Here is a 144,179-nt window from a genome sequence, read left to right as displayed (position 1 = left end):
TCATATGTAAAAGCGACGAAATAATTATGACAAAAAGTGATGTATTACTACTCGTAATTTATCTTTTCTTGCCGTCTAAGTTAATCAACCCTACCGCACAAGTTTGTCCTGTCCTACCGCATAGTTCCAGTGGCTCTGAGTATATCAAAATTTCCCTTACTTAAGAGCCCCTACACCACTACTAAGCCTGCATGTGCATTGCACACATTAGCATTAAATGTAATCGGCTTTATTTTAAGATTGTCTTTTATCCAAGGTTACGTACTTTTCTCAGATATTTAGGGCAATATTTCTGGCCAACAGAGTGCAGTGCAACAAGTCACCTCACTGCACTGCACTGCATGAACGGGTAAAGGCAAGCATGCACAATATTTAAGGCAATATGGAGCATTCTTTCCCCCGCGCTGGCGCACTATAGGCTGCCTGACGCCAACGCAGAAATGTTTGCACTGTGGTGGTGCATGTAGGATTGTTTTTGTGCAGGACGGCACACCTTCCTAGGCAAAAACAATCCTGGAAGACATATTCCTCTTTCTCTGTGTGCTGCAGAAACAAGAAAAAATAGAGATTTTTTCACTATTAAATTTGCCTTGGAACACCCCCACAGTATGCATGAAATGCCTTCCCATGGCAGAGTAATGAAATGATTTACATTGCATTGCATTAATCCAGATTTTTTGAGACACTCAGAGCCACGCAAAGTGGCTTTGCATGGCTTCAAAAATCTGTGATAAGGTTTGCATTGCTCTTGCATAACGTTGCGTGATGCAAGAGCTACGAAAACGGCCTCATAGATAGGGCCCTAAGAACTGGTGGTAGAATGGTAAGTTCCACTGTCTTGTAATGTTTAGGGGTTCAGGATGTACCTGAAACATTATTTACATGTCCCTCCTGTCGGGATTTGGATGGCATAGACATAGAAACAGGGCTACTCACAAGGATTAGGAAAGAGTCATTATTTCTAATATGACCTGAAGGCATAGAGATTGTGAAAAATCCAAGTGTCACACAAAAAACAAGTGCATTCAGCAGGAGTGTGGCAAGGGTGTGGTATGTAGCTGGTGGTGCATTTTGGAGTACATTGTTGCAAATATATTTCTAAAGCATCGTGTGGCAGCCAGTCATTTACAGACAGCACATTTTCTATTGAAATAGCCACAACATTTGCACAGGACTACAGTTTTACCAAATAAAACTATATTGTGTGGAAATTGATTTTCAGTGATATTTCGCTTGCACAGCACCAAGTTCACTTGATTTTATCCCCTTAAAATCTTTGCTTCCATCGCACTTCTGAGTTACAACAAAAGTTCCATTAATGGTTTCCTAACTGCTGAAATGTAATGTAATGAAATTTTTGTGCAGTTCATTTACAGGTATTTACATTTTGTTGTGTATAAACAGGAAGAAAGTGACATCCTACAGCTTTTCCTTTCTCACTCACAGAAAGATTGTTGCACAGTGCACTTTACTAAACTTTCTAACTTCTCAGTAAGCACAAGAGAGGTAAACACCAACCTCCCATACAAATGCAAAAGAGTTTGATACATCTGGCCCCAAATTTCTGTGAAAAAAGACAGGGGGCTATCCACAAAGGTAACTTGCACTGGTGAACAGTTTACACATGTAAGTTTACTATTGTACTTTGTAGTAACTCTACTACTTTGTGCCAGTCAACAAATCCGAGTGTAAGGTTACTACAAAGCCTAGGAGAGGGCCGAGACAAACCTATGAGTGTAAAGTTACAGTTGTTAAAAAATGAGGAGTAGAAAGTCCAGCACCACACAGTCAATCACTGATACTCTGCCATAGAACATAGACGTCTAAATTAAATCCACATAGGAAAGAAATGTTAACAGAAATCATATTATTTAAAATAGTTAAACATATACAAAAATAATTTAATGTAACAAACATCTACAAACGGAAAATATTGTTTATTTTATATGAATGTATTTTAATAAATGTTTAATAATTGAAAAAAGGATGCAAAATCTTTAACAAAGTATTTTCGAAGTAGTTTTAACTAATTCTGTACCCCCTGATAATAATAGCACATAATACATATACATTCAAGTCCGATTTGTTAAATTTAACTCTTTGGAAAATCGTTTTAATTTAATTTAATATATTTTAATTATGTATTTTTTATTTCAAAATTAGCTTAATAGGGCTGTAGTATTTTTTGTTTTGATTTACCTTTCCAAGATATATATAAAATCAATGTAAATATTTTTTTTAACTTAAACATACTTTTCCTAATTGTTTTATCTAGCATTTCAAGTTCACCCCCCTGATTTAAAGGAGGGTGCTAACAAGACATCAGTTGAAAGATATGCTATTCCAACCCACTCACCGTCACATGCACCTGCCTCATTTAGAGAATGCACCATCACTCGAGCCCCACCATTAAGCACACGGTCTGTGAGTTATGGCGGCTGGCAGGGATGGCACTAACAGGATCATGCATTTAATGGTGGACAATCCAGCATCCTTCTTGGCGGCCATCATTCTGTCCCAGACCAACACTAAAGCCATGGCGCCCAACGATAGGCTCTGCTTTGGGAGTCTATCTCCAAGAGTCACCTAGGTGACAGAACTTCTATAGCTATTTCTGGAGGACTATGAGTGCTTGACCGGTGGCCTGCAACAGATTTTGATAGCTCGCTCACTGTGGAGAAGAAGCTGGTGGCCAGGACACCAAACCCTAATTGATACCTTCATTTGCATTACTGTTCATTGATAGTCTATTTTTAATTACTGCTTAATGCATATATTTCCTATTGGTGACTTAATGAATGCCACTCTCTGTGGAACAGTGACCCCCTAACTTTCACAGTCTCTAGAGTTCACTGTATTAGCATAGCGTGCTTAAGAGGTGTATCTCACAGCTAGGGGTGCCACCTTTCTGAGAAAACAATAGTAGCCACTTATTTACATTTTGCTTTTCAGGACCAGAGCAACAGCTGGTAAAAGAAAAAGAATGCCTGCAAAATTATCAGGTTTATTTTGTAACAAGGCAATTTTCCTTCTGTTTGCTCTAATAATCATTCTGGAACAACCTAGATGGCTCTCACGCACCTTAAGAGTATGTTACAGAAGGGAATAATGCCTGATTACACTGCTTTTCTAATATTTTTTCTAGCAAAACAAAAAGGTCAGGTGCCAACCTCTACAGAGGACTCTGGAGGGCTCTATTCACTCAATACCTTTCTACCATCACTTTTTTAAAGTGCAAATAAACTAACAACACTGCAGTCAAACTCATGCATTGTAAAATCTCAGAGCTCAATTTATCTTGAGCCTTTGCTGGCATCTTCTGTGAGCAGCACAACACTGACCAATGAGAGCCCTGTTTCTTTAACTTGCTCACACACATCTGCTGGCCAATGAGAACCTGACTCCGCCCACTTACAGACCATTTCATATGTGCCATTTAAGGAAACAGGTAAGTTGAGCAGGAACGGGTGATGGGGTTCTTTCTTCTCATGTCTGAGTTCAGGAGCTGCAAGACTCCCCATGCTCAGAGGGTTCATAGCAACCCTACCTCCGACCACCCGTCTCATGGGTGTGCATGTGTTTTCTTGTTCTCTCACCTGTGTGTTTCTTCATCTCCCATCACACCCCACAAGCTTGTACATTGCTTTACATGCCCTACCCCACCCACTGGCATTTTATTTGTGCTTTGTAAATACCACACAAACCATCTCCTCTGATGTTTCCCCCTTGCTGTCCCCACTCAGCGGCATTTACTACCCCCCTACTCCCACTCTACCTATTTCTCCCTTCCCCACCCAAGATGGCCATATACCATCTTGAAAAATGAAATTTGAATTCAAAATGGCAGCCATTTATGACACATGCACAATCACATATCTTAATGTATGCATGTACATGTGTTAATGTAAGTGTGCGCAGATGTCATTATGGACACATGCACTGTGACACATGTGTCATTATCCGCAATCATCTTGAAATAAGGTTTCTTTAAAAGGAAACCCATTCCAGGATTTGCGGACATGCATATACATACAACTTGATGCATGTGTTTGCATGCCAGTACAAACCAGCATTGGCCAGTCCAATAGATCGACCACATGAAGCAAATATGTGTTCTTCAAGCAATTTGAACTCTTTACCCCTTAAGCAAAACAATTAAATTTCAGATTGATTTTGTAATGACCTGTACCACAAAGAATTCATTTGATTTTCCTTACCTTAAAGCAAGTGAGCACTCTCATGGCATCTAGTTGTCCGCAACATGGAAAGTCAACGTCCAGACTTAGGGCCTGATTTGGAGTCTGGAGGATGGAGTAATGCTTCTCTGTCGGACTGACAGACATCCTGTCCACACATTTAGGGATGTCCACCTGCCCATGGACATTTGTTAACATTTGCAGAAACCACCGTCACAGCGGTTCCTAAGAGTGAACCATCACTCGCATCATGACCGCCAGTCATCAAACATAAGCATATTTTGACTTTTTTCAAAAACAAACTCACAAGGCTGGCGATAGTTTAAAACAAAGAAAAAACAATGACCTCAACACCATGAAAGGTTTTTCCAATGGTATGGAGTTCATTTAAAAAAAATGTTATTGGCCCTCGGTGAAGGACCAGCTGACACAAGCTATTCGACCACCCAATTTAAATTGGGCGGACAATCCGATGGCTAGCCTCCAACTGATTTGTTGAATTTGAGGGAATTTGTCTATTGCCCTCTTCTGCCTCTGTCTCTTTCTCTCCTTTTCTTTATCTTTTTCTCTAACTTTTTTCTTTCTCAGTTTTATTTTTACTTTTTCACTTTTTTCTCCCCACCTTTGTCTTTGCCTCTTACTCTCCCTTTCTAGTGCTCTCTTTCTCTCTCCATCTCTTTTTTCTCTCGAGCTCTCTCTCTTTCTCTCTCTCCATTCCTATCTCCCCCCCTCTCCAGTGCCTTTATATATGTTTGAGCTTTAATTATTTGTCAAGGTGATGGAGGATTGTTATCAATCACCAAAGAACAGTCAACCTGGATAATATCTAGTATCTGTCTGAAGTAAGTCCCTCCACACCCCAAGGCGTTATGAGAGCCTGTTGCGCACTGGTATGTAATAAGATTTCCACCAACCTGAAGAGGCTCATGTGCTTTTGCACCTTCCTGGGTCCTTGTCTTGCTTGCATCCATGATTCTCTTGGTTGGCTCTCATAGACTGGCCCGTCACAGGGAAGTCGTGTTGTCTGCAGCCAGCCTGGTCTCCAAGATGCCAAAAGGATTGTTAGTAGTGGTGGGGAGATAATCTTATATGTGGGGTATAGGTGCTCTCTCTCCCCTACCTTTTGAAGAGATAGTCATTTCTGGCTTTTTCTGAGAGCAGGAACCTAGCTGCCTCTATTTCCTTTCTGATTGAAGAGCCTGTGCCTGCCAAACAATGACTTCCCATAGCATGTCATCTCTAAAGCCATTTCTTGATCTCAAAGCAGCCAAGACCTCTTTTGTTTTAGGAAGTAAAAAGAACAGATGATGGACAGAATGCTGATCAATGCAAACATTCACCCCCAGTCACAGGGAACTGGGTTTAATCCATTGCTTTTTCCCACCACGCCACCCCAGTTTGGACCCAGCCTTATGCAAATCAGTCTTGACCCTGTTCCCCATGGGAAACTGGGGTGGCTTGGTGGGAGAAAAAACAATGGATTAAACCCAGATCCCTGTGACTGGAGGTGAATGTTTTCATTGTTCAGCATTTTGTCCATCATCTGTTCTTTTTACTTCCTAGAACAAGCATTTTCAGAACTGTAATTCTGACCTTGGCCGTAAAGAGGATGTTAAACTACAAATGAGTGGAAGAAATATTTCTCTATCTGCTGATAGTGATCAATTATTAGGTGTTGTAGGGTGACCCGGTTTTAGATTGTGGGAGAGGTAGCCTTGCTGCAGCGAAAAACATCCTGACTGCCAGGACATGTGAAATGTCCTGGGAGAACACAGGCACTTTATAACTGGCTGGCAGGGGTAAAGTGCTCAAAGTCCCAGTGGCAACAAACACATGGTTTTGCACAGTAAGACAAAAATCTGAGGTGACCTTGCAGAAAAGACCAGGTCAAACATTTGCTATGTTTACAATCTGGTGCAAAGTTGGTAGCAAACTTTGAGCCCTCTTTAAAATCACTGGCTTTGTGAACATAGCTCTTGGTCCTGGGTTCCCTGTCCAATACCCAAAGGGGCTTACTTAGCAAAATCAGTGTGAAGGGGCATACTGTGCTTTGATATCATTCTCTAGAACAACTGACACATTATTGTCCATTACATAGGGTAAAACTCAGAGTCAGGCACATAAACTTCCCAGGAACATCCAGTCTCATCGGGTAACAGTATTCCCCCCTCTGTTTTGTATCCATTATCTCCCCTTGCCTTGGAATGACCCAGTTATCGTCACTTCGTGAAGATAGTTGAAGAAAGTTTTTTCTTTCTACCTCACTCTCTAGATGCCAAACCACCCTTAATTCCCTTTTCTTTTAAAGTTTGGATAAAGTAAAGCAGTGCCCTCATCTGATCTTCATCCTCATCCAACGATCACATCGGTCATCCTGAGATGACCCACCTTTTCAAGATGTCTTTCCCCAGACGAGAGTAGTTTCTGGCTCTTAGAACCAGTCTCCTCTCTTCCTCATCTCCATGACTGTTAAAGATCATGGAATGAGCCTAAAAGCTGCCAAAGTGTAGGAACTCCTTCCAGGGGAAGCCTCAGCCCGCCATCATTCTTTCCTCGTTCTTTTTTCCTTCACACCGCTCATTAATTCTTCCCTATATCATTGCAGTTGTTTTTGTCTTGAGCTGTTGCTCCATCTCTGGGAATCATAAATCTAGCACGCTCGCTCGTTTTTCTCTTTTTATCCAAGGGGATGAGAAATGGTGGTTCAAAAAGTTATCCCAGGAGAAGTCAACAAGACCTCTCTTGGCTCTCTGTATGGGATTTTACTACAGAATATCGAAGCTAGGAACACCAAGAAACACTAATATCGTTGATGGAATATGGGTGGACAAAAATATCAAAAGGTCAGTGTCATAGAGGGGGTTAGATTTGCTATTATTGGTTCCACACCTATCCTCCTTGAAATATATGTAGTGAAATAATATTTTTGTAGAGTTTGATATAGAAAATCTTTACTTACTTACCTTTCAATATTTTGTCCTATGAGATTACGTCTATGATATTTGGTGCCATTGAGATTCCTACAAATATATTGTGCGGGCTCCTCTTTGGTGCATTAACGTGGAGCTCAACTGATCCTCAGCCCAGTCTGCAGGCATCTCATGGCTCAAGGCTGGGGGAGTCAGAAAGGTATCTTTAGCAATTATTTCCTCATTTGTCTCCTGAGTCTAGCAATTTCATCGACATTGCTGCTGAACCTCAATATTCAGCCTAGTAGGAGTTGGTCCCATACTTTTTATTAAATCGTGCCCGAGTTGATGCAAACCTTTTCTGTGATTTTTTGTATTCGTCTTGCACCACTTCCAACCTTTCCTTGGATATCTTTGCCAATATCATTTGTAAGTGAGGGTCAGACGTAAAAGCTAGGATTCAGCATCTATCCCCATGATCTAGCCCCAAAATGTCACCATCCGTAGTAAGGTCCCAATGCTTTACTCGCAGGCCAGAGCTTTAATGCACCATCTGATGGCTTTAGGGCTCCTGGCAGTAAAGACTGGGCTATCAATACTGGTATTTTATTTCTTCATATTCACATGGCATCCACCATACATGTGGCCAGACCCTCATATAGATCATTTGCATATACATTAGACCAGGCAGTTGAGAGAAAATTTGACTTTTGTGTTGATATGAATTCCTTAACTTTGTCTTGAGTCTCACATCTCAATTGCATCATTGGTTCACTGTAGAAATTCTTTACTGTTATTCTAAGTGAATGGTCCTTAGGAGGTGCTAGGGAGTGGCATGCACAAAGCAAGCCTCCAACTGGGAATTTTCATTTCACATGCTTACAATCATTAGGAAGAGATCAGAGTAACAGACGTGCAGTGGTCCAGGAATGGGACACCGTGAAAACAGGTGCACAGGCCCAGTTATTGGAGACTGCAGCTATTGCAGGAAGGAAAGGGCCAACTTACACATTGCTAGGCAAGCATCAGAAATGTTCAGCACTGTGTTCAATACCTTTCAAATAAGCCTCTACTGTTTCCTCTGATAGTCCCTTGAGGAAAGCACAGAAAGATGTAAACCTGGAACATGGATGAATCTCTGCAAATGTAAATAAAGGGGCATATTTAGAATAAATGCGTTAGGGCAGTGATGCGTCAAAATTACTTGTGCTGCGCAAGGGAGGTTACGATGCCACGGATGAGTCGTATTTACAATATGGTGCACCATGGCGTAAGGTCCCAAGGATGCGTCAGAAATACTGACGCATCAGTGGGAAGGATGCCGCAATGCATCAGGGCCAAAAGTGGTGAACTGCTGAAGTTGGGTTTACAACAAGCACAACTTCAGCAATACGTCAAAGAACATAGGCGATGAATCAGTTCTCACTGAGACAAGTAGCCTAATGTGTGGGGCCTGATGTAATAGAATGTGAAGTGGTGGAAAAGTCACCTTGTACTCTATTACATTGGTCCTGGATGTAATGGAGACAAGTATGAACTATAGCTACGTGTCACATTACTATGGGCATAGTCTACTTATGTGTATGTAGATACCTAAGTATGTGTGACATATTGAGTGACACTTGAATGTGAGTGGATACCAGTATATGGTGTAATGTAAAGTTGCAATTCATGTGTTACCTATCTTATGTGCGTACTTACCTGTTGTGCTGTGGCGTATGCTTGGCTTGACTTAGGAAACCATTCCTACATGGAAATGTGACAATCCTGGCCTACCCCTTACAGAGTCACATTGCCTGGCTGCAGTGGATAATGATATCATAGGTGCCATGGTCCCAGCTTGGTCAAAGGGGCCTACAACATGACTGTTACATGTGCAGGCCTACTTCTAGTTGAGGTTCTGAGTTGTATTACTTGTTGCAGTGTGCTAAGTGACTCCAGCTGGTCAGATTCCTATTACACAGCCATTGTGTCATTTCCTGTACCTGGGTAATAGAGGGGCAGTAACTTTGAAGCATTCCAGTCTTTGAGCGACACATCTGAAAGAAGCTTCACACATTGCCAAACTTGTAAATATTACTGCGTCAGTTGTTAGTGAGTTTTTGCGAAAGAACGCCTACTGTGCATACATTATAGACTGCATGCCACAGCTGGTTATAGAGCAGTTTTGTTTTCTGACGCAGGCCTATAAATATTGCCCATTGGGCCAAATGCATCACCTCGTAAATATGGAGCAAAGAAAGAACCACTGGAATTTTTAAAAAATGACGTAATAACAGTGCAAGCTCCTTCTAAATATGCACCTAAGTGTATTTTTGAAGGACATACAACTTTGTTTCAGAATATGTTTTACTACTTGTACTATAATAGGCCCTAGCTGCACTCAGACGGTTCCTACAGGATTTCCTTGGTGTTCTCTGGAGCTACAAAAATTTGGGTGAAAAAAAAGATGAGAGAAAAGTCATGGCTATGACAAAAATGTAGAACAAGCACTGGCAAATTCAATAGGCCTGGAGTTGGCTCCCAATGTTTAGTCTAGTCAATGCTTTTGTTGCTCTTTTTTCATAGATTGCATGGAATGGTATTGTTTGAGTAGCTGCCAAGTCCTTTCCAATATATATATATATATAAATGGCAAAAGGAAAATAATTTTTGGCTTCAAAAAGCACACACTGCCATGACAGTCACTGGCACTGAAGGGAACTATTTATGTGAGGATGTGCTCCTTGCGAAAGGGTAAAATTGAGTGACTCATAGTGAAGTTAGCCAATGGCTGATGTCGGCTGACCCCTTGCGCTTTGTTGTATGTTGTAGTGGGCGGAAGAAAAATGTGAATGACACAACAGACTAATGGCTGTAGATGGCTGGCTGAAAAGTTCTCTATGAGTAAGTATATTTATGTGATATATATATATATCATTTTAGTGAATCAAAAGGTCTTGGCTAACGCCAGAGCTAAAAATTGGAAGGCTAGATTTAACAGGCACCATCTGTCCACTACCCTCATCCAAGAAGAAGATGTGAAAACTACAATGTATCACAAACCAAGAAAAAAGACGTTGACTGAACATGAAGAGAAGACACCATGGCCCTTATTAAAACCTCGGCAGTCTTTCAAAAAGACCGCCGAGGCTGTGGGAGACAGAATACTGCCAGTGGCTGTGGTATTTCTGGCTCCCTATTATGACTTTTCCACTGGCCCAGCGGAAAAGTCACATCAATATTGCTGCCGGCTCGTAATAGAGCCGGCAGCAATGCTGATGTGCAGCGGGTGCAGTAGCACCCGTCAAACATTTCACTGCCTGAAATTTGGGCAGTAAAATGCGCGACGGGGCTCTGCCTGGGGGCCCCTGCACTGCCCATGCCAAGTGCATGGGCAGTGCAGGGGCCCACAGGGGCACCCCAAGTCCCCATTACCGCCACCCTTTCCATGGCGGTGTTTACCGCTGTGGCCAGGCTGGCAGTCAGGGACTCATAATCCCCAGTGCAGCGCTGCCCTGGGGGTTATAACCGCCAGGTGAAAGTCTGGCGGTATAGTGGAGGGGTTGGCGGTATGACCGTGGCTATTGCGCCACGGTCATAATAGCTGGAGTGACACCGCCAGCCTGTTGGCCAGGGTCGTAATGAGGCCCCATATATCCTAAAACACATCACTGTCTACATGTGGGAGCAGGGGTCACTGCCAATTTTACTGTGCTCAAGGCCAAGAGAAAGAAAGGCCTGAGAACCTTAAGAAGTTATCCCACACTATCTCTTGGAGACTAAAAACTGCAGACCTGTGATTGCAGAACAATGTACCAGACCAATCTGCAATGAAGGCAGACGATGAGAGCCCAGGGATCTCACCTCTGGCACTCCATGTATCTTTACCCGAAGACCCTGCCCAATCCTATATTCTTTAAGAAGGGTCTAACACACCTTTTTCACCTGGGGTACTGCCGACCTATCGCTGAAAGCACCCCTGTTACAACCAGAGACTGCCTTGCTTCAAGGGACGTAGCTTGAACAGTAAGATTGGGGGCTTGTGAGTTTCACATTTCCCAACATCATGGTAAAATGCATTATATTAGAAGCAGAGCATGGGGGGGTTAAGAAGCAGTGGAAAAGGGAGAGCAGTGTGGACTAGGGTTAGTTAAAAGACAAATTGTTGTAAAATATCCAACAGTTTTAACAACTTCAAAACAGAGAGGTAAAGCGTGGGTGTGCTCGTTTTTGTCCGTGTGTGCAAGTAAAAATCCTAGACACTTCCCCATACCTGACTGAAAGCGCCTGTACCCAAGTATTTACTAGAGAATCCATTTATCAGGGGGGTGTAGGGCCCCAAACCCCCCCGACGTTACGCCCCTGCATATTTAATTGAGGTGCCATTCCATGGCCACCACCAGTGCTGGACACCCAAGCAGCCCCACCACAAGGAAGAGGTTCGTGAGCCAATGACCTTGTGAATCTATTTAACAGATTCACATATCTTCCCTGATTACATATGAATTTTGGTGTCATTTTCGGATCAATCTACCGTATATGATACTCCTTATGTCACAGTTTAACTTTGTCATTCTACAAGGTCAGATGCAGCCCTGGGAACCCTTTATGTCTCTGGTGATGGAGGCGCCCCTTGCAGTGCAGGACGGCCCCACCCTTCAGGTGACCCCCCATTCAAGCTAGAGTCTCTGAACATCTGTGGGATGAATAGTGTCAGGGGCCACTCAAAACATTCTGCAAGGAGGCCCATCACCCCGCCTCATGCATAGCTGCCACGTTTCCCAGGTCCATGCGTAACGTGCTGCTACACTTCAGTTTTTTTGTTTGCATTCTGGTAGTTATAGTTTTGATTTTGTCATGGAAAAAACCAAGACTACAATTCCTAGAATTCAAAGAAAAAACATGGAGTTGAGCAGCACGTCCAATGCTTAATTTGTGCTTGTTATTTCCGGTGCTGAGCACCGACACTTAATTTTGAGGTCCGGGGCTTATTCTTCTGGCTCAAGCATTTGCTGCGAGAAAAAACGCACATGGGAAATACGAGGAAGAGGAAAACGAAAAAGCATCACAAAGGGAGAAAGTAGAAAGCAACTAGAGTGAGCTGAAGGGGCAGGGAGTGGCTGTAAATGTATTAAAGAGGCCCAAGATGGCTCCAGGATTACGCTGCTTCAGTATTCCGTGCTCGCACATTTAATTGCAGCAGCCGCGTGTTTAAGAGGAGAGCTCTGGGCACCGGCACCTTTTTATTTACAAATTAAGCACTGAGCACGTCACACATGGACCTGAAAAACTTGGCATGGCTCCTTACGCCACTGGGCAGATGTTGTTATCTAGAGACTGTATATTTCAGGCATGCCGTTCAGGCCTATTCAGGCTGCACGAGCTTTGCTGTGCACGTCACTGTCACTTAGAACCAGGTTCCTCTTGTGAGACACCCGCTGAGGTCTCATTCACCTCCACCAGGCTGACAGACTTCGTTAACGAGGCAACAAGGACTGGCAGGAAATCATTGACACAATATTCAGAAGTGCTATTTCCCAGCCAAACATCTTGTTACAAGAGGTTCCTGCCTCGAGCCCTGGAAGAAAACACGAGGTGATTTAATAATCGTTTGGCAAAAATCAAGTCCTGTCTGTTGAAGCATGTCACCCGTCTGAACAAAGAACCTTCATTAAAATGCTGTGTTCATTCAATACTTGGCGAACTGCTCCAAGCAAATGTGACGGGGAGCACTGCTGACAGCCAGTGCTTGTCTCATTCCCAGCAGCCACTGCGGCCACCAGCAGTGGTGAACCAGTTATTTACTCATTTACTATCCAGTGATTACTGTTTTTATATTATCGCATTGCTATAGTGCTTTCCAGCACTCCACGTGGCCTCAAACCACTATGTGGTTGGTCGAGTTAGTAGGTACTCTGTAGTTGTTGGATGTTTTGCTTGCTGTGTTCCAACATTGTAAGTGAGGCCAGGGGTACATGCTGCTGCCTTGGTGCCTAATTATGAGTACGGTGGCCTATAAGACGGTCCGACCACCACATCCCTGGTGGTCCAACCACAGGATTACGATCCTGGCGGTCAGACCACCAGGAGATTGCCACTAGCACCAGGATCAGAGATCCCAACGGGTTGGCGGCGGTGAAAGTCGTGGTCAGTCACGGCGGTGCCAAGTTTGGTGCAACCCTGCAGATCACGACTTTCCTTTCTGCCAGCCTTTTCATAGCAGGGTCCCCACCATGAAAAGGCTGGCAGAAAGGCAGAGTTGGGACCACGGGGGGCTGCAGTGCCCACAACCATGTCATGAGCAAAGCAAAATATAAACGCTGTGGGAGAGCGTAACTGGATGGACGGAATGCGGAACCAATCAAACATTCACCCCCAGTCACAGATCTGGGTTTAATCCATCCATTATTTTGCTCACCATGCCACCCCAGTTTGAACCCAGCCATATGCAAATCAGTCTTGACCCTGTTCCTCATGGGAACAGTCCAGCCCGAACTGCCAGGCCAGGTTCTCCCTGGACCGGAAACAAGCATCCTGGCACCGGTTTCGGGGTTTCACCCCTCATCAGCCAGGCTAGCTTGAATCCAGTGGCACAGTGAGCCCGGGACCCACGTCTGGGCATACCCGGCGCACTTAGGGCGGCAAAAGCAAAGCAAAATATAAACGCTGTGGGAGAGCGTAAACTGGAATGGCATGGGCAGCAAAAAAACGATGGATTTAGGCCCAGATCACTGTACTGGGGGTGAATGTTTGACAATGTTCAGCATTCCGTCCATCACTTGTTGTTTTTGCTTTGTCGCCCTAAGTGGGAAGGGTATGCCCAGACGTGGGTCCCGTGCTTCCCATGCCACTGAATTCAAGCTAGCCTGGCTGATGAGGGGTGAAACCCCGAAACCGGTCCCAGGATGCTTGTTTCCAGTCCAGGGAAGACCTGGCCTAGCAGGTCGGGCTGGACTGTTCCCATGGGGAACAGGGTCAAGACTGATTTGCATATGGCTGGGTCCAAACTGGAATGGCATGGGCAGCAAAAAAACAATGGATTTAGGCCCAGATCACTGTACTGGGGGTGAATGTTTGACAATGTTCAGCATTCCGTCCATCACTTGTTGTTTTTGCATTTGTCGCCCTAAGTGGGAAGGGTATGCCCAGACGTGGGTCCCGTGCTTCCCATGCCACTGGATTCAAGCTAGCCTGGCTGATGAGGGGTGAAACCCCGAAACCGGTCCCAGGATGCTTGTTTCCAGTCCAGGGAAGACCTGGCCTAGCAGTTCGGGCTGGACTGTTCCCATGGGGAACAGGGTCAAGACTGATTTGCATATGGCTGGGTCCAAACTGGAATGGCATGGGCAGCAAAAAAACGATGGATTTAGGCCCAGATCACTGTACTGGGGGTGAATGTTTGACAATGTTCAGCATTCCGTCCATCACTTGTTGTTTTTGCTTTGTCGCCCTAAGTGGGAAGGGTATGCCCAGACGTGGGTCCTGTGCTTCCCATGCCACTGGATTCAAGCTAGCCTGGCTGATGAGGGGTGAAACCCCGAAACCGGTCCCAGGATGCTTGTTTCCAGTCCAGGGAAGACCTGGCCTAGCAGTTCGGGCTGGACTGTTCCCATGGGGAACAGGGTCAAGACTGATTTGCATATGGCTGGGTCCAAACTGGAATGGCATGGGCAGCAAAAAAACGATGGATTTAGGCCCAGATCACTGTACTGGGGGTGAATGTTTGACAATGTTCAGCATTCCGTCCATCACTTGTTGTTTTTGCTTTGTCACAACCATGTCATGGGCAGTTTGGGGGCCACCCTGTCAGCAACCTTGGAATGCGCACTGTCTGCAAAGGCAGATAGTGCGCATTCTGAGGGTGTTGCATACGGTGCCGTCACTCTGATTTTTCTGCCTCCCACCACCGTATTGGAGTTTGGGCTGTAAGACTGCCAAACCCATAATCAGGCCCTTGCTGTTGCTATGCCAGGGCCCTTGTCAGGAGGCCGCTATAGCTTGCACCACATATTGCCCCTGACGAGTCCCAATGACAGTACCAACATAAGTACTGACCATCGCAGTCCTAGAAGTTTCACAATTAAGAATATTCCAGGCTGCTAAAGCTGTAGTAATAGCTTGGAACCACATAGTAGTCAGTTTTAAAGTGTATTGTATTAATAAACCTCTGTTGTTGTGCTCAAGTGTACATTACACAAACAGCACCACCATCTGGCAGACTGTCGTAAGTGCAGGTGTTGACAATTAAGTGCCGGTACCAAGCACCGGAAACCACCTGCTCAAATTAAGCACTGGGCATATAGCAGCTTCTTATGCATATAGGGCCACGCTAAGGCAGAGATTTTCACAGATTTTCGGAATTTTGGGTAGTTGATCATGGCATATTGCACTGATGGTCTGCAGAGATGTCAGACCTCTAAACACAGAGATTAGAAGTGCAGAAGTGCCATTTGTGGTTACAATAATAAAGGCAAAAGGAAGGGAAAAAGAAAAATTACAATAACAATTAAAAAAACAATTATAACTGCATACTCCACACTCAAGAATTAATGTGTGCTTGGGTATGTACAGATTTGTAGATGTTGGCCTTTTTACATTTCAACTAAAATGATATTTAAAAAAATTGCCTTTATTCCCCCACAATTAGAGCTGTGCAAATTCGAAAAGTGGATGCCCTTTCCCTCAATTACTGTGGTTCGTTTATATGTAAATTTAAAAGGACAGATTTATGAGTGAAATGCATTAGAAATATGTTGAAGCCAATGAAAGTCGCCACCATGGAGAAACTTTGTTTTAATTATTTTTCAGTGCGTGTTGCTCTAAGGCTTCCCTGCCAAGCATGCCCTTTGAGGCTGCCAGGTGTCACCCAAGCGCCTGGCAGATTGAAGGGAAGATTGCTCCAACTCTTTTATCTGAGACAAACTATTGTCCTGTAACTTGGAAATAATCCTGATAGGATCGATTGTTCATTACAGAATGTATTAAAGAATGTTCTCTACTTGGGTATCTCTAACACCTAATTAATTAATCAAAGCATGACACTTTGCAGAGGTATCAAGATGCAGAGAGACCCCAGTCCTGTGTTTGATTTTCAGACACAGAGAGGGATCTTCCTCTCAAGGTGAAGAAAGACCACAGTCCTGTGTTTGATTTTCAGATACAGAGAGAGCTCTGCCTCCTTTCAGGCAAAAAGTCAAAATGGAAAACACCAGCCTGAAAAACCCTGGATGGTTAAGCTCCATTTTGGTTAATTTCCAAAGTGCAGAAACCATTTACCATGATGAGAAAAAGGGGACAAACAAACAGATAAGAAGAAAGAGGGGCTGTCGTGATGGGTCAGAGGTATTAGCGCATGGAGGGGTTCAAGCACATGCATATATGGGAAGTAGCAGACATAGGTGCGTGTAGAGGTACTAGAATATATATGTGGTATATGTAAAAAGTAAAAGTGGGTGAAAAAGTCCACTCCACTGGCAGAGTTCGCGGATCTTTGCCCACCCTGCGTTCTGGTTGGAGAGCAGAGTTCCAGGAAAACTCTGCTAACTTCCGTATGTCAAAGTTCTTTTTAATGGGTGGTTGACCAACATTATGTTGGTGAGAGCAAGCAAGAATTTGCATCCCCTAGAGCAATTTTCAAGTGCTACACTGCCTCCCGGTGAGATTGTTCAATGTGTGCAGTCAGGGCAAGTCGCGACCGCTCACGTTGAGAAAGTTGCAGCTCGAGTAGAAAATCTACTCGAGCAGCGGAAAGAAGCAACATCCTCTGGTGCGCCGCGTGGTATAGTTTGTGCTGATTCTACAACACGGAACAAGATCCTGGTGTTGAAAATCAGCACAAGCAGAGCTACATGCCCGAATTCCACCCTCTCGCGGAACTTCAAGGAATCTCGTTCAGTCTTTAAGTAACTCTGCAGAATTCCATTGAGAGAAACTCTACGAGTTCTGCCCACCCTTATTTAAAAGGTAAAGGCAGCAGGTAGAAGTACTTGGGTAAGTGGGTTTAAAGAAGGTTCTTGAGTATACATAGCATTAGTTGCACTAAGGCTTAGGTAGAGTTAAATGTACTAGGGTATACACCAATACTGGAGACAAGGTTATAAAAACTGGTAGATGTACTAAGATATGCCTAGCAGTGCAAAGGTTTATGAGAGGGGGAGATTCTAGATCGTGGAAAGGGCAAATGTAGTGGGTTGTAGGCACAAGTAAGGGATGGAAATATTAGGCTACATGAAAGAGTAGTGGTACTATGGTATAGTTAGAAGTAGAGGTTCAGTAGACATAACGAGGAGCACTATGTAGATTTAGTGGTTCTAAGGTTTAGGCAGTAGTAGAACGAATAAGGTATAGATACGGGTGAAGGTACTAGGCAGTAGGCGGAGTAGAATTAATTTAGTATTGAGAGAAGTAGAGGTAATACGGTGTCGGCACAGGAAGGGGTATTAGGGAATAAGCAGGGCAAACAGTAGTAGGGTACAGGCAGGGGTAATGATATTTCAGCATCGGTGTAAATTATTATGTTATCGGAAAAGATAGATGATAAGACTAAAGAATAACATTCTGATGGATAATGAAGAAAGCTGACTTGGGTGTAGGAAGAGGGATGAAGGGACATGGGGAGAAAAGCAGATGGTTGTGAGGATGTCCTCAGCAAGAACAAGACTAAGGTAGGGACGACAATGAAGATGAAGAGGAGGGAAGTACGGCATCTACGTGATTCTGGAGAAGCGGAACTGAAGGCTTACTTCAACGTAAATGAGATTCACCAAGTTAGAATCCCCATAATGGGTGTATCATCCTTTTTAAAACTGTCCAGGAATCATGGCTGTGGGGAAAGATTCTCCAGAACAGAGTTTCCTCAGAAAGTGTTTCTCCAGAATCACTTACAACCCTAAAGGAAATTGTCTGGCTGTATCAACTTACATGATCTCTTCAAACTGGTGATAAAAAAACAAGTTGCCCAACTTCAGTCTCAACTTCATACCATCTAAGCAAAATTATTACATCACTTTCGAGCTAGACTCTGGACCACTCCACCCCCCCAATTTGTGCAGAATAACAAATTCAAAATGTTTTAGTCTTGTCCTTCTTAAGTCATTGACACTCTGAATGTAATCCAGCAATGAGCCACAACTATTATGTTGAACAGTGCACTATAGAAATGTTTGAAAGTACTGTATACTCTGCTTAGCTACACCTGCTTAGATAACATCTTTGCCTGAAAAACTTCCAATGGAAGTCAGACGGCCAGACAAAGATAAATCATTTCTAGAAAGGACATGTTGCTTATCTCATTGGAGAGTCAAGAAGGCCTGCCCATGTCATAGTTAAAGATACCATACGGCTACTTAGGATGTACCTGAGCCTCCGCCCATCAGACAAAAGACGTTTCTGGGACCCCTAAGTATCTAGAATACTTGGCTAATATCTCTCCTATTTAAAAGGGGGATCTGGTCGTAACCTACAACACAGGCAGCTTCACATTCATGTTAAGGAGAATGACTCATTTGAACATACATGAGATAGATGTTTTAGTTATCTATCTCAATAAATAACATTGTGAATCATTAATATCGATGGCAGAAGATCAGTAGTACTTAGTAATGAAGTCATATTATTATAGGTACTGTTTTATTAAAGCTTTAAATATTGATAGTAAGTATATTGTTTTTCTTTTTAAAAATAACATTGCAGTTTTAAATATCTTCAACCTTAATATTGTGGTACTTAATATCATTTGTAAGTGTTATGTTAAATAAGTATTAGTTTATTTATTATTTATTAAACATGTTCTTTATAATCTTGATTTTTTATTATTAGAGGCTTAAGATTTTTAGAATTGTTTTAATTAAATCTGACATTGTTTTAAATTAATATTTGAAATTGCTTTATTTATGTAAAAGATTGTATTTTTAAATTTTTAAATACATTTTAGAACATGGATATTTTAATGTTAGTGTTATTTATGTGTGGTACATGGGGTTCTATAAGGGATCTAGATGGTGGGTGTTTTAAAATAATATTTTTTGTTTTCTTAAAATTAATTCAACTTTTAATACTGTTTTTGCATTTCTTTGATGTACCAAATACGAATATATATATATTTTTTTAATGTTGTTTATCATTTGAGTTCTCAGATTTTCTAAGTGTTTTGAGCAGGTAATATTTTAAAATGTATAGATTTTACATGTCTTGTTGTAAATATTTCTGCATTTTTTTAAAGATTTTTGAAAATATATTTGTATTTCTTAATGAAAAATACCGTTCCTATTTACAAAATTTGTTTCAGAATTTTGCAACATTGTTTAATTATTTTTATTTCAAAATACTATTTTAGGGAGTTGTTCACATTTTAAATTACATTTTGGGAATTTATTAGTTGCATCAATCTAAATTTCTCAAATCTTTTTATGTTAGTAAAATAACTATATGTATGTCTTTAGATTTTCTGTTTAAATAGCGTTATTTTGCATTGATTTTACTTGAATAACTACTACATGTAAGATATTGTATTTTTTTAAGCTTTTATTTAAATATTTTTTCCACCTTTTTTTCCTTTACTGTTGACAAGTTTGGAATGTAGATAGTAAACTTTATCCCTCCAAGAATCAACAATTTCTACAGAGTTGCCTAAGTTGGTCTGGGAAATACCCCATTTTCCACTCCGGAACCCCAATGGATCCAGTACTTAACTCCATTTTGTGTCATTTAGTTTGGTGTGGGTATAGATAATATGTCCCCTCCAGAATCCAACACTTCCCTAATGCTGCTTAGTTTGCGGTGGGAACAGTATATCTGCCCCCCCCCCCCCCCAGAGACCAAAGCGTTCCATATGTTTATTTAGCTTGGAGTGGGAATATAACAATTTACCTTGCCATCACTTCCCAGAGTCCATGGCTTTTGCCAAGTTTAATTAGTTTGGAATGAGAATAGAAAATCTAACCCCGCTACTCCAACCCAATACCAATGTTTCTCTAATTTTGCTTAGCTTGGCATTGGAATAGTAAATCTGACCCGTGCAGAGTCCACCTCTTTCCTGGGTGTTGCTTAGTTTGGAGTGTGAATTCAAATTTGGCCCCTCTCCCCAATGTACGTATTTTCACCAATATTCATTTTACTCCATTTAAAACAGTACAGTTGACCTCACTATCTCTATGCATTTTTTTCAATGTTAGTTGGTTTTGAGTTAGAATAGTAAAACTGCACCCCCACCCAAATGCACTTACACCAATTTTATTTGTATGTAGTTTAAAGAGTAACACTTACGCCCCAAAAATATATGTTAACTTATAAAGAATTAGAATGTATTTGAATTAAGAAATTATTATAGCCTTATATCAGGCTCTACCTGCTATTAAAGGCCCGCTCCAGCATTAAAGGGCCTTTAACAAGGGAGCAGGCCTTTAACGGCCGGTGTAGCCCAGCAACGGCAGGCTATAAGGCTGTTAGAACATTCCTACACTAAAGGGCAGAATGTTCAAATTAGTAAAACAAAGGCCTCACAGAGCCCGAGGGGGATGAAATCCCCTCGGGCCTCCTGAGGCCTTCGATCACAGCAACAGCTGTGAAAGACAAACATTGGTATGTTGGAGAGACAGGCTTTTACCAGCCATTAGAAGCCCAGAAGTACTCCAATGTCTTCAATGCAGCACTCAACATAGTTCTAATTTATAATAAATGTATCTGTGGAGATAGTTATTTTATTTTTATTTTCAGATAAATAGATGTTTATAAAACATATTTGCATCTTTTGAGTATTTGCAATTTAAAATACATCTTTCTTTTAAAAATGACTATAAAACAAATTCCTTTTGATTATTTTAAATGTAATTGTAAACAGTATAATAACTTTGTAAAATTTAAAATGAATTGTTAACAAAAACATTTAATATTTTTAAATTATATTATCACTTTTTTCATTGTATTTTGGTTTTTAACATATTTTTTTCTGTAAATGTTAATTCTAATTTGTAAACTCAAAAATATTGTGATCATTATTTTTGAACTAGATATTTTTTAACTGTAGGTTTTAGTTGAACAATATTTGGTATCAATATTTTTATTCTGTCACATAGGAGTATAGTGTTTGCAATAGTTTGGTAGCCAAAACTTTTACCTCAGCATTTTGGTTTTTCACATGGGCCTCTGCCTCCCCCATCTATGCAGTCGAATCCCCCGGACCTCCGTTTTTGGCCCCTTACCTGCTGGACCACCATGCTTTCCATGGGGGCGTGATTTCCAATGAAAACTTGGTGGTCCGCAGGTCATGATAGCCATGGTGGTCTTAATGTCGGGATCTCTAATAGGACTGCCACGGTCTTTTGCCATTTCCTTAGCCAAACTTGTAATACAGTGATCGAACTGCCACAGTTGTGGTAGTTGAACCGCCACAGCCAATATGGCGGACCACGGACCACCAAACTATAATGAGGCCTGAATCATCAATGGTATCACAGATATAGTGGACATGTTGTATGGTCAATAATAATTTCTATACTGATGAAATATACAGGCTGAAGCATCTCTAGTCACAGATACTGGGGATCATTAAGAGTTTGGTGGACCCAAAAGCCCATCTGCCAAACTCCTTCGGTAAGGTTGCCGCCAGTGCGGCTGCCTTCTTGCAGGGCCCGATTAGGAGTTCCCCGCTGGGTCAGAGGGTGGAAACAGCGTTTCCACCCTCTGGCCCAGGGGAGAATAGCCAACCACATTGATGCTGGCTCATAATTGAGCCGGCGGCAATGTTGCGGTGCATAGGGTGCAACAGCAGACAGTGAAAAGCGCGACAGGGCCGTCCATTGGGGCCCCTGACCAGCACATGCCAAGTGCATGGTCAGTCCAGGGGCCCACATAGGGCCCTCCGCACCCTGTCTCCGCCAGCCTTTACGTGGCAGTGCTACTGTCATGTAAAAACTGGCAGAGAGGGGGGTCGTATTCCCCTAGGGAGGTGCTGCACGCAGCACTGCCCTGGCATATGAGAACCGCCAGAACTACCAGTCCCTCTATTGGAGGGAAACTGGCGGTGATGGCGGTCCGACCGTGATGCAACCGCCACGGTCGTAATGTGGCGGTCTGACCGCCGCAGAAGTCCACCAGGGTTGTAATGAGGGGCAATGTGTTTTATTGCCAATAGACAATTACTTCAGCAACAGCATAGTATACAGGGTAAGCCATCAATAATGACTTCTCCACTGATATTGCACACATGATGGATCATCAAAACAGACTTCTATACTTATACAGTATCCATGCTTAATTATCTATCTCACTAAAGCATAGCTTCCGTACCTATACAAGTCTGCACACTAGTCCATCTCTAGATACTAATAAAAGGTGTTTTGATTATCTTTCTCAATAGTACTCTGTCACTTTTGAAACCAAGAGAGGTGGAGAGAACATGCTTGGATTTGAAAGCTGATTTTTGTTTTGCACTCAGACATCTCTGCTGTGGATGCACTGGTTAACTGAAGTATCTCACCTGCACACCCCTGGTGCAGTCTCATACAAGGAAGTGTATCTGAAGGCTATGGGTATCAGCCCTGTGCTAAAAACAATGCTGCACCTAGGAACATCAGTCTCCAGCCAGACAGAGTCAGCCTCCTTGGGAAAAGAACCACTGATGGAGATTGACTGAACAAACATTGGTCATTTAGTATTCAGTTTCACATTTTGGAGCTGGCCGTCCTCCCCCATGGTGATGGAGTGAATTACTCCATCGATGTAGCAGAGGTTCAGACAAACAAACTTTGAAATATCCATCGGGCTGGTGGACATTGCAAGCATTGACAGGATCCGCCATTGCCAAAGTACCACTTGGACAAACATAACAGAGCCATACGGCAAAGTTACAATTTTTTTTTTGTTTCAAAACCAAAGCCCTAAAGCAGGATTTTGTTTTTGCAAATAAATAAATCAATGACTCCGCACTACAGGAGTTATGGTGGGGTGGGAATTTTGATATTTTCACTGCCTCTTACCATCAGGTTTTTCCTGCTAATGACTGGCAGTGAAAACTGACCTGTACATCTGCCCCCTAAAATTAGGTGGGGGGCGTACAGGTCAACCTCTGATGGCCCCTACTCCGTTGGGCTGTTAGAGGGGTGTAACCAAGGCTAAGTCAGAAAAGTCACCACTGTAGTTGCATTCAAATCAGGCGACCAAACCATTATGTTGTCGGAAAGGATACTCCTTTGCTGTTGTGAGGGCATACCCTCTCCGTAACATATAAATTGCCCCCCTTGTCTTGGATGCTGTTAATATTTATGTGCCTTGTCATGCCACTTTGCTATTATCACATGAGCCTGTTGTGTCAGAAGGCAAATAATTGCATGGTCTCTTTACCCCAGCATTGCAGCTCTTCTATTTTTTCTATTTTTTGGTCAAAGTATCTTGTGGATCATTCTGCCAACAATGGGTTCAATCATCTAATAACCTTGGTTTCCGCCCGTCAGCCCAGTGGGAAAATCGTAATGGGCCCGGCGGGAGGTGCCATTGTGTCGCCAACATTCCTGTCGGATGTTCGGCAGACAGGTCATCCCATCCGCTGAACTCATAATCAGGCCCATAATGCTGTGTTTATGCAAAAGAGAAAGAACAAGCTGTTGAAAATGTACCTTCTGTGTCTTGGATAAAATCATAGCGTTTCATAATATTTTGTTTTTTAAAATGAAAGAATGCATGGTTTAATTAACAAGCAAACATGATCCTATTGTACCTTTTTGATACAATGTTTAAAGAAAGGAAGGTGGTTAAGACAGGACATGCTACTTATTCAGAGATTCAGTGATGACAAAATGAAAATAGTGGTGTGACACTCCTTGTCATTTTTCGGTTCGTGGCGCCTAACCAGAATATAATTAGCATATTCTAATATTTTGAATTTTACGAGGGTTAAGTTTACCATTGAATCTTAAGGAAACCATGAGAATACGCTTTTTAAACTGATTAAATCACATAAGATATATAAAATGGCAAAAGCAATGCATTTCAATTTCATTTCCAGTTTTCTAATAACACTTTAATTCTCAGCAGCGATAAGGCCTCTGAAGACGAGCATGGCATCGTGGACCAGGACAGAACCGGAACATCTGCTAAAGTTCTAAGTTGAAAGGTAACTGAAACACAGAATTTGACAATATGTGAGTTCTCTCAGACTTATTTACTCTGCACCTTTTCCTGTCCTTTCTTCGTGGCCTGAGGTTTTTTGTTTGTTTTAGGTTTCCTTGTGTTATTACTTCATAGGATTTGGTCCAGATGCTTTGCATGTTTTTTCTTTTGCAGCTTTAATCAATTTCTCTGAAATGTTGCTCATTCTCTCTTTATATAACTTTTCTGTCACCCACAAACACCTTCTCTCTTTCCAGTCTCACTTTGTGAGTTTCAGGTCTAAGAATGATAAATGTGTTTATTCTCTTCAGAGCTTTGAATGGATTCTTGCGGGCTGTTCTGTATCATCTCCTGCAGGAAAGCAGTGACAGCTCCTCCGCTTGGGAGGAGGAGTCTCGCCCCCCGCCAGCAGCAGCAATAAACTATGTTTATTATCCTTTCCTTGTTAAAGGACGGGGCATGTGCGGTGACGAGTAGTCAGGGGAGTGTACTGTGCACTCCCCTCAGTGCGCATGTATGTTTGGTCGGCCGTCTCGGGCTGGCCAAACACACATGCGCAGTAGGCTCTCTCCAGCCTTGCAACACAGTCGCCGGGCTGGAGAGGCTGCACAGGCCCCTAGCCTGCCTGGGAGCACCCTGGCTGGGAGCTTCCAGACAATTCTGATGCTGCTCTGAGCAGCGCTAGGATTGGCCACAGGGCAGGCTGGGAACCTGTACCTGCCACGATGGAGGAGAGGAGCGGCTCGCAGAGCGGAGGTAAGTTTTTAAAAAAAGTATTTACAAATGTTTTTAATGTCCCCCTCCCCTGTGCTCCACACCGCCGCCTGTGACCCCCGTAAGCTGCGACTGCAGGAAGGTAGTTAAGTTCTCTTGTTCCTATAGGATCTCGACTAAGACTGATTTGCATATGGCTGTGCTCTGTCCAGAGTGGCACAGTAGGTGAAAAATGAAGGACTGGGTTGCAGCCCCGAGATTCGTGGTTTGTTGCAAGATAAAACACATTCACTAAGTAACAGATTTCAAATCTGCGAATTCCTTTTAGTTCCAAATCTCGTTCTTTAAAGTTAAAAAGTTGAAGCTAATGTCCGATTGGGTTTTATAGGGGTAATAGGTGTCTCTCTCCGATTTCTTTGTCCACCCTAGCCTTTTATGCTTCCCTCCCCTTTTCCCCTTTTTCTCTCTCTATTCTCCTTTCTGGGAACTGAACCCTGACTTCACACACCGCTGTTTTTCTTTGCTTTTTCTGACTTCTTCCAATCTTTCCACTCGTTTTTTATCCCATCCCTGTTTTTTTACACCTATTTTATGTCATCGTTTCCACCCTCCCCATCCGACCAGCATCATTTCTTTCTGCAGACTTTCTGGCCAAATATGGTTTACTGTTCTAAGCCATGGGTTCGTCCTCTCTTTATTAAAATCATAGTCGAAATAGAACACGTAGTACCATGAGCCCAAAGCATTTCATTTCTCTTGGTTTTTTTCTATCTTTTCCTTTGGAAAACATACCTACTATTGCAAACAAGGACAATGGACCCCCGTGCTCAGTTTGGAAGGAGATGAAGGTACAATTAGTGCAGTTGTCCCCTTGAGCCCTCTTCCATTATGGCGCTGCACCAGCCACCCTATTGCTTGCTAGGCTGCACAGTTTCAGGTTCCAAATTTCCCAAAGTTTTTGTGCATATTTTTAAAGAGTGTAATCATCTATTGGACAATGATCTTATACTAGCCCCTGGTGTTTTTCTCATTTTCTTCATTCCCATCATTCCGATTTCTTGCAAACCTTTTTACAGTGTTGTGGATTCTCAGGTATTGCAATTTCACAATTTTTAATTTTGCTTTGCAAAACAATTACTACAGATATATCCTTCAAGTCTCTTCCCCAGTGTGTACATGTCTAACTTGACTCAACCCACAACGTCGAATGCGTGTTCCTTCCTTCAGCCGATTGATTGGAGGCTCTCTTAATCTGATGGCCATTTCAGGGGGTGCTTAATTTGAGCCGGTGCCTTCCTGCACCCGTCGCCAGCACGTAATTCTCAGCACTGACACGAATATCAGTCCAATCTGTCTAATTTTGAGATGAGCACAATCACAGTGTTTGAAAATTCAATGTACATTAAAAATGTACTTCGAAAATGTATATTAAAAATGACACTTCAGGCTTTCCACACCATTCTAATAGCTTTGTGTGGCCTGGAATATTCTGAATTGTCAGACTCGGAGGAGTGGCATGGTTAGTAGTTTTGTTGGTACTGTTACTGCCTGTGCTGGCGGGGGCAAAGGGTGGTGCAGGCCGCCCTGGTCCCCTTGGAAGGGCCCTGGCACTTAACTGTTCACAAATTAAGCCCTGCATGAGGCTGTGCTCTTTTGGTGTGGGAAATGGGAGGTGGTGAGTTTAAGTGCCTCCGGCCGTGCTCAGCAGAAAGCCCCGCCCATTTCCCCACACAGCATACTCTGACAGTCAACTTTTACATTTTTTTTTTTTTAACTCTGCCCCAAAGAAATTGGCAACAAGGACACATGTGGCAGTATATCTGTTCTTCTTACTTAATTTGTCCCAAATGGACTGCATTTTATAATACCTTACAACGTTAAGGCACATGATGTAGAACTGTTTTAAGGGCCAAGCAATTTAAACGGGGGCAGTAATAAAGATATGATAACTGTGGTGGTCAATACACGTGTCAGAGAGATCTGTGCTTTGATTGGTCACTGATTTGACTCATCACAAAGTATGTTAGGGTGTTAATGTGTGTGCTAAGAAGCACAACGTGCAGATCTGAGATTTATGTTTTAAGCGCATAGCTCAGTGGGTTATAGTTTGTGTCACAGAGATCCTTTTGCAACTTCATTTCCTAATTTACACCCCTTGCAGTAGATCACAGTGAGCTCTGATCTTGAAAAAGGGAGCTGCAGGCAACCTGCAGAGCAGTGTTCAGAAGCCTTGTTAATTTGTCTCAATGTTTCATTACTGTAAGGGTTGCTAAAAATAGTTCACTGGGTAGTAATAAATCCTTATTAGTAGAGATGACTACAATGTTACTTTTTAATTTAGATTTTGGGCCTAATTTTGAGTTTGCTGGATAGGTTACCCTGACACAAAGTTGACAGATATCTCATCTGCTTTATTACAAGTGCCTTAGGATATAATGAACTCTTAATAAGTGGGTGGGATGTCCGTAACATACACCAAAACGTAAACCTGGGTCTTGGTGTATCTCCTGACCAAGCACACTTAATGAGTAACACTTACCAGTGAGTATGATAAAGGACTCAGACACCAAGCAGCCCTCATTGTCTTATGTGACATTTACTGTACATTGGTTTATACACTTGTAATACTCACAGGAGCATATTTACAAGCGCCTTGTGTCCCTTACCATCGCCATAGTATCATTTGTTTTACGCTAAGGCAGCATTAAGCAGGCCCTCACCTTGCGCCATATTTACGGAATGGCGCAATGCACGCATTCTGCCACTTTGTGAACCCTTTCACCACTTTATACCTGCACCAGCTATAATATATGCAAGGGGGGGCGTTCCCCCACTGGGAGGCCCAAAAAAACGGTGCAGTGAAATTTACAACATTTCACTGAGGCATTCTAGAGCCATTTTTTAACACTGGCCCATGGCAGGAGTTAATGTGACACTAAGCTATTTCCTTTGAGCCTCCCTGAGCTTTGCTGGGCATCAAAATTGTGGGCACTAGTCCAGCAAAGAGCGAAAATAGCATAAGAAATGTTGAAGCTACTGTGCTAACGTGCACCATGGTGCGCAGTATTGTAAACACAGGGCTACCATGGAGTCGTTAGGGAGGGCGCAGGGCGACGGAAGGAAACTGGCGCATCAGAGCCGATGCCCCAGTGCCTTGTAAATACGCCCCACAGTCTCTGTTCAATGTGACCGTGAGATCTGAAGCATTCTGGCTCTTGGCATTGCGAATAGTAGTGCTAGAAAAGAAATGAAATTAAAAAATAAGTTAGTAAGTGTTATTTATATAGTGAGTAATATAATCACTCATTCAGTCATATATATTGAAATTCTTACTATGCAGGCAAATCTCTTACATACATCGGTTGAGCAAAGTAAAAAAAACTGTCTTCAAATCATGCTTCCTCTTAAAACTTGTGAAGCGATAACAATCTGAGCGCATTGTTTCCCCTCCATTGCACTGGCATTGAGGTTACATGCTCCAGGTAGCTTTCAGCCAGCTGAGACTTTAGTTAAGAGGGGGCTTGTGGCTTTTTAAGTGAGGCCTTTGTGTTGGGTCCAGCTGGAAGTGAAAAGCCCTCCTCAACTCATGCAGGTTGCTGCCCTGAACAGACAATGTGTCAGCACTGCTGAATGTGGTACATTGGGAGGGATTCTACATATTACACTGGGCAGGCCCGGATCCAGGACGCGGCTCAGTAACAGCTGTCAGATCGGGGTCCAGCTGCCAGCACCCACATTCCCCGCACCACATCGAAGGGATACAGAGGAGAACTCAAGCATCACAGAGAACGATATGGGCTTCACTGGAGGGATGTAGAGAAGGGAAGCTGGAACATCCTGGGGATGGGGCGAGGCTCTTACCGGTGCTTCGGAAAGAAGGCAGTCTGGGTGGCACAGAGAGCGGTGGGGTTCTCACCAAAGAGTTGGGGAGAACGCGCATTGGAGTGAGATGAGAAAAAATGTGTCTCTCACCAGCACTCTATCGATGACCCATGCTTTAGGGAGAGAGGGCAACCTTTAAGGAAAACAAGCAAAGTGGCCATGATGGTACATCTCCCATTCAAGAGCTTGAGCTCAGTAGCCATCTTCCCTTTTAAAAGTAATACAAGCCTCATGTGAAACTAAAACTTTTTCCAAGTGTGTGGTATATAAACATGTACATCCACTAATATACTTGTCACCTCTTATGGGTTTTCCATACCAAAAACCATATTTTCTTGAAAAATAAGACTGAACATCTATAATAGTCAATATACAAACTTATCTAAATTCCTTTTCAAGTAAGCTTTGTGTTCCTTTTCAGTGCCAAGTTCTCCTTCTCAGATAGCCTCAACAAAAGGTGGACTTTTTGCCTCTGTCTGTTGCCCCTTCCTTAGGTACACTTAGAGGCAAAGTAGAAAAAACTCCACCACTCAAGATGACTGGAAAATCTATTGCTGAATGATCTTTCTGTGGACTGATCATGACTATGACTGATACTATCAAGTAAGCCAGTGGCTGAAAGGGTAAGACTCGTTTTATACTCTGTGTAATGCTGTCCTGTGGGCTGAACTACAATGTGATTGATGCTCCAACAGACAAATGACTGATGGGGCTGTCCCACATCCCACCCTAATGCATGATCATTATTTTAAATGATTTGGCTATGACTGCCTACGTCCGGAGAGAGAGGTTAACCTGTCTCTAGTCCAATGGCAATGTTAGTTCTCACGGCTAGACGCAGACAGTCTTATAAAAACTGCGGAAAACATTTTAAACACAGATTTTTTTGTTCTTCTATAGAAACTTGCTGTGACTTTAAGAAGCAATTCTTTTCCATTACGGGCTGTTCTTGTTTCCCGTTTTGTTGACTTAAAATCTTTCTATTTAAATCATCTTCAAAATAAGGTGATTAGATTTCAAAACCAAAAAAACACGAGAACCCATCGACAAAGATGTAGGACTGTGACTTTAGCCCCAGGACTTCAATGGCAGCAGTGCTAAATTTGTGCTGGTGGCTTCCGGTACGGAGCACCGGCACTTATTTTTAAGGCCGGGACTTATTTTTCTGCCTCAAGCATTTACTGCGAGCGAAAGACTCAAATGGGAAAGACGGAGGAAGAGAAAAACTAAGAAGCGTCATAATGGGAAAAAGCTGCAAGAGTGAGCTGAAGGGGCAGGGAGTGGCTGTAAATGGATTAAAGGGGCCCGAGATGGCTTCAGGATTACGCCACCTCAGTATTCTGTGCTCGCACAATTAATTGCAGCAGCTGCGTGTTTTAGAGGAGGGCCTTGGGCACCGGCACGTTTATATTTACAAATTAAGAATTGAATGGCAGCACCCCACTTCTTATGGCTTTAAAACATGGAGCAGCTCCCTAGATATTGTCATATACTCGTCACTTTTAAATCGAAAAGTAAAGTACAAATTATGGACATAGCATATATTAGTAGGGTATGTTTGTGGGGATCATACAATGAAAATAAAATTCAGATTTTGTAGTCAGCGTTAAATGTACTCATTTCAGCACAGACACATGATGACATCTTAATTAGAGAACACAAGATTACCGTTGTGAGCTTGGTCATAGGAGTGTACCACCAGAGCCGACTTGAGTCGGCATTGCTAAGGCCCAGTTTGTAAACCTACGTTTATCTGTAAACACAAGTTTACATCTGAAAACGGCTCAATTTATTTCGGCCTTGTACACACAGAAAGACACCAAGCAGGTTCAAGTACAAGAAGTGGGTGGACCTCACAGAATTTGGCTCCATGGAGTTCTGCAGAGTTACATAAAAACTCTGGGAGATTTAGCAGAGTTCCACCAATAGTTGGAAATAGACACATTGCACTGCTCGCTCTGTGATTTAGCAACAGGAGCGCATTCTGCGCTGAAAAATCTGCACCGATTACACCACAAGGCACGCCAGAGGGTGTGGCTATTCGAGTTGATATTGCTGCCGCCTGAGTAGATTTTCTACTTGAGCAACAGCCTTCTGACTGTGAATGGTCGTGACTGCCCACATGAACAAAATCTCGCCAGGTGTCCCCCTAGCGACTAGAACTGACAGATGCCAAATCTCGCTCAAGCTTGCCATCCTTGAGTAGTGTGAGAGAAAAATTTGTAACACGTGGTGATGGGCAAAATATAGCTGGAACTCCCAAAATTCCATCAATTCCCCGGGCAGACCAGAATATTTTGTCCACCTTTACCCACAACAGCATACAATTCTGCAGTAGTAAAGACCATGTAATCGGTGGGTGGGTGCGCGGATTCAGGCGTGGTCTGTGTTGAGAGTTTATAAACACCCACCACTATTGAGTTTGGGACCGTTCACAGCCTCGCCGCCTCCTGCCAGCCTGGTGATAGACAGACATTTGCACCAACAAAGAGCTGGAGTAAATCCTATTTCATAGTAGCAAGGGGAACAAACCACTCTCAAACACTGTGGGGGTGTTGGGGAAGGAGCTTCTCCATAGTCAACAGATAAAGAAGAACAGAAAGAATACACTTATATTTCCACAGTGGGCTGTCCTTGCCCCCTGCACATTAAACTTCTTATTTTGGGGAACATTTATATGACATTCTCATTAGTACCACTGGAAACCTTTGACTGGCACAGCCTTTCAAGTGAACCTCTTGGAATGCACCATTGAGAAAGGATGTATATTTCCAAAACCTTAAATCTGCACCCATGCATAGGAGTAAATGTACGGTTGAAGAGCTATAAGAATTATTTACAAATCAGCCTTCAGTATTTGTATTCCAACAAAGCCACTCTGGGTCATTAAAGCACAGGGCAAAATATTTTCTCTGTGGCTACATTGAAATAGCACACAATACATGTTTGACATGCTATGTCCAATATGCGGCTGAAATTGGTAGGTGAACATTAGTGCAGTTAGAAATAGCAAACATACACTCACTTTAGAAAGTTGTGGTAGGTTGATGCAGCCAAAGCAATATTATTGCCACGGGATCCATCACATTTGTTTTAGTGACGACCTCCATGGATGCAGATGCGGCACGCTCATGAGCCGTCATCACGTGAGGGTGAGACAGAAGTGTGGACATGAGCAACATTCTGGTTCTCTTTCTCAAAAGCAAGATATTGATTTCATTTAGGAAAACATGTCAGGACCCCAGGACCATAAGGATGTGTAAATGATGGGACTGTCCAGGAAGATCCGGGATATCCAATCTTTATAGCTCCACAGCCAAGGCTTGACAGTCACCTGTAACTGAGAGCATCTTATTCCTAGTGGGCACAACAGTTTATTACATTAGTAACCTGAAGGGTCACGCTGGTGTGATACAGCAAGTCCAGCGAGCTATGTGCAATTTGTGGAATAGTTTTGATGTTAGAGGTGAGAGACTGTGAGATCTGTGTAATCACAGGGATAGCTCTTCTGAAGCAAGTCTGCACCGGTAAGAGCTGTCTCACCAAGAATCAGCAAAGCCAGAATGAGACTTTAGAAGAGGCTTCATTTTACCACAGGCAAGTCTCTACACAGAGATTGGGGATAAGTATATAGCATGTAAACACTAAAAGTGGTAAAGTGGTAAAAGTGGTCAGTGGACATAACACCCCAAGAACATGACCCATCTTTTACAATTATTAGGGAATGTGGTACACTCAAATTAGGTCTCAAGCCTTTGCCTTCATCAGTTTACCAACAGGATTGAATAACTAAAGATGTAGGCATTGAGCCGAACACACCAGATGATAGAGACCGACAAGCTCATCTTACTGAGTTTGGTAGTTGTGACTTCCAGAGGACAGGCCTTGAGCGCTTTGCATTCCAACAACAGGAGAAGTATCCTAACATTTATATGAAGCAGGTTGGAAATATGTAATGATATTTACATTTGACTTCAATTACTTTTCTTTTTTTGCTCACCTCAGCAGGCTATCAGGACACTGAATGTATGTTTAAGACATGTAGAAAACAAAGCAATAATTCAGAATATCTCTAATTGACTTTGTAATCTGGCACTTGGGAAATTTGAGTCATTGATTTTATGAATCTGGATAGACATTTGGGGGGGGGGTCTGACAATACATGAATGATGTCACCTGCGTACAACCACTTTTATGTACCTCTGCCATGCTAATAGCTTTTATGTTTTCATCTACTCCCATGAGGACCACAAAGGAGTCCATGACTAGTATAAATAGAAGCAGTCCATCTCTTTCCCCAGTGGAGAGAAAGTCAGGTGGAAAATAAGTATTCGCCTGTATTCACCATTGGTGAATTTCACTACAGAGATTTGATGATTCCCATGATGCTAGGAGCCCCACAGGTCAGGGCCATTATTTGAAGAGATATCAGTGCTCTAGGTGGTCAAAATGCTTCTCTACATGAAAGGAAGTTGCCACAATCAGAGCTAAGTTTGCATGACAATCTGCCAGGTGCACAATGAGGTTCTGCAGGCTACCTAAAGCAAGCATTCCTTCCATAATTCCAATCTGATTGTCCCAAATTATGGTTGGGTGGTTTTATCAAGCTTGGTCACCATGATGTCAGGATGTTAGTAATAATCTTACAGTTTATGTCCGTCAGTTAATTGAGTCAATAACAGCTAATCTCAGTTGGGGTTTGTATTGGTTTCCATGTAAAATGTCACTTGTAAAGTTAGGAACACTGTGCAATAGTTTGTCTGTGCTTGAAAGATTCTGAGCATAGGAACTCCATCAGTGGAAGACGGGATACTTAGAGAATATTTATTTTTTAATAACAACCTACAAAAATATTATAGCTGGCATATCAACTACAGAACTAAAGTGAAAGTAAGTAGATATAGGTAAGCATAGGATTACTATTCTTAAATCTACCTACCTTGACACTACACATATGCATATTCATAGATACACATGGTACAAATATGTAGGTAAGGGTCTATCTATCTATCTATCTATCTATCTATCTATCTATCTATCTATCTATCTATCTATCTATCTATCTATCTATCTATCTATCTATCTATCTATCTATCTATCTATCTATCTACCCATTCATCCATCTATCCATCTATCTATCTATCTATCTATCTATCTATCTATCTATCTATCTATCTATCTATCTATCTATCTATCTATCTATCTATCTATCTATCTATCTATCTATCTATCTATCTATCCATCCAACTATCCATCCAACTATCTATCTATCTATCTATCTATCTATCTATCTATCTATCTATCTATCTATCTATCTATCTATCTATCTATCTATCTATCTACCTACCTACCTACCTTGACAATATGCGTATGCATATACATAGATACACATGGTACAAATATGTGGGAAAGGGTCAATCTACATCTATCTATCTATCTATCTATCTATCTATCTATCTATCTATCTACCTTCACAATGTTTTGGTGATCAATATTGTTGCTATGTTATATATGTACCACAATATTTTTCTATTCGAAATTCTGATCTACCACTATAGGAGCTTCGGGAAAAGTACAAGAGGGTGAGCTGAGCAGTGACATGTTTGATCACTGTATGAACTTTCTACATAGAGAATTAAACGCAGCATTTGAATATGAACTTAATTGCAGAGGTTCAGCTTACGTATGTGTTTCAGAATATCTAGTATTCTGAAGTTATTTATGAGGGCCTAAGTGTGGGTGAGAATAATCATATAACTACAATGTTAATTGCTCTGTACCCTTGTAGAGGAAGACTTGTGCCAGAGACGATCTTTCTTGTGAAATGAGCATTGCAGTTGGGCTGAAAGTTGCAACTAATGAGGCAGTGGCTGCAGCCCCACTTGGGAGTGTCCCGAGTGCATGCGCGGAACCCTGCAGGGTTAATGGCTTCCGCCAAGGTTTGCAGCAAAGCTGCATATTATTTTTGCAGAAAAACTGTGTCCACTTTCTAGTAGTGAGGAGTCTCTGACCTTAACAACCACGTTAGCATTGCTTTGTGTTTTTTCCTGGTGGTTATGATGAAAATAATGTTAGATGTTAAGCTGATTATTTTGGGATCTCCATGTTTAATGTTCTCTACTGTTTTGCAGTTGGGAAGATTAACAAAGACCATGCCGATCCAAACCAACTGCTCCAGTTTGGAGCTCCTCCAGCACCAGCAAGACTCGTCCCATAGACCTAACCCCCACAGCCGGTGCAACAGAAGCCACCAGGACCTTATGTTCGGCTTCGGCTTTGCTGATGAAGAAGACCTTAACCTTACTATAGAGGAGCTACAGTTTAAATACTTGGGTCCCCGGAGGTCGACCTTCTTCACGCCAATATGCGTCATCTATCTCTTTATCTTCGTGGTCGGAGCCCTTGGGAACACCTTGACGTGCATTGTGATCTTCAAACACAAGATCATGAGGACTCCAACAAACTATTACCTGTTCAGTCTGGCGGTGTCGGACCTCCTGGTCCTATTGTTGGGAATGCCGCTGGAACTCTATGAGCTGTGGAGCAACTACCCCTTTCTCTTTGGCAAGGGCGGGTGCTACTTCAAGACTCTTCTCTTTGAGACCGTCTGCTTTGCCTCCATTTTGAACGTGACTGCATTGAGTGTTGAGCGATACATCGCTGTCGTGCACCCACTCAAGGCCAAGTATGTAGTGACGAGGAACCATGCCAAGAGGGTTATCATCAGCGTGTGGCTTCTTTCCATCCTTTGCTCTATCCCCAACACCAGCCTGATCGGGATCCTTCACTTGGAACTGCCGGGCAGGGGGGTTGTCCCGGACTCGGCCACGTGCACTATCGTGAAGCCGCGTTGGATGTACAATCTCATCATCCAGATCACAACCATCCTCTTCTTCTTCTTGCCGATGGGGACGATCAGCGTCCTCTACCTGCTGATTGGTCTACAGCTCAAGAGGGAGAAGCTGCTACAGGTTCTGGAGGCCAAGTCCGGGGCGGATTGCGACAGCTACCAGAACGTGCGCCTCCAGCAGGAGAAGAGCAGGAGGAGGCAGGTGACGAAGATGCTCTGTAAGTCATGGGGCGGGCAGGGGCAAGAAGGGAATTGATTTGTATGGTGGTTGGACAACATTGCTGCAACATTTAACTTTTACTTTTTAAATTCTCCTTTTCTTTAGCTTTTTAGGACCTCACATTTGCTAAGTTGCTGTAACTCAATATTTTATTATTAAACCAATATCTGGGCTTGAAGGGATTCTAATATTTTTGTGAGTGTGTAAATGGCATCTTTGGAAATGAAAGAAGCCAGACTGATCCCTTGGACTTTAAAAAACAGATCATAATCTTTCTCAGTGAGTTGTGCAATGTGTTTCAGAATTTACCACAGGAAGGCCTCTTGGCATTTGTGGTGGACTGGCACCAGGGGTGCATAAAAGGGAAGGCATGGCACTAACATCTATGCTTTGTTTATTATGTGGCAGAAATGTCTTCGTTTGCACACATGGATGAAGATTGTCAAATCTGCACGTTGTTGCTGGGCAAGCCCTTTGCACATTACCCAGCCCCGAGGTGGGCTCAAGGAATGAGCCTCAATCCAGGGCAATGGTGAAATGGTATTTGTTTTAGGCACACTAGGACAGCGACCCCCTAATTGGTTTTGTCACAGTCTTCTCCGTGTTATGTGCTTGCTTCTCCCGTGTTGCCCAAGAGAACAGGTATGAAAACAAGCATTGGGAAAGGTAACTGGTCCTCCATTGGCTGACAGCCTTCTGGTTTAGTCAATAATCTTTTTGTTTTATCATGTTTTTTGGAAAACCGTATTGTTGATGGAGCTGCCCAGCCCGCGCTCAAAAAGGACACAGTGTCCTGACACTAAAGCGAACTACTTTTCGTGTGGATGTACTCCTTGTGAAAGGGAAAAAAGCCTCCAATCACAGTGCAGTGAAGTTAGCCAATGAGTGAAGGAGGCTGAGCTATTGCCCATGGTGGATGCTTTAGTGATGAGAAGAAAATTGTGAATGACACAACAACAGATGAATGGATGAAGAGGGCTGTCTGAAAAATCCTATAATTTTAGTAAAATCAATGAGTTTTGGCTAACGCCAGACCTAAAATGAGGAATTTATTGGATCTGAGGGAAGGTACTATGACACTTTTAATTGGATGACACAGAAAAATACTCCTAAACAAATCCCTTTTAATTAGGTTTTGTAAAACTGTCATTTTACTGCTCTTAGGGTGAAATGAATAGTTATCCATTCACAGAGTCTGATGTGATTTGGGAATTCAAGCTCTGGGAGTTGTTTGTCCCAACATTCAAAGAGTTGAAATGCTTTGTTGTCTGTGGAAGCACACAGCTTCTGTTGACTGCAGAGCGTTGCTTTTCTAAATCTGTCTGGTTTTCTGCTCTGAACTAAAAAGCCACAAGGAAATGACACATTTGCTCAGCAGACGCCTACAAAAGAAGGATAAATCTTCAGAGCACAGTTTCCGGAAATGCACTGCGGTTTCTTCACTTTTGAACAAACTGCTTCTTGTTACAATGTAGCTAATATTGCAAGGGTACAATTGCAGTGTCCTTGCAAGAGAACACTTATTAGAAGGCGATGAGTCACAAGTTGTGATGGAAATAAATTCCCCTGGCTTCCCTTTGTTTAAAGAAAATGTTCTTTTTCCATCATTTTCAAAGGGAAAGCTGTGATATAAAACCCAGCTGAAAAGCGAGTCAGAAAAAAATGAGACCGGGGAATGAAATATATTCAGGTTTACCACCACATTAAAATAAAGAAATTAAATACTGAAGGGTAGAGAACTGCTAATCTTATGCTACAAAAAGCAGGCAACAATGGCTCTGATGGACAGGGAATTCTCTACAGCAGGTTGGGCCCATTTTATTGTTTTTCTGCCAAGAAACGCCTTCCTGTACCAGTAACAAAAAATATCACCATCGGAAGGCCGAGCCTAAAAAAGACAGTCCTTCTGCCTTGCACTGCCCCTAGTGGACCGGTGGTGGGTGCACAGAGGGCAGAGTTTTTCCCATGTCAGAGCTAGATCACGGTCCAATGTCGCAAACAATGCTCCTCCCCTAACTCAAAATGAGGTCGGCTACTGTAAGAGGGTAAAAAAAGGTGCACACACTGTATTTTTGACAGAGGCCCAATGCCCGGCACACTCTAAGGGCCATATTTATTACTAAGTAACACTTGCTGGACTGCGTCACAGGGAAAAGGCAGGAATGCGTCGTATTTAAAGGGATACTGCGCTTTCGTACCTTGGTCAGTGCTCTGCCGTCGTTTTGGTAGCCTATCACGAACGCAAGCACTCTTGAATCTTGGTGCACGGGTGCCTCGTTGTAAGGAGGATTGTTTTGTGCAGGAAGGGGCAACCTACTGCAAAAACACAATCCCCTGAGGTAAAGTCCTCTTTCTATGTGTGCAGAACACAACACGCATAGAAATAGAAAGTAACAAGGAAGTTACCCCTCATCCGGGGAGGCGTAGGTTTTTGACGCATTCACAGGTCTACCACTTCTCGTAAATCTGGGACTGCATCAAAATCCATGGATGTTGTGTGGGAACACCCACGCAACACACATGGAACGCCTCCCTGGAGCAGCGTAATGCACTGCAGCAATTTGCCCTGCGTTGCTTTCCTCCAGATTTATGATGTCACTCAGGGACGCACAAGGTGGCCTTGCATGGCTTCATAAATCTCATTTTGAGCTTGTGTCCACCTTGCACCACTTTGAGTGAAGCAAGAGTGAGGCAACGGGGCTCATAAATATGCCTCGGAGTGACTACCCAGACCTGCTAAACAGACGCTGCATCAGAAAACTAGGAAAACCTTGTAGGGGGTAGTGTGATCTCAGCAGAAAATGTTATGTCAAAGACAACGGTTCACCTGGTTTTATTTAAATGCCTTCTTTATATCGGTCTGTGGCATTTATAGATTTCCTATGTATTGGAAAGGCAGCAGAGCACATTAGATAACTTCCATAGCAGCTCCTAGCAGCAAGCCTCAAAAGCAATGGAGCAAAGAGTGCTATGTTTACATGCAATAATCTCCCCAAAGTGTAAGACAACAAAACACCAGCCAGGCCTAGAAAAGTAAGACTGTATATGAAAGAATATTAATTCTGTTCTGAAGTGCTTGGGCTGTCACATTTATATATATCTAAAGTGCAAATACTATAATATACTTATCCACAAGTGGCTAGAGTTCATGACGTAAAATGAGAACCCTATATTACTTTTTGATTAAATCACCAAGTGAGAAACCAAGGGTGCTCTTTATCTTCTATTGGGGGGTCATCCTTTTCACCCTATTGGCAATTATCAGCTGGTCACTGTCAGGTCCATCACTTAGTTGTGGAGCATCTGTGGAGGTCTTATGAGGCAAAGAGGAGCCTTGTGGGTCCCTTTCATCTGGATTGTGGACATAGGCTGTCACTCAGCGACGCATGGTACTGGAAGCACGGTAACTTCACATCTGGATTTACCATTACAGTTTAGTAAATCCTCCCCAGTACTTTGCAATTGCAAGTTAAACCCAGTGAATTGGGAAATTAGCAAGTGGGACTGATTTGTTCTAGGTGTTAATTCACATGTAATTCTACGAGAATTAACCATCTGCTCTGAACATGTGATAAATGTTGCAGGGACCTTTGGTGGGGGTGCAGGGTGAGAGAGGTGGCAGGGCCAAGTGGTGAAAAGTCGAAGGTAGTTTCTGAAAGAAAGAAAAGATGTGGGGTGAGGCTTGGGGCTGCTGCAGCCGATGTATGGTGCAGTTTTACTGTGCAGAATTACCACACTCTAAAATCAAACTAGGCAGGATTCCGCTCTGCCTTACTCGTAATGAGGTTGTAAACCTAGAATTAAGCCTAGAATCCTCACAGAAATGGATCAATTTCTTCCAGTGTGAAGAAGAATCAGTTTGTATCCCAAATGTTGATGCATCTAGAATGCATACTGGATCGCGCAGAGAGGCAGGGAGAAGACTTGAGCATCTCTAGATTTCACAAGAGCTAAATGGGGAATTTTAAACATAGACTGAGCATCTCCAGCAGAACTACACCATCCATGGTAGCCCAGATGGTATTATATACTTTTTTCTTGTGAGAATTTCTTTTTCTAAGAGGGGGTTGTTTCTCAAAAAAACATAAAGTAAATGTTCATGAGGAGCTGAGAGTTTTCTCTCAACCCCTGATGGACCATTTTATTATATTTTTTCCAAGTTGCCAGTCCTAGGTGGTAAAATCGATATGGGAAGGCATGCCATAAAAGGTCAGGCCTTACTGTGTACTAATGGTGGTGGTCCTGTGGTGGCTGGACCACTGTAGAGGGTTTCTAATGACAGAGCTTCCTGAGGGCCAATGCGGGAAACCAAGCAGTTCCTGTGTCTCTAAATGAGGAGGTAGAACTGCATATAAGGCCGAACAGTGTATCCGGAAGGTTTTCGACAGATTCCTATGTTTCGATCTCATTCTAAATGAGTCCCAGATTCCTACTATAAACAGGACCTTGGCACAAGGACAGTGGGGACCTGTCCGGAGCTATGCCATTATCTGAGGGCAAGAACACCTGCCATGATCTGAGCTGTGGTACAGTCAGAACCCTGGGCATTGGAAACACTGAAACAAGGTGAAACCCGCTTGTTGAACTCCGCGTAGCGCAGCAGAGTTTTTTGGACACATCGCAGAGCTCTGCGTAGCGCAACTACGCGAACTCCGCCCAGGCCTACACAATATACCAACTCAGCCGCCTGACTCCACAGGCATGCACTGAGGGGTGAATTACTGAATTACCAACACATCAGTAATGAATTTACTCTAAGCATTGCCCTGAGGCTGTTCTCACATATTAATTATAACGGGACCGAAACGTTGATGTCTCTCCGCTTCTTGTCTCTGCAGTAACAAGACTGTGCTTGTCATCTTGTGAGTGGATTCTTCACCCAGAGACTTGTCACAGGACTCTTTACCATATTGCAAGAGTGGATCAGCACTGATGGGACCCTCACCATTGATTGTGTTAGTTAGGACTGTTATGGGTCAGTCTGGTGTTGGGGTGCTAGAAACTTAACAACCCCTAGTTTTTACAGGCGATTATACTATTATTTGTCATGCTCAATTGTTGCGTCAGTAAAAAGCTTTCGTTTTTGTGCGCCAGGTTCTCAAATTATTCTTTTTTCCTTTTTTTACTTTATCTGTCTATCTGGACTTAGCATTTGTTCTTATAAATGTATGTAATATTCGTTAGGATTTTGGATTGATCTGTATGTGGTGCAGTGAATGATCCCCTTGTTACCTCCATATTATTTTGTTTGTACACAAGCAAGCTCACAAGCAGTTACTGGGCTGGCCTTATCTATTCTTATTGAAACATAAACAAACACTTCACCTCAAAGATCCTGTTCTTCAAGAAGGAGGAAGAATTTCAGTTAAAATTCCTCTGCCTCAAGAGGAGGAATCAATTCACTAGAAATGGCTTCCCTTTAAACCGGATGGATCACTTCACTGTGTAGTCCTCAAGGTGCAGGAAATACTTCACTAGAAGGCTCTGTAACTCAACAAGGAGTAAGGTATTCCCTGAATCTCGTTCCCCCCCTCAAGGAGGAAGGGAAGCCTTGACTTGAAAGACTTTGTACCTCAAGAGGAATTAAGCACTTAGCTTGAAAGACCCTGTGGCTCGACCAGAATGAAGTGCTTACCTTGCAAGTTAATGTGCCTTCAGCAGATTGAAGCACTTTACTGAAAGGATCCTGTGCCTCAAGCAGATGAAGCACTTAACTTGAGCGATCCTGTACCTCAGGCGGAATGAAGCACTTCCTTCGAAGGATCCTATGCCTCGAGCAGAATCAAGCACTTCACTTGAGAGATCCTGTACCTCAGGAGGAATGAAGCACTTCCTTCGAAGGATCCTATGCCTGAAGCAGAATTAAGCACTTCACTTGAAAGATCCTGTGCCTCGAGCAGAATGAAGCACTTCACTTGAGAGATCCTGTACCTCAGGCGGAATGAAGCACTTCACTTGAAAGATGCTGTACCTCACGCAGAATGAAGCACTTCACTTGATTGATCCTGTGCCTCGAGCAGAGAGAAGCCCTTCACTTGAAAGATCCTCAATGAGAATCAAGCACCTCACCTGAAAGATCCTGACCTTTCAGCTGGAGGAATCTCTTCACTAGAAAGGCTCCGTGCCTTAAATGCAGTAAAGTTTTGCACCTCAGGTCTCTATACCTTAAGTTGAATAAAGCTTTGTCCCTCAGGTTTGAGGAAGCACTTCACTAAAAAGACCCAGACCCTCATTTCGAGTCTGGCGGTCATGAGACCGCCAGCCCACCATGGCAGTGAAGACCGCTGTATTACGAGTTGTGGGGTTTGGCTGAAGCCAAACCTCAACAACTCCGCCTGGCCCGCCTTTGTGTTGCATAGCCGCTGCCGGCAGTGACCTCCTCCAATCCGGCAGCAGGCCTCAGGCCGGCGTCCAGATTACGAGGTTGCAAACCACCAGGCTTTCTGTGGCGGTCACCCTGCCACGAAAACCCTGGTGGTCACACACCCGGCGACAGGAATCTCCATTCCTGTTGCCAGCACACACATACACGTATGTCCCGACACATGCACACAACCCCCCTACCCATCCACACACTCACGAACCCCCCCTTCATGCATGCATGCATTCACATCCATACACATGCAGCACACGCATCGATCCACTCAGACACCCCCGTACACGTGCACATACACGCACATACTCATTCACATTCTTTTGTATACACGCATGCATTTACCACCCGCCCTCCGCAGACAAGCGCACACACACCCAAACACACAGACCCCCTTCCCTTTTCGGACGCCCACTTACCTTCTGAGTCGAGAAGGATGTCCGGGAGGGGATGGGTCCTGGTGGTCTTCCCTCTCCGCCACCACCACCAGGCCAGCAGGACACCGCCGAGCTGTATTATGGCTCATAATATGGCAGGTGGAGTCCTGCTGGCGTGGCAGTGCCAGAGATGAAACAACCTCTGCACCGCCGACTGCCAGATCAAATGATGGCTGCTTTCTACCTCAATAATGGCAGAGAGCAGCCACCATTTGTAATTGGGGGTCTGCTGAACCGCCAGCACTGGCGGTCGTCTGGTGGGTTTGGCCTTGACGGTCAATGAAATTGATCGCCAAAGTCATAATGAGGGCCCATGTGTCCCAAGGACATTTCTTGAAAAGGTTTTTATCAGGAGAAAGCACTTTACTGGAAAGGCTTGTGACTTTAGCGAGAGAAGACGGTGAAGTGAAGCCACCCTCTACCTCAAGCAGGAGGAAGGATTTCACTTGAAAGACCCTCTGCCTAAAATGAAATAAAGCTTTACCTTAAGTAGAATACAGCTTTGTGCCTCAAGTCTCTATACCGTATGTAGAATACAGCTTTGTGCCTCAAGTCCCTATACCTTAAGTAGAATAAAGCTTTGTACCTCAAGACCCTATACCTTAAGTAGAATACAGCTTTGAGCCTCAAGTCTCCATACCTTAAGTAGAATACAGCTTTGTACCTCAAGACCCTATACCTTAAGTAGAATAAAGCTTTGTGCCTCAAGTCCCTATACCTTAAGTAGAATAAAGCTTTGTACCTCAAGACCCTATAGCTTAAGTAGAATAAAGCTTTGTGCCTCGAGACCCTATCTCTTAAGTAGAATAAAGCTTTGTACCTCAAGACCCTATACCTTAAGTAGAATAAAGCTTTGTGCCTCAAGTCCCTATACCTTAAGTAGAATAAAGCTTTGTACCTCGAGACCCTATACCTTAAGTAGAATAAAGCTTTGTGCCTCAAGTCCCTATACCTTAAGTAGAAGAAAGCTTTGTACCTAAAGTCCCTATACCTTAAGTAGAATAAAGCTTTGTACCTCAAGACCCTATACCTTAAGTAGAATAAAGCTTTGTGCCTCAAGTCCCTATACCTTAAGTAGAAGAAAGCTTTGTACCTAAAGTCCCTATACCTTAAGGTGAATAAAGCTTTGTACCTCAAGACCCTATACCTTAAGTAGAAGAAAGCTTTGTGCCTCAAGTCCCTATACCTTGAGTAGAAGAAAGCTTTGTGCCTCAAGTCCCTATACCTTAAGTAGAAGAAAGCTTTGTGCCTCAAGTCACTATACCTTAAGTAGAAGAAAGCTCTGTGCCTCAAGAAGCTTGAGGAAACACTTCACGAGAATGGCCCCCTCAGCAGCATCGGCTGAGAAGAGGAGACAGCTGCTGGCACACCCCACTCTGAAAGGTGACGTGTGCTGCAGACGGGGCCCTGGGACCACTCATCCTGACAGCAGCCAGCGCCGCTGCCTCGCCATGTGTGCTCCGGGCCACATCAGACTCCACCTGTCCTCCTCGTGAAGGATTAATGCCTCTCCAGTAAACCAAAACCAAGGAGAAGATGTTCATTTGTTACAGGGGGAAGCGCCTGACAGGCCTTGCAGGTCGCTGTGTTCTTTTTGTCTTGCTGTCAGAAGCTTTTTGCACATTTCTGGTATAAAAAAAGAAATGGAAAATCTGTCTGAATTTGACAAAGTGCAAGCAACGGAGCAGGGCTGTGACTTTTTTGTAAAAGAGGTGAAAATCGCTGTCTGACTTCTCGAAACTCACATAGACATGAGGCCACATGTGTGAAACTTTTTTTCAGGTCGCAAACAGTTTACGACCGAAAAAACATTTTTGGATGTACCAAACCCTATTTTGCGACTCAGTAACCTATTACCAAATCGCAAAAGTGTTAAGGGTGTCCCTTCCTAAGAGCGACTCAGTGGTATATCTGAATGTTTTGCGACCGAAATGCGGTCACAAAACTATCACTTTTTACCACCACATTCAATTTGGTGGTAACCAGTGCTTAATTTGTGCTTGTTGTTTCCGGTGCTGAGCACCGGCACTTATTTTTTGAGGGCCGGGGCTTATTATTCTACCTCAAGCATTTGCTGGGAGTAAAAGACACACATGGGAAAGACAGAGGAAGAGAAAAACGAAAAAGCGTCACATAGGGAGAAAGTAGAAAGCTGCTAGAGTGAAGGGGCAGGGAGTGGCTGTAAATGCATTAAAGAGGCCCGAGATGGCTTCAGGATTACGCCGCCTCAGTATTCCGTGTTCACACATTTAATTGCAGAAGCGCGTCTTTAAGAGGAGGGCTTTGGGCACCGGCACCTTTTTATTTACAAATTAAGCACTGGTGGTAACCCATCGCAAACTTCTAGATGTTTATGTTAACAGAGATGGTTCAACGTCCTTTTAATTCCTCTCACTCCTTCTTTGGAGTATTATCTTCCTGTGTTGTGCCTGCTCTGTATGTGTGAGCAAACGGTGTGATGTTAATCCTGCAATAGGCACCTGTCCCTTACTCATTCTTTGTGTTAGGAAAGACGCACAGCTGCTGCTCATGTACATTTGTTGTGGTGTGCAGCTCGGTACAAGGTGTTCAAGTCCACAAAACACAAAGGGCCTTATATCCATTAAATCCTATGGGGATCATAACATGGCGGACGGGATATCCGCCACATTTGTGAAGGAGTGTTCCATCCGCCGCGATATAAATCAGAGCCCTAATGATTCTCATTGCCATTGCAATAATGTGAATGGAAGAGGGGACCTTCACAAAATAAGCAAAGTTCAATTTGTTTTTTTCCGACAAGATGACTTTGTAAAAATTGATAAGATAACTTTGTAAAAATGTAAAATAAACACGACAAGGGGCTTAATGTCAGGCATAACACTTTAGACCAGTACTGGCACATTGTGCATGTGGGAGTTTGGAGCCCATAATGGCAGCATTAAAAGCAAAGCTATAAGCTGAACTTTGCAACCTGATGTTGGGTGAAAAGTCAGGAATAGTGAATGTATTACATTCAGGGCCTCTGGATTTATGTAGCAGTGGAGAACCAGATTATGCAACAGGGTTGACAAAATTATGCAGCAGGTAAAGGCAAATTATGTGCCTTTATGTGTCATAAACTGTAGCAGTATTAGTTGTTTATTTTGACATCTTAGCAACTATAAATCGTTTCTGGGCAGAGATGCACCACATTAGTACCAGGTTAACATTTGGATGCATCATGCAGCAATAAGCAACTGAAAAATGACCTAAAAAAACTTTGCACAAACTCTGCCACAGTTCAGACTTCCGTTGAGGGCTTTTCATGGATTAACTTTTGATTCACCTCAGCAAGAAACACGATTTTTGTTTTTGTTAAATCTTCAAAGTATGCAGCAGATGGTTAAGAGGCAAATGAAGAAAATCCATGTATATGCAGAAAATACTACTGCTGTAAAAATCCATCATTGGAGTAGCCCTGATTACATGTCCTAGTGCCAATTGTCAGAATTTGGACACGGAATATTACATTTATTTCCAGACCTTCTGTCTTTTTACTTGTAGGCAATCACGAGCTAAACAGCCCAGTGGGAAAGTTGCCAGAGAGAGCTTTGAAGTTGCAGATACTGCCGTTTCACTGCTATTGTTTCAACATTAACACTGTTCAGATGAACAAATGGTTGTGTTGAAAATATATTTATCAGAACAGTGGGAGCTGAGAGTGTCTGAGGAGACTCTGATAAAAGCAAAGCAGTGACACACACACACACACACATATCTCTCTCACACACCCACACACACACAGACACACATATCACTTCACCTCCTAGTCTCTGACTTATAATTCTTGTGTATTGCCCCTTCCACCCAGTTCTCGGAAATATTTTGCCAAAGGTGTACAGTGTTGCAACTTTCACAACTTTTAGACCTAACAAAGGTTTCCATGAGACCACCTGAAAAACTCAGGTACTCCTGCAATACTTAAACGAAAGCCAGCACGCGACCATGGGGAAGCCTTACCTCCTGCTAACTGCACATAGAATACACCTGTGCGCATTTTAATGCCTTTCCAAGTAAACTTGGAAATCTGACTTAAGTGAGAAGATTTATGTGACAATATTGCTGGGTACTGGGTGTAGGAAAGAGTTTTTTCTAACAAACATTTAAATGAATCATGCAAGTATTTCAGAATATATCAGAATTATGAACACACAAATGAAGCAATTTTTTTGTTATTTCTGAAGGATGTTGGAAACAAATAATTTAATATGTTCAAAATGAATCATTAAACGGGGTGATGCATCTTCCACACATTTACGTTTGTGCAATGTATAGTTTTATTCATAAAACAGTATGTCTTTGCAAATGTAATGGTCATTTCAATTGAAATTGTGTTGTCTGCAATGTGCTACCACACTATAAGTACTCCACCCTACTCCACTCTACTCTGCACCACTTCACACCACTGCACTCTACTATGCACCACTCTACTTTACACCACTCTACACCACTGAACTCTGCACCACTCTACGCCAATGTACTCTATGCCACTTCACGCTACACCTACTATTCTAACGTGCACAACTCTACTCTATGCCAATGCAAACTTTGTCACTCTACATTGCATTCTTTGCCCCCACACTCTACACCTCTCCATTCTATGCCACACCAATCTACTCTGCACAACTCCACACTACGCCACTGTACTCTACACCACTGTGCAAAACTGCACTCTAATTCACTGCACTCTACGCCAATGCACTCCAAGCCAAAGCACTTTACTGTGTAACATTTAAATCTATGCCCCTGCGCTTTATGTCAAATCCACTGTCCACCACTCTAATATACTCTACACCACTGCACTCTATGCCACTGCACTCTACACCACGTCACTCTATGCTGTTGCACTCTATGCCACGCTAGGCATCTCTAATCTACCCTGCACCACTCCACTCTACGCTACTGCACTCTACTCTGAAACAATCCACTCTATGCCACAGCACTCTACTTCACTCTGCACACTCCATTCTATCTCACTACACTCTACTCCACTCTCCTCTTCACCACTGCACTCTATACCCATGCACTCTGGATCACTGTAGTTTACACCACTGCTCTCTACACCACACTGTTTGACTCTACACCCATGTACTCTGACACTCTACTCTGCAAAACTGCACTCTCTGCCACTGGACTCTATGCCACTCTCCTCAGTACTACTCCACCTTACGCCACTGCAATCTATACCACTGCACTCTATGGACCTATACTCTGCACCACTCTATGCTTTTCGTCTCTGCACCACTCTATGGCTGTGCAGTGCAGAGACGAAAAGCCTTCTATGCTACTCAACTATACTCTGCACTCTACACCAATGCATTCTGTGCCACTCAGTTCTAGTCTGCGCCACTGCCTTCACCATCACTCAAACCTATGCCACTCCACTCTACACTACTCTGCTATAAGCCACTGCACTCTAAGCCACTGCACTCTGGGGTAATCTACTCTACTCTACCACTCTACTCTGTGCCACCCTACTTTGTGCCACTCTACTCTGCGCCACTCTACTCTGCGCGACTCCATTCTGTACCACTCCACTCTGTGCCACTCCACTCTGTGCCACTCCACACCATTCCATTCTTCTATGCACTACTCTAATTAAAGCCACTGCATTCAACGGCACTGCACTGTACGCCGTTGCATTCAATGCCACTGCACTCAATGTCAGTGCCACTATCCTCTGCAACACTCTACGCCAATGCGCTCTACACCAGTCCACTCTACGCCACTCCAGTGTATGCCACTCTACGCGACTCCACACTATACCACTCCGATAGACAACACTCTCTGCCATTCCACTCGACTCCACTCTACTCCACTCTTCGCCATTCCACGCTACAACACTCCACACAACTCTCCTGTATGCCACTAACTTTTAGCCTTGCTGAAGTGCAGCCACACTGGTGTACAGCATGGCTAAAACACATTAGCAAAGCCAATAGATCTTGCATAGTTGAGACCTATTGGCTTTGCCAATACTTGTTTAGTCGATACCCTGAACCATTCTGAGCCAATATATGACAACATTTAAAAACTAAACACCGCAACAGCCAGAAGAACCAAATCCCAGAGACAAAAAACAGATTCCTGTGCTGGAAACCCATATGTCAATGCACATCCCCCTTACTTCATTGGCACAGGTCTAAGGGACCTTTGTAAGACCTGAGCCCAGTGTAGAGCTCACCCTGAGGAAGGCACATAAACAGCAGGCGCTAGTTTGTGCCAGCTGGTGGCACCACAAACACGGCGTGACGTCATAGACCGCTTTCATGTGGCCTCCTTGCGTCTGTGACCACTCAAAGCTCTCCTCTCCCATGTCATCACGCACAGCCGAGGTTTTAACCCCTTCTGTGCCGCGGATATAATGGTTACGTCCCGTGGCACTGTGCTCGTGTGAAGAGGAAGTAACCATTACATCCTGGGCACAGAGCTCAGAGGGAGCGCTAGAGCTCCCTCTGTGGTCTTCCCTCCCACCCCCCCAAGGCAGGGATGGAAGGGGAAGACTTTCCCCTTCCACCCCTTCCACCCCTTCCACCCCCGACCCCCACACCACCCCGTGATGTCAACGCGCGATTGCAATTCGCTGTATTTTGGCTAATTTCTTGGTCTCCTTCAGGGGAACCCACAAAGTCTGGGTACCTCTAGAATCCCTAGGATGTTGGAAAAAAAGATGCAAACTTGGCGTGGGTAGCTTATGTGAACAAAAAGTTATGAGAGCCTAAGCGAGAACTGCCCCAAATAGCCCAAAAAAGGCTCGGCATAGGAGGGGAAAAAGCCTGGCAATGAAGGGGTTAAAGGGCCTGCAGTAGCTTTGACTCAGCTGACACTTCTGGAAAGATTTACTTGATGGATCGCCAGTTCACTTCCGGGAGTGCAGAGTCATCTGGGTTAATCTAGCAGAAGTAGTTGTCTTTTAAATCATTGAGTAAATGATGCTTCCCATCAGCTACAACTGCTGAACATAGTTACACCTAGCGCCGTGCTCCCCCGAACTGAGAGTGTGTCAGGGAAAGATTGTTTCCGTTTCCTTTTTAAATATTTAGTTTTACTGTGGCGAGAGGACAGGACCACGTGGGGTGTGCAGGTGTAGAAATATCACAAATGCAACACCTGTTTTTCTTGTCTCTCGAGGCACATAGCAATTTTTCTTTATGCAACCTGTTTGGATTTGGCTGCAAACTCTTTTTTTCATTGTCCTGATGCCTGGATTTCCTATTGATAAATTCATACAATATATCTCATAGGGCAGTGGTTCTCAACCTGTGGTCCGGGGACCCCAGGGGGTCTGTGAAACCTCCTCAGTGGGTCGGCAACTGCTTGGAAAATTAAATAATATTAAGATATTAGGTCCCCGGCATTTAGTAATAACTCACTGAGGGGTGCCCAGATTCCAATAATGATTCAGTGGGGTCCCCGTGCTCCAATAATGATAAGGTTGGAGTCCACAGAAGTCAAAAGGTCGGGAACCACTGTCATAGCGAAAATGTTAGTTGATTTTTAAAAATGTTTAATATTCATTGGCTTGGATATTTTTGTGTTTTGGGTAGTGACTGCTGTCCATCTAAGCTTGTTGAAGATATGTTTTTAGTGTAAGTTAGAACCAATTTAATGCATCAATCATGAGATGAGATGTTGGCCTTTTTGGATCGATTTATTCATTCAGCTCAAAAATTCTATAGATGCTCCTCTTTTATTTGATATATGTTATTGACTGCTTAGACACAGCATAGTTTACAGAACAGTATGACAACTCTGAGGTTATAATATAGCCTTAGAGCCTGCCATAGCAGGCTATACCGGCCATTAAAGGCCCGCTCCAGCGTTAAAGGCCCGTGCCGAAGCTAGGGGCCTTTAACAAGGGGGCGGGGCTTTAATTGCCAGTGTAGCCCAGCTACGAAGGGCTATAAGGCTATAAGAGCATTCTGTCACTAGAGGGCGAATGTTGTAATAAACAAAACTAAGTCCTCATGAAGCCCACGGGGTTTGATATCTCCCCGGGCAGCGGGAGCCTTTGTTCACACCTGTTGCGGTGAACAATGAATATTGTAATGTTGGCACTCCGGGCATATACCAGCCAGTAAAACCTAGAACACTCCACTGCAATGGAGCTCGCAATATTCCAATGTTGTAATAATTCTTGAAAGTGCTCTTGATATATCTGTAGTTTTCCTTATATTCGCTACTTGGGTTAGCTTTACAGTGGTGTACCCTATCATCTACCTTTTATCCTATTACTGTGAGTGGTTCCTTTCCCACCACTTTAAGGCTCCTTGCGTCTCCGGTATTGTTCGGGAGACCTCGTGTTATGGACAGTCTATGGTTCGGCCCCCCCCCCCTTCTTGTTCATTAACATGTGCAAGGTGTTTTCATGCTGTTGACTAGTCTCTTGGGTAGTGTCCCTAAACACATCCCTTTTCTTCAGTTGCATGTTATCTAGGGTTTCCGGTTCAGATAAAAACATACTCCAACTTTGGTCAAATTTGTCTAATTGATCATTGGATGCTGTAGGTGACCTGTTCATACTTTGCCATCTAATACGTTTGCTGCATTCACGTCTGTTGGGTATGTGGAGTTCTCCATGGTCTAAGGATGCATATCTTGGCTAGCCAGCACTCTCGCAAACCTTCTTTTCAGATGGTGTGTGATGTCAGGGATTTGTTACGGTACTGAAAAGACAGTCGCGCCAACCTAAGGATATCGTACATCTCTACAGCCAAAGCTGCTAGGAAGTTGACCATTTTATTTTTTCATTGATCTATCTTGCAAACCTCCATTGGACTTCTAATCCATGAGCGACAGTGCCACATCCCAAAAGAAGGCCAACTGGGGATTTTCCACAATGTGGCATGTGGGCAGTTGCAGACCCTGGTGGCTGCAAGTTGGGGTAGGTGAGATGCCCTTTGTGTGTCAAGTACTTCCAATGAGGTCGACCAGAGGCTACCGTCAGCACGTGCCACACGTGGTAGCTGTGTTTTTTGTCAATAGAGGCCAGGCTTCCGGGAGAAGGATAGATCTATACTGGAAACAACAGGGAAAATCCCTGAAGGCCTGCCATGTTGGATATTCTTAAATACCTAAATATTCAATTAAATAGCAATACATCCTGTCTAACTGTGAGCCCCATTTCAGTGGTCATTGGGCAGAGAAGGGCTACTGGGCCCCAGCTGCGGTGTTGCAGTGTTTTCCACCGGTTTCCTGGGGCCCATCCTTCTATAGGTGCGCCAGCTGGATCAAGTAACCTGTTCCACACTTGACTCTCAGGTGAGTGATGGTGAGCAGGCACACACTTCTCAGGGAACCAGGAGGTGGGATGATGGACAAAGGCCATGAATTTAACATCCAGTCAACAGGCACAATTAATCATTGCCCATCCCAATGCTTGCTTTTCAAAAACAAGGTACTTTTAATAACCTGTTGTACAAAAGACCACACACATAGATATCTATCGCACATAAGGTGAGACAATCTCTCTATGTGCTGATACTGAAATGCTGCATCTATCCTGGTGCCTTTTTTCCAACTTAATGGTGCTCTGCCCTGTGTCTTTCATGGTACATTTCATAAGTCAAAGATAGACAAAAATAGGCATGGATGCAATTTTCAATAGCCAACTGGTGACTCAGTTTATTCACTTCTTTAGCACAAATGTCTTACTTATAAGGAAAAATCCTTATTGCAGTTTGGCTTTGTTTGTGTTTACAGTCGCTTAATCTCTGGAGGCTGTACTTCGCTGTTGCCTGCTCATTGAAGTATTCGGCTTGATGGACACTGGTTGGGGTGTGTTATAGGTACACTTGTTGTCTTCAGTGGGATCTTTTTGTCAGTGCAGGCAGTCCTGCTTTCTTCTCTGTCACACAGAATGTTTCAGGTGTCAGCCAGGCAGGTAGGACTGGGGAGTACAGGCCTTTGGGAGGTGGTGCTTTCAGGCCAAGCATCTGTCACAAAGGTTCCCTATGTACAAGTTATCTTCTGCGGGTGCAGGAACCAGGTAGACTCCCGTTTAGGTGGCATATAGTCCCTCTTGGTTGTACCACACACTGGCGGTGGCAGCATCAGTCCTCGCACAGTAGGAGTGCCTGTTGGCAGGTCCGTGCAGTTATGCTTCTTCATGCAGAGAACCTCTAGAACTGGGCCGCAGGAGACCAGGTGACCTCTCGCAGCACATATTGATTCCGATGATGCTCTCACTGGAGAGCCATCATCTTCTGCGTCTTCCACACACCGGGAGCACAGCTGGGCTTTGTCTTAGGGGCAGTCTCCCATCCTGCAAAGCCCAGCACTATCCTACCCCCCTGAGTAGTCAGGCAGGCAGGCTTCTAGTCAATGATCTGATTCTCAGGAAATTCCAGACTTCAGATGCTGTGTGTCTCCTAACCTCTGGAAGACTGGTTGTCATGCAGACATCAGCCCTGTTCTTAGAGCAGGTCCTCGAGTACTTTGTGGAGTACTGTATAGTATTATGTGGACCACTCTCTTCCTTGGTGGAACTGGGACAAAGTGGGTGGTTTGGGTCTAACTTTTATATTCATTTTCCAGACAGGGAATTTGGATCCATTTTGTAAGGTCCTGGGACTGATCTGAGATAGTTCCCTTTCAAGTCTCATTTTCTGGCCTCAGTTCAGGCACCACCCTTGTGCAGGGTGATAGCTCTCACTCACAGCAGGGACTGATGATTCTGGCTCCAATGAGGAGTATTCAGAACTTGGGTAGAATGAAGTTTGAAATCTCTGCACCTGGCGGCCATCGGCAGCAACAAGAGACCGGCCTGCTTAGACACTATTCAACCTCTAACCACGGAATGTGATGATCCACCACCTCTCACCTGTCAGCCTCCGAATGTCAGTTCTCAGGAAGATCTACTCAGCACTCCCTTGCTAGACGTTCCTCACAGAATTCCTAATAATAGCCCTACTTCCATTCTCCTTCACTTCAGTGTCTGGGTCTCCCCCTGCAGGCAACATGGATGCAAGCAGTACCTTTCCACTGCCTGTGATTAAATGTGTCCTCCTCCATCTTGCATCATGGTGAACCATGGGCCATCCAAAATGGATCCCACTGGTCTCAGCAAACATGTGCACTTTCCACATTGTTTCACTGTAACATACGTGCCACTTATACACACTATACACATGAACTCTGCGCGCACAATGGATGTCAGCGCAAGGGCCTTGGCGCTATACTGGAGCACAATGTTTAATCGAGAGGCGCTCGTAGGCTATGCTCCTTTCTGAGAGAGAAAAGCTATTTAGTAAGAACTATTAATTCAGATAAATTGGTATGATGTCACCCCTGCGTTATTAACACAACCCAGAACATAGACAGTAGTTGTGTTATTAAAAGGAGGCCACGTTCAGGGCACCCCTTAAGGTCACTGGACCATTTCTACAACTAGACATTATGAGGGACAAGCCTAGGCCTCAATGCACACACAGGATTAGTGAGAATAAAACACAAGGATTGGCAAAGCCAATAGTTCTGGCATTGCTGCCAGCCTTTTGACATTGTCAATGTTCATTTGTTGTTTAATTGTGTTTCGTTTTGTAAAACTTTATTGTTCGTGGTGCTGCTGATCTCTTGTCAACGCCAACAATCTAAAACCTTGTTTTCGTTTTAATAAGCACTCATTGCCGTGGTAGTCCCTGGCACTGAAGGTTGTCGTGAAAGAGACCTTCACGCACTGTGGTCTGACCCACTGTAAGATGCTTCACGATGTAGTGGGTGGAAGAGAAACATCGATCACACAGGCATTGTCGGACTGGCCTCTAGCAGTGTCTGATCGCCTGGTCTGACACGACAGCTTGTGGGCCATATTGTGGCTGTTTATGGGCCTTTTGTAAGGTCTGCTGGGCTGTGTTTTATTGGTGATTCCCCTGATATTAAAACAAACATTGTCTCCTGCATGCAGCAAAGGATGCAGTCTCCTCCACCTCACACCCATCTATAAAGAGGGTCTTTACCAGTTCACAATTGCCCTAATTTGCCAACGGGGCCAATATTGTAGTGATTTCATTGACTAACGGGCAACTTATATTTTGGGGACCGGGCCTTTTTTCTGCCCCAGTCCAGCCCTGGACACCACAATATAGCAATGGGTGAAGGGGCTGGCTGAAAGCCCTCATTGATACATTTACACATATATTTTCAGTATAACCATAAGGTCTTGGCTAGCTAGGCCTAAACAGCCAGCGTCCTGCTACACCCATAATAGGCAAGTTTAGGCATAAATCAAACCAAAAAAGATGTGTTTTTCTGTTTCCGCTAAAAATTCAGTTCACAAAAAAAGCAGAAGAAATCCCATGAGCACCCTCCCACTTGTCTCTGGGACCTTATTGGCTTGGTAAGGTGTTTTGTTTCTCTACAGAAGTGAGATTCTTCTTGTAAAATAGTGTTGCTTGTCAAATCAGAGTGGGTCTGTGAGGTACACATACAGAGAGCTCTGTTTCGTGCATTAAACCTCTGCATAGGAGAGTAACACCTGTGTATTTTTATATTATGTGTTTAGGTTCTAGATTTGCTTTAATGAGTTTGCAGATGTACACATTCTCCTGGGCTCTAGTATCCATTGAGACAAACAACACACAGTGTTCCTGTCTTGTTTTTAGGGGCGAGCGTAAAGCCCTCCGTCCCTCTTCTAATCTCTCTTTAGGGGGATTTTAACCACGCCCATGTTACGTCAGTCACTTTCATTGGTTCGTGGGCTTCCCTTTTAAAATCCGCTTGTTTTCATTTGTGCGAGGCATGCAATGGTTCCGGTGTTTAGTCTCCTCGAGCGCACCAGTGAACTACTGGAAACATACGAGGCTCCATGTTTTCTGTATGGTTTCTGGCCTACTTTTCCTCTTTATTTGGCAGCACGATCACACTCTTTTTTTTTTCATTTAATGTGGCAAGAAAAGTCGGGTTAGGAGTTTACAACGCTAATAGCTCTAACTCGACGTAATGCAAGACTCGTTGCATTAAAAAGGCGTTCTAACTTCGCTCTTCAAAGACAGCTTATGTGTAAAATTTAGAGTACTTGAACAACTAGAAAAATGAAGAGATCTCTTCCTGTCACTGAATTGCTGACTGCTTAACTGTTAAAACCCGCTCTTAATCCCAGCTCCCACTTTGCCATATTGTGTGAAAATGGGCAAATGACTTACTTGATTGTGATGCATTCTCCTTAACTTTCTAATGTGGGAGCATTCAGAAGTAACTCAAGTCAGAGGGATTGCTGTATAATAAGCTCTCATTAGCTCTGGTTTTACTCTCCATAAATAATAATAATATTACCAATTATAAAGTTGCAAAGTTGTCAAGACGTTTATGAATTTTAATGTCAATCTCAAAAATGTCGCTCACATCATTGATGTGCCCTGGATCTAATGTATTACATTGAACGACTCATATAAAAAAGTAACTCTTTTTTTCATTTTAAAGAGTCTTGTCATATTTTGCACCACCACGGTTTCATTACGGGCATGCTTATGGTTCCACTAAATGTTTGTAGAACAATACTGTTCTTATATTTTATTTAGGTGTGGGTGGAATGTTTCAGTCCACCCACAGACTGGGCGGAATTATGGTCATTCTGCTTTGCTCTTTAATGTGGAGTTCTGGCCAAATTACACCAATCGCCGTACGGCACACTTTTTCTCCCTTACGGCTCTAGAAATGCGAGCTGCCGAGTGCAAGTGAGATTTGGTGTCCCCTAACGTGATTTTCTAACCTTGGCAGTCACGCTGTCGAAGTCAGAGGGCTGTCGCTTGAGTAGATCAGCTATCATTTTAGTAGATTTTTAACTCCACCGGCAACAAAATCAGCTTGAATCGCTACACGCTCTAACGCAACATCCAGTGTTTTTTTAGCTGATTTTTCAGCGCTGCTTAATCTACCGCCACTTAAGTGCGGAGCATGCTTCATCTTTTCTTCCCTTTGGTGGAACTCCATGGAATGCTGCAGAGTTTTTATGTGACTCCACATAATTCCACAGAGTGAAACTCCGCAAGTTCCACCCACCTCTGATTTTATTGTCATTTGACTTATACAGAATTTGGTCACCACTCATGAATTCATCACACATTAAATAGTTTTCTTCCTTCCACTTTTTCAGCATAAAACAATGATCTATGAAAGAATTTCATGCTGATTATAGGATGCATTTTATTTAGAATAGAAAGTCGCAGACATTTATTAAATGTGTTCCTGTTATGCAAAAAAGATATTTTTTTAGACAGCATAACTGCTTTTGCAAGCTCTGTAATTAATAGGGGTTACGACTGCTCAGTTTAAAGTGGGCACCTGGCGCATGACGTCACAATATATCTGAAAACCTAAGCAGATGTCAAGAAAGAAAGCATCATCCTAGAATTCCTGTTGTTGGTGATTGCTAGTTCTGCAGCACCAGGAAAAGGAAGTGTTTTTTCTCTGCACTGGGTGGTCCCTTTGATGGTACTCAGTTTTTCAATCTCAAAAGGATGGGAGGTTGAGCTCACCTTGCAAGGGATCGGAACTCCTGACCCCGAAGAATTTAACTCGCTAAGCCATCTTCACAGTTACGTTCTGGTGTGCTATCCTATATAATGCAATGGTAATTTAAGACATTATCGAAAGATTCTCAATCGCCTACCTCATTGCATCTGTGTACTGGTGCAGTGACCCAATGGGTTCTATAGGAACAGAGAATACATTAATAAGTTGAATTCCTCCCAGCCGAGACTTCAAATTAGTTGAAAGCTTGAAGGAAACGCCACTTTTTCAGTTCTTTTCTTAACGTCTGATGGGTGGAACCATCTTGGGGTGAATTTTACCCAAACACTAGTGATATTGCAAGCCCTGGAGCGCACTGTGTTGCTCTTTGTGGCCCGGCCATTGGCAATGGACCAGAGCTAAGCAACCTCCCTGAGGGGTGACCTGCAATTGTCTTGGAAGATGCAGAATGTCTTGGAGGAACCACACCTACCAGCTCCACACCCAATGCAGGAAGTGACCAGTAGCCAATGGAGAAAATGCAGATCTTTTTCAACTCCTTTAATAGACATCATGCTGGTCCTCAGCCAACCCTGGATGTCCCCAAGGTAGCCTCTGCTCCCCTCCTTTCTGAAGCGACACCACCATCTGACACTCCAGAGTATACTTTGTGATGACCCCAGGAATCCGTTGCATTTAGATATTAAAGAGTGGAATGATTGTAGCCAAGATTTTTGTGGGACTCGAATAGAGACTGCATTAGTCACACGTTTACCCTTCAACACTCTGGCACTAGTTATCCTCTAGAAAAGATTGGCCATAGATTCTGGCCTCTAGTCTAGGCTGGCAATATCTTGCAGACAAACCAACAACACTCTATGCTCAACCCTTTGAAAGAGAGCGGCAACTTTAAGAAAATGAAGACTGATGGCCGCCTTTCCTCCGTCTCTTCCATCTCAGAGCGCTTGAGCCCGGCCAATGCCCCAGCATAGCCAGACTGTCAGCTATCAACTTGCCTAAGTTCGGCCTGCAGCTCATCTCAGACTACGGATTCAATAACATCGCTGATGACTGTGAGGTTCGCTATCGGACAGAACTTGAAGGACCATGAGATGAAAGATGAAATTGTGTGAATGATGAAGTCACGAACCGATGGCGCTAGACTTCTCACTGCTCACACGGCTGACTGACAATTGCTTTCCTGGGGTTATTCACCATAATGGGTGTAACAATCTGGTCAGTTGACTTCAGGAACAAAATGTAATTTACGTGTGACATAATTTCAGTTGTGGAGAAAATTAACAGACAAAAAGCCACAGGAGGCAGGTGCTGAAGCATTGGATGAGACTCAGTGTGTTCTGTGAAGCCAGTGTTGTTGGAATAAAGATGGGCAGTGTGTACCCACAGTAAATTTTAAACAGGTTGTCTTGGGCTTAATAGCCTGGAACAGGATACAAAATTGCAATTAAAATATTCTCTTCAAAATTCTTATGATTAAAATAAGGACAATGAGATACCTGGTGTCTCCTAAATGTGCATGAGAGTAACTGTGAAATAAATGCAAAGTCGCACAATTTGCTGGTGATAGTGATATGTATCCTTTTAAATATATGCATATCTAAATAAATAACCATGCCCAAGTGATTCCCTTTTCCCAGAAAATGGGACTGTGCTGCTCATGTGCTGTGCCACAGAATACCTGTTCATAATCACTCTTTACAAAATATTCTGTCCAGCAGCTACTTTGCCACATAATACATGTCATAGAAGGCATGCCATACCGGTTAGTGAGCCATGTAGCACCTGAAATGTTACTGGGCTGCAGCATGCAACCAATCAGGTAGTGAACCACATAATGTCTATCAGTTATTGGGCCACATGATGTCTAGCATCAGTTACTGTGGCAAAGGTCGCCTGTAATCAATTGCTGGGACAAAAGACACTTGCCACCAGTTACTGGGGCCAAGAACACCCGCCATCAGTTACTGGGACAAAGGACACCTGCCATCAGTTACTGGACAAAGGACAGTTTCTATCAGTTACTGGGACAAAGGACAGTTTCAATCAGTTACTAGGACAAAGGGCACTTGCCATCTGTTATTGGGGCAAAGGACACCTAGAATTAGTTCCTGGGACAAAAGAGACCTGATAATCAGTTACTGGGAGTAAGGGCATCTGCCATCACTTACTAGGAGAAAGGATACTTCCCATCAGTTACTGGGCCCAAGGACACCTGCCATCAGTTCATGGGACAAAGGAGTCCTGTCATATGTTACTGGGATAAAGAACACTTTCCGTCAGCTACTGGGACAAAGGACACTTTCCATCAGTTAGTGAGGAAAGGACACCTGTCGTCAGTACAGGGAGAAAGGACACTCTTCATCAGTTACTGGGGCAAAGGACATTTTCCATCAGTTATTGGGATAAAAGGCACTCTCCATCAGTTACTGGGACAAAGGACACTTTCTGTCAGTTACTGCAAACAAAGGACACCTGCCGTCAGTTACTGGGACAAAATACATCTTCCATCAGTTGCTGGGACAAAGGACACTTTCCATCAGTTACTGGTACCAAGGACACTCTCCATCAGTTACTAGAACCAAGGACATCTGCCGTGAGTTACTGGGACAAAGGACACTTTCCATCAGTTAATGAGGAAAGGACACCAGCCATCAGTCACTAGAACAAAGGACAGTCTCCATCAGTTACGGGATCAAAGAACACTTTCCATCCGTTACTGGGACAAAGGACACCTGCCATCAGTTAGTGAGGGAAAAACACCCTTCATCAGTCACTGGGGCAAAGGACACCTGCCATCAGTTATTGAGGGAAAAACACCCTTTATCAGTCACTGGGAAAAAAGACACTTTGCATCAGTTTCTGGGACAAGGGACACCTGCTGTCAGTTACTGGGACAAAGGACACTTTCCATCAGTTAGCGAGGAAAGGAAATCTGCCATCAGTTACTGGGACAAAGGACACTCTCCATCAGTTACAGGGACAAGGGACTCTTTCCATTAGTTACTGGGACAAAGGGCACCTGCCCTCAGTTTCTAGGACAAAGGACACTGTCCATCAGTTACAGGGACAAATAACTCTTTCAATAAGTTACCGGGATAAAGGGCACCTGCCGTCAGTTTCTAGGACAAAGGACACTTTCCATTAGTTACCGGGACAAAGGACACCTGCCATCACTTACCTGGACAAAGGGCACGCTCCATCATTTACTGGGACAAAGAGAAAGCATCTGTTACTTGGACAAAGGACTCTTTCCATCAGTTATGGGGACAAAGGACACCTGTCATCAGTTCCTAAAAAATACGGAGCCCTACAATGGCTGATCATCATTTAGTCGCCCGCAGATAATTAAATGGATCACTTGTTGTTTCTACATGTTGCCTGTTCAACAGTTACCAGGTCACAAAATATCACCCATCTGTCACTAGATTACAAGGTGACTGCACAGATACAGGGCCATCTCCTCGGGGCACTAAACGCGCATCTCTGCGCCTCCCTTCTGTGTCTCTCTCCCCCCCAGCCCCCCTTTTACTCTTCTGGTCCTTTCCTCCGCACACTCATTAACTCTTCCACTCACTGCCTCACTCTCACATTTCCTTTCACAATCATACTCACACTCCCTCATTAGGTAAGGAATGCTCTCATTGGTTCCTCGAATACTCACCCCTCCTTCACTTCTTCTCTGCAGATTCATTCTCACCCCCTCTCCCAGCCATTCTCTTGCTTGTTCTGATACTTCTCTCCTATAATTTCCCACTGTCATGTACATACTCTCTTCCATTCAAATACTCTCCCTAGCATCTCCAGTGCCTAATTTGAGATAGTTATAGCAGGCGGGGCCCGTCCGCCCTCTTTTTTTGGGGGGCCAAGGACTTATTTTTAATCCCCAGACTTTGACTCAGAAGAAGAGAGAGAAAGATAGCAAAGGAGGACACGGGGGGCAGAAAAAAACAGAAAAACAGTGTCAAGGGGAAAAAGTAGACACGAAAAAGAAGCTGCAGGAGTCAGATAGAGTGGCAGGGAGAGTGGGTTGCCCGACAGAAGCAGAATGTGGTGGCATCAAGACTTGACAGCCTTGGCATTCAGCAGTAGCACTGGGGACCTTCGAGGAACAAATTAGGCCCTGGGGCTACTCTTTTAGAATTTAAACTCCGAGCATCTTACATCTGACACTCTCCAGTTCATTATGTCAATTGTGTCTTTTATTTTTGCCTTCATTATTTCTTGAGTAAATCAAAGGCAATTGCTCAACAATTGCTAAGCACTTCAAAGGCTGTCTTCAGAGAGGACTTCTATGGTCGTTAGACAATGATGTGCGATGGGGCTGCTATTGACGCTGTGTGCGGAGAAAAACCAGGTTGCGCACCTGCGCCGAAGGGCTGCTCTGATGGGAACTGCATTCAGACACTCAAGGATTTCCCTTCTTTGGAGACATTGGGCAAAGCCCATTCATGTTGAGTTCTGAGAGCCATTCCTTCATAAAATTAGATTTGGACTGTCTGCGCATAGAGATGAATTCAATTTTGCTGAAGTTGGTTCTAAACGTTGGATGCTTTCCTGTTTTTTTAGTTGTTTATAGCCAGGATCTCATTTTATGAAGATCATATGTGGCAGTCATTTTCAAGCAAATTTGGGGTTGCTCTATGTATTTGTGGCTGGAGACACATAACCCGTCCATCATGATTCTCATTGACTCCATATCCAAGCTGAACAGTACAGTAGTGAATACCCTGTAATAAAACAGTCCCCTTCGTGATCAATTGCCAATAGTGAGTTGAACAATCGTGGACTCCAACTATGAAACAATGCAAGATTCCAGAACATGGTTAAGGCTTGTTGACACCCGCTTGGGTGACATCATTCACCAAGATCCCATATCAACAGAGCAGTCGCAACCCACTATTAATTAAAGGGCTTGCATAAGCAAAAGTGCAGTCTAAAAAGTATAATTTCCTTTTTCCATTGCAGGAACATATTTAATAGATATTTGTGACTTTCTATTCTAAATAAAATGCATCCTTGAACAGGCTTGAAATTATTTAATAAAAGATCACTACTTTATGTTGAAAGAGCTGGAAGAAAACTATTTAATGTGTGATGAAAGCATCAGTAGTGACCTAATTGTGTATATGTCAAATGAGAATAAAATCAGAGGTGGCCGGAATTTCACTCAGTAGAATTACACAGAGTTACTTAAAAACTCCTCAAGATTCCAGGGAGTTCAGCCAATGGACAGAAAATATATATCTTGCTTTGCACTTTAGTGTTGGTAGCATGAGCAGCGGTGAAAAATCAGTGCAAAGTCACCATGCGTTGCTCAAGAGCACCTGGCCATTCGAGTTGATTTTGCTGCCGGTTGAGTAGAAAATTTACTAAGGCAACAGTGTTAGACCTGACAGCCTTGGGGTGGTATTCTCCCAACTTTATGCCTGCCTCACTCAATTTTTCTGATCTCGTTTTTTGCTGGTTTGAGGACCTTGAGCACTTTACCACTGCTAACCAGTGGTAAAGTGCTTGCAATCTCTCCCCTAGACTGGTAATATTGGCTCCTACCCATTTGGCATTAATTTACCTGCATGTCCCTATTAAAGAGCACTATATGTGTTAAGGACCTGTAAATTAAATGCTACTAGTGGGCCTGCAGCACTGATTGTGCCATCCACCAAAGTAACCCCTTGAGCCGTGTCTCAGGCCTGCCATTGTAAGGCCTGTATGCAGTTTCATTGCCACTTTGACTTTGCATTTAAAATTACTTGACAAGCCTTAAACTACTCTTTTATTGCCTATAAGTCACCACAAGGTAGGCCCCAGATAGCCCATAGGGCAGGGTGCTATGTAAGTGAAAGGCAGGACACATACTTATACGTTTTACATGTCCTGGTAGTGAAAAACTCCCAAAGACATTTTTCACCATTGTGAAACCTGCTCCTCCCACATGTCAGCATTGGAAATTCCCTTACATACTTTTAAGTGGTAATTTCTGATCTGAAAGGAGTGGCATTGTCATGTGTGGTATGGTTGGAATGGTATTGAGAAATCCTGCTTACTGGTGAAGTTGGATTTAATATTACTATTTTAGAAATACCACTTTTAGAAAGTAGGCATTTTTCTGCACTTACTGCTTTCTGCCTTACAGCTTTTCTCTAATCCATGCCTGGTCTGTGCTGGTTAATAGCTTCCCTTGTGCATTTCCCCCACACAGCCATAAACACAAAACACATAACTGCATCTGCATTTATCTGCATACTGATGGGTCTTCCAGGAAGGGAGGAGGGGGCTCTCATTTACACTACAAAGGCAGGTGGCCTGGCCTCACACAAAGGACTGATAACCTCCCCCTGACCGCCTGGCAGATAGGACTGAGTTGAAAGGGGAACTGGGGCACTTCCAAACCACACTTGGAAGTTTCCTGTACTTCGAAAACACATTTGGGTGTATATACTGGGTCTGTGACCCCCTAAATTCAGACGCGTCTGGACCTACAACTGGCATCTGTAAGAGGGACTGCCTTGCTGTCCAAAGGACTAACCTGGACTGCTTTTCCCGAAGGACTGCTCTCCTGCTTTTTGCCCTGCTGCTCCCTGACTCTGCTGGACGCACTCTGCCTTTCCTCACAAGGGATCTTCAAGGGCTTGGACTGAGCTTATCTCCGGTTAAGAAGTCTCAGGGCCATCAAAGACTTCACCAGAAAAAGAAATTCCAGTGCATCAGAAAATTGATGCAACACCTGCAAAATTCAACTCATCGCCGGTCTCAAGGCTGAAAAATCTCTGCATCGCATACCGGATCAACACAGCACCTGTTTCATCCTCCCAGAGCGTATGAATTTTCCTTGCATCGTCCCTGGGCATCAAAATATCCCCACACCACCAGGAGCCAAGGCTGCACACTCAGAAATCAGCACATCACCTTGCCCCCGAGGAAAGAATCGATGCATAATGTCAATTGCGCCGGAAAAATGCATCACCTCCTCTGCAGCTCTCTGCATCATTATTTTTTACGCATCCCAGATACTGTGTGTTAAAAAGCTACAACCATTGGTTCTTATGGAATAAACCCATCTAAATCTTTAAAAAGTGATATCTTGACCTGTGCACATTGGACTTTTGTCATTTTGGTCCTATTTTATTCAGATAAATGTTATGTATTTTCCTAACCTGGTGAAGAATACTTTTTGAGCTATTTTTACTGTGTTACTGTATGAGTAATTCCACAAATACTTTACAGATTGCCTTCTAAGTTAAGCCTGCCTGCTCTGTTCCAAGATACCCAAGGGTAAGCACAGGATAATTTAGATTGTGTTGTGACTTACCCAGACTAGGGTTGTGGTCCCTACTTGGACCGGGTGCATACCTCTGCCGACTAGAGACCCAAGAATGCTCGTGACCACCGACGACCGCCCACGTTAGAAAATCACACTAGGGGACACCAAATCTCACTCGCACTCGCCAGCTCGTATTTCTGGAGCCTCACGTGAGAAAAAGTCTCCCGTGCAGGGATTAGTTACTTTTGTCCAGAACTGCATATTAAAGAGTAAAGCAAAGTGACCAGAATTCCGCCAATTCTGTGGGCGGAATGAGCATTCTGCCTACTTCTAAATAAAATATGAGAATAATATATGAGAAAATGGATGTTCTACAGACATTTAGCTGGGGAGTTAGCATGCCCATAATCATGAAACTGGGATGGTGTTAAACATGAGAAGACTCTTTACAATTAAAAAAGAGTCAATTATTTTGGTATTAGTATGAATTATTAGGTATTAGTGAAACAATGTAACACATTAAATTACATCATTTGTGTTAGTGACATTTTTAAAATATTTTTAAATTAATATTGCAATTTATAAATGCCAAGACAAGTTTGCAACTATGTAATTGGTAAATGATATTATCTATGGATAATCATTATGGTCTGTAAAAAAATATTTGATTAGAGTTTATGATACAAGACTCCCTCTGACATGAGTTACCTCTCAATGTTTCCACATTAGAAAGTTAAGGAAAATGCATCGCATTCAAGTAATTCGCCCATTATCACACAGTATGGCCAAGTGGGAGCTGGGATTAAGAACAGGTTTCAACAGTGAAGCAGACTGCAAATTAGTGACAGGAAGAGATCTCTTCATTTTTCTAGTTGTTCAAGTACACTCTAAATTTTACACATAAGCTGTGTTTCAGGAGCTAAGTTACAACTTTGGTAATAAAGGGCTGAATTGTAAATTACACAAACCATATGATAAGTCAACCTGGCTCTGAACAAGGCACATTTATTAAAAAACAAGACAGGAAAACTGTGAATGGTTCGTCCCAATAGGTACCAGGGCAGAGATGAACGTGTACATTTGCAAACTCATTAAAGCAAATCTAGAACCTAAACACATAATATAAAAAAACACATGGTGTTATTCTCCAATGCAGCGGTTTAATGCTTAGAAACAGAGCTCTCTGTGTGTGTATCTCACAGCTCCACTCTGATTTAACAGGCAACACTATTTCACAAGAAGAATCACATTTCAGTAGAGAGACAAAATACCTTACCTAGAGAATTAGGTCACAGAGGCCCGAGGGAGAGTGTTCCCCAGCTAGAGGCTCTTGGGATTTCTTCTGCTTTTATTGTGCACTGAATTTTTAGTGGAAACAGAAAAACATATATTTTAGGATTGATGTATGCCTAAACTTCCCTATTATGGGTGGAGCGGCATGCTGGCTGTTGAGGCCTAGCTAGCCAAGACCTTCTGCTTTTACCAAAATTATATTTGCAATGTGTTGATGAGGGCTTTTAGCCAGCCCTTTCACCCATTGATCTATAGTTGTGTCCAGGGTTGGACTGTGGCAGGGAATGGGCCTGGCCTCCAAAATAAAAGTCCCCCCCTACTGAATCAAATAGCTAAGAAAGTTGCCCATGTCAGCAAATTGAGTGGTGGTGTCGCTCTCTGGGGAGCAGTGGTTTTAAATTAGACAACTCCTCCCTCAGGTGGAGTACAGTGCATACCCCTCGTCGCCCTGACACACTCTGCAGTAATCCCTTTCTGACAGGGCCGGCTTTAGGGCAGTGCGATCGGTGCAGCTGCATGGGGTGCTGACCTGGATTGGGGGCGCTGACCTCACGGGGCGCTATGTTTAGCAATAACTTGCGATTGAAAAACACCTGCTGAAAAGTTCAGCCTTCAGGAAACAATTTACTGCAAGATACCTCTTGTGAATAATGTTCCTTCTAGGGAGAGAGATAGGGGTTTTGCCTAGTGGCAGCTTTGACCCGTCATAAAGTAGCAAAGATACTTAATGTACCTGCTCAAAGAAGAGAAGTATATTATATGTGGATAGCTGAGTGGATTAGTAAAGCCGGCCTTTACGCAAGCGCTTTAAAACAAATGAATATACGTGAAAGAGGGGCTATGGAAGTATGAGGGACAAATTTGCCGGTTGGTAGTAAGTGAATCCAAGGAAGTGGCCGTGGGGTGGGGGTGTAAAAAAAGACTGTCTCACAGGGTGCACCGGTGCTAGAGACGGCCCTGTCTATAGAGTACATAAAGGTGCCAAGGGGTATACACATACTTTGCTATGATTACGGCAGATGATACTCTCACTAGCATCTCCAGTGCCTAACTTGAGACAGTGATTGCAGGTGTGGCACACCTCCCTCTTTTTTTGGGGGGAGGGGCAAGTATTTCTTTTTGTAAATCAGACCATGACTCAGAAGAAGAGAGACAAAGGTAGCAAGGGAGGACACAGAAAAAAAAGGGGACAAGGGGAAAAAGCTGCGATGAAAAACAACCTGCACGAGTGAGATAAAGTTGAAGGGTGAGTATCTTGATTGGAGGATGTGGTGAAATCAACTCTATAGCCTTGCTGTTCCGCAGCGCTTTCTTTCGGCAATGGTGACCTTCTAAGAAAAAATTGGGCCCTGGAAATTACTCTTTTGCAACTTAAGCGCCGACAATCTTGACACACTCCAGTTTATTATTTCAATGGTGTCTTTTATTTTACCAGTCATACCCTCACTGACACCTTCTCCTGCTGCTTCAGTTTGTTAGATTATGGATTTGAATGAACAGTCTGAAGCTGTGTAGAGGACCGAGTTGTCCACCGAGTGAGTGATGTGAATGCTGAATCCTCCTAGCCCGATCCCTGCTGAAGCCAATTGCAGACACAACTATGGTAAAGACAGTTGTACTAGTGCTATCTGCCTTCGTTATTTCTTGAGTAAAACAAAGGCAGTTCCTAAACAATTGCTAAGCACTTCAAAGGCTTTCTTCAGAGAAGACTTCTATGGCAGTTAGACAATGATGTGCGATGGGGCTGCTATGGACACCGTGTGTGGATAAAAAAATAGATTGCACATGTTAGAAATGAGGTCTATGGTTGGCAGTCAGGTTACCCCCTGTCCAAGCAAGGACCCTCACTCTAGTCAGGGTAAAGGAGAATCACCCTCAGTTAACCCCGCTCACCCCCTTGGTAGCTTTGCACGAGGAGGCAAGCTTAACTTCAGAAGCAATGTGTAAAGTATTTGTATGCACACCCACAGTAATACAGTGAAAACACTTCAAAATGGACACCACACCAGTTTAAAACAAGCATTTGCAATGCAACCGGTCTGCATTTGCTTGAGCTAGAGCAATTAGCATTGTAATCTCCTAACCAGACTTTTCTTACCACATAAATTGAAAATGAAACAGTTTCACATAACTAACTGGACTTTTCTTGCCATATAAACTGAAAAGTAGAGGTTTCACATAAGCGAGCTGATGGCCACCATCAGTGCAAATCAGACACACAAAGGGAAATAAATGTTCACTCGTAGTGAAACCTTATCAGCAAAAGTGCAATGATCCATGTAACCGGCAAAAGTGCAATTAACTATGTAACAGGGTTGATATCATGCAAAGCGCTCGACTTCTGCCCAGCGAGATCGCGCTGCGAAAAAAGAGAAAAAGTAGTCCAGAATCCGGATGGAAAACGTGGAGCCTCGTATGTTTTCAGTACTTAGTCGCTGCTCTCGAGGAAGGCTAAACACCGGAAAAGGCATGACTCATGCCTTTCACTAATGAAAGCAAGCAGATTTTAAAAGGCAAGCTCACTAACCAATGAAAGAAGCTGACGTGACATGGGCATGATTTGAAGCCCAAAGAGAGATTACAACACGGGACGGAGTGCTTTGCGCTCAACCATAAAAATAGGTAATATTTATCTAAATCAAACAAAACCAAAACGACAAAAGTCCAACATACACAGGTTAAAATATGAATTTTCAAAAGAATAAAAGTCTTACTCCATAGAAAACAATGGAAACAATGATTGTGCACAAAGTACCTGATTAGCGTAAAAAATAAAGCCGCATGGGTGAGCATGCGATGGAAAAGTCAGCAATGCATCAATTCCTCACTCGCAAGTTAGTCTGTGTGTCGTTTCCATCTCCGGTCAGGTCGGCGATGCATCGTTTTCCTTCCTCGCAAGAGAACGATTCATCGATTTCTGGACGGGCACCTCGGATCCGCGCACAGTCGGGATGACTCTGACACCCAGGAATGATGTGTGGAAAATCCGGTTGGACGGTGTTAGAAAACCACGCTGCGTGGTGTTAGCATCTTTATCAGCAGCCGCAAGTGGGTGTTGCGCATCATTTCTCCAGCCGTGATGCGTCAGTCTCCCAGCTGCGATGCAGGTGGAGCGTCGATTTCAGCCACGAAGCCAGCGGCGCGTCGTTCATCAGCTGCATTGTAGATGGTGCATCGAAAATTTCCCTGCATGCCGTTCTGTGCGTGGATTTTCAGCTCTTGTCTGCCAGCTTCACCTTTCAAGGGCCCAGGGACTGGATAGGGCACCACTTGGCAGAGTAGGAGTCTCAGCAGAGAGTCTAGTTGCTGGCAGGGGAAGCCTTTGATGGCCCTGAGACTTCAACAACAGGAGGCAAGCTCAGTTCAAGCCCTTGGAGATTCTTCTCAAGCAGGAATGCACAACAAAGTTGAGTATTTGTCCCCTTTCACAGGCAGAAGCAGCAACTGCAGGATAGCCCAACAAAGCACAGTCACAGGTAGAGGCAGCACTTCTATTCAGCTTTTCTCCTTGGCAGAGGTTCCTCTTGAATCCAGAAGTGATCTAATTTGCAGGGGTTTTGGGACCAATACTTATACCCCTTTCTGCCTTTAAAGTTGGTAAACTTCAAAGCAAAGTCTCTCTTGTGTGCAAAATCCTTCCTTTCCCAGGCCGGCCCCAGACACACACCAGGGGGTTGAAGGCTGCATTGTGAGAGGGCAGGCCAGCCCATTTAGGTGTAAGTGATCACTCCTCCCTCCACTCTAGCACAGATGGCTCATCAGGATATGCAGGCTACGCCCCAGCTCCTTTTGTGTCACTGTCTAGAGGAGAGGTGCAAACAGCCCAACTGTCAAGCTGACCAGACAGGGAATCCACAAACGGGCAGAGTCATAGAATGGTTTAAGCAAGAAAGTGACTACTTTCTAAAAGTGGCATTTTCAAACTAATAATCTGAAAACCAACTTCACTAAAAGATGTATTTTTAAATTGTGAGTTCAGAGAGCCCAAGATCCATATTTCTATCTGCTCTCAAAGGGAATCTCCACTTTAATAATATTTAAAGGCAACCCCAATGTAAACCTATAAGATAGGCCTTGCAACAGTGAAGACTGAATTTAGCAGTATTTCAATGTTAGAACATGTAATACACATCAGTACATGTCCCTCCTTTAACAGACACTGCACCCTGCCCATGGGGCTAGCTAGGGCCTACCTTAGGGGTGCCTTACATGTATAAAAAGGGAAGGTTTAGGCCTAGAAAGTAGGTACGCTTGCCAAGTCGAATTGAAAGTTTAAAATTGCACACACAGACACTGTAGTGGCAGGTCTGAGCCATGTTTGTTACAGGGCTACTAATGTGGGTGGCACAACCAGTGCTGCAGAGTAGCATTTGAATTACAGGCCCTGGGAACCTCTAGTGCACTGTATTGGGGACTTACTGGTAAATCAAACACCTGAACTTTAGCACTGGTTAGCAGTGGTGACGTGCCCAGAGCATCAAAAACAGCAAAAACAGTGTCCAGCACACATCAACAACCTGGGAAACAGAGGCAAAAAGTTAGGGGAGACCACGCCAAGGATGCCAAGTCTAACAGCGCACCTGCACTGGGCGGCTGCTCAGGTGGGACCTAGATCTAGACACATAAGAATTTCACTGCTTTGGAGAGATTGGGCAAAACCCATTCATGTTGAGTTCTGAGAGCCATTCCTTCATAAAATTTGATTTGGACTGTCTGGATATAGCAATGAATTCATTTTTGCACAAGTTGGGTCTAAAGAGGTTAAATGCCATCCAGTTTTTGAGGTTTTTGTTGACAAAATCTCATTTTATGAATGTCATATATGGCAGTAATTTTCAGGTAAATTTTAGGTTGTTCAACACATTGGTTCCTGGAGACTCATGACCCGTGCATCATAATTGTCAGCAACTCCATATCCAAGTAGAATAGTAAGGTTGTGAATAGAGGGTAATATGGTTTTATCTATACCTTTGGTACCCTGTAATTAAAAAAATTCTTGGGGTATACCTGTAGGTATTTTTAGGGATATGATTATGGATCCCTGCTGTTGGCCAGGTGGCATTTTGTTTTGCACTCCCAAGAACTCTTGGTTGAGTCCGTCCCAGTAGAATCATTTACCGGGATAGACACCCGATGACTAAGCATGCCACTATTTAGTGGGTGAGGCGTCTATTCCAATTCTTGGGAGAATCCAGTTGGTTAGCTTTATGAGAGGGTAGTCCCAAAAAAAAACATTATTGGATGAATTGTCACAACAGTTAATAACTCCTGTAACCTAGTTGCTATTGTGTGATATAGAGGATGTGAATGATGCCTGTCAGGACTGAGTTACCCTAACGGAGGTGCATGTGTAGAATTATACACAAAAAAGAAATGGCATGGGGATCAGGAGAGAGCTGTAGTGGTAGAGCTGTCAGCATAGGTGGTATTGTTTCGTGGGTAAGGTGCCATTCCCAGTTTTAGGGTGGTGATTGATAGTGGCATCCATCCTAAATTTAAAAGCTGAGAAATTAGTTGAAATGTATTTCTGGGGTTCACAATCAGTAATCTGCTGGGGGAGTTGTCATCATTAAAAAATGATAAGAACCCCATCCTTCCTTGGTGGTGTTTGATGTTTGCACCAACATCTTCATTGTTAGAGTAGACCCAACCTTGCTTATGTTGTGTTGTTTTTCAGTTTGAGTTTACTTTCTCCCTGAAGAGATTGGCAGATGCGGGGGAATGGTGGGGTCTCAGGATGGGTTCCTGAAGTGGTCCAACATTTTCCCCAAGCAACCTAACACTTGCTGCCAATACCACAGCAACCAGAGCACCCAGCTCTTCAGTTGTTAAAAAAAGTACAGGGTCAAGGTTTTTCTGAGGAGCCAGCACCGCAGAATGCTGGGATAGCACAATCCCTGCACTGCATAGTTTTGATCCTACCTCATGGCTCTTTCTTTCACCGCCCTTCACTTTATGCCTCTTTAGCTCATGAATATCAGGGCTGCAAGTCTTGATTCAACCTCATGCCTCCTTCTTCCAACAACCTACACTTTGTGTCTCTATCTTATGAATACTTGGTTACGTAGTCTTGGCTCCACCTCATGCCTCTTTCTTCCTCACCATACCCTTTCTGTTTATCTCATGAATGCTACAGCTGTATAGTCTTGATTCCACCTCATGCCTCTTTCTTCCACCACCCTACACAGTCTGTGTATCTCATGAATAAATGGTTACGTAGTTTTTATCCCACTTCATGCTTCTTTCTTCCATCATCCAACACTTTGTGTCTCTATCTCATGAATACTTGGTTGCGTAATCTTGACTCCACCTCATGCCTCTTTCTTCCAACATTCTACCCTTTCTGTCTATCTCATAAGTACCTGGTTGCGTAATCTTGACTCCACCTCATGCCCCTTTCTTCCAACATCCTACACTTTGTGTCTCTATCTCATGAATACTTGGTTGCGTAATCTTGACTCCACCTCATGCCTCTTTCTTCCAACATTCTACCCTTTCTGTCTATCTCATGAATACATGGTTGCGTAGTCTTGACTCCACCTCATGCCTCTTTCTTCCATCAGCCTACCCTTTCTGTCTCATGAATACTACAGCTGCATAGTCTTGACTCAACCCTACCTTTTCTGTCTATCTCATGAATGCTATGGCTGTATAGACTCATCTCATTCCTCTTTCTTCCACTGCTGTACACTTCCTGTCTATCTCGTGAATACATGGTTATATAGTCTTGATTCCACCTCATGCTTCTTTTTTCCCACCACCCTGAATTTCCTGTCTCTTGATCTCACTCTTGGTGTGTCTGATTCCTCCCCGCTTCCTCAGTATGCCACTATTATCCTATCTCAATTCCACCTCTTTAATCCCTTTGTTACTATCTCTCTCCCTCCATCTTCCTTCCTACATTTTCTTTCTCTCTCTCACTCCAAGTCAAAAATAAGTCCTGGTGCCCACAACTGTGTGCCAGTGCCATCCACCTGCACCCACCCGCACAAGCTATGCTCTGATAGCACCCCTTGACAATACAGCACAATAGGCCCCCCCCCAGTGGTGTAACAAAAGTTGAGGCCACCCCCACAAAGTACATGGAAGGGCCCCCCTCCGAATTCAGTCAGGATCACTCGTGCCAGGGTACTGTGCTGAGGGGCACCCAGGAGCTCGGGTGCACTCACCGCAGGAACTGCAGGGGACTATGTTACGCCACTGCCCCCTCCAACCGCAGAATCTGATCTTTCGTGTATCACAGATATTCATGAAGGGTTGGGGCCCTCCCACTGCACCTAAGGGCTGCAGGGGCCTAAGTTTACTCCCCTTCATAAACTGTGTAATATGATGTAGCAGCCAATCCGGTGCAAGGTGCGGGCTTCCCAGGGCGTGGCCTGCCTTCAATGTGTGTGAACAACTCTCAGCAGAGTTCACAACTTCTTCACCGACCCCTCCACACCCTGGAACGGAGATTTACTCTTGTCAAAGACAGTGGTAAATCTCTTTCAATGAAATATGTTCATAGTTTATGAGGGATTCCTCCACTTGGAAAAATAACATTTTAGGAGAATATTTTCCCTTCGGAGGAAAAAACTGCAACTGCGGGCTGTGTTTCCTGAATGTGGAAATGCACTGAGCATGCACTTCCACATTGCGGGGGGGAGGATTGGGGGGATTGGAGATGTCATCTGGCAGAAGTCCACTTGAAAAGCTGCAAGTGATGCATCTTTCCAAGCATGCTTCTGGCAATATTTGCTGATTTCCAAAAGTCCTACATTTACACCAGTGTGCAGGACATGTGTATGGTTGTGCATCAACGTCACTGTATGATTTTTACGTCTATAAGTCCAGAATTTGTGGATCTGTGCATTGTGCAACAGGCTCTGCACTGGCTGAAGTGACAACTAAATGGTCCTCCTTGGAGATCCCTCATCCCAATCAAATGTCTCCCTTAAGGCTCACGCTTCATTAACACTCCTCATTGGTTATTGATTACCTATTTTAGCAAAGGATTTGCTGCGGCAGCATCTCATGCGAGATTCATGACCTGCCTCTGGCAGTTTCTGTGTCATTGGCCATCGAATCCCTCTTCACCCTCCATCTCTCCCCCCCCCCCCTTCACTTCACTGTCACTCCTGGCTGCACCTTCCACCTTCCCCTCAACACAGAGAGGCATAGTTAAAAATTTGGGGGGCGGGGCAGCGCACAAGCCTTCTTGTTGTGCTGCCTTGCGTCAAAAGAAAGGGGCAGGAATGCGCAATATTTATAAGACACGGCCGATATCTGCCCTCTTCCACAGCGCTGGCGCTGCATTAACTTCCATGCTGCAAGGGTGTCTGCGTTGTCGGGATGATTGTGTGTGTGCGGGAAGGTACACCTTCCTCAACAAAAGCAATCAATGAAGGCGATTTACTCCTACGAGTTCCTCCTACTATCTGTGCTGCTGAACGCAGCACACATAGAAATAGGAAAACATGAGGAGAAATAATATTATTTCTCCTCGTTGCACCTCCCTCACGCCTCCCCTGGAGAGGCATAAGCTTTTGATGCATTCCCAGGTTTACATCATGTTGCAATTCTGAGAATGTGTCAAATGCTATGTGTGTTACATGTGAACACCCACCGTAACGCCCATGGCACGCCTCCCTATCGCAGTGTGAGGTAACACAGCGACTTGCATTGCGCTGCCTAACTCCATATCTAGATAGCTATGTAAAGCCACGTAGGGTGGATTTACGTGGCCTTGTAGCTATGGCTCTGCAGTGTGCGCTGCCGAACTGTCATTAAAAGCAACGCTCTGGTGACACACGGGGGCTTGTAAATAAGCCCCAGAGTTTACAGAATACGTGTATCTGGGTATAGTTTGGAATACCCAGCACGACAGTAATGAAAACCTTAATATCAAAAAAATGGAGGATTAAAATATTGCACAGTATAATCATAATGGGAAGCATATATTTACTACCCTTCAGTTCAAAACTTAGTACTTTGAAGATATTTATCATCAAGTTATATAAATGTGGAGTTAGGTATAAAAAATCTTTCTGTCAATATTTTTGTCCTCGATATTTTGGGTACGATATTAAGGTATAAACATATCCTGTACTCAGTGTGCTTCCACTGAACACAGGTAAGGATGCTCAGATGGCTCCCTACCTTACACCTGAGAGTTGGGCTAGATCAGTCGAACTTTAATGAAAACACAGAGGACATAATTCCTAAAAATATGTTGGAAAAAACAAATCATAAAAAGTTTCAGGATTGCACTAAAAATGCTTTAAGTGCTGCAGGTTTTGGGGAGTAACCCGAAAGAGTATTGTTCGCGTTGAACCATTGTTTGCAAGATCACACCCCAAGAGATGTGTTTTCAGGCAGAGTTCAGGCTATGAGTTTATTTAGTCAGACACACAGTCAGAATGAGGCCCAGAGCCTGTACATGGGGCTGCACATCCTCAGTTTAGGACCATCCTAATACAGGGCCTACCAGTGATAAGCTCTGTGCTACAGGGCACCATCTCTGGGGGCTCCTGGGCCCTGGATCCTGCCTCAATGTCAATACTGCTTCAAGAATATACACTCAAGAATATGGCCAGGTAATCCCACCTGTGCCCTGATCTTGCCCACCTGGGTTGATAAGCATTAACGTGACTCACATCGCATGTCACACTCACTGCCTCCACGGGGAGTCCATGAAAATGGGTCAGTGAAACCGCTTCCATCCTCTGTGCTTCTCTTTTTTCTCACTAGGATTGGTTGGCATATGCGAAGCCTCAGGGAATGTGCCTCTAGTGCCAAGGTCATCAAGCCCCTATGTCCAGAGAAAGTATGTCCCTCCCTCCAAGAGGGGGACCGCTCCATCTATTATCCCATCAAAAGGGTGAAAACCGTCCACTGCCAACCACACTGGCATTCGAAGGGTAAAGGTTGTCCAGCAAACATCACCCACCTGCTCCTTGCAGTGCCCCAGCTGGAGAACTAACCAACTAACTTACAGCAAAGTTTCACTTTCCAAGTACAAGTCCATGCCTACAGCCACAGTCATGAGTTGGCAGGACTATGGGATGTCACTAGGGCACACAGTAGCCCAGATAGGGAGCGCAGCTGCAGTTAGACATTAGAGGGGTACTTCCTATGAGTAATCTATCCACCGTAGACATGCCCATTCCTCTAAACTTACATAGTTATTCTTGGAGCGACAAACCTTTTCCAGAAGGTTTGTGCCTAGATGACTTCCAGAGATCACCAGAGTTAAATAGATTAAAACGCATTAGAAGGGCTGTTGCTCGATGGAGATGGGGAAATTACAGAGAAGTGTAACTCCTGAGAGAGGGAGAAACAGCAGGGCCTCATGCCATGAGGAGTTGTTCACTGAAAAGGGTTCTCGTGGCAGGGGCTTCTCCACCTAACAGGGTCTGCAGGCCCCTAGGTAGTGGGCTGTCCTTGAAAAGTTGTGCACAGAGTGACAGGTGTGCATAGCAGCTGCACAGACTCTCCAACCCTCTTAGTTGGGAAAAAAGTAAACTTGCAGAGAAAAATCTGTACACATTTTTCATCTTGGATGAGATTGATTAAAGTGAAAAATATTTTGCAATTTGCTGAAAATTATCTTGTGGTTCGCAGAAAAACTTCCCATGGGCTAGGGTGAACTTAAACTAGAAAACTGTGTAACTTCACAACACTTTGGTTACATTAAAATAAAGTGCACGCCCCAGTTAATATCCTGTAATATATAAGCGATACTGAATAATGGGTGATAAGAGACAGCATTCCAAGAGAACTATAGCATCTAAATAATCTAAATATACTGCAGTCACTGCTTTAAATGGAAATATAGAGGCGCAGGTACTCAGTCTTGAGATCTTATATCTGCCCCTCAGAAGCAGCTGTACTCTAGCATTAACTGTATAGTAACAAATATTATTTTTTTAATCGCAACCATGACAATATTTTATTGGCTTAGAAATCTTTGCCAATGTAGGCAGCCTTTTTATTCTTACTGCTGTACTGCTGTACTGCTGTAGGCTTTCAAAGCCTTTCAAGATGCTGTTTTTCAACAGTCGAGGGAACAGATCTGTCAAGCGAGGCTCGTTTCAAGAAAAGGCCATGTTTCTGAAATGACTTCAAAATGTTCAACCAAAGTAAATTGGCTGGCAGTCCGTGCCACGGACCAATGAGCACATGCGGCACCAAAGATGCTCATGTGTGATACCTATTATCATGGAATAAAATCCCCAAGGTGTTGATACATAGTGTCACAAAGTAAAGCCTGCACGGTGTGATACACATTGTCACAGCATAAAGGCACCACAGTGTGATACATACTATCACAGTGTAAAGCATTAAAGGTGCGATACATATTATCACAGAGTATAGTCTCCAAGGTGCGATACATACTATCACAGTGTAAAGTATTAAAGGTGCGATACATATTATCACAGAGTAAAGTCCCAAGGTGCGATACATACTATCACAGAGGAAATTCTCCAAGGTGCGATACATACTATCACAGAGGACATTTTTTAAAGGTGCGATACATATTATCACAGAGTAAAGTCTCCAAGGTGTAATACATAATATCACAGTGTAAAGTCTCCAAGGTGCGAAACATACTATCACAGAGTAAAGTCTCCAAGGTGCAATACATACTATCACAGAGGAAAGTCTCCAAGGTGTAATACATACAATCACAGTGTAAAGTCTCTAAGGTGTGATACATACTATCACAGAGTAAAGTCTCCAAGGTGTGATACATACTATCACAGAGGAAAGTCAGTCTCTAAGGTGTGATACATACTATCACAGTGTAAAGTCTCTAAGGTGTGAAACATACTATCACAGAGTAAAGTTTCCAAGGTGTGATACATACTATCACAGAGTAAAGTCTCCAAGGTGTAATACATACTGTCACAGTGTAAAGTCTCTGAGGTGCGAAACATACTATCACAGAGTAAAGTCTCCATGGTGTGATACATACTATCACAGAGGAAAGTCTCCAAGGTGTAATACACACTATCACAGTGTAAAGTCTCCAAGGTGCAATACATACTATCACTGTTTAAAGTCTCCAGGGTGTGATACATACTATCACAGAGTAAAGTTTCCAAGGTGTGATACATACTATCACAGAGTAAAGTCTCCGAGGTGCAATGCATACTATCACAGAGTAAAAACTCCAACGTATGATACATATTATCACAGAGTAAGGTTTCCAAGGTGTGATACATACTATCACAGAGTAAAGTCTCCAACGTATGATACATATTAGCTCAGAGTAAAGTTTCCAAGGTGTGATACATACTATCATAGATTAAAGTCTCTGAAGTGCGATACATACTATCACAGAGTAAAGTCTCCAAGGTGTGAACATACTGTCACAGAATAAAGATCCCATGGTGTGATATACTGTCACAGAGTAAAGTCTCCAACGTTTGATACATATTATCAGAGAGTAAAGTTTCCAAGGTGTGATACATACTATCACAGAGTAAAGTCTCCAAGGTGTGAGATCCGCTTGTGCAATGTACAGTACTGAAGGTGTGACACATGCTCTTGTCTAGTAAAAGCCACAGCGTACCTGCTCACAAAAAAGTGTGGTACTGAAGGTGTGACACATGCTCTTGTGTAGTAAAAGCCCCAGGGTACCTGCTGACACAAAGGCCATCATTACAACCCTGGCGGTCAGTGATAAAGTGGCGGTAATACCGCGAACAGGCCGGTGGTAAAAAAATGGAATTATGGCCACGGCGGAAAACGGCAACACAGACAGCCACTTTAACACACTGACTGCCATGGTGGTAGCAACAAGCACCGCGGCGGTAACCGCCAACAGCCAGGTGGAAGACAAGGTTCCGCCCACTGTATTATGAGACACCAATCCGCCACCTTTTCCGGGGAGGTACCAACACCATCAAAAGCACGGCAGAAACAGTACACAGAAGGCAAAGGACTCACCTCTGGAGACTCAAGGAAGAACCACAATGCCATGGGGCCCAACTGCAGGTGTTCCCCATGCTGGTCTACCTCCCCCTACAATACCAACGCTGGTGACGACGACCACAGTGAGCACTGCCGCCTAGCACACAGGGGAGGGCGGAGGAAAAAGAGAGTGACACACACGCAACACCCCCAACAACATACACACAACCAGCTGCACAAACATTACATATTCACCCCCACCCCTCAGGAATAATGCAAGGACAAAATTAATTTAAGAAAGTGAGTGAATATAAAATACTAGAAATACGTCCTCAGATATACAAATGGAGGGACACTGCCCAGTCCTCAATGTCCGTGGGCCACAAGGCCATATCCCATAGGCCAAGGCCCCACTTGACTCCTGCCTCAATACGGAGAGAATACTGCTGGGGCATCAGGTCAAAAATACACAGGCACCTCAGGGGGGAGTGGAAAGGGGGGCACCTCAGCTGGAAGATGGTACAACGACACTGCTCCTGGAGGGGGCTACATGCCCTCTGCGATGGCCTGGGGAGTGCAAAGCCAAAGTCTCTCAAGTGGGTGGTCTGCCCACTGCTTGGTCCTGGGGAGTGCAAGGCCACAGTCTCTCAAGTGGGTGGTTTACCCACTGCTTGGTCCTGGGGAGTGCTAGGCCACAGTCTCTCAAGTGGATGGTCTGCCCACTGCTTGGTCCTGGGAAGTGCAAGGCCACAGTCTCTCAAGTGGGTGGTTTACCCACTGCTTGGTCCTGGGGAGTGCAAGGCCACAGTCTCTCAAGTGGGTGGTTTACCCATTGCTTGTTCCTGGGGAGTGCAAGGCCACAGTCTCTCAAGTGGGTGGTTTGCCCACTGCTTGGTCCTGGGGAGTGCAAGGCCACAGTCTCTCAAGTGGGTGGTTTGCCCACTGCCTGGTCCTGGGGAGTGCAAAGCCACAGTCTCTCAAGTGGATGGCTTCTCCACTGGTTCTGGAGGGGGCTTGGTGCCCGGTGTGCTTCATCCTGGCAAGGAGGGGGTGAGTGGATGCCTTCTTCCACTGGTTCTGGCGGGGGCCTTGTGCCCTGTGATGCAGCACATGGGGGGGGTGCAAGGTCACAGTCTCTCACCTGGGTGTCAGATCCACGAGATGTGCTGTGGGCAGGATGCATGATACACCATGGAGGCAGGACTACAGTCCATCCATCGGCGGGGACATCTGTACAGTGGTAGCAGTGCTGGTGCTGGTGTTGGTGCTGCCAGTGGTGGGGGGGAGGCTCCAGCCCTTCCCCTGCAGCCTCGTACGGCTGCCCACTGGGGCTGCTGCCAGTGGTGCTGGTGGCAGTGCCAGTGCTGCTGGCGGTGCTGCCAGTGGTGGGGGGAGGCTCCAGCCCTTCCCCTGCAGCCTTGGATGGCTGAAGCGCCATGGTTGGTGGTGGGGGCTCAGATCCTGTCACTGCACCAGGCCTCCTGTCCCTCCTGCCTGCAGGGGCATGCCCTTTGCCCTTGCCCTTGGCAGCTGGTGGTGCCTTCTTGCTCTTGGCAGCTGGTGGTGCATCCTTGACCTTGGCAGCTGGTGGTGCCTTCTTGCCCTTGGCAGCTGGTGGTGCATCCTTGGCCTTGGCAGCTGGTGGTGCCTCCTTGGTCTTGGCAGCTGGTGGTGCCTCCTTGGTCTTGGGAGCTGGTGGTCCATTCTTGCCTTTGGCAGTTGGTGGTTGTTCCTTGGCCTTGCCCTTGGCAGCTGGTGCAGGCACACTGCCAGTGCGTGCTGACGGGTGCCTCCTTGGAGCCGCTCACACCTGCAGTAGCTGCCGAAACTACAGTGGCCGTGCACCGGGTGGCTGAAGTGCTGGCCTGGGTTCTGCCCACCCTGGCCCGAAGTGAAGGACGGGGGGCAGGGAAGAGGTCAAGGGTGGAGAGAAAAAGCTTTTTAGGGACATTGGGGTGGGAAGAGGGAGATAGTTTGGGAGTGGAGGAAGAGGGAGTGGTGGTAGGAGGTGTCTGTCTGCTGAGTTTGGGTGAAGGTGCATGGGCTGGATGCTGTTGTGAGGTGGATGGCTGTTGGGTGTCTGAATGCTTGTGTTTGTGTACTTTGGGAGGAGGGGTCACAGACACAGTGGGAGAGGACACAGAGGACGTGTGCATAGGTGTGGGGGTGGTGACTGCCTGCAGTGTTGACGCTACTGGGGGGGAGGTGGACGACGAGGAGGAGGGGGACACAGTGGAGGCAGTGGATGTTGTTATGTCTGATTCTGGATGGTGTTTATGTGAGTGCCTATGGGATGATGTGTGGGTCTTGTGTTTGCCTGAGCCACTTCTATGAGTTGATTTGGGTGATTGCTGGTCTGATGGAGTACTTGGGATAGGCTGGGGTTGAGGGGATTGGGACTGCGTAGAGGAAGTTGGAGGGTGGAGGCTGGAGACAGGGACAGTGGCTAACATCAGGGAGGAGGCCATAGCCTAAAATAATCTCAGTTGGGCTGTCACACCAGAGTTAATGACCTCCAGGAATGCATTTGTTTGCTGCAAATGCCATGCCAGCCCCTGGATGGCATTCACTATGGTTGACTGCCCAACAGAGATGGATCGCAGGAGGTCAATAGACTTCTAACTCAGGGCTGCAGGGCTGACTGGGGCAGGGCCTGAGGTGCCTGGGGCGAAGGAGATGCCCACCCTCCGGGGTGAGCGGGCACAGGAAACACGCTGAGGTGCTGCTGGGAGGGCGGTGCTGGTACGGGGGTGGCGGCTGTACCTGTGGTTGGGGTGGGCACAGAGGTGTCCGCCACCACCAGGGAGCTTCCATCGGAGGAGGCATCACTGTCAGAACTGTCCCCTCCAGACTCTCCCGTGGTGCTCCCCTCGCCCTTCGTCCCACTGGATTTCTTCTCATGGACCCTGTGGGATGCAGCTCCCTCTGTTGCCGGTGCCTCTTCTCCTCCGCCAGATGAAGCTAATGCACATAAGGACAGGGTGACAAAACAAAAAGGGGGGGGGAAGAGACAGAGGATACACTTGGTCAATGCCAGCAACAACACCAGCATTGGCGTACACAACACACAGGGAACAGTCCTATGCACTAGGCGATGCACTACCAATCACAATGCTAGTAACCAGGCCATGGAGAATAATGCCTAACGCCAATAGCAGCATACCTGAGACCCACAGAACCCTGCCCAAGAGTAGATGCCCACTAGCACGTTTAGGGGTGGAGTACACAGACCCTGCCAAACATGGAACCTACCCTGCAATGTTCGACCTGGCCTAGGGGCACCCGCAGGCCCACATCCTCCACCCAGATAACACCCCACCACGCGCAATTTGCAGATTTGGAAACTGTACTCACCCCCTTGTGGCTGCTGTGATGCTATCAAGCCCCTATCCAACTTCGGATAGGCTACAGCCAGTATGCGGAACATCAGGGGGGGTCAGGGTTCAACGGGCACCCCTTCCTCGTTGGGAGGCCATCCCCAGCTGGGCCTCCACCGTCTTCCTTGCCCAGCATCTCAGGTCCTCCCACCGTTTGAGACAGTGGGTGCTCCGCCTGTCGTAGACCTCCAGGGTCCACACATCCTTGGCGATGGCCCGCCACTTACCCTTTTTGTGATGGGTGCTGACCTGCAGACAAATAAACAGAGAAAAAAGGTATCAGTCATACCGTCCGGCCTGTTACACCTATGGGCCACCATATCTCTCCCATCCCCTTACGCACATACATTGACCACCATACATGCAGCACTCTGCCCAAGACCCCTCAAACAGCCCCCCCTTTCATGAGGCCTTCACACTCAGCACTCCATGCATTCATGCCCCATGCGTCATGCACACAGTGTACTCACCTGTTTGTCTGGAGGCCCATATAGCAATCAGTACTAGGGTAGGATCCCATCCACCAGTCTCTCCAACTCCTCCGCAGTTAAGGCAGGGGCCCTTTCACCAGAGACTCGAGCCATGGTCCCTTCCAGACTCAGGTCACAGCAGCACTTGCAGTATAGGTCCTCTCCTGTTGAAGGTCCGGTAGCAAGTGAGTGAACAGATAGAAAATGTCAGTCACGTCCGCGGCGGTGCGTACCGTCACCGCTGGCGTACATCACCATTGGCTACTGTACCCCATAGGGCCCAATGATAACCAATGAGGAGTTGCACGGTGATTCTCGACTGCCTGCCGCAACGGCGCACAATGTCAGCAGAATTACCTCATTTCCACCTGTCCCTCCACACAGGACAGGCGTCCGCCATTTCAGGGGGGGCAGGCCATGGCACATAACTGCGTCACAGCAGACATAAGCACATTTAGGGACTACACGTAAACATACTGTTTCTGTCACAACATGCAATGCATTTTACTCTGAGTATATCTTTGATAATGACCAGCTGCTCACCGTTTTGCCCTCCAGATTACAACTGCTGGGGATGATTAGGAAATGGAGACATCCCCGCGTACAGGCCCCTGGTGGACTTGGCAACAATGGAGGACAGGCACTTTATCCTCACCTACAGATTTGACAGGGCCAGAATCCATGAGCTGTGTGCCCAATAGGAGCCAGACCTGATCTCAGCTATCCTTCAGTCCACTGGGATCCCCCCTCTTGTGCAAGTCCTATCAGTGCTACATTTCTTGGCAAGTGGCTCCTTCCAAGTGACAGTGGCCATGGCAGCAGGGATGTCACAGCCAATGTTCTCAATAGTGCTGACCAGAGTGTTGTCTGCTCTGATGAAACACATGCGCAGCTACATTGTTTTCCCCCAGGTGGAGGATTTGGCCACAGTGAAGGCTGACTTCTATGCAATGGGACATATTCCCAACATCATTGGAGCAATTGATGGTACACATATTGCCTTTGTCCCCACACCACCCCGGAGAAATGAACAGGTGTTGAGAAATCGAAAGAGGTTTCAATCTATGAATGTGCAGATAGTGCGCCTGGCGGACCAGTACATCTCCCATGTGAGTGCAAAGTATCCTGGGTCTGTGCATGATGCCTTTATCCTGAGGAATAGTAGCATCCCATATGTGATGTCTCAACTCCAGAGGCACAGGGTGTGGCTAAAAGGTGAGCCCTGGTCCCCACCCAGTAGATGTTGGTATATGGGTGTGGGTTGTCCCTAAGGGTGAGTGTGGGGCTAACAGGTATCCCTCGATATTTGCAGGTGACTCTGGTTACCCCAACCTCTCCTGGCTACTGACCCCAGTGAGGAATGCTAGGACTAGGGCAGATGAACGTTACAATGAGGCACATGGGCGTACAAGGAGAATTATTGGACACACCTTTGGCCTCCTGAAGGCCAGGTTCAGGTGCCTCCATCTGACAGGTGGATCCCCGTGCAACTCACCAAAGAAGGTGTGCCAGATCATTGTGGCATGTTGCATGTTGCACAGCCTTGCCTTGAGACGCCAGGTGCCTTTTCTGCAGGAGGATGGGGCTGGAGATGGGCGTGTGGCAGCTGTGGAGCCTGTGGACAGTGATGAAGAGGAGGCTGAGGATGAGGACGTGGACAACAGAACAACTATCATACAACATTAAGACACTGTAACTTCACCTTCCATTGCAGTTTTGTGTAGTGATTATTCTCTGGCTGGCTGCTGTTCCCACTACTAAGGCCACTTACTGTACTCTTTGACATGTCTATTCACAGATCTTTTTGCCCTTCTGTGGCTCCTGGTGTATTGACTGCAGCACATTACAGGTTATACCTATGTATACATAACTGTACAGTCTAATTGCAATGTCTACAGATTGTTAAACAAATACATCCTTAAATCATTTGACAAACTCCATACTTGTATTTTTTAAGAGGGTGTTTATTTCAGTGCTGAGAAGTGAATGGGGATGTGCAATGGGCTGGGGGGGATGATGGAGGAAAGTCCAGGATAGAGTTCAGTCTATTTGTATCACAGGTGCATTGTCCAGGGGGGCATAGGAAGGGGAGCAATGGCAGGTCAGGGTGGACAGGGTGACAGAGTGGGACACAAGGGTGACAATCAGGGGAGTCTTATTTCCTGGTGGGGGTCTTGGCAATGTTCTCTGGCTTCTGCCTGGATCGCAGGGACCGTTTGCGTGGTGGTTCTCCTTCTGCAGGGGGTGGGGTGCAGGTGGCCTGTTGGTCCTGTGCTGGGGCCTCATGTCCACTAGCGTTGGCTGTTCATCGGTGTGGCTGGTGTCAGGGGCCCGTTGGTGTGCCACTTCCTCCCTCATGGTGTTGGCCATGTCAGCCAGCACCCTGCAATGGTGACCAGGGTGGTGTGGATGTCCCTCAGGTCCTCCCTGATCCCCAGGTATTGTCCCTCCTGCAGCCGCTGTGTCTCTTGCAACTTGGCCAGTATCTTGCCCATGGTCTCCTGGGAATGGTGGTATGCTCCCAGGATGTTGGTGAGTGCCTTGTGGAGAGTTGGTTCCCTGGGTCTGTCCGCCCCCTGTCGCACAGCAGTCCTCCCAGTGTCCCTGTTGTCCTGTGCCTCTGTCCCCTGAACCGTGTGCCCACTGCCACTGACCCCAGGTCCCTGATCGCCCTGTGTTTGTTTGGTGTCCTGGGGTCCCTTAAGTGGTGGACACACTGTTGATTGACATGTCCTGGGGACAGAGGTATGGGCCGGCTGGGTGGGTGCTGTGCTGGTGTTTCCTGAGGGGGGAGATTCTGTGGTGGTATGGGACTGTGGCTGGGTAACTGACTGGCTGGAGGTCCCTAATGGGCCAGGTTGGTCATCCTGATCCAGGCGTGCAGAGCTGCTGTCATCACTGTGGGCCTCTTCTGTGGGGGGACTGGATGTTGCTGGCACCTCCTCTTCGGTGACGTTGTGTGGGGGACCTGTGGGGATATAAATGCAGTGTTATGGTTTCTGCGTGTGCCATCTTGTACATGGGTATGTTGCCCTCTATGGTTGTTATTGCCGTGGCAGATTGGCCTTAGTGAGAGTTGTTATTTGGTGGGCTAGGTGATTGTCTCTAGTGTGCATGTAGTGGTGATGGTTGTCCATGCAGGTCTTTGATGGGTGTCCATGCATTGGTGGGGCATGCTGGGCTTGGCATTGGGATGAGGGGTTGTGATGGTGGGGTGTATGTGAGGTGGTGGAGTTGTGGTGGTGAGGGTAGGGGTGGGGATTTGTGAAGGCATGCAGGTAGGGGGTGAAATTAGTAAAAACTTGACTTACCAGAGTCCAGTCCTCCAGCTACTCCTGCGAGGCCCTCAGGATGCAGCATTGTCAAGACTTGCTCCTCCCATGTTGTTAGTTGTGGGGGAGGAGGTGAGGGTCCGCCGCCAGTCCTCTGTACAGATGTCTGGTGTCTTGCAACCATGGAACGCACCTTCCCCCATAAGTCGTTCTACCTCTTCCTGACGTCATCCCTTGTTCTGGGGTGCTGTCCCACGGCGTTGACCCTGTTCACGATTCTCTGCCATAGCTCCATCTTCCTAGCAATGGATGTCTGCTGCACCTGTGATCCAAATAGCTGTGGCTCTACCCCAATGATTTCCTCAACCATGACCCTTAGCTCCTCCTCAGAGAACCTGGGGTGTCATTGTGGTGCCATAGGTGTAGTGTGAGTGGTGTGTGTGTGTGGGGTGATGTTTTGGGGTGTGTGCTGTGAGGTGCGTGGATGGTGTATGGGTGATGGTGTCCTATAGCTTTGATTCTGTGGGTGCTCTTGGTGTCTCTCTCTCTCTCAGTTGTAAATTTTTGGGGAGTCGTAAAGGGTAGTGGGTAGTGTGTGTGTGTTTTATATTGGTGTGGGTGTGGTTTGTGTATGTGTGTCAGGTGTATATTGTTTGAATTGTCCAATGTAGTGTTGTTTTGTATGTGGGTGTGTATTTTGAGCGCGGTGGTATATACCGCCAATAGTTTACCGTCATTGAATGTCCGCTGTGGTGATTCGTGGGTCATAATGCTGTGGGCGTAACGGTGTGGGTTTTGCTACCGCCATTTTATCACTGACCTTTGCGCTGGCGGACTTGTGTGTGTGTCTGTATAGTGACGGACTTTTATGTGCCGTCATAATATGGGTAGCGGTATACCACCACGGTCGCGGTATGTTGGCGGCAGTCGGCATGGCGGTAAGCGGGACTTACCGCCAATGTCATAATGAGGGCCAAAGTGCGGTACTGAAAGTGTGTTACCTTGTTCTCACAAGTAGACTTTTGAAGGTTCAATGCCTGCTCTCAGTAGTTTGCTAAAGCTGTGATTGCCACCCATGTGTAGTTGACCACCGAGGTGTTAACCCACCTCTTACATAGTAAAGTCTCCAAGGTGCAATAGCTCCTATCACATAGCAAGGAGATTAAGGTGCAATACCAGGTTGTGCTAAGTAAATTCCCTAAATGTGCTAAGTGCTTTCACCAAGGTGCCATACATGCTCCCTCTTAGTAAAGTGTTGAGGCTGAAAAGCCTGCTCTAATGTTATACAGCATATGTGGTGTACTCGTTTTTTTGCAGTGCCCAACTGTGAGCTACCTACTCTTTGTAGTACAGACCCCAAGGTGGGGTACCTGCTCACTGTAGTATACACCCCCAGGTGTGATATGATATCTGCTCCTTGTAGTATAGACCCCAAGGTGTGATATTTGCTCCTTGTAGTATAGACCTCAAGGTGTGATATTGCTCCTTGTAGTATAGACCTCAAGGTGTGATATATACTCTTGGTAGTATAGACCTCAAGGTGTAATATCTGCTTATTGTAGTATAGACCCCAAGGTGGGTACCTGCTCCCTGTAGTATACACCCCAAGGTGTGATATGATATCGCCTTCTTGTAGTATAGACCTCAAGGTGTAATATCTGCTTGTTGTAGTATAGACCCCAAGGTGCGGTATGTGTTCTTTGTAATATAGACCCCAAGGTGCGGTATGTGTTCTTTGTAATATAAAGCCCAAGGTGTGGTATCTGCTCTTTGTAGTATAGCGCCCAAGGTGTAGTATCTGCTCTTTGTAGTATAGACCCCAAGGTGTGATACCTGCTCTTTGTAGTATACACCCCAAGTGGTGATATCTGTTTCTTGTAGTATAGACCCCGAGGTGTGATACCTGCTCTTTGTAGTATGCACACCAAGGTTTGATATCTATTCTATGTGGTATAGACCTCAAGGTGTGATACCTGCTCTTTGTAGTATAGAACCTAAGAAGTGATATCTGCTCTTTGTAGAATAGACCTCAAGAGGTGATATCTGCTCTTTGTAGTATAGACCCCCAAGGTGTGATATCTGCTCTTTGTAGTATAGACCCCAAGGTGTGATATCTGTTCTTTGTAGTATACACCTCAAGGTGCAATATCTGCTCTTTGTAGTGTACACCCCAAGGTTTGATATCTGTTCTTTGTAGTATAGACCCCAAGGTGTGATACCTGCTCTTTGTAGTATAGAACCTAAGAAGTGATATCTGCCCTTTGTAGTATACACCTCAAGGGTTGATATCCGCTCTTTGTAGTGTAGACCCCAAGGTGTGATACCTACTCTTTGTAGTATAGAACCTAAGAAGTGATATCTGCCCTTTGTAGTATATACCTCAAGGGGTAACATCTGCTCTTTGTGGTACAGACCCCAAGGTGTGATACCTACTCTTTGTAGTATAGACCTCCGAGGTGTGATTCCTGCTCTTTGTAGTATAGACCCCAAGGTGTGATATCTGCTCATTGTAGTATAGAACCCAAGGTGTGATACCTGTTCTTTGTAATATAGACCTCAAGTTGTGATACCTGCTCTTTGTAGTACAGACCTCAAGATGTGATATAGACCCCAGGTGTGATACCTGCTCTTTGTAGTACAGACCTCAAGATGTGATATAGACCCCAAGGTGTGATATCTGCTCTCTGTAGTATAGACCCAAAGGTGTGATACCTGCTCTTTTTAGTATAGAACCCAAGTTGTATTACCTCATCTATGTAGTATAGACCCCAAGGTTTGATACCAGCTCTTTGTAATATAGACCCCAAGTTGTGGTATCCGCTCTTTGTTGTATAGACTCCAAAATGTGATATCTGCTCTTTGTAGTACAGTTCCCAAGGTGTGAGACATGCTTTTTGTAGTATGTAGTATGGACCCTAAGGTGTAGTATCTGCTATTTGTATTATAGAACCCAAGGGCTGATATCTGCTTTTTCTGGTGTAGACCTCCAAGGTGCCATATCTGCTCTTTGTAGTGTACGCCCCAAGGTTTGATATATGTTCTTTGTAGTATAGACCCCAAGGTGTGATACCTGCTCTTTGTAGTATAGAACCTAAGAAGTGACATCTGCTCTTTGCAGTATACACCTCAAGGGGTGATATCTTCTCTTTGTAGTATAGACCCCAAGGTGTGATATCTGTTCTTTGTAGTATAGACCCCGAGGTGTGATACCTGCTTTTTTTAGTATAGACCCCAATGTGTGATATCTGCTCATTGTAGTGTAGAACCCCAGGTGTGATACCTGTTCTTTGTAGTATAGACCTCAAGGTGTGATACCTGCTCTTTGTAGTATAGACCTCAAGATGTGATATAGACCCCAAGGTGTGATATGTGCTCGTTGCAGTATGTAATATAGATGGAAGGTGTGATATCTGCTCTTTGTAGTATGGACCCCAAGGTGTGATATTTACCTTTTGTAGTATACAGTATTGATCTCAATGTGTGATACCTCATCTTTGTAGTACAGACCCCAAGGTGTGAAACATGCCTTTTGTAGCATGTAGTATGGGCCCTAACGTGTAATATCTGTGATGTGTTGTATACAACACAAGGTGTGATATCTGTTCTTTGTAGTATACACCCGAAAGGGTGATATCTGCTCTTTGTAGTATAGACCCCAAGGTGTGTTATCTGCTCTTCGTAGTATAGACCCCAAGATGTGATATCTGGTCCTAGTAGCATAGACCCCAAGGGATGATATCTGCTCTTTGTAGTATAGACCTCAAGGGATGATATCTGCTCTTTGTTGTATAGACCCCAAGGGCTGATATCCGCTCTTTGTGGTATATACCTCCAAGGTGTGATATCTGCTCTTTGTAGTATAGACCCAAAGGTGTGATATTTGCTTTTTGTAATATACAGTATTGACCCCAAGGTGTGATACCTCCTCTTAGTAGTATAGACCCCAAGGTGTGATACATGCCTTTTGTCGTATGGGCTCTAAGGTGTGATATCTGCTCTTTGTAGTATAAACCCCCAGGGGTGATATCTGCTCTTGCATAGGTAAACCCTGATATCGCAAATGCTCAAGGTTTGACACCTGATCACACACAGTAAAGTCCTTAGGTTGCACCCCTGAACTCCTCACCTGAGATGCACTGAAAAGCTTCTGCAGCCATCGTTTCACCAAGGTCCTATTGTAAGCAGCCTTTCTAATTACATTTTAACTCCACCCTTTAAATATAAGGGGCCTTATTCACAAAGGTAAACTTACACTTTTGTGTAACTTCACTATTGTTTACTAGCCCCAAAGGTATCTTACAAGTTGCATCTTTCCACATAAAAAGATAGTCCTGCCTTTGGAATTTCTTAAGGGTGTGTATTTGCTTAGCGTTAGCAGCGGAAATATTTCTTGCAATCATGGAAACTCTAATTTTGCTTGTTGCACCATGAATTTTAATTGCTGAATATTATGATAAACATTGTGACACCGATGTAGCGGTTCAAGCTGTGCTCCCAGCTCATTATTGCATGAAATCTGATAAGGATGTGATCCTTGGAGACATAATTGGTCAGCCCTGATATTTGCTCACAGAACATTTCTTGGCTGCAAACAGACTAAGGTAAAGGGGGGCTGTTTCACTTCGTAGTCATGGGGTGAGCTGATTTTTGTTGAGTCACATACAGCAATTGAAGAGGCGATAATACATGTATTGTTTTTTCGCTAATTAATATCACGATTTACCCATCTATTGTTTTTTGATGGAAAAAATGCTGCCGTGAAATCTTGTAAATTTCACTGCGCCTTTTTTTTGGAACTCCCTGCCTGTGAAAGCCCCCCTTGCATACATCATACCTGGTGCAGGCATAATGTGGTACAAGGGGTTACAAAGTGGCACAAGGCATGCATTGCCCCACTTTGTAAATATGGTGCACAGTGGGGGCCGCCTTAACGCCTCCTTAGCAAAAAACGAAAATGATGTTAGGTCGAAGGCAAGGATGCGCAAGGGGCTTGAAAAAGTGCCCCTTAGTTCGCCATGCTTTACCAGCAAAATTATAATTGCAATATACTGTTTGGCAAGTGCATTTATTTTACCCTGCTCAGCTTGTTTCAACTGAGATATTGCTTGAAAGTACTATCAAGACACCTGTATTGCTCATACTTTCTTATGAAAATAAATACTAGTTGTGAACAAATTCTGAAGCTCCAAGTGATTGATCGAGTGTGGATGGCATTTATGCCTGGCTGGTGCCCCAGTTACACATTATTTATTTATTTATTTATTTAATGCGTTTTTATATAGCGCAGACTTTACCCGAAGGTGTCAGAGCGCTTCACAATAGGCAAAGTAAAGATACAAGAGGAGAAGAATTACAAGTGAGCCTGTTACAAAAACAAACGTTACATAACATGAGGCAATAGTGATAATTGTGCAAGTATCAAGAGCAAAAAAAAAAAATTAAAAAAAAAAAAAATACACGAGGTAGCAAACGATACGTTACGAAAGGAAAAAGTGACGTGTGCAGGTTACAAGAGCAAATAAAGTACGAGTAGAGGTAAAAAAACTGCAATAAATGGTAGACACTCAAAACACTAAAACAATAGTTACGTTACATGAGGCAGTGGTGGCCGTTGTGCATGTATCAAAAGCAAACAAGATATAAGAGGTAGCAAGTGATACGTTGTAAAGGGAAAAGTGCCGTGTGCATTTTACAAACGAGTACATAATACAGGTAGAGGTATAATACTGCATTAAATGGCAGATACTCAAAACACAAAAACACCCTGGGAAGGCACTTCTATAGGCATGGAGAACAGAATTTCCTATAATGGAAGGACTTTCTTCAGAAAACAGAGGGCTTGAATTAAATTTGGAAGTGTCTTTGAAGGAGGAGAGCTTTGAGGTCAGTTTTGAAGGCCTGGGAAGAGGTGGTGGTCCGAAGCTGAGCCATTACTAGGCTGTCACCTTCGGCAGCAAGAACAAGGTGGTACCAGTTTGACCCCAGTAGGGTCAAATATGGCCCTTTGTAGGCAAAAAGCATCATCTGTGATGGTAGCAAACATCCTTACTCTGTCCTTGGGCTTTTAGGACTCTTTGAAGCTGACACTTCAAATTGTGAAAGAGACATTGAACAGGGGTTCACAGTGAGAAGTGAGTAGCCCAAGAGGGATGAAAGGGGTAAATGATGTGACCAGGGTCCAGCGCACAGGCCCTCTTTATGATTGCACTTTTGTAACCTGAAGACAGAGCAAAGGAAATTATATATGAAGCTTCTTACAAAATGCACCCTAGACAATACATTTGGTTGAATTGGTCGTGCTAAATAGAAGAGCAGACAACAGACCCAATGTCCACAGAGATGAACTTTCTGTAGGTTAGCAGAAGCTAAGACACTCTTAGCAAGGAGAAAGAGAAAAGCAATAAAGTTCTCAATGGATTCATAGTGAATGTTTGTAACTCAAGAGGTTAAAAAACATAACTTTCTGCCCAAACATATAAACAGAACAGTTAAAAGTTCAGAAAAGTGACATCCATCCGTGGGAAGCGCCATTGTCAACCTATCCCACATTTCAACCCGCTTTTAATACCCAGGGCAAGGGTACGAAGAGTGGGACCCAGAGGCAATGTGCACTCCTGTCAGTTATACCTTCGCACTGCTCCCCACCACTCCTGTCCCCATCACGCCTGCTCCCGCCACCTCATCATACTCAGACTTTCAGATTTTAATTGAGTTATCACTAGGGGTGGGCAGAATTTTTAAATCCACTGGCGGAATAGGAGGAATTTAGTTATTCCGCGTTACTCTTCTAATGCAGAATTACTAATAAATTCTGACACTTCACCAGTGGAATTAATCAGCACTGTTTGGTTTTTCTATGTTGAAAAACACTCCAGATTGCAGAAGGACATAAAGAGACCCTTCCCTCTTCCAAAAAAGCCCAAAAGTGATGATATATTCTACTGGTGAAGTAGCAGAATTTATTTGTAATTCCGCTTTACAGGGGTAACACGGAATTACTAAATTCCTCCAGTTCCACTGGCTGAATTAAATATTCCACCCACCCCTAGATATGTGTGCATTTTTGTGAAACCTCCACCTCCTGGGGGAACTGATGACCAGACATTCTATGGCACAGAAACTGATGGAGGATCTAGTGGTGCCGAATGGTTGCAACTGCGGGTGCTACGCTCCTCCTTGAGACTAATGTCCATACCTTTTACGCACTCATGAATGACTTCTGAGCCATGTACTAGGCCGATACTTCTTCTAAGATTTGTTGCGATTTCATCAGAGTTACAGGCGTATGGTTTCGGTGCTTGAAATCTACTTAGAGTCAAAGGTCACATGATGTCACTTCCTCTGTAATAAGTGTCAAAGGCTGTATGGTGTCACTGCCTGTGACATCAACAGAGACAAATATTGTTTGATGTCACTTCCACTGGTGTCATCATGGACAAAGCATGTATGGGGTCGCTGCTTGTCATGAAAGTAGAGATACGGATCCTATGACGTCACTGCCTTTGTTAATAGATTCAAAGACTCTGTGGTGTTGGTGATGTAATTACATCCTTTCGTGGCTCTACCTCTTATGTAATGGTAGTAAGGGGCATGTGATGCAGGTTTGCTACCACCAGGGGTGGCTCTTTTGCTAAGGTGGAGGAGCATTGCACCGCTGGATTTTCAAAAAAGGAAGAATAAAATGATAATTACGTCTGCTACGTTATTATCATTTTATTTTACCTGGAAAAGGGTCGGGGCTGGGCTGGAGGTAGGGGCCGCAGGAGGGCTATGCACCACAACATGAGCATGCCTGTTTGGCCGGCTATGTTGGGCCGTCCAAACAGGCATGCACACTTTGCAAGTTCTCCACCTGTCTGTGCATGTCCTCTACCCGGCTGTATTGGCCAGCCCAGTGGAGAACATGCCCAGGCTCACACTCCCAGTATGAGCAACGAAATAGGCCGCTCAGACCAATCACAACGCTTCTGTCATGCTATTGACAGCAGCTTTGTGATTGGCTGGGAGTTTGTACAGACCCGGGAACAGGAAGAGGACAGAGGGGAAACAAACGTGTCTCCACTTGAAGGTAAGTGTTTTTTTTTTTTAAAGCACCCCCCCGTCCCGTCGCGGCCTGTCCTGCCACCCCTGTTCAGTGGCAGCCACCACTGGCTACCACTGATTTTGGTGAAATTATACCAGTGCAGTCAAGTTGAAAAGTATGATAAATTTGCAATTCAAAGACACAGGGCTTAATTTATAGTTTGGTAGATGGATTACCTAATCACAAAGGTGAAAGATATCAAGTCCGTCTTTTTATTAGTGCCAGATGATATGATGCACTTGTAATAAGTCAGACAGTGTAGACGTCACACGTTTACAGAGTAACCTGTCTACAAAACTCTACATACCACCCACACTGGCCAATTTAAAATTCCAGAAAACAAGGCTGATTGTGTAAGGAACAAATTGGAAACCTGTGAAGAGACACGCAGACTGATCAAATTGTCCTTGAGAAACTGCATTCCATTTAATTTTCGTGAGCGTTGTTGCTATAAAAATATGTTTGATTGATGTGAATTTATTATTACAAATAAAAGTCTGAGATTGGTGATTGTCTGAAATGTAAGTGCAGCTATTAACGGTACCATCCACATTCACAACAACATATTATCATATTGTCAAATCCTCCTCAGCATCCCTCTCAGAAAATAAGACATATCACTTGGTAAATCTTTGTTCCCAAGACATAAAACGACAGTAGGAAATTCTGAAGGATGTGAATGCTGCTTATCTGTCTTCATGTTCGAAAAAAAGCAGAACCCAGTATTTGTTGAGCTATTTTCATGCTGTTTCCTCAGGTCCTCCAACTCCCCCCCCTCTTCACCCCCACCCCTCTTGCTCTGCAGAAGGTCCAGCTCTTGGCAGGGTATCCCATGCCACCACTTACTTTCCCTTTGACCCTTTGGAAGAGAACATAATAAATATGTATGGGAAGTTTTCAACCAAGCCAAAATATGGAAAAAATACTTAATTGTGCAAGAACCTGTGAAGAATCCAGAGCAGGGAAATTTGAATTAAGCAAGACATTTAGACCCAGATTTACAAAGGTTTTGAGTCAGGTCAGTCTTACTTTTTCAACGCAAAGAAAACCCCAAATCTTATTTTAGATTTTCAAACCAACCCATTTGGGTAATTGCGTTGTTGTGTAGGAAAAAAACATGCAAACCAGCAGGGAGGGCTGCTTTGTGTTATTCTGTCTCAGGGGGGCGCTCCAAGGATAGCCATTCCTGCGCAATCACTCATGGTTTATAATGTAAACCCCTACCTACTATCAATAGTAATATTAACATGACTTAGAAGCAGTCATAAAAAGGACAAATGCTTTAAATTTCTCCTTTCTTTTCCAACTTTGGACTTTGCAGCATACATGCAAAATAGGGACAGATTGAAAGTCAATCTAAGAACAGTATTTTGTACCAGGAAGATACCTGTTCAAGACACAAACCTAAGCTAAACTCACACAGACATCTTTGCACTATGGAGCGTAGGTGTGTGCGTGAAGCTCGTCAGACTAATTCTGCGCAGGCGCTAGGGGGGGTAAGGAAAGTGTCATATCTCTGAAGACATGGCGCTGTCATCTCTACCCCTCGCCCCTCCCCCACAACGCAGCACAGCAACTTTGGGTGCTTTGCTGCATTGCATTTGAATTTTGTAGATCTGGGCCCCAGTGCTGAGAAGCATAAGCTGCAGAAACCCACAACATTAGACATGTAGAAAGAGGGACATTTTGGGTCATGGAAAATCGATAGATTCCAGTTTCCAGCTAGAATATATGACTAATATTCAACACTTTTCTGTTTGGTGACTTTGGAATGGTTGGACACACCCAGGATTTGAACATGTTTCACATACATGTTCAGCAGGTTCATTTTCCCCCAACCTTACGGCTTAGAATGTCTAGCTCATGATTCCTATGTAGGGATTCCCAGAGCAGATAGCCAAGAGTCCTTCTCCAGTTATCTGATTGGTTGCCACTCACTGTCATTCAAGATGGGAGAGATAAACCGAGGCCGGATTTCCGTCTCCTGAAAAAACACTACTATTCAGCTAATATGTCTCATCGTCTCTGTCGTTTACGGAAATAGATTCCTCTAGACCTGTCTTTCCCCTACAGAAGGTAGAAGGTAACAAAATCAGTTTAATGCAAGAGGGGTGAGACTGGAGGTAACCAGGAGGCAGGGGACTGCTGTTTTTTGCTCTGACTTGCAGAGCGCAGAAGAGACGTCACAGGAACCGAAGAGAAGATGAACTTGTTCCTGAGTGTCAGTTGTGAGTAATAGTCACTGAGGAAAAGCAAAGGCTTGCATATGCTGCAAGAACTGAGGCATTAGGTTTACCACTATTGCTACTGTGGTCCCAGTGGCAGCAGACCCCCCCAGCCCTGGGTCTTGTAATCTGTGAATTAGCCAGGACTAGGCTGCCACCGATCTGTGATGACCGCTGAGAGGATCATGGTGGATGGGCGTTTCTAGGGATCATGATGACCAAGGAACCTCCCATCTTGTATGTCTTTGTTCCCTTGGAAGACTGGCATTTAGCTGTGGAGGCATCTCAGTGGATTGGAGGTTGTGAGGGTCTCAAGGAATCTGCCATTCTGCCTCCCCTTCCCCCGGCTCTGTCACTTGTTACCCTTAAACTAGCCTGGAATACGCTAGTACTGCTCTGTGAGGTTTGTAACTCAGACTTCCAAGAAGGGCATAACAACAGTGTGGGTACTCTCGGCTCACATCGGTGCTCTCTACTTATGTACCGAAAAGATCTTCTGCTAGCTAAGCTGGTAATTTGTGTCTTTGAGTGTGTGACACGTGAAGCTAACACCAATTATGCATTTTGGCCAACATTGTCAGTGTGATATGGAGGCCTATTAAGATTTTGGCCACAGGGATGTCTGAAGTCCTGGACAAATAGATCTGTAGCCCTTGGCTCCCGCCTTCCACAGGCCCCCTGCTGAAGGTGGCCAGATGTCTGCTGCTGACCGTGCTATGACGTGTGTGTGTTGGAACTCGAGCATTTAGGAGAGGTGACAGCAAGGCAAATTTGGAGCCCCCTTTGTGATGTTTGTGTATTGCTGCATCTCCCTTCATATTTCCTACTACTCTACTTGCAGTAAATTTGCTGAGTCTGCCTAAGTTAACCTTAAATAGAAAATACATGAAAACAATTTGTTCATAGTACAAGCAACCATATACAGTACATCTTAACACACTTAGGGCCGGATTTTGATTTTGGTGGACGGGTTACTCCATCACAACGGGTATCCCAGCCGCCAAATATAAATCCCATTATTTCATATAGGATTTACATTTCGGTGGACGGGATGTCCATCACCTTTGTGATGGAGTAACCCGTCCGCCGACATCTAAATCAGGCCTATAATCTCTTACCTATTTTAAAAAACTTTAGAATGTAATATCAAACATCTCTTAACTCTTTTAGAATTACTGGAACATCCCAGAAATGATAACATCCAAGATGTGAGTCTTACATTTGTTTTTCTTCTGGTTCGCCTTTTTCGGAAGCCCTACCTGTGATCTCCATCCCAGCTGCATTTCCTCTAAGCCCTTGTGCAAGCGTCCTGTGACTTTAGTGGATGGGTACTACATTGTCAGACAGTTCAGATTTGTGTGCAGTTGTCCTGTATTTGAGTTAGTCCAGCATCATGCTGTTGCCGGGCTCAAAATGTACTGCTTTTTGCTTAGAATGTAGGACAATGATTTATAAAGGCCTGACAAAACCTAGAGAAACTAGATTAATCTGCTCTGAGTAGTTGCTCAATCATGAAAAGGCGAAAGGATCCCGTTAGTGGTTGAGAAGGATGTCCCATTCCTCATACTGAACTAGTGATGTGCAGAGATGCATGTGCATTTATTGACATTGTAACAGTGGGGAGAGAAGCTACAGCATATTCGTGTACTGCGGAATGTCGCCTCACTAACGAACGAAAGCCTCATAGCCAGCACAGTAGGTGCCCTAATCCAGCAGGCACCCATCCTTTTTTAATTTTAAGAAAGATGTTTATTTGGTAACAGGCACAATCTGAAATATACCAAGGAATCAATAAAAAACGTTTCACATAAAAATTGTAAAAACGTTTTATACAAATAAAGATCATATAAATACTAAAGACAAGACTTGATTGAAAAAGAAAAAGAAAAAAAGGAAAGAAAAAGAAAAGGAAGGGGTAATAAGAGGCAAGAAAGTGAATTGAAATATATACGATAAATATAAAAGCAAGTGAATAAAATAAAGTTTACTTTTGAATATAAATCCAATTATGGGATGATAACCAAATTGGATCTAATGTGTAGCTACAAAACTTAGCCAAATATGTAATAATAATCCTCTATAATACCCACCAACAATTAGTGGCCGCTTGGCCACCTCTTCAGTTGAAGGATGATGCGGTTCAAACATAGCGAGTTCTCCAAAAATATTTCTATGGGTGACTAGAGAAATTCTCCTTTAACGGTGAGGGAAATATGTAACACATAAGCTCTTTCCCGACTGTAATGACTCAACTGTGTCTATCTTCTGGCCCGGAAAGTAACATTCTTGGAAAGTTTCCAACTTTTTGTAGCTTGTTAGAAAATGATTTGTAACAAAAGATCAGTTATACCATTATTCATAGCAGAATTATTCCAACCTTCTGAAAGACTCCACAGAATATATAGATGTTGTTTATCTGATTCCAGATACTTTGCCTGAAGTCATAATCAAAAGGACAGGTAAAAAGTAAAAGGTTTAAATCAGCAAGATTATGTTACACGATCAACAAGTTACTTGGCCTAAATTCAGTGGGGTTATCAGACGTCAATTATAAAAGAGAAAAAAAGTTTCCATAGTGTTTGCATCTTAAGAAGATTTCTGAATTTTAAACCACAATTTGTTTCACAGAGAAATTGTCCAGTTTTGCCTCCGCAACCTGTTCCCATTTTATTCAAACTTTCTCTAACTTCCATCTATTATTATCCATTATACGTAAAAAGGTTATATTATTCATCCTCAAACTCCTCATGCACATGCAACTGACAGTGGTATTAAAGCATGGAGAGTTGCATTTCTTCTCATATGAATTTGAGAAACCAAAACTATTTTGTGCCTCTTGAAAAGTAAGAGAAACACCCCTTTTTATAGGCTGATACAACCTAAATAAGACGTTATCCCTTCAGCTATTCCACAATAACATCCTATTATCTATTCTAATGAGTTTATTATGCTAAGTTGCAGACTGTAGAAATATACCTGTTTCATCAGAATGTGGTAAAAAAACAAAGTTCGTAGCAACCTGAAGAAATATGTAAGACAGGGCATTGCCACACACTTTGTGATTTGTATACAATTCAAAACTTCTTAAATGAAAAGGGATGAATTAAACATTACTCAAACTGAACCCATAAAGGACAAGATAGAGTAACAGTATTAGTAAGCCGATAACAGGATTGTTTTAGGAAGAAGGCATTGTGGTAACCCTGAAAATCAGGAAAGGTCACCCCATCATCATACTAATTATTTTATAACATTAAAAGAGACATACAAGGTTTTTTTCTTTTTCAATAGGAAAGCAGAACATTGGTAGTATATTATTGTGAAAAATATAAAGGAATATTTACAGGAATAGTAGAAGAAATATATAAGATTATAGGGATGGACATCCTTTTAATAAAATCGAGATGTGCCCACCAGGAGTGAACTAAGGGATTCCATCAAGGCATTAGATTCAACAGCTTTTTTATGGTTTCTGCTGTGCCCATTTTGAGTGAATACTTTACTGAGTTTGAAAACCATACCTTTATATAGTTGATTTTGTGAGGATTCCATTTAAAGTCAAAAGCACTAATACCTTACTCGTAGAAAAGCTTAGTAAACAGCAGAATCTCGCATTTATCTGATTTCAGTTTATAACTTGAAAATAAAGAGAATTTCTCAACTTCTACTATGGAAGTTGGTAAAATAGATACAAATTTTAAATAAGTAGCAGATTATCATCTGCATAAACAGGAAGATTAATCTGTTTGTCACCGAAAGAAGACCGTTTTATTTGATTGTTTTTGTCTAATTTTTAAAAGAAAAGGTTCCAGACAAAAGTAGGTAACGTGGACAGCTTTGGTTTATGCCCTTACCTAACAAGAAGGATTGTAAAATTAAACTACTAACACAAAAGGCCCTCTGAGGTGGTGAATATATTAAGAAAATTAAATTGAATATTTGAGGACCAAAGCAAAAACATTTCAGGGAGTAAAAAATAAAAGAGCAATTGATACGGTCAAATAGTTTTACGGCATCTAGAACAATTGCTGCTTATTAATATTCATGTATTTGACCTATTTAAAATATCGGGCAATAATCTGGTATTGTTGAAATATGCTGTCCTTTGACAACCCCAATTGATCTCATTTAACAAACTATCGACAATAAAGTCTAAAAGTAAAAGAGTAACTTTAGCCAAATGTTACAATCTGTACTGAGCAATTAAATAGGTCCATGGTTTTTGCATTGTTTAGGACGCTTACATTTTTTGGTATGAAGCATATTAAAACATGTTAAAAAGGTTTTTTACCCTTACCTTTTAAAGAAAATTATTGAAATAAGTTAAGAAAATTTGGGACCAGTTACTTAGAAAAGTCAGAATACAATTCAATAATGAATCCATCTGGATCAGGTGGTTTCCCTCTTTTAAGTAATTTTATGGTTTTGGTGAAGCCCTGTAAAACAAATGTCGTATTTTAGTAGGGAAACATCAAAATCATCTCAAGATTTTCTTGTGGTGCCTCTAAAAATTGTGAAATGTGTTCCCTCTGGGTTATAACATTTGGGAAGTAAAGATATTATTAATATTGTATAAACTCAGAATTTTAGAATCTGAATGGGATCTTTGTAATTTTGTTACTATAGTGTCTGTTATAATACAGCCTTATTTAATCATAAAATAATTTGCTTAGTTTTCCTGCTTTATTTAGACAGCCATAACGTTTTCCTAGATTTTAGAATATATAAAGACACAACTGCAGTAGAAATTTGATTAAACTGAAATTTAGCTTTGATTGAGTAATCTAAAAAGGCTTGTAATTGAGTCGTGAACTATTTGTGTTGTAATTCCTTGATCACACTCATCAAATTTGTAGAACATTTTTCATACTCCAAGTTCTTTACCTTAAGCACAAAATTGATTATGAAATCCCTCTCTGCTGCCTTAAACGAGTACCATATAAAATACATTGATGAGTCAACTAGAGTATTGAAATGAAAAATATAAATGGTTAAAGTTTTCAAGGCAATGGTAAATGCATTATCTAGTAACAGCGAACTGTTAAATTGCCACCTAATGTTGCCTTTGTATTTGGGCAATAAATCTATGCCTGAGATGACAGTGGCATGGTCATATATCAACATTAAACCGAGTTCAATAGAAACTAAGGTTTTAGATATATCAGTAGAAAGAAATATATTATCAATTTTGAATTGTGTATGTGAAGTGGAAAAGAAACAGGTGTGACCTTTTAAAGTGGGATTATGAAGTCTTTAAGTGTCAAAGGGAGATCTTTGAAGCATTCCACTAATAAATTGTTTCTGTATTGTGCTACACAACTAGGCTATTGTGAAGTTCTGAGTTAGAAAGGGTCAAACACCTGATTACAGACTCCACGGAAAATCAAATTGTGCTCTCAATTTTGTATTATTTTGTGAGTGATAACACCCCAACATTTGTTATCAAAAGGAGTAGGTACATATATATTAAAGACAGTTAAAAGGACATTGCTAATAATTCATCACACAGTAACCTACCTTGATTCATTATTGTTCCCTTGAGAAATGAATGACTTGGAAGTTCGATTAGACTCATCCAGATGAATTATGTTTTCTGACGGTCTGAAAGATGTCTCAACCAGAGGCAACTCCAAAGTCACTTCAAAGCCCAGAAAAAAAGGCAGTTAAAATTTTAAAGCAAAGTTCACATGTTCTTTTATTATATTTCAGATGATAATTCAAGAAGTTACACCAGGTCAGGGATCTTTCTGATGCTGCACCAGCAGAGGGTCAAAGGTGGTTTGCAAGATAAGCTTCTGATTCTCTCCCTGGTATGCATGAACTGAAATCAAGTATTGCAAACAGAAAAATGTATCTGACTTTGCTACACTTTGTTGCATTTTGAGGTGCTGAAGTGAAGGACCTCGGCACAACTTTGCCTTATTTCATTGTCTGTGGCTGTGTGAGATGCACTGCCCTGCAAAGAAGTACTGAAATCCTGAGAAGTTTCAATTTGCAGTCTCGTACTTCTGCAGATAGTGTCATTAAGCTAGTGGTGTTTTTAATATTTCTGAGTGAGTACATTCGAATGTGAGCCTTTCCACCTTACCTCAGGTCTGGATTTTCCAGTGTATCTTTGCCTCTCATTCTCATGATCAATTTCCAAATATGATATTTCCTTTATCACTATGATTTTTGTTTCCATATCTCATATTCAGTTACCTTTACCTACTTTCAAATTGTCAGACTTACCACTGGGTGCAGTGACCCATTGTGAAACAAAGTTAGAATGATAAGTGGACACTTGAACCCAACTCTTTTTTTATCAGCCCAGCAATACAACCTATGATATGGGTGAGGGATGGGCGTGTGCCTAGTAGGGTGACACTGCTCTGGCAATGGGGCAGTCCCAGGACATGTCCTCATGGACATATAATTCTTCCCAAAAACAAATGACAGGCCAAACAGGCCCACAGATTAAAAGAAAACAATAGGCCACCCCTGTAAGTTTATCAGAGTTTTAAAGTCGATCAGCATGGCAGCGCTGGGTGCATGTTGATCGAGGCCAGCTACAAGAGGGCGTCATCGCTCAGGTTCATGAGTTAACCTGAGAAGGACGTTACAATTTAAATGCGGATCGCGGATGTGTCCAGGATGTTTGCAGTAGATTCTTATGACTAATAGCATATGCCTTGAAAAGTTGGGATCTATTCTTCTTTCTGATGCCTTTGGTAAGGGAAGAGGCATGATGAGTTGAAATGAGTGAGGGGGCGGGTACCGTGGACAGAGGTAGTGTCACCTCGGTGTCTGATGGGTGTTCATCCTAACTTATTCCCAGGAGCATCAGGTGCTGGGACATGAGGAGCTTTCACCTAAGGTCTTTGTCTGCCCTTGGTCAGTTCTGGTGAAGTAGGAAGTGGAAGACGAAGTTGGCAAAGCAGACTTCTTTTGTATCACCTGCATGTCTTTGAGATCAGCTTCCTATCCTCCCAGTATCATATGAGATGTACAGGTGGGTGAAGAATTCTGCTACGCCAACATAATTCCTAGAGTTTTCCCCACTCAGCGCTCCACACAGAGTGCCAAGCTCAGACAACCTTCATGAAGTGACGCAAAGTTGAGTTTTTTTCTCTTGCTCGCCAAGGGTAAGATAGCGAGCGTGAGCAAGAGAAATCGCTAAGTTGTTGAGCGCAAGCAACACGATGAGAAATCTACTCGAGCAGCAGAAAGAAGTTAGCCCCCTCTGGCGCTCCATGTGATGCAGTTCGTGCTGATTGAGAAACTCCTGCACTGAAAATCAGTGCGAATAGCATAACAAACCCAAATTCTGCCGCTCGCGAAACTCCGTGTAAACTCTGCCGGCCTAAATTGAGAGGGTGTAATTGAGAGGGTGTAATTGAGAGGGTGTAATTGAGAGGGTGTAAGCAGCTTCTCCATGTGTTATGTGCAGGAAAAGTAGTGGAGGCCTCGGCACCGATGGGTGAACATTGGCCAGTGGATGTTGTTGGGGGATGGGTTTTGGGGCGAGAGTTGCATGTTTCTATGTTAGAGTGACAGCCCTCTAGTAGAGAAGACTGTGCCAGGACATGTGTATATAGACATAATAAATGTGGGCTGGGATGGGTGAAAGTTAAAGACCATGAGTTGCTATCACTGCATCACTGCAAAACACTTCATGAACCCATGAGAATAATGTTGAACTTTTAAAAAATCAGTCTGACTGCTCTGAGTATTGACCTCAGTCAGAAGATTCCTTCTTACAGCCAAATCATGTCTTCTTTGCCCTGTACTGTTAGTCAGAAATAAAACACTTTGAACAGGTGGGACCACTGGAGATAGTGAAGTTTGTAAAACAAATGTCTTCCAATTCTGCTCTGTTTTGTCACTTCAATTCTTTAATTGTGCAAACATTGAGGTCCTTACTTATGAAGCGTTTGCATTGCCTCTGCACCATACAAAGGGGTGCAGGCGTGATGCAACTATTAAATGCGATTCATCAAGCCATGCCAGGACAACTTGTTTGGCCATGAGTAGCTTGATAAATCCAAACCAAGCAGCGCAAATCGTTGTGTTGCCTTACTCTGCCCCAGGGTGGCGTTCCATGGATGGTGAGTGGGTGTTCCCAGGTGCTCCTTCCTGCACAAAAATAATTCTGCTTACAATGCAGGCACCCTTGCAGCTTGGTGCAAAAGTTCCTACGTTGGCGCTAGGCAACACATTGTGCACTAGCTTTGGGCAAAGGCATGGGCTGTATTATTTTAAACACAGTGCATTCCTGCCCTTTCCCTGTCACGCAACACAGCGCAGCAAGGTCGCTTGTTGCGCAACATCACCTCTACATCAATGTGCCCCTAAGTCGATGACATTGAATAGGCATTGAAATGTGCCTGGTCTGCTTTCCACTCCCAGAATGCAACTAGGCACTTTGCTGATGCATTATCTGGCACCTGGTTCAATGAATTGACTTTTATTTGGGTCAATCTCCTGGGTTGTGTCAGTTTTCTCAGTTTAGCACACAGAAACAAGCCAGCGGTAAATGGGTGTGGACTGGGGACTTTTGCTTTTCCTATGAAGTTGTCATTGACATGGATTTGTATCCATATTTTGGGTTCCGGTTGTTATTTCCCATGCAGGGATAACTTAAAATCCCTGGGTTCAGGTGCCTGGACACCACCCAGAATATAGATTCTGTACCACCCCCACGCCTCCCCCAGGTAACTCTACATATAAATACAGGAAACATTTTATGAATTCCTAAGAAGGGCATCACACCACCACTCTCTGGAGGAGATCTAGTGTGCTGGGAGACTTTAATCATACTGTACAGGTAAGACTTTTGTACTGGTTTTTACCTGTGACGTTCTGCTTATGCACTTGCCAGACTGCAGCATCTGCAAACCACTGCAGTCTAGGTGACCTTTCAACTGAGTGGATATGACGACGTCTCACAGGCATCGAGGAATTTACACTCAATGAAGCAAAGCATCTACTTTAATCTCTTACGTCTGGAGTAGGTCACACTGGGCTTGATCCTCCAGGCAGTCAACCGGTGCTGTCGGCCCAGTAACACGAGGGAGAAGAGTTGGGGTCATTGGCAATGTACATTCAACACCGTCTGGTACCACTTTTAATGTGTTTTTGGGACACTAATGGAAACTGACAGAGGTCAGTGATGCCCATGGCTGTCTGGGGCCATTGAGGCATGTCCAGTCTGGGGGTTACCGAAGTTTGTAATGCGTGTGGATACAGATGCTCACTAGTGTTTGGGGCCGCTAACGATCATTATAGCCCGAGGCCATTGACGCTCTTCACGTCCTGAGCCATTGATGCTCGTTCCTATCTGTGGCCACTGATGCTCTGAAACCTTTTGATACTCATTACTGCAGAGAGTATTGCTCCTGCACGGCCACAGGTTCGATTTATGATGATTTGAGGATAGCTCCCGTTAGGGGTGCAGAGTTTTTCTCACAATAATTTTTTGTACTTTTAATTTGAAAATTCAAATCATACTTTAAATGCAGAATTTCTGGAAGCTCAATTAATCGAATAAAAACGAAACTAGAAATGTCTGCATTTCACCAGTTCCTCTTTCAACTATGAACAATACATTATCATTCCAGTTGTGACGTGGGATATGCAAGTTTCACACTTAGACTGACAACAAAGAAATGTCACACACATCCATTCTGAAAACTTTCCAGCTGTGTGTGGTTGGCTGAAAGTGTCACGGAGGACGGAGCCCCAAGCACCCTTCCCTTCCCGAGTGTTTGGCAAGCAGGTCCCTTGGGGAGCTGCTTAAAGGGGTGATCTGCTCGGTCTGTCTTCACGGCCCCTCCTCTCCCAGGCAGCTTCATAGCATCATCAGAGACTGTGCAGGTACCAAACAATTCTTCTTCATGAACTATTCTGCAACATAATTTCTCTTTTGGCAGGTCCCCACGCGGCCTCTACCAAACCTGCCACGCAGTGAAGTGTGTTGTGGAGAACGTGCATGCTTTGCAAAAAAATACTGCATCCTGCCTAGCATACAGAGTTCACTTTTCAGCAAACTCATTCAGTTTCATAACGGAAATGGAAGAAAAATACTCTGCAGCATCGCACATCTGCTGAACTTACAGTACATCCCATTAATCAATTCAATTTCGTTCCAAACAAGCACTGGCAAATCCAGTAGGTTTGCTTTTCAACAGTGCATGTTTCAAGATGCATGCAGCCTGCAGGGGCAGAGAGCAACAGACACTCTTTTTCAGAAAGCCCGCCAGGTTGTAGGCAATGATGCACACTGAGCAACAGGCACTTAAGATAACTTAGTGCCAAACATGAAGTATTCCCATGCAATAAATCATTGTAATGGAACATGCTGAGGTCATCAGTCGCTTTGTGAATGAACCTTGATGCCTTTCATCAGTGCTCAACCCAACCTGCATGGTTACTGTGATAAAGGGTTTCCTTCCCACCAGCTGCAAACAACTGAAACAGGAAATATTCTTGAAAAAAATGCACTTCGGAGGCAATACTGAACTCCCAGACAGGATGCTGCAGCTCAACCTGTTAAACCAAATCTAATCCCCCTCCCAGTCCATATATGATCAACTATAATACATAGGCACACATCCTAAAAGTAAAAGAAAGCTAATGTGAATACCAAATGTCTAAAAATACATATACAGCCCGGAAGCAGAGGTCTGACGAGACAATGGCACCGATTGATGACCAGAATTAGGAACTACTTACTACTTCTAATACTTTACAGGTATTGGAAGACACTGGTTTGGGAGTATACCCAACCGTGAAGAGTGGCTACAATAATGCTGTTGTAACAGACCATTCAGAACTATTGGATTTGCCTCACCTTGGATGATGCAACCTTGCTGAATCCATGTCTTTGAGATGTGATACACAAGAAAACCACAAAAATAGAACTTGATTTTCTGATGGGTGAAATAACAGGTTGTTTCAAGCCAAGGCAATTCTGAGAAGAAATAAATAGGCCCAGACTTCCTTTGTTTATGGAAGATATATATGAACTATGTTCCTGACGAAGGTGACACTTATACATAAATCGCACCGAAACATGTTGTTGAACTATTGCGACACAAATGACTGACACTGAGCTTTCAGATATGATTGAAAACAATTACATGGGTGCTTGGTGATATGAATGGTAGAGGTCTATTTTCTAAAAGATGGATTGATCGATCTATGAGAGAAGCTTCCTTTTTTATGGTTATGGGGAATACATTTTCTTGTATTTTTAGTTTTGAGATAATTACAGTATATTAACTACACAAATCTTTTCCTATTAATATCTATCTATCTATCTATCTATCTATCTATCTATCTATCTATCTATCTATCTATCTATCTATCTATCTATCTATCTATCTATATCTATGCCTGCCTGTGGATTATAAAACAGAGTATCTATGTGTTATAGGTGATCATATATAGACCGAGGAGGGGTGGTTTGACCACCCAGTCCCCTGGGTTCAGAGGGGTTTCTCTCTCCTTTTCCTTAGCTGAACCCTTTTAACAACCTGCTCTCCTCACACCACAGCCTAGAGTGGACATTACCTTCTTAGACGTAGACATGTTTGACTGCTCCTTTGTGGCATTCTTAAAGCCATACGCAAAAACTACACATATTACAGATTGATTTTACTGTTCAAACTAGTATTTAAACAACTTTGCTGAAGAGGGGTAACCTCAGCTGTGTTATAACTTGCCTACATAGGGCAGTCATCACACTGCTAAAGCAGGGCATTCCTTTCTCAAACCAGACACACTGAAAACTTTGACCAGTGGGCCTAGGGCATAGCACACACGGTTAGATCTGGTCTTAGAACAGCACTATGTGGCAAACTGAAGGAGTTGCTTTGTAGTTTCCTGAGGGAGTATTTTCCCTGCAATACTGAACTGGAAGGGCATTGAGGCTGCCGGATCAGGGTTGGTCCACTAGGTACAAGGCTCAAGGAAGAACTGGTTGTGTATAATTTGGTCAGTTTTTAGGCAAAGGCATTTAATTGCTAGAATGTTTGTACTGTGTCCTTAAAGAGCAACTGCATTGAAACACTAGGATGAGTTCATACTAGTGGTCGTCTCTAGGGTGTTATCAGCAAGGGATGCATGATCACCCAAACAAGCCTCACATCTTGCCCCTGCTGGGTGTTAGAGGTACCTAAATGTTACTCTGACAAGGGTGGCAAACAGGACTAGGTTTGTGTCGTTTGGAGTGCAGTAGGTGAGAGCAGTCGGAGGATTTGTGGTCTACGCTGCGTGTTCCATATTAAGGACTCACCAACCTACTCCACACTTGTCTCCGCCATGGTCACTATGGCGTTTGTCTAAGTGTTTGGACACAAAATCAGTGCTGCAGAGTGGCTTATTATGGCTGTTATTTGATTCGAACTGGAATAAATATACTTTGACGAAGGAATAATACAAGGGAATATATGCGGTTGAGAACTTGCAGACGGTGTAATGGGAAACTTCAACCTTCTGCGTAAACAGAAATAGTGATGCCCTGAGGAAGTTCACAGGTGGTGAGTGAAACGCCTTGGCTGTTGTCTGTTATATTGAAGAGAATAAACAATCCCATTGGAGCAACACATATGGATGATTACTTCCTTTGTGAACTTTGTCGGTACCACTTCAATTGCAATTTATAAATATTGGGACATTATTGGTTGCTCTCTGGGAGCAGTGGGTGCCTGGTTTGGAAGCATGACATGATGTAATATTTGGGAAAAGGGGGAGGTGCATTTTGAGTATTCGGCTCTCTGCTCTGGTTGGACGATATTAGTGTTTCTGAGTTTATTGTGCTGGGGACAAATGTCATGTATGTTTTGTCATCAGAAGGTCACTTGCTCTATTTTGGGTTTTGTGTATATGTGCAGGGACGTTGTGATGTGGGCTAACGAAGAACCTGTCAGTGTGCAATCGCTGGTGAGTGTCCTTTCTGGAGTATAAGTGGTTGGGCTATGAAGGTTTTAGGGTTGTGTTGTCTGGTTCCCTTGACAACTGCTGCCACTGGTGTGGGGCGTGTATGTGTTTTGAAGAATAAACTCATATAACTATATAGTTTAACAGTAGCAATTGTGTAGTTATGATCAGATCTCAGTTTCCACAGCAACAGTGTTTCCTCAGTTCTTTGGTTACTTTGGTGTTCTTTTCTCCTTTCCACCATGTGACCAACCTTCTTCAAATTTAGCACTCGCTTGGTTCATCAGGCAACATTTCTGCATTCGTTCTGCAGATCCAGCCAGAGGCAGAAAAGATATGGGGAAGAAAATAAAAATTGTGTGCCCGATTCAAGCTCCCAGAGAACTTTTTGTTCAGCACTACTGCAGAAATGATGGAACAGAATGACTCTAAACATGGAATACAAGTACCTTTACCCAAAATAAGGCCTATATGTCATTTGTAAAGTTATGCAAGGGAAGGGATAGGGGAGCGTGATCTTATCCCTAAAAAGGCATACGTTTTACTCCAGATTCGCAGTTCGGCTCACGGACTCATGGATCTTGTGAGAGGACCTTTTGTTATTATGGTTGCACCTGAGAGCCTGCACTGCAGATCCAGGATGTGAGTATCTGTGGGTTTTTTTTTTACGCATGAGTTCTTGCATGCCTTGAATAGCTTTGTCTAGCCACAAGGGCACGCATAAAGAGCAATTGAGGCAATCCTGTGCTAAAGAATTCTTCTAGAAAAACAGAAATTTGAAATGGGCAAATTTGAGTGTCTTTATATAAGAACACCACTCAACCAGTAAGTACCCAAATACCCCTAAACGGTGTATTACATAATTTAGGTTCCCATTTTATCTTGCAAGAGTTCTGATCTGACGTATATTGGGAATCCTCTTGTGTCTTGACATAGATACACTTTATTGACAAATAAGAGCATAAAATGCGTCAGGTGATGCTTGATGTTATTCCAGGTTGCCTTGGATGGTGTTAAATCAATCCAAAGCTGTAAGACTGTGTGTGTAATGGTAGCTATGTGCACACCCTGCTATGTTCAGTTACACACTGGACATAGCAGTATTCCCCTGTGGGATACTTCCGTGCCCAGTTATGTCTGGCCCAGAGTTGCCACATCTAGATTTCACATGTGTAGGAATACCCAGTCCAATTTTACCAGATGAAAATACAGCCAGTACAATCAAGTAGGATTGGGCTCCTAGGCCAGACCTGCCTGGACCCAGACCCATACCTCGTCCCCTCCACAGCATGCACCTCGTCAGGTCACATCTACAGCTAGCCACTGAGTACTTCCTTGAAGCCTGAATAACCACCCTTCTCCCATTTTCAAACAACTGAGTGAAAGTGGTAAATGAGAATACATGAGAGCATTGGTCTGCACAGATACCATGCAGAAGTACACCTAGCTAAACCTGGTCCACGTGGTTATTCCCCATTCCATATGTATTAACTCATTATAGGTGGATTCATGCGTGGTGATGCTGACTGGAATTGTTAAATCAGGCCACCCAGTATCTTTGCACCTATATTAGAAAAATGTATAGTTGGAGCTTAAATAACAAATACATTACCCTGACACTAAACACATATATTCACATATATGTGTCTGACTGATTTTTCTGAGTACCAAGCACATCTGTAAATAATTTCTAGAAATGCCTCTGCTGGGCTATCTGATTGCAGCAGCAGCTGTGTGTGGTGGCACAGGAGGTCATGATTTGGAGTTGGCAGGGGAGATCCTGCAAGGCTTCACTTACATTGTGTTCTGTGTAGAACTCAGTGCATGTGTAGAACCAGCTTGCAAATGTGGCAACCAGAACAAGCCATGTAGTGTCACAAAGGGTAGCTTTCCATCCCTGCACCTGTAGTGATGTCAATTTGCAACTGCCTGTTCCCGACACAATTTACTCATTGATGGCATCCAGCTCGTCACCACCTCCCAACCACAGGGCTACTTTACGCCTCGCCTGTAGTGAAATCTTGACCTCTGTCCTACTTAGTTGCTGCTCACTGGCCTCTCCAGAGGTCTGGAGCTTGAGGATACGTCCTCATAGAGTTTTCCACTGGGACCGCCCCATGGCTGATACCGAAGTTCACAAGGGACTTTTAGGAAGACAAGAGGAGGCTTCTCTAAATGGTAGTTTCACCCAGCAAAGCACAAGTTAACTGCACGTCCCTGGACTCTGGTCACTGGAACAACTTTCCATTGATACAGACATCAGAACAAAGATGGATTTAAGACAACAATGGAATCTGGACTAAAATCGACATGTTAAAGCTATGAACTTCCCTCATCCCCACAAAGGCAGCGCACCTTATTTTGATCCTGGACTAATGTAGAGACTAGACCGCTCATGATCCAACTGAAGTGCTGGTGCTCACATGGGAAATCTCAAGAGTGTCAGCCATCTTAGGTGTGGCCATCCTCCCATCCGAGATCTATCAATTGTCCAAGTAAAAGGAGATATATCTCACTTATCAACATTTACACATAAAGCAGTAGGTCCTGTTTGACTTGCAATGTTCTCAGGCACCAAACTGTAAGCATTCCTCATAGGTCTCTGTAGAAAGTAACTTAAATGCTCAAGTCTGCCTCCTATGTTTGCAAGGTGCTCTTAAGTAAAACACTTTGAAATCCTTTGGAGTCTAACTCGCACGATATAAAACTGCATAGAAAAGGAAAAAATTAAAAATAGAGAATTCCTTTTTGAGACCACTCGTGTATCAAGTCTCTTTTTCAGATGTACGCGATTTGCATGAATAGCGCCTGTGTATCTCTCAGGCCACTCAGTCTCGTTTTCTTTTTAAGTAGTCCACACTTAGAGTTTCAGTAAAACAAAAATCTATATGGCCTCAGCGCTATCAATCCAGCACATTGCATTTCTTCTCTTATGAAGTGACAACGCTAATTGAACCATCCTTAACAATGTGGCATCATTGTTATTAAAGAACGCCAGAAGGCATACAACAGGCCTGAAGGGACCCCTGGAAGCTGTCACTGCTGAAACCTTTCCTGGTGCCTTTTAGCAATGAAGCTGCCCATCAGGGGCATGCCCAAGGCGGATGTGAGCCACCAGGCAAACCCTCATTGTGTAGAAACCGTGCCCTCAGTGGGAGGCACCAGAGCCTTTGATTGGCAGGGTGAGGGGTATGGCCTGGTTAGAAGCCTCAGAAACATGGGTAATGAGCAGAGATGTGGCTGATGAAGACGGCTATTCACTTATACACTGGGAGGGATCCCTGTGCTCCACCTGCAGCCTGAGCCAGTAAATATCAATTTTACGCAAGCTGAAACTCCATCTGTAATTCAGTGGCAGCTTCTAGGAAGCCCCTGTAGGTGCCCTGCCTCTTAGATTCTGCATCTAATCTCACACTGCCATGGGATGACGGTCCTTACACTGATTCTGGGTAATGCTGGGCCTGGTGGATTCATTAAAGACTTTAGGAGCAGCCCTCTTCTGGGGAAGGGCAAGATCCCTGCTAGGTTAGGGCCACATGACTGCAGGTGTTCACAATCCTTCTTATTAGCATCACTAAAGGTAAATGTGTTTCTGAAGCACTGTTGAGCAGGACATCTTCTGTGCTGAGGCTCCTCCCTTCCAGACACCTTGCAAACAAGCATGTCTTCCTCACAGGCATTCGCAGAGCTCACGACAAGCTGCATGAGGGATGTCCTGCCGCGACCACTGAGGGCATCCCCTGGGCTTCACGAGGCATGTTACGTTATGTTAAAGTAACTTTTAGAGCGCACGATTACCCTTGAGGTGTCTTGTCGCTAGCTCTGCTGAATGGGCTCAGAAAAGTATTAATGAGAGAAAAGCCAAGTTTTTAATTCCTTCCTAAAGGATACCAGATTTACATGCTGATGGACTGGCCAGGATTGCTCAGTTCACCCTTTACTGCTGTCTGATCATGGTCCCTTTTTAACCTACTGATGTATATAATTGTTCAGAGTCATTGCTGATGTTGTGTTTATTTTCTTGCCCTTTATGTTGCATTCTACATCCATCAGCTGCAGAGCATGGAATATTGGTGACTGGTCCCTCTGAGGCAGTTGCTGGCTGATCTCATGGGACACACTAGCCTGGGTAAACGTGCTCATGAAATAAACTCCTTTTCTTCTTCTCTACAGCACTGATCTTGGGTGATAGTAACTACATTCTCACTGATCTCCCTCACACTGCTCTCCCCTATTGAGACCCCCAATATATTGCGGCACGGTGAGGCCAATTTTGCAGCAGCACAAGTGGAAATTTTGCTGCACAAAAGGATGTTTTTGCAGCATGTATGTGGCGCTTTGTTGATCCATATGTGGTTGCCCTCGCCCCAAGAAACACTGAGGAGTCACTTAATCCACTTAACATTTTGGTTTGCCCCATCTCGCCTCCCTCCTTCATTGTCAGTGTTTCTTGCAGCCCCACCTGCCCTCCGACCTTTTGTTATCCTTGTTGCTTGCCCCTCGGTCCTCTGTTGTCCATGGTGACCTCCCACCTGTCCCACTTCCTCCCTCAGCTGCTTGTGTTGCCCCACACAACAAAAAATAGACTCTGACACTGACACCGGTCATGATGGTTTGTTTCCTCACACCTTATGTGGTCCGTGTTGCCCCCACACACGTTCTCCCCATCTTGCCTCCCGTCCCACCCTCCCTCCACTAAGCTTTTAAGGTGGGTAGCACTGGTCACGTGACTGTATTTTTTTTATTCTAAATTTTCAACCAGACTGCATGGCAGCAGCATTGCTGTACATCATGGCTAAAAAAAACACATAAAAAACAAATAGCTCTCATCTCATAGATGAGAACTATTGGCTTTGTCAATGCTTGTCAACTCGACCATTGGGTAGGCCTTGCTTTCTTTTAGTACTGTTATAAACATGCACAGACATACTCTTAATTCATAATTAGCTTTTCTTCACAAGTAAAGGGCCATCTAACTCCAGTTTACCAGCCCCTCCAACAATTCCACCCACTGAAAGCCGGGCTGTGTAAACAAAAGTACAGACTCCCTTAATTGGAAATATGAAGATGATTTTGGATGTGAACATTGAAGGAGGGATTTAATTTTATACAATACTTAATTGAGAGTGCATGACGGATGGGTTATGCCCACAGCCCACATTTCATCAGCTCAGCACATCCTGGTGGGATAACAGGACCTAAATACAAGAGAACATGTAGGAAAGATTCAGGGCAGGCATCCAGTCTCCCTCCTCAAGGCGGGTCCCATAGTGCAGAGAAGGCGAGGGAACCGTGCTGTTTAACTCCAGACCACACCTCTGAAATATTTTTGTAGCTCGATTTTTTTGTCCTCAAGACAGAGGTGTCCAGCAGCAACCTTGGATCTTCATTGGACAGCTGAACCCATGTGCGCCTTTTGTATCCAGTTTCAAATTGAATTGCAAGGGCGCCTTGAGGTTGCTGTATTATCACCCCAAAGACTTAGGAATTGCTCTTGAGTCTCACCTCGCATCAGTGGTTGTCAACTGTTAACTGTGTTAATATCCCTAGTGTGATGGGCCGGCGGACGTTGTGTTACCCTTTGTCTCAGAGTTAAAACGATAAAAGAGAGTTATTTGTATGCAAAGCCTTTGACTTGCAACATTGGTATATGGAATTATTATCACTTGATTGTTCAAAATGCTGTTTCAATCTTTTCGATTTCGACGAACCCGACATATATTTTATGTCTCTTTTAATGGTCGGGCTTGACAATACAGCTGTCTCCAGACAATTATGTGAGCATCACTAGAGAGGGGTTCTGCCTCTGCCCACATGTTGGGAGCCAGGAGTTTTTTTGTTCAAATCTGTTTCTTCATTTTGTCATGACAACATAATTACAGCATCACACTTGGAGGATAAAAGAGACTATATTTGAGTCGGTCAATACCCACAGACCGTAATGCACAGTATAGTGGGCTGTGAGCAGGTAGGAAATGGATTGTTCAGTCACCTGACATCAATACAGACATTCTGCTGCAAAGGAGGTTACTGTCACCGGGGGTCGACAGGCAGATGTGTGATGCCCCATTCTGAGCATGTCCCCTGTGCATCGCATATGTCTTAGTGAAGAGACAGAATTTGACATACATAACAGAGTAAGAGAGCTGGTCAATTTCAAAGACTTTCAACATACGTATCTCATATTTCCCAGGTGCCCCACAACATTAGGGTACACAAGGCAAAGGAGCGAGCACAACTGTGGACCCTCTGGCATTTAATCGCGCGGTGTTCGGGAATGTGGTCCGGACGGATCAAGCACTCACCGATGCCCAGGCGGTCCAAGAAGGGAGGGAAGCGCTCCCCCGGTGGAACAGGTTCCGGGGCAAAGGGTCCCGGTGTAACATCTGTGGGGTTATGAATAGCAGAGTGAAAGTCAGATGGGATGGTGACCAGGCACTAGCTAGTGGATAAGTTTTACTCTATGCGCAGGGCAGCACTACCAGCCTCTGCCCATGTGGCTAAGGATTGCACCCAAGAGTACAGGGGCGGGGGATCTGGTGACTTCCATCTGCTGGTGATGAGTCTTTTAGCTAACAGTAGGCAAGGTCTTTAAAGCGGGGCATTGTCTTGTAGTTTTTACTGTGTTTAAATAGGCCCAGAATACAATCCTCCCATGCGGTTAAAACGTCATGCCCAGTAATGAGGGACAAGAGACGCGTCACCCCTGCCAGTAATGATACAGCCAAGGGCAGGACCATAGCACATGCTTTGGGTCCGCGTCTGTCAGGTGACACCTAGGGCATGAGAGCCAGGAGGTTTGATTGGGCAGGTCTTGAGTGCTTCAACAAAAAAGGGCTTGCCCTCCTTGAAGCTGTGATAATTTTGTTTATTTATCCAGCTGCCTGAGCTTGAACTTTCAGAGTCACACCACACGTCACTGCAGTGCTTAGGCTAAAATGTCTTGGAGACTTTATGCTGATTTTCTCCAGCAGCAGCACAGATGGGAAGAGGGAACCTTTAACCACATAGATTTTTAGGCCTGGGTGACCGTGCCACTGTCACTCGGCCTTTTAACCTACACCAACATGATTCTACAGTTATGTGCTTTACCTATAGATTCCCATGCTATTTACTTATAATGCTTCACATTGCCATACAACATATACTTAAAGCCAGACCTATTGACATTGCCAGTGCTTGTTGAATCTGATACCAATTGTTTTTAATTTTAAAGCTCCACCTAGCCATGACCAGTCCTCTTGGAATAAAGGCGCAGGAAGGTGTTCAAACAGTGTGACTCCAAAGCCTTGGCAGCGGTAAATGGTGCAAGTGCCATTCACCAGCAAACCAAAGATGAGCTGGGGAGTAGGGAGGTCAGAAGGCAAGAAAGTATGGGAGCCCAGCTGGACCAATTACCAGCCCTCAAAATATATAGCATTTCGGAAGCCTCATAGTCATTCTTAGTGGCCAATATTGTAATGCAAGAAATAGGGAAATGACGGAACACATTCGCCTGAGCTGTTGTGTGGTTTTGCCCTGTATGTGCAAAGACAAATGTGTCTTTACTGCAGTGTACCTACAGACATTGTGTATGTTTAAATTCCACAAATCCTGATTCTCTGACTCAGGATGTTTAGATTGCCCTCAGCTATTGCTGTGAATTTCTTTAAGGAACACTGCTACTGGTAAACATGTTCTAACATTTCAGATGATAAGATTGGAGAGGTATTAGACTGGGTGGTTTTGCAGCAGTCTTGTTGGGTCCTTTAAAGTTGAACCCCTGAATAGTGCCAGCAAGCAGTATGGACGTCATTTAGAGGTCGCCAGGGGTGCCAGCTGTGACCCCTGACTTGCTCCCCGTGACCACTGCTATTCAGTGCTTAATTTGTAAATAAAAAAGGTGCCAGTGCCGAAATGCCTCCTCTTAAACACGCGGCTGCTGCAATTAAATGCGAGGACACGGAATACTGAGGCAGCGTAATCCCGAAGCCATCTCGGACCTCTATAATCCATTTACAGCCACTCCCTGACCCTTCAGCTCACACCTGCAGCTTTCTGCTTTCCCTCTTTGTGATGCTTTTTTGTTTTTTCTTCCTCCGTATGTGTCTTTTGCTCGCAGCAAATGCTTGAGGCAGAAGAATAAGCGCCGGCACTCAAAAATAACTACTGGCGCCCGCACCGGAAACAAGCACAAATTAAGCACTGCTGCTATTGTCTTTGCAACCCCTGGCCTCTCAGGAGGCAAAGGAAATTAAATGCTAAAATGTGCACTGTTTACTTTCTGCAGCTCCAGCTGTGAATTAAGGCATAAAACGTTTGGCTCTCTAAAAAACAAAAGTGTAATTATATTCACCCTGAATAAATAGAAAATCGAAATACAAAAATACACACTTTTAAACATTGTTGCAGAATTTCATTATTGTCAACACATAGAAAATAATGTCTATTCACTAAGGCATCTTTTAAATCATCACAGCTTCAGGGATGAGTAATTTTGCTTCCTAGTGATGTTTAGTGGATTGGAGACACAACATCCCCCTCTTCCAAAAAATACATATTTTTTCATGCAATTAGAAAGAGAAATGTGTAATGTTTCTGTCATCTAAGCCCCTTATTTAAAGTGTAGGTGGCATATTAAATGGACATTTATCTGTGTCAGTAACACATGTTATGCCATCAGTTCCTCGAAGGATTCAGAGGCAAAGGTCATATAATGTCACTTCCAGTGTTGTCATTGGGTCAAAGGGGGGTTAAGTGATGTGACTTGTGCTATCCTGGTATTTTGGTGAATTGACGCCCATGGCAGGCAGTTTCAAGGATCTGTGAACTCATCTATAAGGAACTTTCATTAAAGTTGTCAGAAGTGATCAAAGATGAACCCTTAGTCAAAAACATAAACAAAGGGACAGACCCCAAAAAATCTTTAAAATCTTCTTCTGACAATAAATATATTTCGTTTAATTTGGGTGGCTGATGAACAGAGAGTGCTCCAACCGATTTGGGAGTACGTTTTCCACTCTGGAGGACCCCTTCCAGACTCTCCTGTCAAGTCTCCTGGTGTGCACTGTTTCTAGACCTCTGGTGAGTGTTGGGCTGTGTCCGCTGGGACTGAGAAGCCCTCCATCTCGTGGGATCTGTGCAGAGGCTGTGCCGGAGGGCAGTACCTGGAGGGCTATGGACTACAGTTTGCTGGGAGGAGGCTTGCCAGCTTAGCTTGGTCCTTGGTAAAGCTGCCATTCATTATTGAAACAATAGTGTCAGCCTCCCCGGGCGCATTTGCCTTTCAATACCTGACCCTGTGAGAACCAACCCAGAGCCTTCACTGATAGTATATCTTTTGGGTTTTGCGCAAACTTGGCTGAAGATCATTGGAGCGCTTTAGATGATCCTCAGATTGTTACACAAGGTCAGACTCTTTTTTAGGCTAGAACAAATTAAGGGGGTCATTATGACCCTGGTGGTCCGGCCCGCCACACTGGTGGTGGTGGCTAGACTGCAGACAACATGGTGGTGCAGGGCCGACAAATTATGACTATTGCAGTGAACTGGGTGCACCGCAGCCAGTTCACCACCTGGCCGAAAGTTGACTACCTGGCAGTCCACCTAACACCATCTGCGGTATAATGAGTATCCTTATCACCAGGGATTCCGTGGAGGCAGCCCCACCCAGAAATCCCTGGCGGTAAGGATACTAGCAACAGAAATACTAATTCCTGTTGCTACTACAGGACTCCCCAACACCCACACCCTGTAGGAGACCCCTACCCCTGAGCCCATCAGGATCCCCCACCCCCCAATCAACTATGCCACCCTCCCCTCTGATCCCTGTACTGCCCCCCTCTGCCCTCCGATCCCTGTACAGGCCCCCCGATCCATGCACACACACACCACACATGCATACGTACATGCACACATCCACGCTCACTCATTCACACACACATGCACACATGGCCACAACACTCCCCCCACCCCTGCGTACACGCATTCACACAAGCACACAGACACTTACACACACATGAACACAAACACGCACAACACCCCCCACCCCCCTCCATTCACACACACAACCCCATTCACGCACACAACATTCAACACTCACGCCCTCCCCTGTCAGTCGATCACCTTACCTGGTAATCGTCCGGGAGGGAACGGGGTCCATGGGACATGCTCCACTGGCACCGCCCCTTCAACACAACACCGCCACACGGATTAAAACGTTGTAATACGGCAGGTGGTGTTGTGATGACGTGGCGGTGCCAGCGGAGCAACCTCCACTAGACCGCCGACCGCCAGTATGGCTGCTGGCGACTCCCCACCCAATTTATGGCGGAGAGCCGCCAGGAGTCATAATATGGCGGTCTCAAAACCACCATCACTGGCGGTCTCCTGGCGGGCGTGACTTCGGAGGTCAACTGTTTTGACTGCCAAAGTCATAATAAGGCCCTGAGTGATTTGTCCAGAATCACAAGATTTTGAGTGGGAGTAGGATTAACTGGTGTGATAATCTGTAGTGTAACTACCACAAAATGACTCATAATTATGAGTAATTACGGAAGAAGAGTAATCCAGCATTTAGTGCAATTTTCTTTGTGCAAAATGCACCCTTGCATCCAAGATAGGCCTGGGGCTACATTTTGCTCTTAGAAAACTGCACTAAATGCTACAGCACAGGATAGCAGTAGGCGCTCGTTCTTTCTTAGTTCGTTGTTCCTAGGCTACGCATTTTCACCTCAAATTGCTCAAGATGTCATAATTGTGTAATTTCACATCACTAGAGTAATGCGTAATCAGTCTGATTATTCCAGCAAAATTTAAATTTCTCTCAGCCCTAATTTTGAGCCAGCGTCAGTTCTCGAACCTTGTTCCCCAGTTTCAAATTCAGCAGTTTTGATCGTTCAGCCAGATCTCCTCTTCTCACTCTAATAGCATCCTCAAAGTGCCACTTATCGTGTAACATCGCTTCCTGTGTTGCTCGTTCATTCGTTGCCAGTTCCTGCAATGTCTCTTCCTGGAAAAACACATCCTGCCGTGTCAGGGCCTAATTTACCAAGGGCTTCCGCACTTGTGTTGGAGGCACTGCAGTCGTGGGGGAGTCTCCGCACTCGGGGCAGAATCTCTGTAATGAGAATTCTCATTGTGGGGACTTTTCCTGCAGGACCTTCTCCTCGAATGCTGAGGCCTTTTGTGAAATAGGCCTTCACTGTCCTGCTGCTGAGCATCCGGCTGGTCAATTGTGAAGCCCCTCTTGGTGTCTGGGGCCTTGGTTAAACTGATGTGAATTTGTTGCGTTGGTTTTATTCGACTTCCTTCTCACCTTTCTAGCCAATTTCATGTTGTACCCAGTGAGAGTTCAATACACAAAGTGGCTTAGGACAGATAAAGTTAAGGATGCAGAGTCTCGGCTCTCATGGCGGAATCTCCACTCTCGTGGCGGAATCTCCACACTCGGGGCAGAATCTCCACTCTCGGGGTGGAATCTCCATACTTAGGGCGGAATCTCCACACTCGGGGCAGAATCTCCACACTTGTGGCGGAATCTCCACTCTCGGGGTGGAATCTCCACACTTGTGGTGGAATCTCCACACTCGGGGCAGAATCTCCACTCTCGGGTGGAATCTCCACACTTGGGTCGGAATCTCCACACTCGGGGCAGAATCTCCACTTTCGGGGTGGAATCTCCACACTTGGGGCGGAATCTCCACACTCGGGGCAGAATCTCCACTCTCGGGGTGGAATCTCCACACTTGGGGCGGAATCTCCACAATTGGGGTGGACTATCAGCAATGCAGTGCTCAGTGCAGAGATTCCTCCCCGAGTGCGGAAACTCCACAATCATAACTTTAAGAGTCATAAGTCTGTTTGTTAGTTTGTCATCATTTACTTACACAGCAAGTGCTCCAGCAGCATGTTAGATTTTGATTCATTGGCAGATTTAAATATTTTGTAAACTCTTACCGTGTACTGCCGAAAGGTGCTGTGTTACCATATCAATGGCAGATTGAGATGTGGCCAAGTGCTGATTAGTTGAACAGATAACAGCCACAGAAGACAGACACTGATGATCAGGCTTCATTTGCAGGCAGTACATGTTCACTGTTATAAGTCACTGGTCTGGAGAAAAGGGCAGATGATATTCACCCTGAAATGGCCCCTGCAGCACACATGGAAAGAGGAAAATGTCTTCCAGGATTGTTTTTGTGCAGGAAGGTGGCCCTTCCTGCACAAAAACAATCCTGCCAACAACACAGACGCCCTTGTGCCAAGGTGCAAGGGTAACTGCGTTGGTGCTAGGCAGCAAATTATGCAGCAGCGCAGAGGGAAAGGACAGAAATGCACCGTATCTTGTAAATACTGTGCATTTCTGCCCTTTTGAATTGGTGTAGGGCAGAAAGGCTTTCTGCGCTGCCCTATGCCAATTCCATGTAAATATGCCCCTTGGGCCCAAATTTAACAAAATACGGTGCAGCGCAAAGAAGCAAGTCCGAGTGTGGGGGCTCCTCCATGACAGCAGAATGTTATTGTGGATCGGCCCACAGTTTATAGCTATGAACATCAGACTATGAACTTTGACGCTCAGTTTATTCGCTGATCACCAGCTGGTTTGGTGATGGTAGTAGGATGCATGAGCAGACCAGGGAAGGTTAACCAGAGTGCTTGCGGCTGTCTTTAAAATTCTGTTCAGTGATATGAATGAGCACTTGACCAAACTAGCTAGTTTCTGTGGTCAGTGGGAGTGCAGAGAGTGGGGCTTTAACTGCAGTGGTCGAAGTGTATTAAAAAAAGTATGGGAACTCAGATGCTGCATTCAATGGGGATGATGTCAGTGAGCGTGGGGGTAAAGTTAAAGGTGTGGCTAAAAAAATAAAAAAATAAAAAATATCCTGTAAGGTTTTTGATTCCATGATATCTTATTTGATTGTAAACCAGTTGTCCAAATCACCTCCCAAAGAAAATTTTATGCCTGAAATCTATTCTTTGTCTATATTGAGAAATATGTTCTTACAATGACACTGAAACGTCAGCCTTATCACAGCACTAATTTGGCTTCTTGCTTTGCTTGCAGTTATCCTGGTGGTCGTGTTTGGCATCTGCTGGGCCCCGTTCCACACTGACCGCCTCATGTGGAGCTTCATCGATCACTGGACCGGTGAGCGGCATGAGATGTTTGGTTACGTCCACATCATCTCCGGTGTCTTTTTTTACCTGAGCTCAGCCGTCAACCCCATCCTCTACAACCTGATGTCCACCCGCTTCCGTGAAATGTTCAAGGAAGTAATGTGCCACGGTCGGCTGAAGAGAGCTGGCTCCCGGAAGTACTCGCCCAGCGTCACCCGAGTCACCATGCGAAGCATGGTGTGCGAACACATACCCAGCAACGGGCTGCCACTCTCAGATGTAGAGGAATATGAGGTGTACCTGGAGTGTGAGAACACCAACGAGCATGAAACCTCCTTTTCCTGACTAATCAACCATGCATGCTCTCCACTCTTGCAGGAACTGCTGGGTACCAACTTGGCCAATTCGAAAATTGCAAAATGATGGGGTCTTTTGCGTGATATGGTGAAGAGCCTCAGAGTTACCACCCAGTGGTGGAATAACTGTCCAACCACGAAACCGGCACGCATCTAGTATAAACTTCTCAGTTTTGGTGACAGTATGAATCTGGACTGCTGCCAATTTTTGGTGTCCCACAAAAGGATTGTCAAGCAATGCCTGCAACCCCGTGAAAGGTTCCAGCGTTATGCCTCTGGATGTGTTGAGGGAAAGCAGCCACATGAAGCCGCCCTGGCTACCCAAGAAACTTTACGTAAAGATTCAATTTTTTCTGCTTCCTCTCTTCTTTTTGATTGGTTTGTGTGCCCTATAATGTGATTTCTTCACCGACCCACCTTGGGAGGAAGATAGAGATCTGCCTAGAAGCAACCTAGCATCTAGAACAGTGACATAGACTTCTTATCTTTGCTAAATAGTTCACACACGTCAAGACTGCACATAACTGGCCATGGCCATCAGTGATGACAAGCCATTGGTGAACCCTGGTATTTTTGGTGAAGGCTACCGGCACCATCTCCGTTTCATTTTAACTTAAATATTTAAGATTCATGTACTTGTCTAGTGCAAAGGACTCACCTAGAAAAATTGTAAGATCCTTGTATAAGGGTAAGGATTTGTTAGCTGGGTCAGACCTCCATCTGGCGTGATCAAAAATTTATGTTGGTCAATCTTTGGATGGGATTTGGATCCTGTGTCTGAGGTGTGTGAAGAAAAGGAAGTCACTAACGTACTGTTTTAAAATGTATCTGGTATATATATAGCACGACTCTAGCCGAAAGACAGTAGAGCACATTACCAGGTCAAATGCAAAGACACAGCCAGCATTGGATTAGAGGGGTGGATAATTTGTGGATTACTCCTGCAAACCAATGTTTATGTTTCAAATCTCAAAAAGTGTCTTCAGGCGAGATGAACTACACAGTCAGCATAGTTAAAAGAAGGGATACCCCCAGTTCATCATTATTCTACCCACATGAGTAATTGCATTGCCCTAGAGGATAAATTATAGATTGTTTTTTTAAAACACCACAAAAAATGTGGCACCAATATTTTAAAGAAGCAGGTAAAATATTACTTACTGTCATTGGAGAGAATAATCAGAGCAGTCCATTATCAGCCCTTTATAAATTGTTAGCAAAAACCTAAAATCAACCAGAGGAATTCCTCCCAAAGAGGAAGTGTAGTCTGGACTTGCTCCATTTGATGGAGACTCTGAGTACTACCTGTGAAGTGCCCTTCTCCACAGAGGACCTGTTTGACCTGCCACCCATTCCTTCTAATGACAGAGATTGAACCTCTCTTCTTCGTGACTTAGAAGGTGTCGGCAAGATATGTGCATTATTTTTGGTGGCAGGGATCCTGCCCTAACTCCTGCAATGCCCCACTGCTTATAGTAAGTTAATTGATAAGTGACACAGGCACGGTACCATTCACTTGCTTTAAGACAACCAATATATTGAGGGACATATTTATGTCCCGGGTTGCGTCGCTCTTGCACCACGCAATGTAGTGCAAGAGCGACGCAAAGCTTAAGTGAGATTTTTGAAGACATGCAAAGCTATTTTGCATGGCTTCGAATTGCTTCAAAAATCTGGATTAATGCAATGCAGTGCACATCGCTGTGTTGCATTACTCTGCACCAGGGAGGCATTCCATGTACGTTGTGAGGGTGATTCCGCAAAACTTCCATGATTTTTTATGCATTTCCACACTTACCAAACCTGCTATACCTGGAAATGCTCCAAAAAGGTACACCTACGCAAGAGAGGAGTAACAATGAGAAATACCTTTATTTTCCTCCTTTATATCTCCTTCAAAGTGTGTTGCATTTCGCAGCACACATGGAAAGAGATAAAAGCCTCTCAGGATTCTTTTTGTGCAGGAAGGTGCCCTTTCGTCCTTAGAAACAATCCTGGCTACAACACAGGCACCCTTGCACCCCAGTGCAAGGGTGCCTGCGTAGGAGGCTGGCTGCCAAAGTGCGCCAGTGCAGGGGGAAAGGACAGGGATGAGGATTTTGGATAAAGACTGCATTCCTGCCCTTTCTCTGTGACTAAGGACAGCGCAGCAAGGGGACTAGCTGCGCTACACTGCGCCGCAAATGTCATAAATATGCCCCCGAGTGTTCTGACACGTGACTGAACATCAGACTAAATAAGGCAGCCTACAAGTTGCTATCAAATTAATTGTCCACTAGTAAATATAATTAAGAACAGGATGATTATGACAATTCTTTGTAACTTATGATTTAGTTTGCTTGAAACGAAGGGGCATATTTGCAAGCCCCTTGCGCCCCTTGGCACCACTGTAGTGTACTTTTTTTATGCTAAGGCGGCGCTAAACAAGCCCTCACCCTGTGCCATATTTACAAGGTGGCGCAATGCTAGCATTAATCCACTTTGTAACCCTTGCACCTCAATATATCGGTGCCGAATACATTGTATGCAAAGGGGTCGTTACCCTGCAGGGAGGCTCAAAATGGTGCAGTGAAATTTACAAGATTTCGCTGCTCCGTTTTCGTGTCATTTTTCATCGCCTGCCCAGGGCAGGCGTTAAAGTGATGCTAGGGTATTTCCTATGGGCCTCCTCGAGCTTTGCTAGACTAGCGTCAACATTATTGGCGCTAGTCCAGCAAAGCACCACAATAGCATCAAAAATGTTGATGCTGTTGTGCTAATGTGTGCCTTGGTGTGCTGTGTTGTAAACACAGCGCTACTGTGGAGTCGTTAGGGGGGCGCAGTGCAATGCAAGAAAACTGGCGCATTGGAGCCGATGCACAGTTCCTTGTAAATATGCCCCTAAGAGAGGAACAAGTGCAATGGACATAGTATCATTGATTGTGATTGCAAATCTAGGGGTATATCTATACTCTGTTTGTGCCATTTTAGCATAATTTATTTTTTATGCTGAAACTGCACAAACTTAACTCCATATTTATATTTTGACGATAGACACATCTAGCTAGCGCCATTTGTTGGATGCGTGAACCCACCTTGCGTCAATGAGATGCATGTTAAACATTCCTGACCTAAAAGTGACTCTAAGCCCATAGAGCCATATTCATTCCCCATGTAAAAATGAGCACAGGTGGGAGGCATACCCAAATAATGAGGCTAAGCCTGCTTAGCACCATTATTTAACGCCTGGGTCAGACCAGGCGTTAAGGTACCTGTGGACACATTTCCATGGCCAAACACCATGGAATGGGCCCACAGGTACCCACCCAAGCCCCAGGAACACCCCCACCCACTCGAGAGGAACACCAGAGGACGGGGGGTAAGGTAAGTATTTTTGTAATTTTCCTGTAAAGTGACATTGGGGGCCCTAACATGGGGCCCCCTGCCTGGCCCTGGGTCTAATGGCCATGCCGAGGGGACACTGGTCCCCTGTGCGGGCCACTGGGGTGGTGGGCATGACTTCTGTCTACAGGACTCATGTATGTGGATGCTTGCGCGTCAGTAAATGACGCTATGCTGATTAGTAGCAGAAATGGTGCCACTATCCAGCCTACCGTCATTTTCTGGCACATAACCTCCATTTCCCATACCACCACCCCTACCGGCTAGCATCATTTTTTGTGATGCCAGGCTATTCTTAGCGCTAGCTTGCGCCATTCCTCAAATATGGCGCACGGCTGGCACTGTAGAATGACACAAGCAGGTGCTAATATTGTTGCCGCAAAACTGGATTAGCCCCGTAAAAACCATAAATATGGGCCCAAATGTTTGCATTTACTATTTTTTTTAAATTTGAAAATACTTTTCACACTGTGCTTGTCAAGCTGTCATGCGATAGTAAGAAATAGAATTTTATTCAACGTTTTATTAGTTGAAGACACTTTACATGCTTGACACTATTCTGCCCCCAAATTCAAGTTAGGCTGGCATGTGATTTGTGGTCAGAGGTTTACTTGAGAAGGCTGAAAACTCTTTAATGTCAACAACATCTAGTCTGGGTTTATAAAATCCACCAATAATAGGAAATAGCCCCAACGACTACAAGAAAAGTAACAACACCACATATAAAAGGGCTAGACAAGAAAAAACATGCCAATTCCAGTGAAAAACGACGAGTGATACTTTAGAGTAACATGGCAGCCTCACAGGTGATGAGAATCGCCCCTGCTTTTAATGTCTGCACCCCGGGATCCAGGAACTGTTGTCTTAATGTTGAACCGTGAGCACCTGTAATTTGGGTTATGTGTGTTTCTCTGGCCTACAGTATTTCTTGAGTTATTGCAGGTGACTTTGCATTGTATACAGTTGTAGGTGGCTTCTGGTCTGCACCGATTTTCTTTGTTATATTTTGCACGATTCCTGGAATAAACAGAACAGCATGGGAGACTTCTGCGAGGTGCACCCAGTGTGGTTTGTGGAGAGGACAATATAAAGGTCTACAGTCCTGGCTGCAACACAGGCAGCCACAGGTGCAGAATACATGACCAGCAGTGATCACCTCCTTTCATCAGAGATGTAAAAAAGGCCTTGTCAGTGTGGAATGCCTATATGTGGGTAATTCATAAAAGCCAGAATTGCAATGCCCTTGGCACCAAGGTCATAATAGTAGTGATTTCTCCCGAATGCCAAGTGATTTATCACTTAAAAAACAGCTTTAAATATATTTTCGAAATCCATTCATTTTTGTCTGAAGATTAGCTGGTGAGTTCTGAAACTGCACACATTTTCTTCTCCAAAACAGCCTTTTCTATGTTGGTATACATGTGTTAATTCAACCAAGCAAAAGCTTCTAGTTTAGTGGGCTTGGCCGCACACAGGAGAGTCAGCAGAAGCTCAGGAGCTACTGGTTGGAGAAGCACCCAGAAGAAAAAGTCATTCTAAACTGCAAGAGCATAGTCTCTGGAACTGGATGTTTGAGGGGGGTAGTGGTGGGGGGGGAGAGAGAGCGAGAGAGAGGGAGGGAGAGAGAGAGAGAAGAGGGGGAAGGGGAGGGGGAAGGGGAGGGGGAGGGGGAGGGGGGAGGGGAGAGGGGGGGAGGGGGAGTCCAACAGACTATGATATTGCCTTGCACATTGGTTAGCTGTACCTGCTCATGCTATTGGATAACAAATGGGGCACCTGAGCACACGGTAGCATCAGCCGTCCCTTGATGCACCTGAGTCACACAATGTCCGCGCGGACCTTGTGCACATCATGGAAACGGATAGCACATTTTTCTCTCTAATACATTTAACTCACACCCAATGTAGACCCTAAACTGCCCAGGAGGCAGTGTGCAGTTTTATAAAAAAAGTTATACATGTACATTTAAGTTTTACATGTCCTGCTAGTGAAAAACTATGAAATTCATTTTTTTACTATTGCAAGGCCAACCTCGCCCACAGGATAACATTTAGATATCTTATTACATTTAATAAGTAATAACTTTCAATTGGGAGCAGGTAGGAATGCCCAATTTGGTGTCTAAAGAATTGTAATTTAAAACCCTTCTTATTGGAAGAGTCAGATTTTAAATCACAAATCTGAAAATGCCACTTTTAGAAGTTTGGCATTTTCTGGTCTCAAATATTTGGTGCAAGCAGCCTGTGTCCTTGGTCACATGACTAGCTGCAGTTGGCAGTTAGCCTTTGTGTATTGCTCCCAGAGAGTGAGGCAGAGGGGTAATAGGTGTATGAAAGGATAACCTATGTCTAACTTGATAAGAGAGCGGAGCCAAAGGGTTTCACACTCATCTTTTGTGGAAGACAAGCTGGAGCCAGGGCGGTTAGGCAGGAAATTCCAGACACCTCGGTAGGGGAAGGACTCTAGAAGCTTATTCCTCTTCAAAGTGGGCACAGGTATAAATAGCGGGCTCTCAGACCCAACTCATCAGGACACTTCTGGACCTGCGGAAGGCTCAGAAGGACTGCCATGCTGCTCTGCTACTCTGCAGCCTGAGTGAGAAGGACTGGACCTGCACCTAAAACCCAGGACCACCAGAGGACCCCAGTTGGCAGGACTCCTGATTACAGCCTCAGGGTCAGAAAAGGCTCCAAACTCCTTAAACCCTGCACCTGGTCCTATCATGCTGTCATTTCTAACTGCCCAAGTGGTGCCTCTCAGGTCCTCAACCCTTGAAAATGGTGCTCAAGGTGCTCTACAACCTATGCAGTGTGACGCAAAGCCGCCACAGATCTCAGCAAGTCCTCCTCAGAACTGCCACTGAGCGACGCACATTCAACGCGGACCTTGTCATTCCTCATTGGAACTGATGCAGTGCAAAGCATCCTCAACACCAATCCGCATCACTGGCCTCGCAGCACATCGGAGCCGTCACTGCGTGATGCGTCCTTGACACGAGTCTCGTATCCCCACACAGCACAATGCTCCAAATCTAGAATTTAAGGTACATTTCTCAGACTAACTTGGCCTATGTAGCTGGCCCGCGCACCATCGTGGTTGGCCTGAACTTGTGGTTTTGTCACAGGCCAGCTTGACCAGATAAGCAGAGTTGGAGCTTTGTGCTTTTAAGCGCTATTTATAGCTAGGTCTTTAAAACTGCATATCTCCAGTTCTACTAATCAGATTTTTGTCATTCTGGTGTCTAAAATGTATTCAATTTTACTCAAGTTTTCTAAGTTGGTTTGGGATTTTTCTTGTATTGTGTCTTCACTCTCTTAATGTTTGAAGTGCTGCAAAAATTCTTTACACGTTGCCTCTAAGTTAAGCCTGACTGCACTGTGACAAGTTACCAGGGGGTTAAGCACAGGTTAGTTTAGTGACTTTGTGTGGTTCACCCTGAAAAGGATTGTGGCTATTGCTTGAGTAGGTTTTCACCCCCCCCCACCCTCAACCAACAACTCAATTTCTCCCACTTGCCCCCTACCTGTAGACCTACCAAGAGCAGTGAAAGGGAAAAAAACAGGATGAGGTTAGTGAATTCACTTTTGATATCATGTGACAGGACCTTTCATCTGACATCACTTGGGGATCATATGTTTTTTTACCTAGTTGGTGATGTTTCTGGCGGGAGGAGCATTCGCTCCGGGTGTAATGTCTTTGAAAGAAAGGTTGTTGATTCAAAGTAATTACTTCAGATAATATAGCTGGGAAAAAGTAATTAACACTGTTTAAAATTAATTACGGTCATGCTAGCATTAAAAAGTTCTAAAAAAAACTGCACAAAACACCCCCTGATGAGACCCCACATTAAGCACACACTGTACCTTCCTTTAACTCAAAGCCTTTGTGACAAATGCGGCCAATAAAGGCAGAACACTTGTGCCATTTGGTAATTAATAAGAGGAGACTGTTACCTTGTACTGACTAAATTGCAATCTGCAAAGAAAGTTTATAGAGGTCGTTTATCTTTCGGTAATTTAAAAACAGAAGCAGAAAGCAGGAGGCCCCAGACCTGCCTGGCTCAAGGTCACACATTAGTGGCTTGCAAGTGGCTGATGGATTGCAGGAAGGCGAATATTACAAGCGGAATTAAGTGAACGTTCCTCTGGCCTCTTTGCAAGCCTTGTGGTAGAGTTCAATAAAAATAGTCATTTTCATTATGCAGAGCGCTTGATATTGAACGTTTGCTATTTGTAAGCATGTGAGTAATAGGTCTGACAATTACTGTTTAATTGTGGAGCCCCCCCATTACTGAGGATATCTGGCGGGAACCCGAACTATTGCGCAATTCCAGCATTTTGCTTCATTGAGTGTTTAGATGTGGTACCACTTTTGCAGATGTGTTTTTAACTGCGGTAAAACACAATTTCGTGTGTTAAAATAGTTGCTAGTGGTAATTGAAGGGCAAGAGTATGCAAAAAGGGGCGTTACCATTTTACTCTACATCAGTGGTTCCCAACCTGTGGTCCGGGGACTCCTGGGGGGGTCAGCAAAGCCTCCTCAGGGGGTCCGCGACTGCTTAGAAAATTAAATATTATTAACAGGTTAGATTCCCAGCTTTCAATGATGACTCAGTGGGAGGGTCCCCAGATTCCAATAATGATTCAGGGGGATCCTTGGGTTCCAGTACTGATAAAGTAGGGGTCCACAGAAGTCAAAAAGTTGGGAACCACGGACCTACATAGTTAGACATTTTCCTGGAAAATTCTTACCTTAGAATTTAATTCCCAGTAACACAATGAGCAACATTATAGTAACTTGTGATGAGTGCCGAAAGGTAATATCTGGCAAGTATTTCTTTGCTGTCTATTTCTGCCAGCCACTGTCTTTCTTCAGTTGGCCAGATAATGGTCCATGTATTCTTCTGGTCTCAGCATCAAAGGAGATAAGGTGGGGTGAAAGCAAGTGGTGGCTCATCATGCCCAGCTGTAAGTGGGCGGGTTTCAGACACTTCAGTAAAATGTTTCGTCCTGAAGTGAAGTTCTCATGGTTTCGATGGGGAAGGGAATATGAGTCTTTGGGGACCCTTTCAAAGCGTGGGCTTACTGTGAAAATGCAGCATTTTAGTACTCGTTCCAGCACTCTCTGGAGCATAGTTACTGGCCCCTTGCGCCACCTTAGTGCCACCATAGCCTCATTTTTTTATGCTAAGGCGGCGCTAAGGTGGCTTTTCTGCTGCGCCATATTTACAAAGTGGCGCAATGCTTGCATTGGGCCACTCTGCGACCCCTTGCGCCATGTCATGCCTGCATCAGGCATAAAGTATGCAAGGGGTGCGTTCTGACGCAGGGAGGCCCGAAAAAATGTTGCAGTGAAACTTACAAGATTTCACTGCGCTATTTTTCCATAATTTTTAATGCCTGTTCAGAGCAGGCGTTAAAATGACGCACTGATTATATTGAAAGGGCCTCCTTGTGCTTTGCTGCACTAGCGTCAAAATTGTTGACGCAAGTGTAGCAAAGCGCCACAATAGCGTCAAAATATTTGACGCTACTCTGCTAACGACCGCCATGGTGCACCGTATTGTTAATACGGCACAACCATGGTGTTGTAAGTTGCCGGTGGGGGGGGGGGAGGTGCAAGAAAATTGGCGCATCATCAATGATGCTCCACTTTCTTGTACATATGTCCCTTTGTGCTTTCCCTTTCCTCTCACCATAGCACCAATATATCCGGAATCCTGCCAAACTCTGCTAGGTTTATAAGAGACCTCTCACTTCAGCTCTTTAAACTCCATAAAGAACATTTAGTGCCCCACCCCACATGCCACGGTCTTCTCCCACTTCTCATGCATTTAATTGGATCAGATCCTACCAGGCCAAATGCTAAATTATGACTGAAACTCGGAATATTGGACTCAGTGTAATGGAATTACTGTAGGTAATTTAGCTAATAACTTACATTCCACATTCCAGTCACTGAATATACAAGCAAAAAACAATTTAGAAAGGTCAAATCAGAGTTACTCGTAAATCAAAACAAGCACTCGTAAATCAAAACAAGCACTAGAACAAATAATCTTGCAGCAAACTAGAGTGATTATGAAGGACCTTTTTAGCATATTACCTCATAGCAGAAAGTATCTTAAACCAAAAACCAGAATTGTCAGAGCTGCAAACAATAATTTTTTATAAAAGTAGAAGGTTATGCCCAGGAGGCTGCTATGCATAACTTCATCAAAGATGCTCCTTAAGCTCCACCTTAGAAGCTGACATCCCATGAATAGATCTTCCTTGTATACCCATTGGACTGGGAACTTTCTGAATTTTATAAGCCCATAAAATACAATATCTTAATCAACAAGTGAGAGTAGGGGTGGAGGACTTACCTTTCTTTCCATGACCAAAATTCACAGAAAGACTCTCACTCTTCAGAAAATAATTTGTTCTGAAAAAATAATTCAAGACTGACCTTATAACATCATTATCAGGTCAGGTCCTTGTTCTATATGAAATGTTGGAATGCGCCTGGAAACCATTCAACCCAATTCTCAGGGAAATTTCTCATGTAGGGAAGATGTAGAGAAAAATGATGCAAGCGCCACCAACCTTTTGGCTGTAGTAATAGCCTCCCAAAAAATCTTAAGCATAAAAAACATAAAGGGGGTCTCAAGTAAATGGCTTAAAATGGTCACTGAGAAGTACTGCAAGAAGCAACAACAGTTCTCAACTTGGAAGTAAGCTTCTTCTAGAAAGACAAGATGAAGAACATCAAAGGATGGACAACAAAATTCTCTGAATCTTACACACCATCTAATTTCTCTTGCCGAACTCAAATAGAAACCCACTAAATTTGAAGAGAGCAACCAAGAGCCCAATATTAAATTCCACCTCAAGGAAAGATAAGTTATGGATGCTATCACGTAAGAGAGGGTCAACATCCACCAGGGCACACCATTTTGTGAAAGAAGCTCAATGCCTTGAGAACAACTTTAACGCAGATGTTCTTTCTGATCACCAAATAGCAATAGCTAACTCTCTGGACCTGCTCTGAAAACCCAATTTTTCAACCTCCAAGCCAATAATTAGAGCTGTCCTAGTCCATCCCATGACAGGAGAGCATATCTCAGAGGAGAGGAGATTATTGGGAACACAAACACGCATTCTGTGCAAGTGATCATTTCATGAAGGGGAGGAAACCAAGAGGAGAGGTACCATGAGTGAAGAATCTCTATCGCCATACTTTTGCTCTCCTGATGTGTGTTAGCAATCTTGAGATCAGAGGGATTGTGGGAAAAACATACAGAAGTCCCCGCAGACAGGAACAAGAAAGAAGATCCCCACCACCCAATGGCCCACAGTATGGTACTTGCACATAATTGAGCATTGACACATCATCCTGTGTCACACACAGATCTATACCTCCAACCCCCTCCTTCAAGCTTAGAAGATTGAACAGATGACTATTTAAAAAGTAATCCTGGGATGATGACAGAATCGGGTTCAACATGTCCACATTGTCTATTCCATGAATCTGAACTGCATTGAGAGATATCATGGATCTTTCTTCCTAGAGAAAAAGTGAGGATTCTATATTCCAAGAGCCTGTGGATAAATCCCTACTTTCCTGTTGATTCAGCATTTTTCCATCACCTTGTCCTTTCTGAGCAGAACTGCTTTCCCCATAAGGAGAGACAAAAATCCTGCAGAGGTGGGTGAGAGGCTTGAGGTTCCTTGTAAATCATGAGTGCCTCTGTTCATGAATTGTCCAATGCCCTGCAGGCTCCTACCCTCCAGAGCTGTTCCATAATCTGGAAGATTGACATTTATTGTAATTATCATCAGGGGAACATTGAAAATGGATACTCCCCTTTGTAGGTGTTGATTCTCCAGCCCCCAGGTCAGCTTGCTCTTGCACTCTAGTGACCAAGGCATTGCACTTTCAACATCCTGATCGCTCAGATTCCATGCCTCAAGACTCATCACTCTTCCTAAATGAAAGCGGGACCAGGTAACTTTTGGCATCATTGCGCTTTGTCCCCTGTTCCTGCAAGGAATTCAAACTTTCAAAGTCCTTGACTAAAGAGTGCATAGTATACCCCATGAGTTCCAGCCATTAAGGCTAATCTGTTTCAGGTTTATGCTTTTTTTTAATGCACTCTAAACTTTTACACCTGGGGTACATTATTCTGGGTTGACTGAAGTGCAAGCAGTGAGCATTGCTAACAGAGTCTATCCTAGAAGCTTCTGGCTAACTTTGGCCACCTTTTCAACTAATACATATTTTATACGTATCAAGGGATTGTAAGATAAAATAAACCACTCCATTCATACAGAATAAGACATCTTATGTAGTCAAGCTCTGGGAACGCTGGACCTGACCTTTGGTCACGTTGTGGGATCAGCAAATCACCAGACACTTCCCAGAACCTTCTGGGAAACCCAGGCTCTCTCCAGAACACTGTATCAGATCTGATCTCACTAACCTGTATCCACATGGTGCCAGAAACTGATGACTGATCCTCCTTGACTCATTGCCCAGCACCAAGAATGATTCTTTGGGCTGTGAACCTCAGGGAAAAGGGGGATTGGGAAAGAGACAGTAGCTGGTACGAATTGATAAGGATAGACAGATGGGTTTCTCTGGACCTAAGTACAGCTACTTAATCACAATGATTATTTGAGACTAAGGAGCTGTAAATGTGTCCACCCCAAAGCATACTTTTCTCTAGAATTGGTGTCTCTTAGTTTACTGGCTCCAGTGCTGGCATGATGGTTTAAGGAGAAGAAATAGGTTGGTGGGAGATAATAGTACTTCCTATATGAATACCACTTGTAACCCATCTTTGGTTACTTTGATAAACAACCTTCAAGCTATAACTCCATACCTTGCTTTAGTTCAAACGAGGAATACTTGAAGATTGTTCAAGATAAGCCGCTAGTGTGTTGTGCATAAATAAATCTGTTAAGCAATAATATTGAGACATCTGCATTCCTGGAAGGAGTCCTTCAAGTTTACAAAGGTAAGCCAAAACCTTACTCTCAACCAGAAGAAGTGACCGAAAGAAGCAAATGTTGACCACTTTACCATGCCAGAAGACCTTTACAAAAGGCAGCAGAAAATCCCTAATAAGCAAATCAGTTTGAAGAACGCCCTTGAGAACGCGAAGAAAGTAATAAGACACAGTGAGGACAAGATGGCTGCCACCAGATGAAAAACACCCAGTAACAAACAATTTGATTTAATTTCTGCTTTATTTTTTTAAGGGGGAACTGGCCCATTGACTAGAAAGCCAACTGACCTTTCCTTCAAAAGTGACTGCCGAGAGTGAAAATGACAAAAACCTAACTGCGCTTCCCCACCGTTTAAATTTGGTAATAGTTTATTGTTTTTTCTGTAAGCATTTCCAGAGAGTTTGTCAATAGGACACAAATGTTAAGACAAAACCGACCAATATGCACCAACCAGACATTGATCCCAATCTGTGTATGTTCATTTATATTCCTTCCTTCCTGGTCTTGTCAAGCTGAACCCGGACATGGTCAGAATGAGTTGTAAGTAAAGTTCCAGCTCCTTATTGATCAATCAAAAGTAGAACCTGTTGCAGCATTTTGATCCTTGGTGTGATGGAGATATGGGGTTTAGAGCTTTCTGTTGCTAACATGTTTGCTTAACATCAGAAACAGACATCAGGTCAGGCTTTGATAGGAAGGTGATTTGAGCTGTGACTGGCATCGGAGGGGTCTCTTCACTATTGGGAACTGGAATGGTCAAAGGACTCCCTGAATGTGACTGCGGATTCACCTTTACAGAGTAATAGGGCGAAGAGGGCGATGAGGTCATGGTTACCTGTATGTCTGTTCAGTGATTGGTATGTTTGGACGAAGCCCTAATGAACACTGTACTGGGTAACCATATACAATGTGAAGAACAGTAGGATGGGTAACTTTGCTGGTAATCTATGGGAACTTAGGGGGTCATTCTGACCCTGGCGGCCGGTGACCGCCAGGGTCACCGACCACGGGAGCACCGCCAACAGGCTGGCGGTGCTCCCTCGAGCATTCTGACCACGGCGGTTCAGCCGCGGTCAGAAACGGAAAGTCAGCGGTCTCCCGCCGACTTTCCGCTGCTCGGGGGAATCCTCCATGGCGGCGGAGCGCGCTCCGCCGCCATGGGGATTCTGACACCCCCTACCGCCATCCTGTTCCTGGCGGGTCTCCCGCCAGGAACAGGATGGCGGTAGGGGGTGCCGCGGGGCCCCTGGGGGCCCCTGCAGTGCCCATGCCAATGGCATGGGCACTGCAGGGGCCCCCGTAAGAGGGCCCCGCAAAGTATTTCAGTGTCTGCAAAGCAGACACTGAAATACGCGACAGGTGCAACTGCACCCGTCGCACCTTCCCACTACGCCGGCTCCATTCGGAGCCGGCGTCCTCGTGGGAAGGTAGATTTGCCCTGGGCTGGCGGGCGGCCGCCCGCCAGCCCAGGGCAAATCTCAAAATACTCTCAGCGGTCTTGTGACCGCGGAGCGGTATTTTGTCGGGGGAACATTGGCGGGCGGCCTCCGCCGCCCGCCAATGTTAGAATCACCCCCTTAGTTACAAAAAAAGTGCCACAGCTTAGAACAAATTAATGAGAAGCATGTAGCAGTAACCATTCAACCAAGAGCAGATGGTAGATGTCTATTCACTTCACACCCTTAGGGGCCAACCCCAACAAAGGAAACCTCGTTAACCAACTAACGAAACAGCCATTGCTCAAAATGAATTTAAAGATGGAGCTAGACCACCAGGGATGAGGTGCAGGGACGAGCCTGCGGGTCGAGGAGGGCCCAGCAAAGGCAGAGGCAGCAGCAGCAGCCAGAGGAGCTGGGGAGGGCAGCAGACGCTGACCAGGAAGTCAGTGCAGCTCCTGTACAAGTTCTCACAACAGGAGGCAGGCATGCTTAACTTAAGTGCTCTTGATCAGGCATAGTGAGGAGCTGAAACAACGAGGTGACTCATTTGACATGCATCGAAAATATAGATACTGGATCAGGTTTTCTTTATGCAAAGTGATGCAAATTTCATATATTTTGGAGAATGCAAAACATACGAATTAAGCAGAGTTACTTTGGAGGAATCCACATTTCCTCCAAGCTTGCTGTGGATATTTTGGCATGGTGATGCTCCCATCGTCCACAGCATAATAGTGGAGTTGTAGTCATTTGATGGGCATCTCAGTCATACCAGGATAACGGATGTCCTCACAAGGCGAAATCTATCAATTGAAGGCAATAGTAGCTGTGAGCTCTTGACGAAAAGGAGAACCTAATGTCCGGACACCAAATGTATTCACTATAAAATGAAAGAACAATAATGTTAATTGCAAGCTTCCTGTTTATTTTCATAAAATGAAAACGTTTTAATTTTTGAACAAATTCTTGTTTTTTTCTCAAACCTACAAGACGATGGCTGGGCATACACTTATTGCATTTCCTAGTGTATATTTCGGGGTGATATTTGAGCGAAAATCACTATTGCTGTCTCAGACTTGAGCATGTACGATCCACATAAACTGTCTTCTGCCTAAATCTCCGAGGACCCCATAACCTTTTCTCAGGATTGCTGAGCGAACATATTAAACAGGTTCAGCTCCCCTGTTTCAGGTTCTGTGATTGTGATTTTGGGGACTTGTTTTTTCAGACCAGCTATTTCCTAAGAGATTCTCAGTCATAACATGATGAATCTACTTGGAATGAACAGGATGATAAATTAAAATGGAACAAAACACGGGGAGTCTCTTTTCTTAACCCAACGAGACCGTAGAGGAATATTTCACGTTGGACCATTAGCTTCATAAGCCTTTTTAGCAGATTATGCAAACTGCTTTTGTACAAAATGGACCTGGAGTTAGCTAACGAAAGCCTGATCCCTTCTGTCTTCTTGGTGTAATTTGGGGGGCTGTGTACGCCCCACCACTTTCGTAGCTCAACAAAGTTTATTGGCGCCCAGCGTCCGATGTTTGGAGTTGGCCAACCAATCAAAATGCTCCTTTTTTCTGGCTGTAGAAAGAGCGGCTTCTGTTGGCCAGCTGTCAGTGTCCCTCATGCGTCCATTACTTACGATAATGGCATTACTCCTAGTACTACTCCCTCGCCTTCCTTTGATCAATGAGGCTTCCTGCCTCCCCCTAGACCCTCCCTTCCCTTTTTGAAAACCCCCCCCACCCCCACCACCTCCTGTACAAAAACAAGCCCAAGCAGCAACTCAGGCGGTCCGTACCGGGGGGGTGGGAGGGAACGGAAAGGAAGGCGAGGGAGTAGGACTAGGAGTAATGCCATTATCGTAAGTAAAGGACGCATTACCTCCAGTCCCTCCCTAGCCTTCCTTTGACCAATGAGACATAGCAAGAGAAAACAGGAGACGGACACTGAGTTGCAATAAGTTTTAATTACAATCCATAAAGACCATCGAGACCCTACCCCCTATTACATCATAGAGGATAAGACTCGGTGACCCAAAACCGACTCCAAACTACCCAAGTCCACCAGCCTATAATGCCGAACAAATGTAGAAGGCGAGGCCCAAGTGGCGGCCCTGAAAATCTCCACCACTGAAGCACCCTGAAGCTCAGCCACCGTAGCCGCCATACCCCTGGTAGAACGGCCCTGAATCCCCTGGGGAGGAACCACCTCCTTCAATGAATACGCCAACAGAATCAAGGAGCGCACCCACCGACTCAACGAAGCCGTGGAAGGCTTCTCACCCTTCCAGGCCGGACCGAAATTCACAAAAAGAGAATCCCCTTTACGGAAAGGAGCCACCACACGCAGATACTCTAACAATGCCCTGCGCACATCCAAAGAATGTAACCGAACCTCCTCATCCGAGGAAGGATTCGGACAAAATGAAGGAAGTATGACCTCCTGGTGAGCATGAAAAGAAGAATTAACTTTTGGAATAAAAGAAGGAACCGGAACAAGCACCACCCGATCCGGAAAAACCTTACAAAAAGGAAAAGAACAGGCCAAGGCCCCCAATTCCCCTAAACAGCGGGCCGAAGTAATGGGCACCAAAAAGAACGTCTTCAAAGAAAGATGACGCAAGTCACAATCCCCCAGCGGTTCAAAAGGGGCAGCAGTCAATGCATCCACGTACTGGGCGAGGAAACAGGTTAAGAAGACCCTGAAAAAAACTAGGCATCAAATGACCCTCATCCGACTGATTACGCCAAGGACCCCTAAATGCCTGAATAGCCGCCCACTTTACCCGCAGAGAAGCCACCGACAAACCCAATTGTGCACCATCCTGTAAAAATTGCATCACATCAAAAATAGAAGTGCATGTAGGATCTAATTTATGCCGGAAGCACCAAGAAGAAAAAACTTTCCACTGTCTACCATAAGAAACCAAAGTGGAACGCCGTCTTGAAGCCAGTAACGTAGAACTCAAAGCTACTGGCACCCCTAGACCCGTCAAACCCCGTCGTTCAACTTCCAGGCCGTCAAGTGCAACCTCCTCAATGACCCCTTCGAGAGGCAAGGAAACTCCAGGGGAGACGGACAAAGCGGACGGGGCCATATCCGACCCGACGCCATCAACTGCAGCAATGGAAACCAATTTGCCCTCGGCCAATGGGGCGCAATCAAGATAACCCTGGCTCCCAAATGCCGAACTCTCAACAGAAAAGCCCGGAGCAGCTGAAATGGCGGGAAAGCGTACAAAAGACCCCGAGGCCAAGGACACGACATCCCGTCCACCTCCCAAGCCTGAGGACAACGAAACCGGGAGCAGAAGCGACTGAGTTTCGCATTCTCTGGGTATGCAAACACATCTATCACCGGAAGACCCCAGAGGCGAACAAGATGAAGAAACAGCGAACTTCAGAGGGAGAACAGTTGTGAGGAAGGAATCATCCTGCTTAGCAGATCCGCCCGAACATTGACCACCCCCCGAATGTAGGTAGCCGGAGAGAAGGAACCCACTCCTGAGCCCACACAAAAATCTTTCTTGCCAGACTGAACAAAGCCCTCGACCGGGTCCCCCCCTGCCGGTTTACATACGCCTTGGTGACTAAGTTGTCTGTCCGAATAAGAACCACAACTCCTTTCAGGGACCCCTGGAAATGAATCCGAGCCAACAACACTGCCCTCAACTCGCGCCAATTTGACGACCGATTGGCCTCTAGCGGAGACCAAAATCCCTGAATCTGCGCCAACCCATCCCAAGCAACCCAACCTAAGAGGCTGGCATCCGTCGTTATCACAACTGGGATTAGAGGAGACAAAGACACCCCTACTTGAAGATGCGTGGACCCCAACCACCATCTCAACTCCCTGCGTATCAACCCTGACCCCGGAATCCGAGTCAGCAGAGAACCCGACCCTGGAGCCCACCTCCTTAGGAACCAGTTCATCAAGCAAAGAAGATGGAATCGCGCCCAAGGAACCAGAAAAATCACTGACGCCAAATGTCCCTGCAGACGTAACCATAGAAGCGCTCGGGGGCAGACTGCGCCACGATCGTCCTCACCAGGGACTGGAGCACACCTAACCTCTTTTCCGACACAGCCACCAAACCTAGATGAGTCAGAAACCGAGCCCTTAGAAAAACCAGAACTTGACCAAATCTGACTTCCCCCACTTGATCAAAAACCCGTGGTTTTGCAGGACCACAAGTACCCGGGCCACATGCCTCCGCAACTGGACCTGTCAGGGTGCATGTATTAGGATGTCGTCCAGATAAGGATGAATAAACACCCCTTCTGAATGTAGAAGAGCCACTAGAGGGGCCAGCACCTTGGTGAAAATCCAGGGAGATGACTTGAGGCCGAAAGGCAGCACACAAAACTGATAATGTTCCAGGCCTACTGCAAACCGTAGGAACCCATGAGAAGCCTTTGCCACTGGCACATGTAGGTATGCATCCTGCAGATCCAGCGATGCCAGAAAATCCCCCTGACTGACCATCGGAAAAATAGTCTGAATTGACAGCATGCGAAAATGCACCGTCTTGATCCACGCATTCACTCCTTTCAGATTGAGGACAGGCCGAAAACCCCCTGACACCTTCTGAACTAGAAACAGGACGGAATAAGTGCCCCAACCCCTTTCTTCTAGAGGAACGCAGGAAATGGCCCCTTTGAGAAGTAAGTCCCGGACTCCGTCCAACAACGCCTCTCTCCTTGCTCCGACCGCCGGCAGAGGAGTAGGACGCACCCCGGAATCTGGAGGCACCATATCGAAGTCTATGACGTAACCATTGGCCACAATGTCCAGCACCCAATGATCGCTGACACTCTCCTGCCAAGCAGAAAGAAAGTGTCGCAGACGTCCCCCAACCTGCCCTATGCCAGGCCCACAGTGATTGTCAGGACCCCTTCTTGAACCCACCCCGGTTCGAAGGAGCAGCTTTCTTAGGGGAAAAACGGGGCTGAAAATGACGTTTCCTGAAAGAAAAAGATTTTGCATCCATCTTGGGAGAAGAAAGGGAATGCTTCTTCCACCCTTTGCCAGAAGCCGAGCCACCTTTATAAGGCAAGGCATGCTTCCTCTCCTTAAATGCCTTGGAAAGCATGGAAGGCAACTGATCACCAAACAAACTACGTCCTTCAAAAGGCAGTCTCAAGAGAGCAGACTTCTGTCCAGGATCCGCCTTCCATGACCTCAACCAGAGGGACCTACGAGCCCCAATCAAAGCTCCAGATGCCAGAGCCGTAGTACGGACCACATCCGACGATACGTCCGCCAGCAACCTGGCCTGCTGCTCCATACCCGCTAGAAGTTCAGAGCACTCCGCCCCTTCCTGTACAGCAACCGCCAGCTTATCAAAGTCCTGCACCAACGACTGGGCCGCAAAAGCAGAATATATACCTGCTCTCAGGGCCAGATTTTCTGCTGCAAAAGCCCTCTTGAGACCAGAATCCACCTTACGGTCCATGGCATCAGTAGGCACACAATCCTCCGGATTGACTGCCGTCTTGCCAATCAGGGTTGCCAAAATGGAATCCAGACGAACAGAGGGATGTAACACATCCTCCCCTTCCAGTAAATAAAGTTTCTGAAGGAATCGTGGAACTTGAGCTTTATCCACATCCTTCCATTCCCGAAACACCATATCCTTCACAGGTCCCTGAACAGGCATGGCAAACTTAGAAGGCGTCTGATACTGAGGGAACACTGGAAAACCTAAATAGTCCCGCACATGTGACATCACCTCCCACATCTCTTCCCTGGAGACATATTTCCCCCCAGAGGAAGTAGATGGAGCATCCTCCTCCTCATCATCTGAAGAGGATCTCTCCGCAGTCCCAGGAGGACGGACAACTTTAGACCGACTAGGCCTCGCCATCCCTGCCTGGAGAGCCCTAGAAACAGCCACCTCTATCATGTCCTGTACTTCCTCTCTTGACATGAGTGGTGCAGAAGAACTACCTGGAACCTGGTGACCCCCAGGTGTAGAAATGGCAGTAGTACCCTCCTCCCCTGAGGAGGAGGAAGAAGAAACAATCCTGCGCCTTTTTGTAGGAACCTTCGGCATGGTAAATTCAAATATAACTACCATCCCCCTGAACCCAGCCTCTAGATATACTAGGTACAGGTCCACCTCCAAAAAAGCAATCATCCAATAAAAATACATCCTTAATTAAGGAATTTATTGAAAATGCGGGCAAAACGCCCGTCCTACCATCTCTGCCATCAAAAAATGCCCGCCGGCACCTCCGCGCGGCTCCGCGGGCCGAGGAACCGGAAACAGACGCCCCAGCCGTAAAGAGCCGACTGACCTCGTCAGCCGACTCTCAGGACGCATCTGCCAAGCAGCCCGGCCTGCTTGCAGAGACGCGACCGGCCAGAGCACACCCCGAGGCGCCCCGCGCCTCGAGGAGTGCAGGAACAATGACCCCCGGGCCCCGCCGTGGAGGGAAAAGCAAAAGGTTAGTCTAGCGTGGGCTAGACAGAAAAAACAGGAGGTGGTAGGGATGGGGGGGGTTTAAAAGGGAAGGGAGGGTCTAGGGGGAGGCAGGAAGCCTCATTGGTCAAAGGAAGGCGAGGGAGGGACGGGAGGTAATGTGCTATAAGGAGTACAGAGGGAGCATAAGCAGACTCTCACATGAATGTAAGGGTGAAGCAAAGGGCCAGTTCTCCTGCGGTGCTCCCTCAGCCTATTCTATAGCAGCTGCCAGTTCTCACAAGAATGAGGCCCATATTTATACTTTTTTAGCGCTGCATTTGCGTCGTTTTTTGACGCAAAAGCCGTGCAAACTTACAAAATACAATTATATATTGGAAGTTTGCACCGCTTTTGCGTAAAAAAATGATGCAAATGTGGTGATAAAAAAGTATAAATATGGGCCTGAATGAGCTCCTCCCCTTCCTTCTGCTGAGAAGGAAGCCTAATTAGCCCAAAAAAGTGGAAAAACGTACACAAACATCTTCTATGTTTCTTTAGCTGATTGGGCTTGCTTTCCCTCAAAGCAAAGGGTAGAACCCAATCTGCCATGTGAAACCCTACAGGAGCCACTGATCAGGTTAAGGTAACTCTGTAGGAGGCTGGAGATGTTATTGCCCACAGCTGCAGTCAATAAAGCTTAATTAAACAGGATTCCCAATAAATAACCATATTGACATGATTTAATGTTTTGTCTAGAGCATGCCCTAACAGCAAGTGTGGCTCAAGGATGTCATATGTAAAGTGAAGAATGTCAGTTCAACCAGACCCCTTCTTCTAACAGTGGCAATAGAATCAATAACTTGTTTTTATGGACCACTTCATAAGCCACTTCTGTCTCTACAAGCACTATGAGTAATAGATGTGAATATCACCCAATTTATGTTATTCAATAATCCAACCTGGAAGGATGAAAGGCTAAAGGACTGATTTAGATCTTGGCGGATAGGTTACAATGTCAAAAACGTGATGGATATCTTGGCATCTGTGAGGTATTATGTTCCGAATTACCTTTTGATGTGGTCAAATCCCACCAATCAGCGTGTTATTAAATTTTTCTTCCTAGATGCTCCACCATATACGAGCTGGAGAGTCAAGCAAGATTTGCTGTCCCCTGGTGTGATTTTCTAACGTGGGTGGTAGCCGGTGTTCATGAGCGATCGCGGTCAGAGGCCTGCGTTCAAGTAGATTTGCTGCCACTCAAGTGAATTTTCTACTTGAGCAGCAGCAAAATCAACTCAAATGGTCAGTGTGCTTGCTCAACACATGGTGCTGTCTGTGTTGATTTTCAGCGCTGCTCTTTCTAGCAGCGCTACATTGCAGCAGGAGCAGCATATAGTCTGCTCACTGGCAGAATTCCACTGACTCCCTCTCAGTTTTTCTGCAACTGCGTGAAATTCCGCAGAATGAAACTTCACGAGTTCCACCCACTGCTAGGGACATCATGTCCAATGTATTACAAGTGAATGATATTCACTGGATCTT

At 44.5% G+C, this 144,179-nt stretch overlaps 1 protein-coding gene across 1 annotated transcript; it reads left to right on the top strand.

The window, feature by feature from the left end:
• The first annotated feature begins 24,110 nt into the window (after positions 1-24,110).
• NMUR1 (neuromedin U receptor 1) lies at positions 24,111-126,839 on the top strand. Its single transcript, XM_069212863.1, has 3 exons — positions 24,111-24,194; positions 34,918-35,854; positions 122,001-126,839. Exons 2-3 carry the CDS (start codon positions 34,939-34,941, stop codon positions 122,396-122,398), a joined length of 1,314 nt encoding a protein of 437 aa, XP_069068964.1. The 5' UTR covers positions 24,111-24,194; positions 34,918-34,938; the 3' UTR covers positions 122,399-126,839.
• Positions 126,840-144,179: the final 17,340 nt, after the last annotated feature.

This window comes from Pleurodeles waltl, chromosome 11, assembly GCF_031143425.1.
Source record: "Pleurodeles waltl isolate 20211129_DDA chromosome 11, aPleWal1.hap1.20221129, whole genome shotgun sequence".
In the NCBI taxonomy this organism is placed as follows: Eukaryota; Metazoa; Chordata; class Amphibia; order Caudata; family Salamandridae; genus Pleurodeles; species Pleurodeles waltl.
The sequence above is the reverse complement of the archived record's forward strand: the minus strand, read 5'-3'. Positions and strand labels throughout refer to the sequence as shown.

Bases quoted from the DNA above. Each gene is read 5' to 3' on its own strand.
- NMUR1 (XM_069212863.1), top strand. From the start codon at position 34,939: ATGCCGATCCAAACCAACTGCTCCAGTTTGGAGCTCCTCCAGCACCAG. The intron at 35,855-122,000 runs GTAAGTCATGGG...CTTTGCTTGCAG, and splicing joins GCAGGTGACGAAGATGCTCT to TTATCCTGGTGGTCGTGTTT.